The sequence below is a fragment of the Spermophilus citellus genome (assembly GCF_964194105.1).
Source record: "Spermophilus citellus genome assembly, chromosome: 5".
Taxonomy (NCBI): Eukaryota; Metazoa; Chordata; class Mammalia; order Rodentia; family Sciuridae; genus Spermophilus; species Spermophilus citellus.
This window is the reverse complement of record NC_138186.1, coordinates 102,915,034-103,059,212: the sequence shown is the minus strand read 5'-3', so window position 1 is coordinate 103,059,212 and position 144,179 is coordinate 102,915,034.

Sequence of the window (144,179 nt, the reverse complement as noted above, 5' to 3'; positions counted from 1 at the left end):
TAAAATCAAGGGCAGTATATTTTCTTTCAAATGTGGAAACTAGAGAGAAAAAAGAGATCTCCTGAAAATAGAAGGAAGACAGTTGAATAAACAAAGGAGATCAGGGGAAAGGAGAAAGAGGAAATGGAAGGTATTCAGAAAAGAAATTTGCCAAATTACGTTATGGGCATGTACAAATATATCACAATGAATTCCACTATTGTCTGTAATATAATGCACCAATGAGATAAATAATTTTAAAAAAGAATAACAACCATTTAAGCAAATTGCTATTATTTCTATATTTTAAATCATGGACAGACCTGAGATTCATTATATAATATTTTTTTCAGCAAGATTAAACCCAGATATATTCTTCTAGTTATATATTTTCAAGGAGTCAGTACATTCTGTTGCTATGAACATGCCTGAAAGCACAAAAGGCAAAGTTATAAGTTCAGGTTTATAGATAAAGCAATTCCAAAGTGACTGGTAAAACAATTCCTTCAAAATTAAAGTATCCTCAAATTGTGATTTTCCAGAAATTGTGTTGATATATTTTACTGCTCTGCAGCAATATCAGCTATTTTGATCTGAAATTGGCCAGCTGACCTCCATAAATTGCCATTTATCTTACTCCAGACCTTGCAACATTTTTTTTCTCTACAAATTCCGTTCAAATTATAGATATTGTTATCACAGTGGAAGGTCATTTTAAATCTGTTTGTTGGTTCAAATAATGCTTAAAATCAATAGTATTTCCTTTGTATCTCTACACTCTACTAGATTCGATGGTTAAAGTGGACACATTCTATAGACCACTCAGAAATTTTGCTGCTGAAAGTCACCGTTATCAAAATAAATAAATTATGGCCTTATTTGCTTTTGTTTGGAAGCTTTACTTTTATTGATTTATATCATACCAATATCCATTTCTAGTGATGTTCCTTGAATATGAAACACTAACATAATTATGGATTATAATCTGGTTTAAAGAATTTTTTACAAATCTTACTGAGTCTTTGAAGTAGCCTTAAAAAAAGAAAAAAAAATGTAAATAAAAGAAAGTAGCATGGACAAATATGAAATAGACATTATTGAGTGTCAATTACAGGTATATTTTATATACACACATGCATAATGTATAAATGGTTGTAAGAGGCTCTATTTTCAGAGATTCCTGTTCTTCTCAAGTTTCAAAGGCATTTTGACCCTGCCTATGTGAATTATGCTATTTAGAGCACCTGTAGTTTAAACCTCTGATTTGTCATTCTCCACCAGTAGTAGCAGGTATAGGATTGCAACTCTTATTCTCCATTGCTATACTGCACCAAATTATTTGCTTTAAATTATATATTTTTCTCTTTTATCAGAAAGAAACACAGATGTGAAGTGACATTTCATGATTAAAAATTGTTACTATGAATTTGTACTAAGGAACCAATGTGCGTATTTTATCTTTCAATTACTTACTAACAGCCACTTCTTATTTCAAAATGTCTGAAAAGATTTTACCAGTTTTTTTCAAATCTTGGGTTTAAAAAAATTCTTAATGACTATCTAAATTTAAAATTATTTTTTCAAAATGTAACATTTTAATTTTGTATGATAAACACAAATGTTTATGCACATATATTTTTACTTACACAACTATGTATCAACATTATATGTTGTTAGTACTATAATAATCTTTCTCTCTTTTATCACAAGTACATTGTATTCAGAGTAAAATCCTGCTACTCTAAACAATTCTGTATGCAGTCAGATTCTTCTATATCACAATTTGTCAATAGATTTGGTTATATTTATGTGAGATGATATGATTCCTTTCTTCCATTGACAACCAGATAACTGAGATGGTTCTAAAATTTATCTGTTCAGGTAAGTCTTTAGAGGGTATAATCAGATATCCCAAATCTCCTCCTCTCAGTAAGTGTAAGAAGAATCAGTGCAGACACTGTCAGCCCAATGTAGAATTGTGAAAGATCAAAAATCTTTATCATCTTCCATTGATATTGGTAACCAAAAATAGTAGCCATAAATAAATTAATTTCAGTATGAGACTAATTTTGAAGTATATAGTTAGGGTCAATCTTTTAATTTACTCATGACCATTAAACAAGAAAAAAATTCTTAAGGGAAGAATATTCTTTCATGTCACTGAAATTCCTTGGTGTTGTACAGTACTTTAACTTTATAGTCTAAGTGTGCTTTTGCACACACAGAATTATGTAGGCATTTGGAAATTAGGTCATCAGAAAAATTCAATGAAGTGCAGAAGCACTTCTACATTTGTATATAAATTCCATGAAACAAAGGTGTATTCTTACATAAATACTACTAACAGTTTCTCTTAAATGATATAAAAGGGTCTTGTTAGGTTTCCTTAAAAATTTTTATTAATATTTTGCTATCAAAAGTAAAGGTATTGCATCATTGTTCATATTCTATTACCAAGCATTCAATTCACATGGTAGTAAATTAACACAAAAGGAGATAAATGTGTTAATATTAAGTAAAATCTCTAAGGTATGTGATATTCATGTTTGCCTTACCCATAAAATTAATTTTGACTTTGATTCTAAAATAAATTATTATGAATGATGTATTAACTTAAAAATAATTTATTTTTAGATTATATATCATATTGATAATTGGCACATAAAGAAATATACAAGTACCAAGAAAAATATGTAAATACTTGCTGTAATGGTTCATTATTAACTTCTTCTTTCTTACTAGATTAATTTATATTTATAAGGAAGAAGGGGATGTCTTAATTAAAAAAAAAAAAACCTGCATTCTGGACTGGGGTTGTAGCTCAGGGGTAGAGTGCTTGCCTGGCACGCATGAGGCCCTGGGTTCAATCCCCAGCACCACATAAAAATAAACAAATAAAAATATTGTGTCCATATACAACTAAAAAAATTAAGAAAAAACATTCTTTTTAAGTATTTTTCTACATTATTATAGGTAAATTGAATATATTGTAAAATAAGAGAAATTAAAGACCTTAGTAGACCATAAACCCTGTTCAAATGACTGCCTTCATCCTTGCAATTTAAATTTTAAATCCGCTTTTTCTTTAATGTCATATGTAGATCTCTGAAACTTCTGTTTAACTGCTTTTCTGAATCTTTTTAAGTATCTGTGTTTCTTTACATTGCTATTGGGTACATTAACTGCAGTTAATTATATATATATATATATATATATATATATATATATATATATATATATATATGAAATTTATCTTGCCTAGTTTTAAAATTGGCCAAAAAATAAATAAATGAGGAGAAAAACATGCATCTACTGTTGATCATTTAAGCCTCTAAATCTATAATACATTTTTGGGATTAGCATATCAATATTAGCTAAGGGCAATGCAACATAGGAATTTTCATTTTTAAGTCATTTATTTGAATTTAAATCAGATCACCAGTGAGGTATCTCTCAGCATAACCAGTAAACTCTCTCTGAACACAGAACACACAAGGAAAACTGAATCCTTTTTTTCTTTGTTGGTGGTGCCACTAACACCATTGAAAAATGACTGTTACAAAATTAAAATAGCTATAAATAGTATAGATTCTACATATGGCTTATCTTCTATAGGGACCTAAGATTGTTTAATTGGTTAAAAACGTTTATTAAATCCCAACCATAAACGACACAGTTCTTGGATAATTACAGTGCTTGCCTGTAAAGAATTCTCATTCAGATAGTGAGGTAACATTCACCTGCTCACATGTAGTTTTCCACATTCTTTAAAAAGAGTCACATGTTGTTTTTTAGGATACATAAATAAAATTAGAATATGACAACATTTGGCTACATTCAATCTAGTAACTTACTTAAGAACTAGTGAGTTTAGAGTAAGTGACCTTGATAGAAGAAAAGCAGGAAAAGCAGGAACAATCTTCAAGTTTCCAAGGTGTGACTTACACTCTTTAGGCTTGATCCGTTATCTGAGACAAAGAGAAATTCATTCATTTAATCAACATTTGTTGATGATTAAGCCAAGATATTTATAGATTTACAAAGAAAAGAAATGAAAGGCAAGATCCCTGTTTTCAAATGCCTTAACAGTTCATGGGAAGTAACATTTTCCTCCTGATCACTTCTCATGAAATGAGCTCTGTATGTATTTGTAGATTACTTTATGAAAGACACAAGGAAACAGTAGTGTTTGACCAGATAGCAATATACCCACCCTCTCATATACTCCCCCTTCCAAAAAAACCCAAGCAATGTTTAATATTAGAACATTTTTTTCTAAATGAGCCTTCAAATCTCAGAATATAGATTGTTTAATTGTGATTTTTCAGAAATTTATTTAATCAGAGCTTATTGTAATTTAACAGTCATTTTAAATTTTAACATTGTCAAAAGCTCAGAATTATATTCACATAGACATTTCAATTGAAATAAATGAAATATTATTAGAATGCACATGCCATGGTCTTTTATCCATAATAACAAGAGGGTTCAGTTCACTTATAAAAGCAGGATGTGACCTGGTGTTCCAGACTATGTAGAGAAATCACAATGGTGAAGCTGTGATGCTTTGACAGTTTGTTAACTACTACTTGGTTGGAGTGCTAAAACCATTCATTGTTCTGGCAAATGTCTCTTCAAGAAAAAGTAGGGGGGACAGTGATATGGAGTGATAGTGGTCAGATTATATTGTTATATTGTGTGCATATACAAATATGTAACAACAAATAGCATCAGTTTGTAAAACTATAATGCATCAATAAAAATATGAAAAGAAGAAGTAATGGAGACTAAGAAACCCTAGCTTAATGTTTTTGTAAAACCATAGACATATTCCCTAACTTCACTCACTAAAAGAAACAAGTAAACCAAAAGTTATCAAGGACTTAACAATTTTGAAATTTAGAAGTGAGTATAAAAGTGTATTAAGAAAGTCTTCTCCAGTTGTGGGTAAAGAATGATGGATAAACATAAATTACAAAGTTTTTCTCTGTATCAGCTTCATACTCACACACATGAATATGAACACATTATAACTATGATACATATTACAATCAAATATATACATGTAATATATATGCATTTACTTACATTATTAATTATATACAATAATTACATGCAATTTAACTCCATCTATACATGCATAAAAAGAGATACAATCTCAAAAGTAGTATGTGTGACAAATCCTGTTTTGCACAGGCTAGGTTCTTTAAAACTCAAAATAATGCTATGTAATGAAATGATGGTATTCTTATTCTATAGATAATATTGTAATAAACACGAATGACAGATAAATTAAGTCACTTCTCCAAAAACAAATAGTTAAAAGGAGGAATGGGGTCAGGATTCTAAGTCATTAGAGCTTATACTCTTATCCTATGTTTATGCTAAAATAATTTCTCTATTATCTTCTTTTGTCTACTTACCTATATAAAATACATATGTAACATGTGATAGGCGTGAGGTTTTGATAGGAAGAATTTTATAATAAATAATTTAGATCTATATTATTTACAAATATGCCTGATATCCACATTATAAAAAAACAAGTAATGGGTATTATGATGGAGGATTGCAAATTAATTTATATATTTTTTTTAAATTTAAACCCTTTTGCTTTTCTTAAATACAGTTATATCAGGGTTTAATTTCTATCTTGCTCTAATTTTGTTTATTTAGTAGTATAGTCATCAATCACCCCTTTATTGTTGAAGCTTGTTCTTCTTGTTAACTTGTCTATTCTTTTTCTCTGGGCTTTTTCTCTGATCCTCCAGTTTCTGTGTTACTTTCTTAGTTCAAATCTCTCTCTCCTCTCTCTCTCTCTCTCTCTCTCTCTCTCTCTCTCTCTGTGTGTGTGTGTGTGTGTGTGTGTGTGTGTGTTGTTTTTAGTTATACATGACAGTTGAATATATTTTAATATCATTATACAAGCATGGAATATATCTTATTCTCATTAGGACCCCATTCTTGTGAATGTGCACAATAGTGGAATTCACTGTGGTATGTTCATATTTGTACATATGAAAATTAGGTCAGATTCATTCCACCATCTTTCCTTTGCCTATGTTGCCTTTTCTTTCTTCCTCTTTGTCTAATCTACTGAAAGTTTATTCTCCCTCCCCATGTTTACTATGGGTTAGCTTCCACATATCAGTGAAAGCTCAATCTTTGGTTTTGGGGTATTGACTTATTTCACTTAGCATGACAGTCTCCAGATCCATACATTTACTGGCAAATGTCATAAAGTCATTCTTCAGTATGGCTGAGTAATATTTCATTGTACATATAAACCACATTTTAAAAATATCTATTCATCTGTTAATGGCCCTCTAGGTTGGTTCCATATCTTAGCTATTATGAATGGAGCTGCTATAAACATTGATGTGGCTGCATCACTGTAGTACGATGATTTTTATATCCTTTAGATATTTACTAAGGAGTGAAATAGCTGGGTCAAATGGTGGTTCCATTCCTAATATTCTGAGAAATCTCTATACTGTTTTCCAGTTTGTGCCAATTTTTAGTCAGACCAAAAATATATGAGTGTACACTTACCCCCACATCCTCACCAAAATTTATTGTTTCTTTTATTCTTGATAATTGCCATTCTGGTTGGAGTGGGAAGAAATATCATTGTAGTTTTAATTTGCATTTCTTTAATTGATAGAGATGTTGAACTTTCTCATTTATTTGTTGATCATTTGAATTCCTTTTTTGAGAAAGGTCTGTTCAGTTCCATTTCCTTTTTATTGATTGGGTTACTTGCTCTTTTGATGTTAATTTTTTTTTTAATTTCTTTATATATCCTGGAAATTAATGCCCTATCTAAGGTGCAAGTGGCAAAGACTTACTCCCATGTGTAGGCTCTCTCTTCATGCTCTTGATTGTTTTCTTTGCTGTGAAGAAGCTTTTTAGTTTGATGCCATTCCATTTATTGATTTTTTTTTTTTTTTAATTTTACTTCTTGTGCTTTAGGAAGTCAGTTCCTGAAGCTGATGTATTATAGAGTTGGGCCTACATTTTCTACTAGTATGGGCAGGGTTTTTGGTCTAATTCCAAAGTCCTTGGTCCATTTTGAGTTGAGTTTTTTGCAGCATGAGAGATAAGGGTTTAGGTCCATTTTGCAATATATGGATTTCCAGTTTTCCCAGCAACATTTGTTGAATAGGCTTTCTTTTCTCCAGCATATGTTTTGGGCACTGTTGTCTAGTATGAGGTAAGTATATTTATGTGGCTTTGTTTCTGTGTCTCCTGTTGTATTCCATTGATCTTCTTGCTATTTTGATGCCAATACTATGCTGTTTTTGTTATTATATCTCTTTTGTATAATTTATGGACTGGTATTGTGATGCCTCCTCCTTCACTTTTCTCACTGAGGATTTCTTTGGCAATTCTGTGCCTCTTACATTTCCAAATGGATTTCATGACTGCTTTTTCTATTTCTCTAAAGAATATCATTGGAATTTTGAAGGGGATTGCCTTCAATCTGTATAGTATAGCCATTTTGACAATATCAATTCTGCCTATCCAAGAACATGGGATGCCTTTTCATCTTCCAAGGTCTTCTTCAAATTCTTTCTTTAGTGTCTATAGTTTTCATTTTAGAGGTCCTTCATCTCATTTATAAGACTAATTCCCAAGGTTTTTGTTTTTGTTTTGATGCTTTTGTGAATGGAGTGGTTTTCCTAATTTCTATTTTAGCTGATTCATTATTGAAGTATATGAACACAATTGATTTATATGTGTTAATTTTGTATCCTCCTATTTTGCTGAATTCATTTATGAGTTCTAGAAGTTTTATGATAGAGTATTTTGGATATTCTAAATATAGAATCATGTTGAAGGCAAACAATGATAGTTTGAACTCTTTGTTTTCCTATCCATATCCCTTATAAAGGTAATCTCATCTTTGTTTGAATCTTCAATTTTATCATTAATGCTTTAATTTCCTCGATTCCCAATTTCTAAAAATTGGCATATTATATACCTTCTTTTTTTTATCCTAATAATAATAATGACCCACTGTTTCTCTTTATTTTCTCAGCCATTCTTCCCATAACTTAAAATTCTTTAAGCCTTCCACCTTTTATACTTGTCTTCCAATTAGTTTGTTTTTTCTTTTTTAACTTTTTTTTGTATCTTTTTTTGCTGATCTTTCATATTCCAAATGGATTGATGTCTTCAAAAGATTTTAGCCTTATATCACTTCCATCTATTGGAAGTTAATATTGAGACTGTTTTATTTCTCAGGGGGGAAAAATTGATTTTTTTTTGTTGTTGTTGTTAAATAGCTAAGGTCCTCCATAGTGTCATGTTGATTGTATTGACTCTTTGCATATCAGTCTTCAGTTGAGTCAAACCATCCTAAATGATATGCAGATTTCCACTTATTTGCCAGCTCCTTCATTAGGTATGCTTTCCTATTTCAAGTGGTATTTCTTTAACAGATTAACATAATTAATTTCATTAACCGATGATCAAGGTTCACCCTTTTTTATGCTACATAACATGGTTATGTTTTACTCTTTTATATTTCTTCAGTATTGGATTAACTTACATATTTCCTTCAACATTTAGCTTTGGAATTAAACTGAAAATGTTTTCTTCTGGCATAGAGCCCTTGAATGTACACAGAGATTCTAAATTTCTTTAACTACTTTTCTGATTACTCTTGGGCAGTGTTCAGATTTACCAAATATTTACATTACAGTACAATCAGTATTTACAAATTTCATATAATACAATTGTTTCTGCTAAGAACCTTCCATTTACAATTTGATTCGGTGAAGAGCATTTTTCCTTCTGAATTTATCACTATTTGTATTTAGTTCCATTTTTCATTCATTTGATTTTGTTTTTAACTTATTGTTGGGTAATAATTAAAACATGGGCTGGGGTTGTGGCTCAGTGATAGAACACTCATCTAGCACTTGTGAGGCACTGGGTTTGATTCTTAGCACCACATAAAAACAAATAAATAAAATAAAGTTATTGTGTCTATCTACTAATAAAAAAAATTAAAAATAATTAAAACATAAGGAAATGTTGTAAAATTCAACATCAAATCTAATATTCACTTATTGGTATTTCTTTTTTTTTTTAAAGAGAGAGTGAGAGAGGGGGAGGGAGAGAGAGAGAGAGAGAGAGAGAGAGAGAGAGAGAGAGAGAGAATTTTTAATATTTATTTTTTAGTTCTCGGCGGACACAACATCTTTGTTGGTATGTGGTGCTGAGGATCGAACCCGGGCCACAAGCATGCCAGGCGAGCGTGCTACCGCTTGAGCCACATCCCCAGCCCTTTATTGGTATTTCTTATGAAAATATTCTAAGACCTATTGATGCCTTGGCTAGAATAAGTGGTCTATAATATGTATGGAATAATTTAAAATAAAATTACTTCTAACACTCCCTAGTAAATGCTCACTACCTATGAAATGTTTTACGTAGATTGTTAAATCAAACAAAATATTTGTAATTTTTATACTTCTTTTTTCTTATGCCATTCATTTGTTATTTATAATTGCAAGCACATTCTTACATAGTCTTTCCTCATTATAAATTCCTATATCTGTACCAAATAATAATCAATTTAGCCAGGAGTAATGCTTAGATATGATGACTAGCCATAGCTTCTGGTTAGTTGCCACTTAATAAAGTGGGAGGAAAAAAAGTTATTATTCTACCCATTTACCATGCCTTTTAATTTTCATTTACTATCCTCTCTTTCCCAAGAATTTCTGCTTCCTTCCTAGATATGCCTCCAACTCTAAGCTAGTATCAATATTAAAAAGGAGTTATAAAATTACAAATCATAATTATAATCTTTTTGACATACTTTCCAGAGGAATAAAAATGAAAAAAAAAATACATTATATATATATACACACACACACACACACACACACACACACATATAGAGAGAGAGAGACCTTGTGATATACACATATATATGCATTGTCTTAGTATGTGTGTATAGATAGATAGATAGATAGATAGACTTTGTAAATATTTTTAAGTAAATAAAGACTGTTCTGTCCTGGGTTTGCCTATTTTAATTGCTAAGTTTTATTTATGTGCCAGTGCACTCATCTCTAGATAGATATAACAATAGGTCTTATAATATGTTTTGGAAACATTAGATAGTATGATTCATGAAAAATTTCAGGACAATGATGAACATATATAGCTATAGTCATTGTTAGTGTTATCATTGTTTTAATTTTTATTACTGAGCTAGAAGGTTAATACATGGTGATCCAAAGATTGATATTATGTTCCCAACATTTTCTAATCCATTGGTGGGAAATTTTTTGTTAATGAGTTGAGAAAAATTTTAATGAATAATTATGTTTAACTCCATTCTTTCAAAAAAGGGAAACAAAGCTGTCACAGTAACTGGAAAAAACTCTTCTCTCAATTGCACTCCCTATTTCTTTGCTTACATCTCTGCACCTCCTTCAGACTCATATAAAGATGGGCTACTAATGTGACACACACACAGCATGCATTCATACACAGATGTTCCAGCAGTGTTGATAGTAGTTACCATATGTTGCCTATCTCACAAGGGATGTTCAGGCCCAGGTTCCTTTGCACAGTGGGACTAATTGGGTTCAGTGGGAATCATGGCTTACTGTGATGCTGCACCTTTTCAGGTGGGAATGCAATGGGCTGTAGTTAAAATGAAATCACTGTGTCAGATATAAGAAGTTAGAAGGAGCAGAATGCACAGAAATTGTAGTCATATTGTGTGATAAGAGAATTAGAAATAAACAAGCAAGCACACATGGAAGGAGAAAGGACAGGGCAGACTAAAGAAAATATTTAAATTGCTTCAGAGGAAAACAAGGCAAGTGTTATGAAATGATGCCCACTGACTTAACTGAAAAGTGTAGGATGACATTAGGGACCATTCAGACCACTGAGGGTGGTGAACCATACTCAATGAGTGGTACTTATATGAGAATTTTAAAAGTGAAAAATTAAATACATGCAGAAAAGAAGAATTTAACAGGGATCTTTTTTAGATAGAACTCTGAAAAGATAGATAACTACAGATATCCAGTAATTTCCTTGAAGGCAGCTAAATATTAAAAAGGGGAATCCTTACCAGGACCCAGCAGTGTCATAATTATCCAACATATTTCCAATTACTTAGTTTTTCAGAGGTATTTTTAAGAAATTGGATTTCTGAATGTAGATGTAGTACATTAATTCTGAGATTTATTCGGTATGTGCTTCTATAAGAAGTGACCAGATTTATAATGTAGATAAAAAATTATTTAAATTCTCAGAAGCTATGGCTAGTCACCACACTGGTGCACCACTCCTGGCTGAGCATTAGTTAAGGATATTTCTAAAGCAAAACATATCACCCATGTACCTGAAAGAAAATTGCTGGTTTCAGTTTTCTTTCCCAAAGAGGGCTTTTAAATTTTTCTTCTTGTTTTATTTGACTGATAGCAAGCAAATACAATAATATATGAAAGTCCATCCCTAATGGTAGGAAGTCCATGATATGCAAATGTGCGTATGTAAAAGAGTGTTACTTTGCTGTAGTTTAGATTCTTTAAAATAAATGATTCGCTTTAAGTTAAATATATTATCATTTCTCTCAACTGGCAGTGGATGTACCAATGATACTATGAGATAAGCGCACTACCTAATTTTGTTTGGCAGAAAGCCAAGGGAAAGTTCACATTTTTTAAATGGTTGAAAAAAAAAGAAGAGAAATTGTTATTTTGAGCCAGGTGAAAATTAAAAGAAATTTGCATTTTTTATCCATAAATAAAGTTTTATTTGAAAACAATGACTCTTACTCATTTAGGTGTTACCTGTGTCTACTTCTCCATTACACTTATAAGAGTTAATTGTTTGGGATCCCAGAAACCATATGTACCATTCAGAAAAAGTTTACTGACCCTAAATACAAAGCTCAATTGAACAGCAGATTGGTCCTTATTTATCAGGCCTAGTGGCCCAAAAGTTGACTCTGGAGGATATTGAGGATATGAAGAGTGTAGACTAGAGTAGATGGGAGATTGGATTGTCAGGAAAAGCCACAGACTTAAGTGTAATGGGTTCATGACACCGCCATTCAGTTCTCTTTTCCTGTCTTTATTTATATCAAAGCAGCCAGAAACTTCAACGGTTCATTTTGAGCCTTATAGCCACTCTTTTGTTTTTTTTTTTTTTTTTTTCCCCATTTGTAACTTCATGAAAATTAAGAGTCAAAAGGTAAATCTATGTATTTTCTAGCAGAATATTTGTGTTTGTATAAGGATAGGAAAATAAGAGTGTGTCAACCCATCTGATGGGCAGAGGTCATCGATCACACTCCTGTTACAGAAAAAGTCCATTAGTGCCAGGGTAAGGATGCAGGGCAAAACTGCATCGTCTTCTAGGTGCCTTCAGTCACTTACCCTTGACCTGTAGAAAAGTTGCTTTGAAGGAAAGGTGGAAGTTCATGGAGAAAGGTTACGTTTATGTGCCACAGTTGCCCAATTAGTGGGGCACAGTTCTGAGCTTAAGGAACAATTATAAAAAATAGACAGACTTCCCTATCCCTAAGACTCTCTAAAAAAGGAATGATGGAGTAATAGAGCACAAAAGTCATGAGAAAGTGAAGTGTCAAAAGATCACAATATGCTTACAGCAGCTATTTTAAGAGAACTGAGAAAATGGGAGATATAATTTTTAGGATATTGGGTTAAAACTTACGGAAAATTAGGTTCATGAGATTTATTTTTTTTTTGGTTCTTTCAGTTTGAATGTTTTTAATCTTTAAATTATGAGATACTTCCCAGTTTTCTATTGTTTGTTCAAAAATATTCAAAATAAAAGAGAAAAACAAATTTATTGTATAACATGCACTCTTGAGCGGTGATGTGTTCATAATGGGAGTTATTAGTAAGTACCTCTAGTGGCCATCACTGTGGGCTGATATGGAACCTCTCATAATGTACTCAATGGAAGGTGCTCACATGGATTATTCTCTGAAAATTTAAGAGGCTCTTATAAGGTGACAGTGAATACTGGCTGACCTATCAAGAATTTGCTAACTTTCAAGAATTTGCTAACTATCAAGAATTCGCTAACTATCAAGAATTCGCTAACTATCAAGAATTTGCTAACTGCTCAATCACTTGAGGTCTGTTGGTGCTATTGAATAAACTGCTTCACGTTTTTATCTTCTGCCCATTGGTCAGTTACAAGTATTTAAAGCCTTGTCAGAATTGATAGTCTTTCTTTAAAGCTTCTTGATATGCAGTAGAGGATAAGTGATTCTGCTCTCAACTAGCTCACATTTCACTTGATTTTGTCATATTGACAGCAGAGGGTTTATGCTGAGGCAAACATAAAATGAATGCTGTCTTGTTAAATATATCTGAAGTTTAAAAGGAGAGCTCACAAAAGATCCTTTCTGAATTGGCAACATCTACTGTTTTACTAACTGTATTTTTATATTTACTTTCATCAAAAACATAGTGAAACATCATATATAATTCCACAATAGAAGTAAAAAGGGGGAAATACTAAAAGGTGATTACTTAAGATTTAAAATACCTGAGATGAAACCTTCTAGATGCTCAAATTAGCCCACACTTATTCTTTATCTACTTAATGATTAATTCTTCATTAAATGATAAGGGTATTTTCTAAGACAGAAATAAACACTTTACTCATCATATGAAAACTGGCAGAGGGCATATTGTTTATATTTTAAGGACTAGAAGATTTTATTTTAAAACATAAACATATTTATTGTACTTTTAATTTGATATTTCATACATTTATTTGACATGTATGCAGTGTTAAGTATAATACTAATTAAGTATATTACTAAGAACTACTAACACTCCACTGCCAAACCCAAAACATTTACTGAGCAAGTCCATCTGTATGTTCTTTTCTAATTATTCCTTATGTCCAACAGTTGTATCCTATATTTGGTAGCATATTTGTGTTTTTTAGGACTTTATCATATTTTATGCATGGTTAATCATATAATATTATACATCTTCTGAACTTTAAAATACCTATGATACACAGTAATGTGACAACTATACTATTTAGTCAATGCTAATTTAAGATAAATTTGTACTGTCTGTAGTAGTGTAACTTATTCATATATTTTTAATTTTTCACAATAGCCTACAATCTGTTTATACCTCCATTTCCTTGTCTACTCTCTATCAATGTTTATTTTAGTTGTTTACAGATTTTTGTTATTGCAAAAAAAAAAAAAATCATGGCTCTAAGAATTGTTTTCTATACCTTGTGGACCAACTGTGAGAGATCTTCTGATAATTGTTATGTTCACATGAGGATATATTGGTATATTGATGATATATTGGCATGCAATAATTAATAAAATGTTTAATGTAAGAATATGTGAAAATTAATATAATGACAACTGTTTTAATGTTCTTACCAGATTCCTTAATCCACATTTTCTGCACTGTTTGATATTATTAATATGAATGACAGCTGACAATCTAGAGGAAACAAAATGGTATCCAGTGTGATTTAGGTTAACATTTCCCTGTTTATAATTGCGTTAAGGATCTCTCTGTATGTTTACTCAAAAAGCATGTCTCTTCTTCCATATAACATCTTCTCCTGTAATATTCTCCCTTCTTAGACTGCATTGTGCTCTTGCAAACTTTTCCTATCTTTATGTCTTAAAGAATGTGTCCTTCCTGGCTCTAGTTACTTAGGCAAGAAATTCCCTCAGAGTACCATGCCAGATGCCTATATCAATAGTTTCAATTATGTGAAAAGGACAAAAATAGCATGTAAATTCAGCATTAGAAGGACTTTTCTTGTTAAGCACTAAAGTTTTACACATAATGAATGTGAAACTCCAAGGAAGAACAAATGTTAGGCCTGGGGGCTGCAGTTGGTTCGGTGGTCTATGAGCTATTGTTGAACTTAGGAATTTATCATTACTGGTAGCAGAAGATACAAAAATTGGAAAGTTAAGCTGAAACAAAAGAGAAACAGGAAGTCTAAACTGCAGAAATCCAAAATGGCTTCCAAAGAATTACCGAGTAAGAAGCCAACAAACAGATACAAATGTCAAATCATAGAACCCGTTGACAAGGACCAGAGCAAGGACTCAAGTCCAGAGTTAAGTAATCCAGAGTAAGTGGGAAGGAACAGGAGGAATTTGCCTAAAACTCAGTGGATGATTAAATTGTATCGCCAAAGTTAAAGGGTGCAAGAGATGAAAAGCATATGGCATTTTGCTTAAACTTTCATGGCTTATGCAGACTGAAGACTGGAGTAAAACCAAGTCATTATCAGTCAAGCTCTTTTTTTACACCAGACAAAAATGCTGGGAAAGCAAAATGTAGATTTTGAGAAAACTGTGCCAGCTTTCAAAGGTTTCACATAATGCTTAAGTCTAGGGGCAAACTAGAAAGACACATGAGGATGTGAGAACTCTTCTGCATAGATGACTAGGATGCTCTGGGTGAAAATATGGGGAAAATGAGAACAAGGACCAGAAATCATGGTGAAAAGGGAAATAACAGTGACAATGATTGGAACTGCTTCCTCAATTAAGAAACTTAGCTTGCAACTCTAACCATGTCCCATGCAACAACTGAGAATATTAAAAAGCAAATCACCAGCTACTAATCATCTTAAATTATCTCTAACTTTAATTCCTACCAATCAAAATAAGAAGAAATACTGAAAACTTTATCCATGTTAACCTGCATTTACCCTGGGAAATATCCTAGCAAAGAAACTTTAGGTTCTCCTTTTGTATTTAGTAGGTCAGAAACAGAAAGTACCTATTGATATAAATCAGCAAGCATTATAAATCCAAATCTAACAATGTCATGCTGCATCCATTGTTCTCAACCTATGATCTGAAAAACAAATGTTACTAAAAGTGTGCATTATTCTTAGTTTTTGTGATCCACACAGACAGAAAAAATTGCAATACACCTCATTCTTAGTTGTGAATATTACTGAGGAAACATACATTATGCTTGATCTCTTCTGGTTTCTTTATTATCTGACCATTTTTTATTTTAAGTAAGCTACTAAATTAGGAGAGATGATGGACATAATTTATGTTTTTACTGTATAATTATTAAGATGATAAAAATAATTAATGTTCTTTAAATATTACTGATCTTTCTTCCCATTTCAATAACAGAAGAATGTAGCAGATGAGCTAAAGATATAATATTAATTTTAAAATTAATCTTAATAATAAAAATAAAAACAATAATAAATGAGGAATTTTAGAGAAAAAATGGTGTTTGTTTTTGACTATCTAAAGTATATATGCTTAAGTTCTAATATAATAAAAAAGGACTATTAAAAAGATTTTTCTCTAAGATTCTCCTAGTCTTACTCTAGGTAATTGTACGTAAGATATTTATCTTGAATCATAATTGATAGCATAAATTGGTTTTGAAACTACAAATATATGTATTACACAGTCTTTTGTTGAACCCAAATATCATTTTAATAGTTGAGAAGGTGCTGTTTCCTTGCATGTGTATAATTCTAAGCTTTCTTACTGTTTTGAATTAGAAGAGACCAAAATCCAGCACAGCCTCAGAAAACCTGTCAATGTAAGCAAAAGCATTTACTTCTTCATTCTTACTTTTTAGCTTCCCATGCAACTTTAATAAAGTTGTTCTATTTTCTCTATATTTTCTATCTCTGTTTTTGTTCTTATTATATGTTCAGAACTGCAATTTCTCTGTTTGTTTCCTTTCTTTTAGAACAAAAGAGATAAAGAAACCATAACAATAGCATTTATCTAAAATAACTATTATTGTCCTGGGAGCAAATAAGATTGCATTTACCACTCTAAGAGGTGAACATACACTTGGTTTTGAATGTCTGTGAACATTTTGTGCTTTCATTAGAATATTTTTTTCTAATTAATTGCAAAGCACTCATACAATGCACTTAAACACTTTCAATCATTTTTTTAAAATATGAAAATAAAATAAATAAATAAAATCAATCCCAACTATCAAAAATATAAGTAACTCAGTTACCTATATTTTAACTAAAGGCTAATACCTTAACCAAAGATTAATTTTGATTTCTAAGGTATCTTAAATGAGAACATCATTAAAGTAAAGGATGGACTTTCTTCCTTTCAAAAGCTGTGAATGTATAACTGCTTCCACATTTTAAAGTGTTTGTGTGCACTTCCATAAAATTGCATTTGGTAAGCACAATATTTAATTGTCCATTAAAAACAATTCACCTATATTTGCTGAAAATATGAGTTTTAAAAGATATCTTTACCAAACTTACCATCACAAAATGTGAGTAAGGGGACTTTTAAATTTCTCACATTACTGGTAATTTAAATATCAGGGATTATGCTACAAAATAAAATATAAATCAAAAAGCTATAATATAAGTTACTGCAAAATGAAAATACAAATCTTGAAAGCAAGGTCAATAGGTTATACTCTGGGTAAGACTGATAACATTAATTACAAAGTAATTTGACTAAGGCTGAATTTGTGGTAGTCTTACTTTGCATAAACTTTGTAGTTTGTTGGAGATTGTGCAAAGTTGATTTTCAAAGACTAGTCTATTCTTTAAGATCTCATTCTCAGAAACTTTTTCTTGACCTAAAAAAAATGAAGATTCAGCACTTATCTCCTGTAGGGTCCAGATTTTCATTAACCATTTCCTGCCTTAATAGGTCAGTAATACTGTAAATAGAAGAGCTATATATGAAATATTTTAAGTCAACCTTCTTAAAATATTTTCAGAGACTTAGTCCAATAACTTCTATAGAATTAAAAATTTAATAACTTTTAGTCTGAATATTTTAAATTTTTATATATATTTTCCATAAAGAAAATGTTGTATTTAATATTAGTGATGAATTTTATATTACTAGTCAACAAAAGAAAAAATTACTATAGCTGTTTTTCCTCCCCTGATGAGATCACCCAATAGACCTTCTTCAAAGAGGGGAGGTGGATTTGTATTGAGTTTCATGTTCTAGCAAATATACCTCAGTGGAATATATCCTGGATTTGAAAAGACAGAATAGACTTGGTGATAAACTGGTTCTCTTGCAAGAGAAAATTATATGCCTTATTTGGAAATGAATGGCAGGTTTCATTAGGAGGTTAGGAGGTTACTTTAACAATAAGTCTGCCATTTAGGAGATAAGTGCATTACTTTCCCATTGAAGCCTACCTGTTATGGCAAAAATCTGTCATGATCCAGTAACATCTGAAGATTTAATGGGCCCCTCTGTTACCTGGATAAAAAGTCTCTAAAACTAATCGATATTCAGGTGCCACCTTGTTACTTCTCTCATTTCAATAGACTGAAATATTTTCAAAGTACCATTTACATTTCTTTAAGAATATATTTTTTCCCCAAAGGAAAGTACAAAGTCAGTTATTCTTTATTACCTACAATATAAAGTAGCTAAATGTGTGTAAAATTCCATAATTACTGACTAGGAGTATCAACATAACATCAATTTATGATCAAATAATTCAGGACTGAAAAGCACATATTAAAGCTTTAATTATCTTTTTTAAATTGGTAGATATAAGTAATAGTGGGATTCATTTTGACATATTCCTACATACACATATCATTATTTGTAAACTTCATTCCCCAGTACTTCCCTTTCCTTCCCCCTCTTTCTTCCTTTCAATCCACTTCACCTGCACAACTGACCTCCCTATATTTTCATGAGAACATTTTTTAGTTATTTTTTTCCTCTCAGTTTTCCACACATGAAAGAAAGCATACAACCCTTAACTTTCTGAGTCTGTCTTATTTTCCTTAGCATGATGTTCCCCAGTTTCAACCATTTTCATGCAAATGACATAATTTTGTTCTTCTTTATTGAAGACTTAATTTTCTGATTTTATTTTCTGTATCAATTAGTTAATCAAATCAAAAGAAAAATTCTTAACATTTCTATATAGCTGTGGAATTAAAAATTAAGTTTTATTTTTGTTCTTATAAAAGTCTCCTTCCTTCCTTCCTTCCTTCCTTCCTTCCTTCCTTCCTTCCTTCCTTCCTTCCTTCCTTCCTTCCTTCCTTCCTTTCTTCTGGTACTAGGGGTTGAACCCAGAGGCACTCAACCACTGAGCCACATCCTCAGCCTTATTTTGTATTTTAGAGACAGGGTATCACTGAGTTCCTGGGTGCCTCACCTTTGCTGGCGCACAATCCTCCTGCCTCAGACTCCTGAGCCTCTAGGATTACAGGTGTAACCAGCACGCCTGGTTTTGAACTAGTCTTTTTCTTACTCTCCATTTTATATGTCTCCTTGAAAGAACCTTAGTCATTAAACTATGAGTTTCTCTCTCAAACGAGGCCACATTTATTTCTGAGAAAGAAAACAAAGACATAACTAACTGCTTTCTTCTTATTTTTTAAGTGTGTATTTGTACCTCTATAAAAATTTAAATCACCAGCTACATCCTACCAATTGCTCTTTAGCTACTCTAAAGTCGCCACAAATTATAGAAAATAAGAAGTAAACTCAGGGCTGGCATTGTGGCTCAGTGGTAGAGTGCTCACCTAGCATGTGCACAGCCTGCGTTGGATCCTCAGCACCACATAAAAATTAATAAATTATGGTATTATGTCCAACTACAACTAAAAAATAAACATTTTTTTTAAAGAGAGAGTGAGAGAGGAGAGAGGAGAGAGAGAGAATTTTTAATATTTATTTTTTAGTTCCCCGCGGACACAACATCTTTGTTGGTATGTGGTGCTGAGGATCCAACCCGGGCCGCACGCATGCCAGGCGAGCGCGCTACCCCTTGAGCCACCCCAGCCCCAAGTAAACATTTTTTAAAAAAGAAGTAAACCCAGTCTTCTGTCTGTACCCCTAACATCCAGTTTTCAGCAATTATGCCTATTTCCTTATAGTATACCTTTCTTATATTATATATCCTCAGTCTTTCTCTACTCTCCCACTAAGAAAGTCTTATTTCCCTGTTCATTCTCCCAATTTCATATTTCTTTAATCCATTCTGCACATTCATACGTTATTAATGTTCTAAAACAGATTTTTTTTTTACATCAAGCACATTATATAGCTACTTCCTGGACTAGAATAAATGCACTTTGTAGCAAGACTGTATCTACTTGCCCAAGACCCCCACCCCCACCCCGCCACTCTATGTTGCACATACCTCCATTATGTTCTTCCATGCTTTATTCTGTTTTGTGCTACCACAAATGTCCATCCAAATTTTTTTTTTACAGATGAGTTATAATTAATTCTATTAAAGATTCAGCTTCAGAGTCACCTTTCCTGAAAATGCTTCCCTGGTTTTCAGTGATACAAGGTGTGCTTCTACCATGTCACTACCTGCAGTATAATATAACAATTTTTGTTCTATTCCTAGAACCTCTCATTTTGCTGAATATCTTAAGTTGGAACTGTATCTTAAGCATCCATCTTAAGATAACATGGATCCCAGGAGCTACTTGAAATAAAGGCAAACAAAATAAACAAGAAAAAGTACAAAACAATAAGAAAGCTCTTAAAAGTACTTAAAGTGGTATATGGTAAAAGATTCATCAATAAGAGCTCTAAATTCATCAAACTTTTAAAGGGTGGGAAAAATACATTAAATAAAGCTATCAGGCTTCAATAATAGCATACACTTTGAAAATCTAAATTTGATTCCTATTTCTATTCAAACTACTACTTTAGGCTACATTTGTGGCCTGAGAATGAGGAAAATATCTAAGTCTAAGTCTGGCACATATTAGTTGTATGTACCTCTGTATATTTCATCTATCTTATTTGTAAAACAGAGAAAGCAATAGAGGAATATTATCAAACCATGGAGATAATTATAGCCTAGTATTTAATAAATATTAACTCTTTTATTGTTTAAATATGAATAAATCTTGGACAATATTTGCATGTACTACTCAGTATTTTTTAAAGTAAAAGAAATCACTCCTTTTTGGGGTTAATTGGTTTTAGTTTGAGCACATATTGATAGAAAATTGGTCTACTTTTCCAACAGTTTAAAGGAAACCATTTTGTTCTTTTCTTTCCACCATTTTTATTTAGCAGTATGTACCCCTGCACATATATCATTTATAAAATCTCAAAAGGCATACACTCAAAAGAGAATTCAAAGAAAAATGATTGTGTTTTCATTATTCTTGTTTTTATATTTACCCATATGCTTATTAGAATGAATATTGAAAGAAATAAATTACATGAATTTGAGCACAAAATGAACAATTAAAAATGTTGTTTGCTTTATTGACCATTTGTAATAGGAGTTATATAATCATATACATATACACACATATGTGTCTCACAGAAATCTATTTAACTATATTCTTGTACTGAAATCCTCATGATTGAAAAAGGAATAAAGTATTCCTCATAAATTAAATCAAGTCATAAAATATTTAAATTTAAATTTAGACATTTCCAAATGCAATACTGAGTATTGCTTCCTTAACGACTATCTCTAGGTGTTTGAATTAAACAGCTTCATATTAATTGTTAAATATACAACAATTATATGCATTCCATTTCAAGTCTTGACAATTATTTCCCTGTTGATTCTAAATCAGGAAATAGATGCCAGTATGCTGAACTATTGTTATATTTCCAGCTGCAGCTGCACAATTTCAGAAAGAGTGGTGGAAAAATGAAAACTGCACTGTGGAATGGCTTTAAAGAGGTATGGAAGTTGTCTTAGTTTTCTAAGAAATTTTAGTCAAACTACTTGCACCTGGATTCCCAAGAGGACCATTTTCTCCTAGATGACAATAGTATAGTTGGGAAATTTCTTTGTCGTGTGTACATAGAAGAATATTCTAGTCATTTGCTTTTGTTGTTATTATTTCTGTCTTTTCTTGTCTTTGAAGACAGCTAAGAAAATGTCTTATGCCTTTTGTTGCTTTTTGCTTCTAAATTTAGCATGGATATATGTGTGTTTGTGGGTGTGCATTTTATAAAATCCATCCATATTAAAGAAACTCTGCCTTAATGAACATAGACAAAACATCAATGTGCTTAAACATGTTGAAAAATGAAGACACAAAACCTTTACATATACACTTAGCATTATGGGGTTTGTCAACTAAATAATAAACTTCTATTAAAATTTTAACTAGGTATGAGGCATTCTTTAGGCACCGTGTGGCACTCACAACAGTACAGAACTTATCCTTCCTTTAAGGAACTCTCAATATGCTTACAATTTAAACACAGTAAGAAGAAGGAAGATGAGGCTAAAAGGAGAATATAACATATCTGTTCATAAATTGTTCAGTCTAAATAATTCCTGCTTCAAAAAAAAATCTCTTCTTCCCCACCCCAAAATTTTTCTTCGAGTAAACACAAAGGAAAGGACTGACAATCAGATGTTGCAGGGTTTTCAGTGTAAACATAAAAATCCATTTAAGACTTGAGATATGCTCACTGTCTTAACTACAGCAACAGACTCATTACTCTACATCTCAGAAACAAGAGATGGCAAGTACTTCAGGAAAGAAGGACTGCCAAGGGGATGTGCAAGTAAATTAAAATCAGTGCACATTTGTCATTAAGATTTTAGAGGGGGGAATCGTAAAGAGGTAGAAAACAGATCTGGGTTGAATATTGAAAGTTTTGAATTCTTTTTTCTACAGAAGTGTTTGAGAACCAAAATTGAAGTTCCAATCTTAGCACCTCAGTAATTTTTCATTTATGATCCTCTTCCCTTAAGTGTATAATGAGGGGATTCATTCCTTCTTTCTGAAATATTCTGATTCTTTCATGAATCTGCCGTGTAAAATAGCATATCCTTTTAGTGTCATAGATCAGGCAGCTCCATTTATTTTACACTAGATCTTAATGTGGTCAGTAGTTTTTCTGTAGGTGGCAGAAACATTTTTCTTTTGTGAGTGTCACAAAAATTAGCCATAGGAGAGACAATGGTAATAGAAACCATCACTTTGAATGTTCAGGTTTGTAAAACATCTCTTCCCTTTGATTTATCATTAGTGATTTTTGCATATGTGTCCTCCAAACAAACTTCTTGCTTATACCTTTCTCTGCAAATCATTAAGTAATAGAAGAAGCTGCTTCTTCATCTGAGTGAATTAGGACCTTAATTTCCATTGACTCAATTAAGTGATTAGGAATTCCAATTTTGACATAATTTTCTTAAGTTTAGAGAAGACTTCAGTTATATTTTAATGTAACCTATAAATAACAATGCTGAAATTGCTTTTGTAAGAGAGTTTTCATAATAATTATTATTAAAAGGGAATATAAAATTTATGCATTTTATATATAGCATTTGCTAAAATGTTTAGATTAAATTTTATGTCAAAAACAAAATATCCTTATACAAAAATAAGATCTGTGAACCAGGCACAGTAATGCATGTATGCCTGTAACCCCGAAAGCTCCTGAGGCTGAGGCAAGAGGATCACAAGCTCAAAGCCAGCCTCAGCAACTTAGTGATGTCCTAAGAAACTTTGTAAGACCCTGTCTCAAAAGAAAAAAATAAAAAGGGTTGGGGATGTGGCTTAGTGATTAAGCAACCCTGGGTTCAATCCCTGGTACCCCCCACCCAACCACCCCCCAAATATATATATATATATATAAACATTGTGCACATGCCTGTTTCATATCCTTACCATTATTCACAGGGTTGTTTGTTGGAAAAAAAATTGCCAGCTTTTGTTTAAATGGATATTTCTCAATTGTTTTCTCCAATGTTCTCTACAATATTAGATGCCTGCTTTACATTTGGAATGCACATACACATATATCACACCTGTGTGCTCATATGACCCTATAGCCTTCACTGTAAACTGAACACATTTTATTGAAACATCAGCTTCTCAATCAGTATTGCCATTTGTACCCTCAACAATGAGCAAGGTGTCTTAATTTTTTTTATCATGATGAACGACGTGACAACTTCATGTCAAAACAAATTGTCCCATTCCAGATCATTGCAATACCTTCCAGTGTAATCTTTTAAGTCTTCAGTTATCAGGCACATACTGCTAGTGATACCATTTTATAGCAAGTTGTAAACTGGAATTTCAGATTTAAGAAATAAGATAATCATTTTTTACTTTATATGAAATATATGTATAAACTGTTTTTGATTCTAGTCCTTTGCATTCTGGAGTTAATTTCGTCTATTAATCAAATTGAGTTAATCATCAAAACTAGTCTCAGGAACTTAGTAAGGCCCCAAGCAACTTTGCAAGTCCTGTTTCAAAAGAAAAAAATAAAAAGGATTGGAAATATGACTCAGTAGCTTTTTTTTTTCAACCTCCAGTCTATAATTTCCCCCCCCCCTTGAAAGTAGGGTTAGAACTAACATGTATAAAAATAATAACACATGACACTTATTTAGCATGAACTGTATACCCTTTCATACATTTATTTATCAGTTCTACACAAAGATAAAGTCAGAGAAATGGGGTGGAGGAATTTGAGATTTAGAGAATCACAAATTCAGGATTTAAACAGTTCCGCACATCTAAAATCCAAAAGTCCTTTGCATATGGCAATGCTTATTCTGTTTTCAACTGCATTCATAGTAGAGATATTTGTCCTTTGAGAGACACTGTGTATAAGAATCATTAATACGGGCTGGGGATGTGGCTCAAGCGGTAGCGCACTCGCCTGGCATGCATGTGGCCCGGGTTCCATCCTCAGCACCACATACAAACAAAGATTTTGTGTCTGCCGAAAACTGAAAAATAAATATTAAAATTCTCTCTCTCTCTCTCTCTCTCTCTCTCTCTCTTAAAAAAAGAGAATCATTAATAATTTTTTGATAGTAACATTTTTCCATCTTTACACTAAAGATTTCACCAAAGACAGTTTTGTATCTTGAGACGTCCTTCTGTAATGATAACCTGGTTAATTTCTGGGTTATAATGGAATGACATAAAGCAGTTTGTCCACACTGAGGCAGAATCAGTGACAAAAGTGCCCTGTTTGCTACAGCTATGTTTGAATGTGCTCCCTGAAGCTCATGGGTTCCAAGCTGAATTCTTAATGGAATAGTGTTGAGAGGTGGGATGCTTATGAGGTGATTATATCATAAGGGTTTTGCCCTCACATATAGATTAACACCACTGTCATAGGAGTAAATTAGCTATAGTTGTTTTAAACGTGGTTTTGCCCCACCCCACCCTTGCTCTCTTGACTTCTAGTGCACGCTCTTTAGATTTTCTGCTTTCTTCGATGGGTAATGTGGCCCAAAGACACTTATGAGATGCCAGATCCTTCAACATGGATTTTTCCAGCATTTAGAAATTGAAGAAATCTCTCTTTATTTTGTATAAGTTACAGAGTTTCTGATATCCTTTCATAACAATATGAAATACACAAGGACTACCACCCCCTCTTCTCCCACCTTTAAGGACCACCTTTCATTCCAAGGAGGGGTTTTATGTGATTCTAGTATTTTGCTTTCTGTATTCCTTAGATTAATTCTTTAATATAATGGAAAATTTGCAAATAAAAATGCAACAAGTTAAATTACATTTAGAAAAACACTATGTTCACTGAATATAAACGAATATTTTATGGCAGGATTGTTCAGCATCTACATGTACTATCAATGTGCCTTTTGACTCTCCAAAAGGAGGAAATAATCAATAGCTTTTTTCAACCTTATTTATCCATGAACTTGGCTGAATACCTAACAATATTGTTTGATCAATACAATTGAAAAACAGTTGGAACTAGTTATCAATTATTTATATATTAGAGTTAAGGAGAAGATGATATGAAAAGAAAAAGAATTACTTCATTATCAATGAACTGCTAACTATAATTTTTATTTTGGGAGACAGTTTCACTTCGGGTTCATTCTGGAACTGGCTATATTAAATGGAAGAGATACTCTGTTTTTGCATAATGTGTGTTGAATGTACAAGTGACATTAATCATTTTCACCAAAAGATTATGAGGAAAGCTACATAAATAATTTTGTCAACATTAACCACAATGCAGGAGTAGAGTAATAGATGTTTTTAGCACAACAAACAGCAAACCCTTAATCTGGTAATAGAATAATCTTATCTAAATGTGCTAATAGTTGACTGAAAAAAAAAAAGAAGGGAAACGAGAGAACAGATCCAGTTGAACAATTTCTTATTGAACCAGTTTGTTTTAATGTCAAAGTCACTTACAAAACCACTCTTCAGAAGTTAGGAAGTTGGTAAGCAGCTTGAGAAGGCCACTTAATTATCCCATTAGCACATATGTACTGAGTTTCTGTGTCAGTAAGGAGATGCAATAATGCTGGAGTGTATTTCCATGTGCATATGCTCTCTGTCCCCAATTAAACGGTGAACTTAAGGTGATGCCTACTTGTCTATTACTTTTGAACTTTTTCATTGCTATATTGCTTTTTTACAATTTGGGTATTTGACATATTTGGTTGACTTGACTCTCAGGCAAATAAGATAGATCATTCTCTCTCAGCTGTATTTAAAGAACAAGACCTTTCTAAATTAAAGGAGTTCTAGTGTCTTCTTAGATGCCTATTTTAATGCTTGCATTTATTTTAATATTGGCATGGATACAAGAGATTACTTTTATTTTGTCCAGAAAAATTATTCATTTTCTTTTTCAATGACATCCCATTTTCTAAAGAAGAACTCCAATACAAAGTGATAAAATATTTTTTACAAAGAGACCCAAAGATGTTACCACAGTCAGAATGAGCTATTGATGATTTGTATACTGTTTATTTTCTTCTAAGAATCTTTTAATAGTGTAATTTTTTGTGTGAATTTCAGAATTATTTTTAAACAAGGACTCAGCTACTGTAAATATTTCTGTGACATAGTCCTTCAGTCAAATAGTCTGTTGCAAGGTGTACCACTAGCTATATTAGGTCAATTAACACTCACAGAAGACAAGCTCTAACTTTGTTCTTTACTTAGCAATAGGCACATACTAATTTTATTTAATGAAATTTAAACTTTGGCCTACATGTTTGTGTCCCCCTAAAAATCACATGTCAGAAACCTAATTCCAAGTGTTATGGAATTAGGAGGTAAGAATTTAGGGAGAAACAATGTGCCATGAGGGTGTAACCCATATAAAAGCAATGCCAAACAACTCTCTCTCACTCTTTTCTATGTGAGTATAAAACAAAAATTCAACATTCTACAACACAGAAGAGGGCCTCACCAGAACACAGTTTGCTTTCAGAATTTTAACCTTAAGAATTCAATAGGGGCTGGGATGTGGCTCAAGCAGTAGCGCGCTTGCCTGGCATGCGTGCGGCCCGGGTTCGATCCTCAGCACCACATACAAAGATGTCGTGTCCGCCGATAACCAAAAAATAAATATTAAAAAATTCTTTCTCTCTCTCTCTCCCTCTCTCGCGCTCTCTCTTTTTTAAAAAAAAAAGAATTCAATAAATTAATTTCCATTGTTTCATAAGCAAATATATATGTTAGCTTCTCATAGTAATCCAAACCAACTAAAAGAGTATAAGACACTTTTCAGAGTCTGTAAATTCTAAGAATACCTAGTCAGGAAGTCCATGCTTTTCTTCTACTTCTATATTAACTGTATTAATGGACGTTGAAAGATTTGCATTTAGCTGCTTTATTCTGCCTCATTTTCTTAATGCTATCCTGTGGGTTTTGTCAACCTCCCCTTTTATCTATTCCTTCAGTCTAAATTAAATTCAAACAAGCATACATCATTCTCTATGAATATTATAAATCCTACAAAGCAAACTCGTCCGTGAACATAGTAAATAACACTTGTGAAGGTAATATTTAAGTGCAATTTTGAGCAAAGTCATCCCACTTTGTAATGGAACTAGATAATTAAACAAAATAAACTGCTTAGGACACCATTAAGAAGTAGGCTGCAGGAAAACTAGGGAAAGCAAGATAACTGAGCTGGGCTTTTTTTCTTCTCCTCATTAGTTCTCGTGAAGTGCCTAGCTAGGTATGCTGTGCTGAGATCTTTCCTCCCGTCCCTCATAAAAGCTGTTTTCTTCTAGCTATCTGTCTTTGCCTGTGATGTTGCTTAGTAAGCAGCCTCCTCAAGTTCAACCAGAGAGGATTATTGAATGCATGTGGTGACCTATTTCTGCCTTATAGTCTTCTCCCACCTGCCATTTTGAGAATTCTGTCAAAAAAAAAAAAAAGTAGGTTTCAAGTTTGCTGTTAGTTTTCTATACTACCATTTTTTTTTCCTTTCAGGAACCCTAACTGCCTATTTAAAGTCCAGTTGGTAGATAGTGGAACTATAGCTATTTTCCTTCAGGTGGCTCCCCTACGGCAAGGGCAAGCTTGAATTCATTTGCCCTTTGTCCCAAGTGGGACTGAGGACCTGTGTACCAAGGTGACTGACTTTGACCTGAAGCATGAAGAGCAACAAATGATTGTTTCCACTGGACCTGCCTTTTTAGATAGTGTATGTGGGGGAGGGGGTAACTTTGGCTTCTGGCATTTTCTTTACCTTCTGCTAGGCCATGATTTTGTCAAGCATGCATCTGTATTGCATTCCAATCAGATTGTCTTTGCTTCTTCCTTCTGCTCTTTCTTTGTAAACAAACATGGGATTGCATCCCATATTGGCCTTTGTTTACTCTGCATTTAAATAATTCATTTAAAATAAACAATAAGGGCTGGGGATGTGGCTCAAGCGGTAGCGCACTCGCCTGGCATGCGTGCGGCCCGGGTTCGATCCTCAGCACCACATACCAACAAAGATGTTGTGTCTGCCGAGAATTAAAAAATAAATATTAAAAATTCTCTCTCTCTCTCTCTCCTCTCTCACTCTCTCTTTAAAAAAATAAAATAAAATAAACAATAAAAATAAATATAAGTTTTTGCCACTTATTCTCCAGAGACACAGCATTTTAACTCCCTTTTCATGAGAAAAAGAGGACAAGTGTGTTCAGAAAAGGGATATCAGAAACTACTTTATGGTCACCAGAACCCAACAAAGGGAAAGGTGGAATCCAAAGTATTCTGCTATATTAATACATTGCCTTGCATCCAATGATTTCCCTTTTTGATTTTAAAATACAGTAGCTGATTTTTGTCCCTTCATTTTTGGTGTTTACAGAGAGATTTCACAGTTTCATGAAAAAGAGGTAAAAATTCTAATAGACTTTAATACTATGACTTGAATTATATATCAAACTGAGGCACTTTGCAGCCCTTAACAGATCTGCTAACTAGGACAGTAAAAAAAGTCAACTACAGGATAAAATTTGAAGGCAAGAAATTTAATTCCTTTACAACATCATTACTTTGGGTTATCCAGTGCTTTCTGTGCCCTGGCAACCCTCACAGCCACCTCAGCTCTCAAGCTTCTCTGCCATCGTGGTGGCTCAGGACAGAGAGAAGCAGCCGTCTTCACTGTTCCTGATGGGCAGATGGCACTGCTCTTCATTTTTGTTATATCTCAAAGCTTATCTCAGTTCTAACTTCTTTTCTTTTTTTGGAACCCTTCTTTTGAAGTTTTCCTTTACCTTACAGAGGCAGGTAAAATCCTTTTTAAAAATCCCTTTCTGGAGAGTTCAGTAGTGCATAGCTTCAATTTTCTCTCTTTTTTACCCAACTTCCTTATTTAAGGGAACTTCTTTATTTATCATGAGAATGGGAAATAAAATGAAAGAATACCCTTAAAATCTTCTTCTTACACCCATGTTAATGATTTTAAGCATTTCAATAAGGAAATAAATTGAGCTTCATAATTAAGCTTCCTCTTTCTACTGAGACAGCTTAAAGCAAAGGGCTCTGGGTTGGTAGAGAATTGGGATAGACAGTGGCAACCTGATAATGAACTATTTACCCCACCATTGCTTTCATTGGTTTAGGCTGCTGATTAATTGTATAATGAAAGTATCTAGGCAATTTAGTAAAGACAGTGGTAAAAGCACAGAGATGACTTTCCAAGGAAATTCCTCATTTTAATTCTCAGGATTGATGTGAAGATTGAGGACAGTCACTCATCACAGTGTGAGCCAGGAATGGCTATTAACTATTATTAATAGAGACAAGGAAAATCTCAATTTCAAATAAAGGATGATGATTGACACTGTTTATATTTCAGTAAAAGTGTATTTTTGTCTGTTAGAACAAAGTAAGCAAATAACACATGCTCTAATACTATCTCTCCCTAAAATCTCTTTGTCACAGGGGCTGACTCAATTATTGGATTCTGATGATCTCATCAAGGAAATCTGTATATGATACTTTTAGAGCTTGGGCATGAGAGTGTTTACAGATTACTGGGTCTAAATTATTACTTTGTAAGCAGGTGTAAGGGAGTTTTGATAGATATCTACTATCTTCTAAAATATGCACAAAACCTCAAAATAGCTATTTAAAGTTTTCATGTAATAGAATTACTGGAGCTTTCTTCATAAAATTCTGATAGTATTTTAACATATCAACAGCTTTTCAAATTGGTCCTCATTGTGTCATACAACTCACCTGACTAACAATAATTTTGCAAACATATCTTTTAGAAATACAATGAATATTGACTAAAGAGCAGGAAACTTGAGGAATCATAATACAATCATAATACAACTACAGAGTAATGGTCAATCACTTAATTGACTTTGATCTTTTACGGAGCTATGGATCTTTGTTTTACGTGAATTTCTAATGGCCTTTTCAGGGTCGTCAGTAGAATAGAAACAGGATAAAATATGTTTTTTAAAAAAGTAAAGTAAAATAGAACTAAATTGAATTAAATTATATTAAATTGAAATAGAGATTAACAGTTTAGATGCGAACAGTAAAACATGCCAGCCTACATCTTGACATCAGAACAAAGTAGGGAAAATATACACAAAATCAGAACAGAGGAACTATAAGCAAAATGCAGTGCCAGACCATTTGTTGTAATGGTAAACAATCTTAAGTAACTGAATAAACTTGGTGGCATTGATGTATTATATAACAAGATAATAATGTACATTCTGACAATCATCAATGGCAGTTTAAATGGTATTTAATGTGTTCTCTTTACATACGGGAAGATATATAACAAATTTCCCCTCAAAATGACAAAAAAATAGCCAACATTTTTATTTTCAGATGCATTTGTTTCCAGAGTTAGAAATAAATAAAATAAATTATTAAACAATTCATTTATATGTTTTCCATATTTTTCCAAGCAGTCATGGGTCCTCACAAATGCATTGACTTAAAAGTGTCAAAAAGACAACTGTTACAATGAACTGAGAGCCTCAGCATCTTGTTTCCTGTCCTAATCTAAAATTGTATAAGGAAATAACTTCACCTTTGAAAATTACACATAATTTCCATGTGCTAGATTTTATAGCATTTGAAAATTAAAAGTTCAGTCTCTTCATTTCTTTGTTATTTTTTAAATAAAAATTTTAATACTGTGTCTTCTGATTTTTTTTCTTATTGCTGATTCACTGTGGAATACCCTACATTTTCCTATGCAAGAGGATTCTCTATCATCTCACAGAAACCACAGTAGATTCATCAAGAAGAGATTGGAAACATTAGTTCTGTATTCTCTGCCATTGAACAAGGAATGATTGTAACATAAAGGCAACTCAACTGTATAATTTGTTCAATGAAAATAATATTAGGCTTATATTTATGCATTTTAACAATATAATTATGAGTTCCTTCTAAGGTTTATATTGCAAAATGGTCTTTCATAAAATACATGTTAATATACTTCTCATTCATGCCTCTCTGGATATGGTAGTAGATTGTTTAAAATCTTGAGTAAAGCAAAAACCTGACAGTTTCCTCAAGCTTGTAAATTTATTTTATATTTAATTGAAGGCAAATGGTAAAAAAAAAGCTCTCAGTAATGCAATGATCATATAAAACTTACTTTGTGAATATTTGTGTTTATTATTCATAAATATATTTACAACATGAGTTATGTTAAAAAACACACACACATTTTACCTACATATATTTATTTGATTGTTAGGATTTTGGGTAGAATTTTTGTTTCTTTTTTCTCTTTTAATGCTATTTCTTAAATTGACTGAAAATACTGCCTGACAAAAGTACTTTGGCTAATACTGTAATTTAGAAGACCATTGAAATGTGCCCTTAGCCAGGAAAGTCACAGGTTCTTAGTTCTTCTGTTACTCGTGCAATCGGGAGTTTATAATGGAAATGACAACACACCATTAACTATAGCACTCCTTGTGGGCATTTATATAAATATCATTACAGATTAAAGACCTCTGCATGAATTCAGTCAAGTAGAATTAGCAAACAAACTATTAGAACTGAAGACTGAATTGTGATATAACAAATAAAGTAGATTTCTTGCTGTACTCTGGATTTCATTTGGAAGTGATTCTTTTTAGATTGTAAAGTCCCTCATATGTGAGTCCTGCATCTACAGAGTGAAGCCAAAACCGTGGAAGAAAACCTAAATTTGTAGAGAATGATCAAGAACTGAAGAGGAGGCTTTGAGCCCAGTGTGTCTGCACTGTGACTCACAACCTTTAAGTGATTTTCAAAAGCTGAAGATTCACAGCCCTTAAGTGCTTTGAATATCCACTCTCATGGGAAATATAAGTGGACATTTTAGTCTTTTGAGCTTCATAGCATCTATAATGTTCATTACCCATCTCTCAGATGTTGAACTCTCCTGTAATAGTGATAAGAAGCTCAAAATTAGAACTTGATGAGATTTCTACCAGTAGAACACATGTGGCATAGGAGAATAGAGATATGTGCTATTGTCTGAATGTTTATATACCCCAAATTAATATGTTGAAACCTAATCACAAATGTGCTAATATCAGGAAAGGAGACCTTTGTGAGGTGACTAACTTATGAAGGCAGAACCTTTTGAATGGGACTGCTGTTTGGACCTTATGTGTCCCCCAAACGTTTATGTGGTAAAGACTTGATCCCCACAGTCTGTTGGGAAGTAGTGGAACCTAAAGAGGTGAGGCCTAGTGTGAAGTCTTCAGGTCACTGGAGGCATACATTTAAAAGAGATAATGGAAGGGAAGCCTGTATTTTTCTTCTTTCTCATTCTTATCCATAAAGTAAGTAATTTTGTTGTATCACATGGTCCTGCTGTGATATTTTGTCTTACAACAGGTTTGAAGCAATGAGATCAACAAATCATGAAATGAATGCTCTAAAACTGTGTGCCAAAATAAACAATTATTTTTACAAGGTTATTATTTTTAGCATTTTGTAACAGTAATAGAAAGCTGATTAACACATTGTCCTTATAAATGGGAACTAAGAAAGCTAGTTAGCCCCTTCAACCATGGGGAGACACAGTGAGAAGTGTCCACCTACAAGAAAATGGGTCCTCATGATATACTACATCTTTCATCATTGGTTTAAGACTTCTCAGTTCCCAGAGCTATGAGAGGAAAAAAAAAAACTTCTATCATTTATACAATACTTCATTTATGGTATTTTGTTATAACTACCTGAACTACACAAATCAGCAACCCATTTGTCATGGCTTGAATGTGAATTGTTCCTCCAGAAGCTTACATATTAGTCAATGCAGGAATGTTTAGAGGTTAGATGATTGGAATATAAGAATTGTAATTGCATCAGTAGATTAATCCATTAGATAGATTAATAATTCGAATGGACTACTTGGTGTTAGTAGGCAGATGGGGCATGGTTGGAGGAAGTAGTCACTGGGGGCATTCCTTGGTGGTAATACCTTGTCCCTGGTTTCTCATCTCTTTCTGCTTCTCAAATGCCATGAACTAAGTAGTTTTCCTCCACCACCCTCTGCCACTATGATGTTCTGCCTCCCCTCAGGCCCATAACAATGGAGTCAGCATCCATGGACTGGACCTCTGAAACAATGAACCTAAAATAAACTTTTCATTTTTTAAGTTATTCTTGTCAATTATTTTAGTCACAGTGACAAGAAGTTGACTAACACTCCAACTAATGCAGAATATAAATGTGAATATTGGCATGTGTATAAATATTTGTAATTGTGAATGCTTTAGTCAGTTTTTTTCATTGCTGAGACCAAAAGATTGACAAGAACAACTTCAGAGGAGGAAAAGTTTATTTTCATGTTCATGGTTTCAGAGGTCTCAGTTCATTGTCGTCTGGCTTCATTACTCTAGGTCTAGGATGAGGCAGAATATCAGATGGTAGGGTATGGCAGAGGAAACCAGCTCAGGACATAGCTCCAAGGAGGAGCAAGAGAAAACTCCTATCACCATGGAGGAAATATAAACCCCAAAGTCATGCCCCCAATGAACCACCTTCTCCAGCCACACCCTACCTGCCTAGTTACTATCTAGTTAATCTGCATGAGTGAATTAATGATTAAAGCTAAGGCTCTCATAACCCAATCATCTTACTTCCAAACGTTCTTACATTGTCTCACACCTGAGGTTTTGGGGAATAACAAATGTCTGAACCAGACATGAAATATGCGCTCTCTCAAGGAAATGCATTTCTTTTCTCAGTTTAGTTTTAAATAATTATTTACATAACTTAGATAATTACTATGGAGGTCATGGTTCATGTAAGCAATGACATTTTCATCATATTATAAGCAGGTGAAAATTAAAATTACTTATGTTTATATTGATTTTTACATGCCTTCACTGTAGAAGGGAATATATTGGCTTCTGCCTATTTTCCTATTTTGGTTTCATTTGCTAAATTTTTATCTACTCCTGTATTATGCTACAACATAGTTATGTCGGTGAAACATCAAATCACTCAACAGAGAAATAAAAACACATTTTTTAAAATTTATATTATATATTTATTTGCTTATTCATTCTGCCATTCGTATTATTTAGATATTCAAAATTTGCACACAATATTGCTATGAAAGAGAATACAAGATAGACTCTGTTTTCTTTGAAACATAAGACAAGTAATGAATTAGGGAAAAGGAGTGGTATGAGGGCTTCCTCAGGACAATGATCTGCTTCTCTGGGTTGGCTTCCCATCAGAATGGAAACTGAAAACTATACTGAGAACAAGGGAAGACTCTGGTACAGCAAAATCACAGGGAGACATAAACACAGGAATGAAATCAAATATACACACAAAGAGTTATACTTTTGTTTTACCTTTGTTTTTCTTCCTTTTCTTGAAAAGAGAAGAAAGGATGTAAAACTTTTGAGCAAATGACTCCCACCAAAAGCCTACATTAGCAACAAAGTGTAGCAATAAGAAAGACCAGAGGAAAGGTGAGTGGTATGATCCCAAAACATAAAATCTGGTCTATGGTAGTGAGTACATAAGTGATAGCAAGACTGACTGGAAGGCTGTGGTTGTGGCTCAGTGGTAGAGCGCTTGTCTAGCACTAATGAAGACTGGGTTCAATAAATATGAAACTAACTAAATAAAATAAAGACATTGTGTCCATCTACAACTAAAACTATTTTAAAAAAAGGGGGGGACTGATTGGAGACAAGGAAAAATCTGAACAACAAAATAATACAAGAAACTAGATGTCCAACATAGGCTAGAACTGATGGGGGCAAGAAAACAAGGATGGATGCGAGACTTTCATTAAGGCTCCATCTTGGAAGACGAATACCAGCACATGAAAAAATTAGCCGACCAGTGGGAACCTGAGGATTTCCTCCACAGTGGGGGCACTATGATTCCATGTGAAAATTGCTAGGAGTTGCAGGCAGTTTGATTTTAAGTGGGGACAGACGTTTTGATGAAATTAAATGCCTTTCCTTGTGGATTAAAAGAGTATATTTTGGTTAAAATGATTATTTTTGCTTTCCAGAGACTCATTTATATTGTATTAAAGAGACATAAAATGTCTATGATTAGTAGCTAATGAGCACTTTTTTATTAAGTAAAAAAAAAATTACTTAGTGTTTATTATGTGCCACACATTGTTCTATGTACTTTGGAAATTATTTTAATGCTTTTTTTCCTAGCAACAGTGATGTGATGTTGGCACTATTAACATTTTTATTTTACAGATGAAGAGCCTGAGGCCAAGGGCTCTATTAATAAACTGTGGAGTTAGAATAAAACCCAGGCAATCCAATTCTGTGCACCTACCAGGTCATCTATGAGGTTGTGAGAGGACATTCATGAGATGGCCTCTATATTCCTGGGAATGCTTAAAAATGGGGTTGGGAATTTTATTAAACAGTAGGGGACCAAGTGAGAATTTGAAACATGTGTAATTGTTCTTTAACTTCAGCACCTCATATATTTTTTTTATTTAAATATAAGAGATCAAAGTATATTTCATATCTAGTAACAGAGAGTCAATTATGTGGTAAAAAATTTAATAGAATTTAATTAAAACCAATAAAAAAGAACTTAATTAAAGACAAAGGCAATACAAAAGTATCTGAGAGTTCAAGAAGTCAGTCAGAAAGCAGTATCTGTCTTGTATTATACTGTACTGATTTATGAAACTTACCATATCTTTTCTATAATGGACACCAATACAAAAGTATGTATACTTATAGATTCATAAGGCTGTGTGCATTTTGTGTGAAGAGGGCTTCTTTTTGTCTAAGAGCTATGCTATACTTTTTACTTTGGGAACAAAATTATTCATGTCTTGTAATTACAAATCTATATCAAAACACTTATTTCCTGTTTACATATTATGTATTACATGTATTTCATCTTTAATTGAGTGCTATTAGGTTTTTTAAAAACACATAATTGATTCTCTGTTATTGTTTATGAAATATACTTTGAAATCTTTTTTTTTTTTTTCAGCAATGGTGTTGAAACTAGTGGTACTTTCTCTGTCACTGAGCTATATGCCCAGGCCTTTTAAATTGTTTTGTTTGTTTTGTTTTGTCTTCTTTTGAGGCAGGATCTCTCTTAAGTTGCCCAGTCTGGCCTTGAACTTCTTAGTTTCCTACCCATCCTCACCAGTAGGGGAATTACAGGTGCCTGCCATCAGCCACCATGCTTACCTTCTATTTTTATATTATTGTTTTGAACTTATGTTCTGGCACAGAATTGAACTTATTTAGGTATCTTGAGAAAAAAATAGCCAGAAAAACCTAGAATTAAATAAAATTACAAAAATTATAATGATCTATGAACAAAGGAATTTGCAGCCAAGGTCTGAGAGCAGGAGGCAGGAACTGTCAAGTGTTTCGAGGCATTCTTTGGTGTATTACACAGAATAGGGTAGGTCAGACAATGAAGATGGAGACAGAATAGTCCTGAGCATCATTGGTTTAATGCTATCAAGGTTTATTAGCCATTCAAATATGATTGAATTATGCTGGACCTCCTTCACTTTATAGTCAGGTTAATTGAAACACAAGGTTTCTCACACTACTGTGTCTTAGGAGTAGATAGGAAGAGAAAGCATACCATATTTTAGTGTCCTCAGAATGGAAGTGAAAAACATAATTTATACTCTAACTCACTAGGTTACAACTAGCACAAATATCAACATAATTTCAAGTTATTATGGGATATTTAGGGGAACACAGGGAAATATTTGAAAGATTAAAGAGAATAATTACTTTTTCTCACCTTGCTACAAAATAAATATTGAAAAATTAGGAATAAATATAAGACTAGTGGAAAGATTTTTTAAGTGAGCATATTTTTTATTTCTAAAAATATCTAACCTTATAATAATGTTACTTATATATTTTAAAACATGAAGGTTAATGAAAATTATTGGGTTAATGTATTCATTAGTTCTACTTTGATGAAAATAGGATAAGTTAAATTTAAGAACTCTGGGAATTAGAATAACAGCAGTATCAGATATAGAGGAAGGGGAATGAAAATATCGGAACATGGAAAAAGATTCACTCTCTCAAGCAGTGATTAAAATTATTGTTGAGTCAGCTCTGCAACTACCAATTTAGAATTCTTCTTTAATTTAGAAATTATTACTGACAGAGAAAGTGAAAAGGTAAAATTAGGCCAGTAATGATACAATAAAAGTTGCCAAGGAAGAGGGCTAGTAGATCCTAAATATATCCTACTACCATAATAAAAGCCCAATTGCTCTCTTTGGAAAACAACTTTTTACCTTCTCAAAGAAAAAAAAAGATATATATATATAAATTTTCAAATCTCAACTGGTCTCAACCAATAAGCTGATGGAATAAGGCTTAGATAATTGAGAAGTACCCTCTGAAAAATTATTAGAAATATTATTACTGGGGCTGGGGTTGTGGCTCAGTGGTAGAGTGCTTGCCTAGCACATGCAAGATCTTGGGTTCTATCCTCAGTACCATATAAAAATGAATAAATAAAATAAAGGTATTGTGTCCAACTACAACTATAAAATAAATTTTATAAAAGGAAATATTAGTACACTAAATACTGAAGTCAGGAAGGTTTTAGTATAATGACTTACATATGTGAACAAGAACATATCATCTAAACATATTGATCCTCATTTCCCATCTCTTTAAAATGGAAAATAATAGCTACCAAATAAATGTACTGTCTAAATTATAGGAGAAGTATACATAAATTCCCTGAGACAATGCTTGTGTATGGATGCATTAAAAATGATCTCTAGACCGTAAGCAATAAAACATAAATCAAAGGTAAAACTGTGTAGAAGTTGCAGAAGTGCACATTGGGTATACAAGCCAGTACAGGAGCACTTCACTGATGTTTCTCCCATAAACTCCAAAAAGCACATAGCATATGAAAAAAGCAAACACATGGTGTAAAACAGTAGAAAATGGTAGAATTGCCTGTGTAAAGCTGAAAGAGAAAAATGAAGTGGAAAGAGCATTAATTTTTGCTTTTCCTTATTCTAGAGAAAAATAACTCTCCGAAAGTTGAGACTGAAAATCAAGTTTACTCATTAGATGTTAAGGAACCAGTGAAGGAGGCAGCTAATCTTGGGACTGAATCATTTAGTTTCAACAATGAAAATATTGATTTCAGCAAAAGAACAGCAAAATGCATTCTTACATATGTATTTTATATAATTTATAAAATGCCAAGAAATGTTGGAAATAAGCTTAAAGGCATCAATTTTCCTGGTATTTGATATGAATTAATCATAGATAAAAAGTATTGGATGTAATTGATTTTCCTAGATTATTAATTATACACACATTTTGAGTATTACTATTAAATTATCAGTATTAATTTATAGAAAAAAGTGAGAGTCTGTCATTTTAATAAGTTTTTTACGGTTTGTTATCATAAGAAGACATTATTCCTAACATAATAATGGATACTCATATGTAAAAATTATTTATTTAATTAAAATAAATTGATTTACTGCTTAAAAGTTGCATGAAAACCTTGTAACTTAATTTCTGTGTCAACAGGACACCTATTTCCATTGAAGCACTTTTACCAAAATGAAAACAAAATACAATGCTTATGGCTGCAATCAGTGTTTTCCTCCAGTTTTACTTACATACCTTAAGGGTTCTTCAGTAATAAAACTCAGCAGCTTTGACTCCAAATATTTAAAAGTAGATAAATTGGTAATAGAAAAACCATGACACTTCCCCAGGGGTAATTCCACAAAGCAGTACATTATGTTGGAAAGTTCAAGGTACTTTCAGTTAAGCAGGGGGCACATTAGAGTGTTCTGAGAACTTAGTTTGTATTTAGGAAAATTTTTCTTTAATTATTTATAATCTAGAGTTAGCGAGTGATTTGTCTAATTGTATGTGAAGGGCTGGAAACTCCTGAGTTGATAAAAATTTTCTTGTGGCTCAAATCTACTTTATCACCTGGAGCTTTCCTAATCAGAATCATCACTGGTGGAAAGTAAATGAATGATTTGTTTTCTATTAAGTACACCCAAATCTATAGCCCACTCTCAGCAACAACTTTTCCTAAAGGTCAGATTTCATACGGTAGATATTGTATAAATATTTTTTTTCCTCCTTTTTAAACTAGCTTATACTGTTTAAAATGGGAAGTGGATTCCTCAGTACTTGATTCGATTAGACAGAAATACTGTCAGAGGATGGATGTTTTAGTCAACTTTTTCATACTGAGACCAAAAGACCTGACAAAAACAATATAGAGGAGGGAAAGTTTTTTGGGGGGCTCACAGTTTCAGAGGTCTCAATACATAGATGGTTGACTCCCTACTTCAGGGTCTGAGATGAGGCAGGGCATATTGGCAAAAGGGTGAGACAGAAGAAAACATCTAAGAATATCACAACAGGAAGGAGAGAGAGAGAGAGAGAGAGAGAGAGAGAGAGAGAGAGAGAGAGAGAGAGAGAGAGAGAGAGAGAATGCTCTCTTTGACAAGGACAAAATATATACCCAGAATGCACACCCTCAGTGAGCCACATCTTCCAGCCACACCCTACTTGCCTAAAGTTACCACCCACTTAATCCCTATTAGGAGATTAATGCACTCATTAGTTTAAGGCTCTCATTACCTAATCATTCACCTCTAACTTTTTTGCATTGTCTCAAATATGAGCTTTTGGGGACCACCTCATATCTAAACCATAACAATGTGTAATAGCTTTATATGTTGACTTGGCTAGACTATAGTGTTTACTTATTGTTCAAATACTAATCTAGGTCTTGCTGTGAAGGTACTTTATAGATATAGTTGGCATGTACAATCAGAAGACTTTTATTCAGGTAAATGAGGTTAAATCTCTATGATATGAGTATGCCTCATCCAATGAACTGAAGACCTTCAGAATGAAAACTAAGGTTTCTTGGGAAAGAAGATATTCTGTTTCAAGACTATAGCATCAATTACTGCCTGAATATCCAGCTTACTGGCCTACATTACACATTTCAAAATTGCCAGGTCCCACAGTCACATTTAAAAAAAATTATTAAATATCTGCTGATAGAGATATAGATGATAGATGGATTCTGTTTATCTAGAAACTTCTAACTACTGAAACAGGAAATGACACTAGTAATTCTTGAGTGTAAATTTTGCAAATGGGGTTTTCAAATATGTACTTTATTGGAGTCTGAAACAACAGTGCATTGAAGCATGTATTCATAATACAGCCAACAAATGTCTACATATCATGAACTGTGATCATCTCTATAAAAAGGAAGTTAAATATATGAAGTCATTTACTTTAAGAAGTGTGTTGAGTGTTGGGAAATGAGACATTATGAACAATATAGAACTATAAAAAAATAAAAGATGATGAAATCTTTAATCAAAATAAATGTGCAATACTATTGTAATACAAAGGAAGAGAATCACCAACCTGGTTTTGTGAATTGTAGGATGGATTTTGCAGAGAAGTCTGAGGTATGATATTTAAAAGAAAATCTAGCAAAGTTCTGGAACATGCAGAACCTAAAGAAGCAGAATTTTGGCAGGATAAGGTGTGGCAGAGAAGAGAGTCTGGAGATGCAAACGTCGAGAAATTTCTTCTGATCTTTATTAATCTCATTTTTATCTTAGAGGAAATTAAGATACTATTCTTAATTCCCCAGAGAAGTTAATTTTTTAACTTGCCGCATTTTCACAGTTTGCAATACATCAGATTTCTGATTCAAGATATTAGACTGAATACAATAGAATGAGAATGTGCGTAAAGAAAAGGATTATCTGTATAAACAGCAGTGCTCATTTTTAGAATGGCCAAAATCTATGACAAAGGATATTAAATTTCCAAGTTGGGGAAATATGTGGGGTTGTATGGGAAGATATTCAAGTGCAGAGGATGCTCTAGAGGAGGCTGCACAGAGCAGTATCTTGAGGTGGAAGTGGGAGGTTTTATGAGAGGTGTGAGCAAGGATTGGTTTGAGCAAATTGTCATTTTCCCACGGTTCCTCTGGTATCTTTTATCTTTGCAGTTTTACTTTACCATAGGAGGCAATTTTATAAACTTATTCATGTCTGCCATATTAATATCTAAGGTTTCATCTCTATTCATTGTGATTTTTCTATTCCTGTATTTGTTTCGTTAAGTTTTTGAAAACTATCTTTTAAAGTCCTGAATTTCTCTATCTTGGATGTTCCACTTAAGTTTTGTAAATACAATTTTTTTTATGGTGACAATACCTTTTTGAAACTCTTTGAAGTTATACGTCATTTTAAAATCACTTTCCATTTCCTTACTTAACTACCGTATGGCTATGATGACTGTCTTTCATTCACTTTGCTGCTATTGTTTTTATATTATTGTTTGTAAGTCCCTGATGAATGGATGTCTATCATAATTAGTGCACACAGCTGAGCTCTTCTGCTAATGTGTGGATTTCCCATAGCCCTTTCCCACTGTAATGTGTTGGATTTGAGGCTCTGGGAATAAATGGAGCATTTTTCTTTTAATATTTTTTAGATGTTGATGGACTATTATTTTATTCACTTATTTATATGTGGGCTGAGAATCGAATCCACTGTTTCACACATGCTAGGCAAGTGCTCTACCACTGAGCCACAAGTCTAGCCCCAAAATGGAGCATTTTTAATTGGTAGCCTTCACTTTGAAGATCACAAACTGGAAATAAGCAGGAAGGATTAGTTACTTCAGAAGCCTAAATCTTGTATTGTTCACTGTGGAGGTTGGGCCCTGAAGTGTAATTCCCAATATTCCTTTTCTCTAAAGGGTTCTCTTTTCATTATTAAAAAAAAAAAAAAAAAGTTTGAGCTTACTTCAGTATCTGCCCTGGTTCCTGCCTTCAGAAGTCAACACCAGCAATGTCTTCCTACAGAACTTTCACTGTCTTTAGCGCACAGGACTCTGGATAGACAAACACTCCTACAAGAAGTACTCCAGTAATAGGGATGAGGTGTCATAGCAGCCCAGACTTTTTTAAATAATTCAAAATTATTTACACTGAATATTGGCCCACAGCTCATTTTTAATTTACACAATTTCTGACCTTATATTTAGATTTTTTCAGGACTTTAAAGGAAGAACTCTAAGTTCTAGAGTAAGTAGTTAAATACATATTTCATTTTACCTTATTTTGGTTCAGAAAGAACTAGACAAATATGGATGCTGAGGGAACTGACAGAAAGAAAGCAAATTTGCTTAAAAATTTCTGTTGTGACTCAAAAGTCAGAGAGGAGTGGTGTAAAGAGAGATAGGAACAACTTCCTCATGATGACAAAATTAGGTGCCTGAGGTGGATTAAATTGTCTTAGTTCATTCAGGCTTCAATAGCAAAATGCCATACACTGAACACTAAGTGACTTATGAACAAAAATATTTATTGTCCTAGTCAGGAGGCTGAGACATCCAAAATCAATGTGCTCACAGGTTTGGAGTTTGATAAGGGGTGACTTTCTAGTTCCCAGATGGTGTCTACTTGTGTCCTCACAGAGAGGTTGATGAAATGACCATTAAACCCAATTAGGAAGTCTCTTCCCTATGACCTGATCACTTTCTGAAAGCCCCTTATCTAAATTTCATCATGTGGAAGGTTAGGTTTCACCATAAGAATTTTGAATTTTGAAGGAACAAAACCACTCAGATCCTCTTAGTAAGTTTACTGAACAAACAAAAGTCCTGGTCCATCAGCAATACAGAGGGTAAAATAAATATGTACCGAAGTGATCTTAAGAGAAAGAAAAATAAAACCCAACAAAACTCAGGAACCTGAAAATAAGAGAAAATATTCCCCACACAAGAAAAAACAAGGCATTTTTGGTGGAAAGTGAACAATAAAAAGCCAGAAAATACTCTTAAATAAAATATAATTACTTCATTTTAAAGTGTTTTTGAAGATAGATTTTAAAAATTATCCTAACAGTACAGGCAAAACAGAAGGAGAAAGAGATATTAAAAGATTATAGAGTATTGGTCCAGAAAGTTCAGTGTCCTATCTATAGGAGCTACAAAACATAACAAAAGGTGAGGCAGAGAGAGGTAATAAATACAGTAAAATAGGGGAGAAATTATTAAGGAATTAATATAAAAAAATTCACAAAATAAAAGGCATATGTCCTAAGTGAGTAGTAAAATTAAAAAACAAACAAACAAACAAACAAACAAACAAAAAACAAGCCAAGGTAGGCAGGTCACTCAGAATTTTTAACACCAGGGATATAATAAAGACACTAAAGGTTTTCAGGAAAGTCATTAATATGTCAAGGATTAAGAATCATAATTGAATTGGATTGGACTTCTTACAAGCAATGTGGGAAGTTAAAATATGGAGCAATAACTTTGATATTTTAAAGAAAAATGATTTTTCATGTAAGATCCTGTGTAAGCCAGGTAATCAATTAAGAACAGAGGAACAATTAAGACACTTATAAAGTATGGGGACTTGTAAAGATTTTCTCCCAGCTTCCCTATCATGGGTACTCTTGACGAGCTCTAAATGATATGCACATTCACCAAGAAGAAAGAAAGCCTAACAACCTTCCACTGTGGATTCCATGCACATATAGAATATTGGCAGCTGGTGTTAGATTAGGGGAACAAATCAGATTGCAGCAGGAGGATTGAGTGTCTTAGAATTGAGGGCTGTGGGGGGGGGGGGAAGGAAACCCAATAGTATGTCTTCTATCTGTACACTTTGGAAATAAATATCAATATGGGAATTTTAAGATAGGCAATGAGTGGACTAAAATGAAGAATAAAAATGAAGAATAAAACCAATATTTTAATAATATAAATATATTATGATATACTAATGCACTGTTCAATTAAGTAATGAAGTCAAAATAACATAAATGCCTATTACTGATTTTACTAAAAGTAATGATAGAACCATACAGAAAAGAGAAGAAAGAAACTTTAAGTGCATTAAAATTTTCTACATCAAAACATAAAGCAATGTGATTATATTGGGGGAATTAATTATGTATAGCTTTATAATAATACACAATAGAGGAAGTGCTTATATACATAGTGATATATATATGTATACATTAAGTACATAAGTTAAACACAAATATGCATATTTGTATATATCTTTAGCCCTAATTTCAATCCATACTCTGCCTTATTTTAGTTATATGATGCATGGTAACTTCTAATCATCATTCTGTTCCAGTAAACATATGGAATCAAATTCAGAATATTATAATAAGTTTGACATAATAAACACATCACATTTGTATACTGTCAAAAATATGTATTCTATGTGTTAGACAAAGGGGAATGAAGGAGGGAAGATAGGAACATAAAGGACAGTGGAATGAGTCTGATATAACTTGTGTATGTACATATATGAGTATACCACAATATATCTCAACATCATTGTACATCCCCCAAACTAGGATCTTAATTAGAATAAGTATATCCCATACTAGTATAGATATATCAAAACAAATACTACTGTCATGTATAACTAAAAAGAACAAATAAAAATATGAATTATCAATATACATTAAGTTAGCAGTAATTATTTGATTTTTTTATTGATTCATGTGTTGCGGGGCAGGTTGTTCAGACAACACACCAAATCCCAGTTTTGTCCAAATTCAAGAGTTTTTATTTAGCCAGCCAGCTGGCAGGTGACTGTTCCCTGCAAGACCCATAACTGCTTCTACAACGAACTGCCCCAATCCTCGACATTTTAGGATATTTAAAGGCAAAAGCCACATCTCGGTTGATGTACTGCAAGCAAGCAGGTACGGAAGCTGAATTGGGCAGGTAGGGAGACAATGCATGGGTACATTGGTATTTCCCATGGGACTTTCCAAGTTAGCACAGCATCAAGCAAGCAGAAGGGAAGGGGATCAAAATGACCCTAGTTCAGTACAGTTAGAGAATGGTTACTAACATCTAGACAATCAATCTCTGACAAGGTACATTGCCCAAGAAAAATGGAAACCAAAGGAAACAATTTTACATTGTATAAAAATTGGTATTTTGTGTTGCCAAATATGGTATGCTAGGTAACTATTAATGGGTACAGAGGTGGGGCTTTCCCATGGGAGAAGCATTTCTTACATGATATAGAGTCTCAGGGTAAAATGGAGTCTGTTTGGTCATTGCCCATATAGCTTGGCCCATAACACATGTATTATATCAATCCAAATGCATTTGGTTTTACCATACAGATTTATTCCAACTTTCAGGTCCACTATTAGATAATTTTATTTTTGCTTCCCAACATATGATGGCTTTATCCTTTTTTAAAATTTTCATTTCAATGAGATCTTTATTGTAGTAAAGTTTTCCATATTTAATCTTTCAACTAGCAACCACGTCCCTTTCTCTAAACAGAAGCACACACACACACACACACACACACACACACACACACACACACATGCACATACACAAACACAGAGTTATGCAGTTAATAGAACATTCACAAAATCAGTCAACCATTTAAATACTCATAAGTGAAACAGGCATCAAGGCATAATATAACTTGTACTATTTTTATCCTTCTGCTCTATTCTGGAGAATTTACTTCAAAGTACCTCACTTAGTCCTACAAAACTTAAAAGCAGTTGTTATTTTCATTCACTCATAGGAAAGACGTAAATTTAAGTAATTTACCCAGATTTATATAACTTATCACTATGTAAACTCAGATTTGGTCATGATTTGCCTGATTTCTAAGTACAATGCCTTTGATAGTATACTATCTTAAGATGTAATAAGGTTTAAGCATGCAAGAATAAAACTGCAGGTCTATTTTAAGCAAATGATTTAATTTTGGACTAAAATGATCATAAATGTCCATGAAACCATAATGGGTGGTGGAGAGAAATCAAGCCTTCTCACAATTACTCTATCAAGAGTAAATATTATATTCTGATGACATACTATTCTTGGATAGGCATAATAAGGCTGTAGATCTCTCATCAAGTTCTGAAAATATTCTAGTACTCAATAAAGCTATGTGATTCCAAGATTTTTACTGGATCTTTCAAGATATCACAATTTCCTGATTATGTATACAAAAAGATAAAAATAGGAAATCTATACAAGATTTTAGAATAAAATGTCTTTCTTTACCTTCTATTATTCGAAGCAGGGGGAGAAAATGATGGTTGGTAGCAGAAAAATTAAATATTAAGAAAGTAGGGTCAGTCTCCAATGCTGCCCAATGTGTTTACACATCACTGGACTTTCATGTAATAAGATGTCTTTTTCAATATGCTAGTGCAATGCTGCAGAAACAAGTTATCAGAACAAACAAGAAAAATGTTTTTGTTAAAGATATTCAGATCCTTAGATTATGTTGCCATCCAATTTTGTATAGAGTGAAAATTTGCTAAAAATGTTCCCTAAGATCAACTTACTATTTCCTGTTTGTTCAAATTTTCTCTTTGCTAAAATATTTGGAGAAGAGAAACGTTTTTAATAAAGCCAACGTTAGCCGGTATCTTCAAAACCTTCAATTCAAGCTATTGAAATTGTGACTTCATCATAAACACACTATACAAGAATCATTCAAGAAATAGTTATTTATTCAAAAATACAAATAGCTCTAAGAAATAATAACACACCAAGATTTCAGCTGGAAATGTGCAAAAATCCTCGTAGAAACCACGATGAACAATCCTAATAAGCAGGCTATTTGACAACACCTTAAATCTCTTCAGTACACCATTTATATCCTGAATTTCATTCCTTTCTCTTAATTAACTGCTACTGAGATCTCAGATCAGCTAAAACCATAACTTCCTTCCAGTTTCAGTTAAAATTTTCCAGCTTCTCTGTACAAAACAGTCTAGTCAATATTCTACCTTTCTTTAATATCTTTGGTATGTAGCTTTTTTACTACTCAGAACATTTTTCATTTTCTGCCTTAAGTAATTGTTGGGGGTATAAATCTTATGGCTATACTTATGCTTCATATTGCAGGAAGACAGGACACACATGCCCATCACCGTGGTGCTATCACTACTGCATACCCGCACAGAGACATGTCCACTCTAAACCAGAGAACCACACACATATAATCTTTTTATAATCTTCTTGAAAAATAATCTAATTATACTTTTGAATGAAGGATTTATGTTTACTAACAGACATGATAAGAATGTTTAGAGCCCAAAGGGGAGAAGTAGATATTTGATTTTTTTTTCAATTTTATTTGTTCTAGGGGAAATTGTAATATAAACAACTCTTGGATTCCTACTTAATTGTTGAATGTGTGTGCATGTGAGTGTGCTCTGTTCTGGAAAATAAAAAATACCTTCTGGAATTTTTTTTTCCTGTAAGATAAACCTTAGACATTGTCAGGTTTAGAAAATTTGGGACAGAACAGTAATGTTCCCTCTGTGAAAAGAAAGAGGTACTTTAGAGAATAAAGGAAGCAAGTGTCTCCAGTTTATCCTCACTAGAGGTATAAAGATAGAAGTATTGGTGGGTCATAGTAAATCAGAAGTAGCCTGGAGATTCACAGGTTACAACTCTAGCAAGAGAGGAAGGTACAAGGGACTGAACCCTATAGAGAATGTAAATTTGCAATTGCCCCAGGTTTACACTTTTCCTGTTGAAGCCAGGTAAGAAAAAGAAAGGCACTGCTAAACTTCTAAAACTGGTTTCTGAGATAACTATCATGGAAGTGACACCTACCAAAGCAAATAAGCTGTGACAAACCCATGGGTGTGGGGCCAAGCTAAGGCAGGAAAGGACACTTTCTTTATGGATCACACTGAGATTTAGCTAACTCAATTTTCTCTGCAAGCTGCTGGATATATTATGTGGATAAACTACAGAAAATCTAAGTTTTGTTTTTTTTTTTACTTTCATTTTTTTTACCATACGATTTATTTTTATTTTATTTAGTCATAAATGACAGCAGAATATATTTGACATATAATACATACATGGAATGTACATACATCAATCATAATGTCTATTCTATTCTGCTTCCCTTCCTATCCCTCCATTCCTCCCCTCCTCTCCCATCCTTTCTCTCTATCCAATCTAATGTGACACACTTTTTTTCTTTTTCTCATCACAACATCATATATGTATTCTGTATAACAATGAGGTTCTCCTTCCATCTTCCGTGCAACTCCCCTTCTTCCTCTTTTTCCCTCCCACCTCTCTTCCCTATTTAGTGGTAGTCTTTTTCTCATGCTCTTCCTCCCAATCAACAAATGGGCCAAGGACCTGAACAGAAACTTCTCAGAAGAGGACATACAATCAATCAACAAATACATGAAAAAATGCTCACCATCTCTAGCAATCAGAGAAATGCAAATTAAAACTACTCTAAGATACCATCTCACTTCAATAAGAATGGCAGCCAGTATGAAGTCAAACAACAATAAGTGCTGGCAAGGATGCGGTGGGGGGTGGGCGGGGGAAGGTACACTTATACATTGCTTGTGGGACTGCAAATTGGTGCAGCCAATTTGGAAAGCAGTATGGAGATTCCTTGGAAAGCTGGGAATGGAACCACCATTTGACAAAGCTATTTTCCTTCTCGGACTATACTCAAAAGACCTAAAAAGGGCATACTACAGGGACACAGCCACATCAATGTTTATAGCAGCACAATTCACAATAGCTAAATGTGAAATCAACCTAAATGCCCTTCAATAGATGAATGGGTTTTAAAAAATGTGGCATTTATACACAATGAAATATTAATATCAAGATCATGGCATTTGCAGAGAAATGGATGGCATTAGAGCAGATTATGCTAAGTGAAGTTAGCCAATCCCTAAAAATCAAATGCCGAATGTCTTCTCTGAATAAGGGGGGGTGACTCAAAATGGGATAGGGAGGAAGAGCATGAGAAGAAGATTTTTTGTTTCTTCTTTTGTCTAGGTTTGAAAGATATAAAAAGAATTCAACTCAAATGTGTATACTAAAAAATCAAAATGAAATAAGTATTAAAAAATGAGTACATGAAAATAATGTTTTAAAGGAAAGAAACCACCCTTAAGAACAATTTTAACCAGGATCAACATAAAAAGTAACTTTTAGAAAATGTATTTTTCAGGTTCTCAAACACAGTTCAATATAAAACTTATGACTTTCAGATTAGGAATCAGAAATTTTGGCTGTCTAAATAAAAACTACAAAAACAAGACCATCAAAGTAAACATTAAATGCAATGAAATTAATAAAGTAAACAATGTTAAACAATTTCTTAGAAGTTAGAGAGAAAAGATAGAAGGTTGATTAGTATGACCAAACCCAGGGGAAAAAAAGTTGAAAGAAGTTATATAATAGTAAATTAATAATAACTTTTAAAATATTCCTATGTTAAAAATTTGAATTCGAATGTATCAAGGTTTCAAAAGAAGAGCAGACAATACTAATTAAAAGATACTGGAATTGAGATATAACTTTGTGAAGTTGTATTTTTAGAGACTATAAGAGTAAACTCTATAAGCATCTAACAAATACCTACAAATTGTGAAAATATGGATTTCAAACTCCATCTATAAGAATGTCAAAAGACAATGAATACTGTGAAGCAAGATTTTTATATGTAGCCAATGCATTTTCTTTTATGTAGAGAGGCAAAAAATAAATAAAATTTTGAAAGTTGTCAGAACCAGGCAAGATGGCACACACATATAATTCCAGCAACTAAGGAAGAGAGACAGGAGGATCTCAAGTGCAAGACCAGCCTGGGCAACTTAGTGAGACACTGTTTCAAAATTAAAAAACAAAACAAAACAAAACAACAGCAACAACAACAACAACAACAACAACAACAACAAACTGTAGAGAGGCTGGGATATAGCTAAGAGGTAAAACAGTACTGCTTTCAATCCCCAGTACCACAAAAGAAAGTTGCCAGAAAAAAAATGTTTAGAAAAATACTCCATCCACCTTTTATTTTAAAAATACAAATAAGCAATGACACATTCCAAACAACTAAAAGATTAATTAAAATTTTAGAATGGACATTTAAATACTAAAAAAATCAGTAATATTTCAGGTGCCAAATAAAACAAAGAAACACTGGTGTAGTGGCCTATGACTGAGTCCTAGCCCTTGAGAGACTGAGGTATGAGGATCATTTGAACCCATCAGTTTGAGATTGACCTGGAAACATAGCAAGACCCTTTTAAAAAAAATAAAAGTGAAAAAATATATATATATACTTACTATAATAAAAATTTATGTGAGTATCCAAAATAATTACTGAAGCACTTTAAATTTTAAGATGGTATTAACATCAATAATAATATCAACCTATACTCTTTAATAAACTAAAATTCAAGAGAGAACAGGGAGCAAAAAAGCCATTGTAGCGTCACAAACATGCCTTGCAAATAGGCCTAAAATATAACGCTTAAACCAAGTCACAACATATGAAACCAAAGTCTTGAAACATACGTAAGATGTAAAAATGCTCCATATATTAAGTGAAAAATCAATTTCTGAAATGGTACAAACATATATAATAATTGCCAAATACATGAACACACACACATACATGGAGTTACAAAATGTTAGCATCTATTTTCTTCAGATAGAAGGATCACTAACTAATGTTCAGTATTTTCTTTTTGTGCTTTTACATATTTCACAATTTAGAAATGCATATGTCATTTGGATCAGCTAGTGTTTAATAAAAACAAATTTTAAATAAATCTAGATAAATATCAGATGACATTAATACATTTAATGATTTAATTTATTTGTTTTCAAACCTTTTAATGTATATAAAGTAGATTTTTACTCTCAGCATAATGAATAGAAATGTTCTACAAATGGATCTGTGAGAGGTTTTCTCAGCACTACCCATGTGACTATTGGCCTGCTGGAGCCAGGCACCAGACAGGAATGCATCTACTTTAGTGAATATGCCAATGGATCTTAGTTGTGTTTATTTATTTGTTTGTTTGCTCTAACTACAAGAGCAGGAAATTGAGCTTAAGAAGCAAATAAAGAAGATCAAAAGTATGGAAAATGTAGACATGATTTTGGCTACAGAGAAAGAGGGGTGCAAGCAGGATCCTATATTTGGTTTGAATGTTGTTAAATAAAAAAAAAAAATAGGCTATCTGTAGAATTGTAGGACAAATTATGCCAAAGAATTGAAAAGAGGAACTTCATCTTTGATAATTTTTCCAGTGGTCCTGAAGCACCTCTGGAACCAAGAACAGAGGACCAGAGGATAGAATATTTTATGCTCAGTACAAAATATTGAGAAACAAAATCTGTCTGCAGAGGGACATTCCTATGAATGATAATAGCAATGTGGATGGAGAAATACTGTTAGGCAGCTTCTTGTGCATAAATTAGGTAGAAGACAGAAAGCATTGGAAAATACTATAACATTTAACCACCAAACTGAGCCATGCTAATTCCTCTCAAACTCCCAATAGTTCCATAATACCTTTCCAATACAGTTGGAATAATCTATGCACTTGTACCTATTATGCCATCTGCCTTCCTCATTAAACTCATTTGCTGCACTTTTCATAATAAATTTTCCTGATCCATTGAAGATTGACTGCTCTTGGTGCACCCATGTCTTGGTTTATATTATTTATTATTGTCATTCAGCTTTATGAAATCTAATAAGAGAGTAATTTTTTCTCTAAACTTGCTCTTGAAAGTAACCACCACAACTTCTAGAATCACTCTTTATCTACTTCTATTTAGTTCAGAACATATTATTTTATTTTTTCAAAGTTATCGTTTATATATTTGTGTACTTTTTTAGAATCCAAATGTGCCACTATGATGAAAACATTGGTATCTTCCCTTGCCTTCAACTCAGCAAACTTAGTTAAGCAGGGAATTTGGGAAACACAACTTGAGCCTTCAGAAGTTCTTCATCTTGAATTATCTGTTAGTGTATGGAGTACACTCATATAAGATTCTGTTAAATGAAATATTTCCTAAGAAATATAAAACTTTCCTAAGAAATTTGAGAAAATCCATAGGAACAAGGAAATATCCTAAATATGTCAGAGTAACAAAGGGTGACACGTTTATGACCAAACAACCCAACGACTGCTTGGAAAAGTGAGTTTTCATTGACACAACTCTTATATGCTCTATTTAAAAGGAAAAAAAAATTACAGAAACTTTTAAAATGAGCCTAGACTCAAAAGAGACTATTCTTCTTATAAAAATAAAACTGTAGAAACCTAAAGAAGCTCTGGAGAAGAAACTATTTAGTACTAAATAATTGTAGCTCTCTTTACCAATAACCCCATACTCTGTTTACAACCTTTGAATAACTTTCCTGTTCCTGTGTAAGCCCAGAGACAATATTAAAATAAAAAAAAAATTTAGTCATCTTTTAATTTGATTGACTCATTTTATACTCCAACATCCCACTGGCTATTTTAGAAACCATTTCAAAACTATTGTGAAGTTTTCTACTTGGAATGAATAGATGCATTGTAATTTATAAAAGGAAACTTTCTTCCTCCATGAACAATCATATCCCATTGTTCATAACATTTATAATCATGTGTGGTTATGTACAAAAGTCTTGAAAAATACTGCTTTGCTTGTGTTATTTAAAGCTGCCAATTTGCCCAAGCTTATTAAAATCAAGGCTAAATCATTCCAGTGAGCAAAGTCTTAAAGATTTAGTTGCATTGTCACAGGCCTAAGAATAAATTAAAATGTAAAACTTGAACTTGGGAGACGTTTAAATGATCAAACTAAAGCATTAATGCAGGATAAACCTAATCTTAGCAGTACAGGAATGAGGCTTTACTAGCAAAGTCTCTTTCAACAATCAATAGATGTTAGTGAACGATATTAAATGATGTGTTTAACAGTCCAACTATTAATACACTTAACCTGTTTTTTTCAAAAGAGAGGATTTGGTCACCTTGGATAGAAGCAGCTTGATGCATTAAAATGTAAATTAAATGTCTTTTTCCAGGATTTTTTTTATTGCATAATTCATCAGTATCAAACTTGATTTTTCTAAATTAAAAATATATATATATTTTTTAAACATGGTAGAATTCAATACAAAACTACTAATACTATAAAATCTGAGTAAACCATCTGGTCTTAAGAAATCCTTTATAATAAAACCCCTTGGTATATAAAATATTATTAATAATTAGTTATTTTCATAATTTTAACAGTTTAAATAGTAAAGTGAGAGAAATAAATTCTCTGTGACTTCCATTTCAAAGCAAAGAGATAACACATTAGATGTGTTCTAAGTATATCATATAATTTAAGTATTTTAAAATAAACCAGTCATTTTTATATTTATTTAGAAATTGAACATTTTGCTCTATGTATACTTAGAGTTCATATTGCAATGTCATCAGTTCTGTAAAATTAACTTGAAATAATTCTGTTATGTTCTGTGAAAGTTTTGCTATTTTTTTATTTTCATCTTTAGATTGTAGTCTGCTTAAGGTAAGAATATTTTTTTGTCCCATCTCCTGGCACACACAAAATGTCAACCATAGACAAAAGAATATTCCAGTTTTACTTGTCCATAGTCTCCCCTGACCCACAAATCTTGCTTTGTTTGCTAACCTGTGTTTAATGGTCCTAGTTATCTATTTTGAACTTAATCCACTTTGACTTGCCTTCCTTCAGTGCCTTATTTTGATTACTGGACTTCAGTTGCATACTTGACTTTGGTTCTAATTATTGTCTTATTCTCTTTAAATTTTCTATGACCTGTGTAATGAGCTTTTCTTCTTCAGTCTTATAATCCAGCTTATTAGTCTATTGCTCAGCCTTCAGAAGAGGGAAAGTGAAAGTTATCTACACATGGTGCTCAGAACTGTTGTTCACTTATTAATCTTTGCTTCTAAGGAAACATTTGATTTATTATTGGTTTATTTTTTATTGTTCTAGCCAGCGTTTTGGTCACTGTGACCAAAAGACCAAATAAGAACAATTTAGAGGAGGAAAAATTTATTTGGGGCTCATTATTTCAGAGGTCTCAGTCCATAGATGGCCAATTCCATTTCTCAAGGCTCAAGGTGAAGTAGAACAGGATGGCAAAAGGTGTGATAGAGGAAATCAGTTTGGAACATGGCCATAGAAAAGAGAAAGTACCAAGGACAAAATATATACCCCAAAAGCATGCCCCAATGATCTACCTCCTCCGGCCAACTCTTGCCTTCAGTTACACCCAGTTAATTATTATCAGAGGCTCAATGTAGTGATTAGGTTAAGGCTCTCATAACCCAATCATTTTATTCCTGAACTTTTTTACATTGTCTTACACATGAGCTTCTGGGGCAACTAATATATAAAGCATAAGATTTATTTATGAATTTATAATGTTTTCGTTGTTGGGTATCAAACCCAGGACCTTGCACACGCTATTCTTGCTCTAACACTGAAGTACATCCTAACATTTTTAAATGGTGGAAAACTAAGGAAAAAGACATACACATAGAGGCTATTTTACTTACATAACTGCTCCAGCAGACACAAGAACCCATATATCTTGCCTTTGATCTGATAATTGATAGATAACTGTTCTCACTATCAAGTCTAGTACCAAGATTTTCTTTATTATTATCTTCATTGCATAAATAGAAAAGACAAATCAATTAGTTAAAGGTATACATTATAACAACTGACTATAAAATAAGCACTAAAGAACTCTAAGAAAAATAGTAACTTATCATTACTATACTATGTAAACTTATTAATTACTGTTCAATTAATATTTCAACAAGTAATTACTGAGTACTCTACATGCTAAAAATATCTCAGTCTCATTGGAAAAATAAACAGAAAAGTCCATGCTATCATGAAACTTACTGTCTAGTGATGAGGAAGAACCTACTAACTAAATTTTTAATAAGATAAACCTCTATGTAGATGTTGATTCAAGAAGTGCAGGGGAGATTCAAGTAAAGTGGACAGGACATACTGTTGAGGAAAATGGCTTCACTGAGAGAGAGAGAGTTGAATAACAACTAAAGTACATAAAAGAGTGAGTAATGAAAATACATAGAAAAATTACTTTCACGGCAAAGGAAACAGCAAATGAAAAAAAAAACAGTGATAAAAGAAAATCTTCTGTGTTGAAGGAGCAGAAATATGGCCACAGTGACTGATGTAGAACAAGGTGGTGGGAAAATAAGAGGATAGAGCTAGAGAATTGTAGGTGTCAGTTTATATTGATTTCTGTATGCAATTTAAAAGAATTTATCTTCTAATGAAGGAAGAAGCCATTGGATGGTTTGATTGACATGTCTGATTTATATTTTAATAAGGTCACTTTGGTTGCTGTGTTTAGAAGAACATGGACAGTGTGTGGCAAAGGCTGAAGAAGAAATATCAATTTGTGTGTTGTCTCACTAATCCTGGTTTGAAAATAATATTAGTTTGGAAAGTCTTGGTAACAGTAGCAATCCTATATGTTAAGATTTTGTGTACCTTTAGACTGTGAATCAGATATTCTCATGTGCTAGATGGGAGGTATGACTGAAGGAAAAATATCCAAAATGATTTAAAGGTTTTTGAATAAAGTAACTAAAAACTAAGAGAAAACTGTGGGAGGAAGAATTTCAGCAGAAATTTAGAGAATAGTATTGGATATTGGATTTGAGATGTTTATTAGATATCTGAGCAGATATATTAAGAGGTAATTGACATAGATGTTGGTAACTCAACATCTATGTCAGCTTGTGGAGCTTATCTAGAAGACATATTTTGGAATGGTTATTATAGAGATAATACATAAAATTATGGGACTTGATAAAACCACTCTAGCAGTGTGTATAGATTAGAATAAGGAAGGAGTCCTATCACTGGGCCCTTTTAAGAAGTGGGAGTGCTGAAATATTTGGTTTATATATGGAGACTGATGAACACACACACACACACACACAAACACACACACACACACACACACACACACACACACTCACCGAGATGTGTGGAAATGTTGGTCTGTGATGTGTATTTAAGGAATAAGTCTTTCTTGGGACAGCAATCTTCCTGATCTAGTCAGAAATGGCCTGAGGACTAAAGAAGGGGCTCCTTATTAGGACTTTTATTATGGTCTGAGAGTGGGAACAGGGTGAAGGGATTTGTGGTTTGGATCTCACATCACAACCAAAGAAGACAGTTCCCAGTGTTTCTTATCAGTATACTCAGACGTGAAGCTGACAAGGAAGAGGACTCCTCATTATAAGATATCAGAAGATGTGACCCTTGAGTTAGGTAGTAGCTCATAATACAAGTGGAATGAAGAGTATTTTTAGAAGAGAGTTACTGTCTGGCGAGAATACTGATGAGTCAAGTAATATGAATGCCTTCAATAACCACTGGTTTGGTGCTATGGTGGTAAAGAGCATAACTTCAGCAGAGTGGTGAAGAAAATCTTAGTGCCATTCAGGTAAGAATGAGAGGGGAGAAATGAGCAGGAATACAAATGTTTCTTTGTGAAGAAGAGGCTCAAGACAAATGGAAAGCTTGGAAAGGTGATGTGGGGATTACGTGAAGACAAGTGAAGTTCATAATTTCAAATGAATTTGATGTCCTAACATCACTGCTTTGGTCACTGACACATCAACCTCTGATTGTCTTTAGGCTAATAGGCAGACATCAGGAATTAGAAGTGTTCAGTTAGAGCCACAAATGCAATATTGTAAACTTGTCATTTTTATCTATGCTACATTCCCAATTCGAATTTAAATATATAAATCTATTATTAAAGTTCTGAGAATAAGATAGCCAATGCATCAATGGGTTGAAGACAGAGCATACCATATTCATTAGCGTTCAAAATGGTAGAATGCCTTCAAGCTTTAGAAGACAACTAGAATATTAATAGTCAGTGGAAAATAGGGTAAATGAATTAAAAATATTTATACAAATGTGGTTAAAAAAAAACAAGAAGCTGGGGATATAGCACAGTTGGTAGAGTGCTTGCCTTGCACACACACACACAAACACACACACACAAAAAAGAAACCTCTATTCACACATATCTGACTCTCCATATAACAGCATGGCAAGATATTATGTTGTTATCAGTTTCCCCAGATTGAAAGTGAGGATATATCTACATCTACTGGAAAATATAAAAAAAGTCTTGGAAGAGGAAGGGTATCCCATATGGCTGTTTGTTTCCAAAAGTGAAGTTTTTCTTATTTCTGCATTAGCACTACTATGGATTGAGCATGCCCCTCAAAGTTTGTGTGTTATTAAATTAACCCCTAAAGTAACAATGTTGAAAATTCAGACGTTTAAGATAAATGAGGTCCTGGGGACCCTGCCATTATGAATGGATGAAGTCATTATGGGAAATTGTTAATTATCTCCATAGTGGTTACCTGATGAAGAAGTAAAGTTGGCTCTCTCTTTTTTGCTCCCCACATGCACCACGCATGTCTTGTCCTTACCCTTCCATCATGAGATGAAGAAGCACCAAGGAAACGCACCATCTGCTGGCAGCCTGGCATTGGATTTCTCAGGCTCTAAAGCTACAAGAAATACATTTATTTTTATTTATGACTCACCAAGTTTGTGGTATTATATTAGAGCAAAACAAAAGATAATTAGGACCCCCAGAATATTTCTCTGTTTTTCCTCACTTACCTGAAATCCTGTTTGCCAGCAAGGAGACCTGCATATGCAAATATTTTACCCAGGAAAGCCTTCAACACTTGAGCAAAGTAGAAATACAAGACCACATGCTATCTTACTTCTAATTCTTAATTCACCGGAAACACAAGAATCCCCAGATATTTGAAGAAAATTAATATTATTAAGGATCAAGTTGAAGGAAGAACACTTACTCCAAAGCAAGTAAAACCTTTTATACATTAAATTGTAATTAAGATCTCTAAAGATTCAGAATAATAAGGGAGAATTCAAGAGTAGGAAACAGCTGTAGAAAAAGAAAAAAAAATTCAAAAATAATTGAATAAATAAATGGAACATTAAGTATATGGACAAAAATAATACAATATGAAATAGAAGAAAATACGATGAACACATTTTCTGAATTAAGGTCTCAACAAGATAAATGAAAACACTTCTATTCTGACATGTGGTTGTGAAACTTTAGAATACTATAAAAATGAAAAACTATGAACACTTTCAGAGGGAAGAAAATCAGGTTATCCTATAAAGCTATGAAAATAACACGAACCTCAGATTTTACATCAAGCACAACTGATTTTAGAAAAAAAAATGGAATGATGATTTTACGGTTCATAGAAAGATTCTATGTAGATACACAAAATGGAAAATTACCAAATGCAAACAAAGAGATACTCTCCATTATACAATAATCCAATATTTTAATTCCATTTATTTTTTTTCTTAGAAAAAATACAAAAGCAGGAAAATAGCAGACTATCATAAATGGTGAAACCAATACCCTATAACAGAACTGATTATTATCTAAATGTGTATGAGAGTTAATAGTTGAGAGTTTTCAAGTGATGAGAGCTTTGAATTCAGTGTCCTACTACCTGCTTCATTGTTCATTAATTCTGTGATCTCTAAAGTCATCTTGCCTCTCTGTACCTCACGTTCATTTGTCACACAAGAAGTAATCACACCAACTTCACAAGCTTGTTCTCATGATTAAAAGATTTGCTATGTATAAAATATTGAGAATTTTTTTTTGGTAGTAATTTTTACTATGTAAAATCTGTCCACAAACACTATTGTGGTAGTTATAAGCTTTGTGATAAGGTCAACACATAATATTAGGTTATATATATATTAGTCATCAGAAACTTAAATAAATGCAAGAACATTACTAAATATACAACAGAATGCATAAGAAATGAATAAAAAATAAATGATTAATAACATGAAGTATGATAAAGGCGCATAAGATTTAATCACTCATTGAAACAGAGAACTGTTGCTATCCATTTGATCTTCACATAAATTTGTAGTATTGCACAGAAAATTTGAAAGACAGTGGAATGAATCTGACATAACTTGCGTATGTACATATATGAATACAACACAGTGAATCTCCACATCATGTACATCCACAATACTGGGATCCTTATTAGAGTAAGTTATACTTTGTGTTTGTAAAAGTATGTCAAAATTGACTCTAATGTCATGTATAACTAAAAAGAACAAATTAAAAAAGAAGATAATTTGGGGGAGGAATTGGCATGATTTAATTTAGAAAGTACAGATTTAGTCAATAAGTTATGTTAAGAAATGAGCTGTGTGCTCAAAAGATCAGTCTGGGCAGCTTCTCTTGTGCAGTGGTAAGATTACTCCAAGCTACATAATGTTAGTAGAAGGATGTGCCTAGAAGCATGAGCATTCTTCCTGGTTATATTGCAGGCTCTGAATGCAACCTACTCTATCTGCTAACAGAATAATTATTTAGGAAAAGAGATTTCTGAGTATGGTAGGATTCACCCAGTACTGAGGAATTTAGGCACCAAGCTGAGAGCTCCACAGTTTAGGAGCTGCTACATACTAAACCAGAAAATCGTGGGCCTGGCTTTTCCTGGTCTTTAGCAAAACTGCAAGTAACTGAAAAGTTTTCTACAGTTATTAATTTAAGGCAGAGTATTAAGATATTTAATAATAATAATATATTGAACATTATTGGTTTTAATGTATTAAATAAAGTTCCAAACCACTAATATTAGATAAAGTCCCAAACCATTAATATTAGATAATGTCCCAAACCATTAATTGTTTATATTTCTTTTAGTTGTAAAGTTAACATAGAAGATTTAACAATAAAAAAACTAAGTAAAATAATTTAAAATTTAAATGAAGAGCAATAGTATGAAATATCACTTATCATCATGGAAAAGTCACCAGACACTGTCATGGTTTGACTGGCATATGCTTATATGAATTATTTAGAATTACATTATTTAGAATTACAGAGATAATTACTAGGGATATTCAAAATAACATCAGTCCTACTTCTTCAGACAGAAAAATGAAGAGGAAAGAGAGAGAGAGAGAGAGAGAGAGAGAGAGAGAGAGAGAGAGGGGAGAGAGAGAGAGAGAGAGAGAAGGGAGTGGGGGGGAGGAAAGCAGAAAGAGGGAGAAGCAGTCTTTACCTAACCATCTGTAATGAACACTTCCGTGAGTGGGAATCAGCATCCTGTAGGTGTTTAGTCAAGAAGAGCCAGCAGATTATGCAGCACGGATGAGAACCCAAATTGCTTGACCATCTTCACCTTATCAAATTCCAGGGGGAAAGAAAAGGAATTAACAACAAAGATAGAGCATTAAGCATCCAAACCGCTATCATTTAGAGATTTTTGTTACTTCCCCTGCAAATCATGCAGAAATAGACCCAAATCAACCCAAATTGATATTAAGTGATTTATCAAGATACCACCCAAACTCTAGAATTATATCTATGACTTTTCTTATTATTTTCCACTTAATAGAATGAACCAGGAGAAATCGAAAGCTTAGGATGGTCTTGAGGTAAAATTGCTAGTTAACGAGGTGTGCTGAATAGTTTCGCCAGCCACAGTTATAAACTGTTTCAGACATGCTGGTTGTTTCAAATGAGCCACACAATGGTGGAGTGAAGATAGAAAAAGACACTTTTGAGCAGGATTTGGGGGACTCTGTTAATGCACTAAACAACATTATGCAGTTTCTTGATGAGGCCATTTCAACATTTCCTAATTTCTACCACAATTTAACAGTTACAGCAGACCTAGTTTCATTGAAATTTGTTGAGGTTAGTAATGAATTAATTCTACCTGCACTAGATTGAGGATTAAAGAACTCATTTTGACTTAAAATAGCTGCAAATCCTATTATGTCTGACTATCAACATTTTTGTCTGTCCAAGCAATCACTGTGAACCATTTTACCCCAGGGGTGTAAGATTAATGTCAAAGAACAAAATTAACTAGCTTTCTCCATACCAATCTAATAACAACACAAAACCAAATAAGAAATGAAAATATGGTTGTCCTCAAAAGATTTGCTTTTAATCAGCATTCTCTCTGGTGAATATATGATATTTTATGTAACACCTCTGAGTAAAGTGTAGTGTTTATATTATTATTAATATTTTAATTTATTCCCACACTATTTGCACTATAGTTGTAACTTTAATATAGCACTAGAAAGGTCAGGTAATTTTAACAATTCTATACAAAGCTACATATTATTGTCTTAATAATACACTTTATTTGTTTAATAAATTGAAAAAATATATTTTATATAAACTTTTGAAATATATGAAATAATCCTTCAAATTCTCTTGTTTTATAACATTTTGAAAATTATTGCAATGTAGAATAAATTTTCTATATATGGAGATGTCACTTTAAACCCTTCTATAATTTCCTACTTTATGTATATGTCCTTCTATACAGTCATTCTACTTCCTCTTATTTAAAGGTAGATCTTAGTAATGATTCTATTTATTACATTACTGAACTTAACAAGTAATTTTCAGACACTAACAAATCCTTAATAACATGAGGAGATTAAATTTAGGAGTTATAGTTAAAACTCTATGTAAATAAAAACATTTTAAGTTAAGCACTGAAGACCATCTTGTAAATTGCATTTATTGTCATTGACAAGTGTAGATTCACTAAATACATTGTTTTCACATTTTAATTTAGACCTAATTAATTTTAGAGTTGAGTCTCATCAATAAAACTATACTTGACACAATACTACCCTTTTTACTTTGTATATTTTCATAAAATCTCATTTAAACTCTCCATTTTTAACTAATTCATGTGCCAGATAAAAACATAATTTTTAAAGTAATTACATTTTCACAGAATAAATAAAATAAGATCAAAACAGCATGTACAACACTTCTATCATGTATAACTATAATGCACCAATAAAAATGTGAAAATGGATGAATGAATGAATGAATAAAAACAACAAGATATGGACTAGCTTTGTAGGAGCCTGTGATTTTGATGAAATTTAAAGTTTACAAAAAAAAAATTCAAATAGCAAACAGTAGCTGTAAACTGTCTCATTTTTCAAAGTAACTGGCATTGTAGGGTCTGGAGGGAACCAGTAGAAAACTTTCGTCTGCTAGAGATGAGGCTGCTGGTATCAACGTATTTCATGGTAACAAGGAGATTCTGTTTATTTTGCAACCATCATTCTATCTACTGCAATGACAATAGAAAAAGAGCTCGTTAAAAATCAGTAAAAACTCTCAATAGCCCTCATTTCTGTTTTTGTCTTTATATTTTATTTTCAATTTTATTCTCATTTATCTTCCAAATTTATATACATTGTGCTTCTTCTAGCCTTCAGCTTTTCTAATAATCATGACAGAAATATTCACCTCTACTAGAACCACTGGAAAATCTATTATTCAACCTGGTATTATTTTTACTATATATATACACACATCTATCTTGCAAATACACATATATAATATGTATACATGAGTGTGTATATATATATATATATATATATATAGAGAGAGAGAGAGAGAGAGAGAGAGAGAAAGATACTTGAGGTGATATCTTTTATATGTTCTCTTGTCTCATCTACTGTATCTTTTAATATAGAGTTTAAGAAATATTTATATAAGAGAAAATAATGAATCATTAAGACATATCTCCAGGATGAATATAAATGTACTGTTACCCACTGGATATAAATCTCCTTTGCACAATCATTTTCTAAAAATTTAAGTGCATTTGGGATCTGAAAACAGTATAATGGATTTACTGAGGTATGAAAGAATGTTTATCATAATATAACAATAACATTCTGTCTACTAAAGATACATAAAATAATCCAAAACATCCTTGAATTCTTGGTAATCGTAGGACATGAGGGAAATACATATTTTTGCAAAAGGGCGTGTGCTTAAGGGTTTTTCTTAATCCTAAATCTCATCACTAGGAGCATAAAACTTCAGAGTTTGTGTGAGCTATAAAACTCATCTTTGCTAGAAGGCCATCCTCTCCAATCTCTTTATGATGCACTAATTTACTGGACAATATACTAGAGAGATGATTGCTCTAATTCACCTCAATAACTCTAATAATGAGAACTCATTACCAGTTAAGGAAACCTCTTCAATTTATAGACAGTTAATGTGTTCTTGGGCTAATTTGGAAATCTTCACGAGCTTATGCAATTGTGTGTGTGTGTGTGTGTGTGTGTGTGTGTGTGTGTGTGTGATTTTACCCTCTACCTTATTATTTCATACCATCTTCATGCTTTCTCTCAGTAAGGTAGTTTGATCTGTTGATAGGAATGGTAAAGAAGAATGAAAAATAATAAAAATGTCATAATAAGAAGTTCAAGAGTTTAGCTTTCAGGAGTGATGGCAAAGACCCCAGGTCATAACAATAGTAAATGAGTTGTGTAAGTGATACTTCTACTCTCTGAAGACCAGGTCATCATTGCCTGCTGTTAGGAAAGAGAAAGAAAGTGAAGAGAATTTAGATACTTTTATGAGTCCCTGAGAAGTGTAGGTACACTGAAGTCTACCTTTCAGTTTCCTCAGGCTTTTCACATATACAGACATATTAGAGTAGTCCGTATTTCATATACCCTATAAATATGTTTTACATAAGTAAGCCTTACCTAAAATTATTTTCAATAGTTGTGAAGTAATTACAGAATTTCTGTGTCACAATATCATTTTTCAATGTGTTCTATTGGCAGATATTTCGTTTACCTCCCTTGCAAATTGAAATATGATCTCATAAACATCCTGTACATCAATATTTTCATTGTTTAATTCATACACAGATGTTTTCATGAAATTAACATATACTCCTTTAATAAATGCCATTTTCATCTTTGTTTGAGCAATTGCAATGACCTAACTATTCTCTTTGCCTCTACTCTTGTCCCATATCGGCCCTGTGGCTGGCCACATGACTCATACACCACTCTGCAGCCAGACAGATCTTTTAGATACATAAATCAGATCACATCATTTTCAGGTTAAACTCTAAATTGCTCTCAGTGTAACTGGAGTGAAGGAGAAACATCTTTCCGTGACCTCATATGCCTTCCATGATCTAATTTCAGCTTTTACTCTCTAATCTTATTTCTTTCTATTCTACTCTATTTTTTCCCTCTGCAAAACATGGCCATTCTTTTTGTTCTTAGAACAAAAATTCCAATTCATTTCACCCTCATGACTTTGCATATGCTTTTCTCTTGGCTTATGGAGGAAGCTTTTCTTCACATCTTTTCATATTTTGTTTTTAATCTTTTAAGTCTCAAATTAGATATCCATCTCACTCCAGTTCCTCAGAACTGTGGCATCTTCAGCACATCAGTTGTTTTAATCTTTACCACAGCACTTACCAAACGTGAATTGCCCATGTGTTCAGGCTTTAACTTTCACCTTATCGCCCACTATCAGGTATGTTCCGGAAGTTTTAACACTTCCTGCCTGTCTACTATACCTCTGTGGTCCCAGCCATTACAGAAATACTTGAGAAATAGGTTCAAAGAGAATACTGACCAGCGTTCTACTAAGCATCAATACATGTGTGTCTTTTAACATTTGAGAATCACAATAAGAGAGGTAAATAGGGAGCCTACATCATGGAAACAAATTTTTACTCCTCACACTTCAGATAGAGCCCTAATATCCAGAGTATACAAAGAACTCAAAAAATTAAACAATAAGATAACAAATCACCCAATCAACAAATGGGCCAAGGACCTGAACAGACACTTTTCAGAGGAGGACATACAATCAATCAACAAGTACATGAAAAAATGCTCACTATCTCTAGCAGTCAGAGAAATGCAAATCAAAACCACCCTAAGATACCATCTCACTCCAGTAAGATTGGCAGCCATTATGAAGTCAAACAACAACAAGTGCTGGTGAGGATGTGGGGAAAAGGGTACACTTGTACATTGCTGGTGGGACTGAAAATTGGTGCAGCCAATTTGGAAAGCAGTTTGGAGATTCCTGGGAAAGCTGGGAATGGAACTACCATTTGACTCTGCTATTGCCCCTCTCGGACTATTCCCTGAAGACCTTAAAAAAGCATACTACAGGAATACTACCACATCGATGTTCATAGCAGCACGATTCACAATAGCTAGACTGTGGAACCAACCCAGATGCCCTTCAATAGATGAATGGATTAAAAAATGTGGCATTTATACACAATGGAGTACTATGCAGCACTAAAAATGACAAAATCATGGAATTTGCAGGGAAATGGATGGCACTAGAGCAGATTATACTAAGTGAAGCTAGCCAATCCATTAAAAACAAATGCCAAATGTCTTCTTTGATATAATGAGAGCAACTAAGAACAGAACAGGGAGGAAGAGCTGGAGGAAAAGATTAACATTAAACAGAGGCATGAGGTGGGAGGGAAAGGGAGAGAAAAGGGAAATTGCATGGAAATGGAAGGAGACCCTCATTGTTATACAAAATTACATATAAGAGGTTGTGAGGGGAATGGGAAAAAAACAAGGAGAGAAATGAATTACAGTAGATGGGATAGAGAGAGAAGATGGGAGGGGAGGGGAGGGGGGATAGTAGAGGATAAGAAAGGTAGCAGAATACAACAGTTACTAATATGGCATTATGTAAAAATGTGGATGTGTAACCGATGTGATTCTGCAATCTGTATTTCGGGTAAAAATGGGAGTTCATAACCCACTCGAATCTAATATATGAAATATGATATGTCAAGAACTTTGTAATGTTTTGAACAACCAATAAAAAAAAGAAAAAAAATAGTTCGGTATCATTCAGCCTTGTCAAGACAGAAAAAAAAAAAAAAAGATGATTTAACAGTTTTGACCTAAAAGAGTTTCAAACTGATCCCTAAAGATCTACAAAGACAAAAAAGAGATGCCAAGGTATCACAGAAGAAGCAACTCTTCCTCTGACAGGGAAACAGGGACCAAGTCACAGTTATGAAAATTTGGAAGCTTGGAGAAGTAATCCTGTGGATGGCACTCAGCTCTCTGAGGAGATGGTGATGCTCAGCTGAGTGATTCCACAATTAGACATTTATGATTGTGGATGGACTGCATACTGGAGCCAGCCGTGGATTCTTGAACCAACTCTGTTGTTGTAAAGTTAAAGAAGTAGCGTTAAATGATGTTATATTTTGTTGGTGAAAAGAAGGGGGAGCAACTGGATAGGAACCAGCTACCGAAAAGAAAATAAATTGTGCTTGCACAATTCCAGAGCCAGCCTCACAAGATGCAGGGCATAAGGGCCAGTTTAGAGACAAGATACATAGCAATTCTCATAACTCTAAATACATTTTAAATTGTAAAGCATTATTTTAGAATCTTGTTACATTTTAATCTATTTTCTTAAAAGTTTTGAGCTAATGTTCTATGTAAAATTCCCCCTCCCAGTTCATCATTTGTCCTATCACCACTTAGTGAATCATGTATTTGTCATATAGTGACTATTAGTCAAGGAAGGTAGATTAAAGATGGATAAGAGTAAGAGAGAGGCTGGCTTAGGTTTGGACTTCAATTTTCTGTGTTCTGATATCCCAAAATCTTTCTTTTTTTTTTAATGGAGGTGGGTACCGGGATTGAATTCAGGGGCACTCAACCACTGAACCACATCCCCAGCCTTATTTTGTATTTTATTAGAGACAGGGTCTCATTGAGTTGCTTAGAACCTTGCCATTGCTGAGGATGGCTTTGAACTCGCAATCCTCCTTCTTCAGCCTCCAGAGCCGCTGGGATTAGAGGAAGGTGTCACTGAGCCCAGGTTGTTCAGTGTCTCACTGTATGACACAACTCCAGCTAGAAATCTGTGCATCATCTTTAACTGTACTCTTTGTACTTTTCTTTCTTCTTCCCCCTTAATTTCCTGGAATTTCTAATTTGTTCTCTCCCTGCTGCCAGAGTAATTAAAACAAACAAACACTAGTAGGCTCCTGTTGTCTGCTCACTTGAAATGATATAATAGCCTTTTCTTTTTCTTAAAATGTAGTTATTATATACAGCCAGTACAAACATCATCTGATATGTGCCCACTCTCACAATTTCACTGTCAAACATGTTTCCTTTTTGATTGTGGCTTTTCCACTCCAGAGATTTTTTTCTCTTTTGTGTGTTACTGTTCCACCATCACAAGGGTCCTTATCAATAGAAGTCTCTACCAACTTCCACCTTCTGCACCTAGGAATCTTTCCAACTAGTTTAGTTTTCTGGTATATAGTCTCTTTTTTGGGCTACTTTCTGTGATCTTCTTGACTTGGTTATATTCTATTATTACAAAAAAACTTTTATGACCCATTGAGACTGATCTCCCTGAAACTGAATTGTAAATTCTGTGAAGGTGATGCTTTGACTCACAGATTTCCTGTGACTGTGTTTGTTTAGAATGAGTTAATAGGGACATTAACATATCATCAAGGATTTCCACCCTGATTATAATTATTTCATGTCTTCTACTTTGGTGATGGTTTGTTCTTTTTTTCTAGGTCTTTGAGATGCAATGTCAGGTCATTTATTTGTTGTCTTTTACTTCTTTTGAGCTTAATGCAATGAACTTTCTTCTTTAAACTGAATTCAATGAACTTTCTCTTAGCACCACCTTCATCAGGTCCCAAAGATTTTGATAAGTAGTATCAGAGTTCTCATTTACCTCTGAGATTTTTTAAATCTCTTCCCTGATGTCTTCTCTTATCCACTGTTCCTTCAATAGCATATTATTTAGTCCCCAGGTGTTGGAGTAGCTTGTATTTTTTATTTTATCATTGACTTCTAATTTCATTGCTAAGAAAAATTTAAGAATTTTAAATATAGGAATTACAGAACTACTTGGCAAATGTGAAAAGAACAAAGTCAATAGACAGAGACCATAAAATTCCTACACAATGAATTAAGAAAATAAATGGTGCACAAGAAAAATTTAGTTAATATTTCAAATATTCATTTAAATCAAATTACAATCATTACATGAGGTTTCTTTTGCATGCACAATTAAACCAAGTCCATACAATGACAAAATAAATTGTGATAATGATTTTAAGTACACTTTGAATGAACATTGTTACACATTTAGGGTAGAAATTTAAATTGAAACAAACATTATGGAATCAATTTAGAGAACAACATTAAGGGTTATAAGAAAATTTAATAACATTTGATTTAAACTAGTGATTTCTTTCCTAGTAATCTAGTTTAAAAAGCACCAACATTTCTTTTAATTATGTGTGTGTGTGTGTGTGTGTGTGTGTGTGTGTGTAAAAAGACATTGCTTAAAATTTAAAAATAAACTCTAGGTTTGGGGAGGTGAGATTGTTAAATAAATAATGGAATATGAACATTTGTGAGGGAACTACCCATTGTCCATCTTTTCTTTCTCCCTTTCAAACAGGATCTGATGTCTCTCAATGTCTAGTGTGTCTATGATAATTTTTAATGTGGGTTCTGATTAGCTTGATTTAAAAATATTTTTAAATGAAGAAATATGATCAATTTAATAAGTTGTGGACCAGATAGAGGCCAATCAGTTTTCATTATTTGCTGTGGATTTGGTGATTGGTTCATGGAAAATTTGACAGATATTGTGTTCAACTATAGGCATATAAGTGAAAACCCAAAGAGTAGTGTAAATTAATGTCAGTATTTTAATTATGTGAGAAGACCAGTGCCAAGTAGTCCTGGATTGGTTCAGAATCTCTATAATCCATTACAGCGAAAAGTTTCTTCTTTCTTTGCTCAGCCATCCAAAGCAGAATGACCCTTGTCTCCCCATAGTTCCAAATCAGCAACTCCACATCCATCACCAAGTCTGGCTTCCTTTCAGGAAGAGGGTAATGGAAGACAGGTAAAATAGGCATACCAGTGAGTCCTTTCTTTTCGTGAACTTGCATTGGAGCCACTCAACAATTACTGTTTTAACTCATTGATCACCCAATAAATCTGAAACGTGCTGTTTTTATTTGCAATACTATTAGTAAATGAGAGGATGAGGTTGATTAAGGAGGCACCCAATGTTGTTTAATCCAAAAGTAGTCATAAAAAATGAATTTGTCTCGACAGAATAATATCCTAGAGTTTTCCTCATGGTTCAGGGAGAAGAATAGGGTCTTTTCCGTTCGGACCCTGGGAAGGAAATTTGTCTTTAGTTTCCCCCGCCCCAAGACATAAACAAAGAAGCACATATTCCCTGTCAGCACACCATTGAAACAGTCAAGAAGCCATACTTTGACACAGGTGGAACTCAAGTATGGAAGAGCAAAGAGTCTGAAAATTCTTGGAAAATTGGGAATGAAACCACCATTTGATCCAGCTGTCCCTCTCCTCGGTTTATACCCAAAGGACTTAAAAAGAGCATACTACAGGGACACAGCCCCATCAATGTTTATAGCAGCACAATTCACAATAGCTAAACTGTGGAACCAACCTAGATGCCCTTCACTGATGAATGGATAAAAAACTATGGCATATACACAATGGAATATTACTCAGCAATAAAAGAGAATAAAATCTTGGCATTTGCAGGTAAATGGATGGAGTTAGAGAAGATAATGCTAAGTGAAGTTAGCCAACCCCCCAAAAAAACAAATGCAGAATGTTTTCTTTGATATAAGGAGGCTGATTCATAGTGCAATAGAGAGCAGGAACATGGGAGGAATAGACGAACTCTAGATAGGGCAGATGGGTTGGAGGGGAAGGAAGGGGGGATGGGTAATTAATGATGGTGGATTTTGATGATCAATATTATCCAAAGCACAGGTATGAAAACACAAATTGGTGTGAGTATACTATGTATACAACCAGCGATATGAAAAATTGTTCTCTATATATGTAGTAAGAATTGTAATGCATTCTGTTGTCATATATAAATTAAAAAAAAAAAAAAAAAAAAATATATATATATATATATATATATATATATATATATATATATATAAATTCAGGTACTCACTGACACTTTTTACCAATTGAAATAAAAACTAATCCTGAAGCATAAGGACTTACAGGATTTTGAGAAAATAGATTTCCTTCTTTTTCAAGCAGTTATACTTGATATTCTAGTTAGATGATACAAAATATTACTAAGGATACAAACACAGAGAATCAATTCAAATCAAATATTCAATGATTATCCATTACTGTTGAGAAAAGTTAGTTTATTATGTATATAATATTATTTACAAAAACAATCTTTTCTTAAAAGATACAACAGTAAAATAAGCATTACAAGCTTTACTATAATATAAAGTTTATTCCATTACAGTATTTTTTAGTTGTATATAAACACAATACCTTTATTTTATTTATTTTTACATGATGCGGAGAATTGAATCCAGTGCCTCACATGTGCTAGGCAAGTGTTCTACCACTGAGTTACAATCCCAGTCCCCATAATAATAATAGTACTTTGAAAATAAGTAAAATAATAGTATTTTGAAAATAAGTAATCTTGGTGTGGAATACTTATCATTGTTAGTAAGATAGGTTCAGTAAACCTTCGCTATGGACCAAGGCCAAAAATTAATTATCTGAAGAGAAATGTGATTTTTCAGTGTATACAAATCTTATTTACAGTTACAATTTGTGACAGGCATTGAAAAGTAAATATTTTTGCGTCTTTTTTTTGTCAATCAAATAACACTTGGTCAGTATCTATCTATAGGGACAAACATATTCTTAACCATTTTTATTATTAGAGCAAAAGACAATACAAATGAGTTTTCCATGATAATGATTTGTGTCCTTAAGGAAACAAGCTACATAAAATTATTGTTCAAATGATGACACATGCAAATTATTTTGTATTCTATAAAAACATTTTCCTTCAGTATATGTATACAATTTAGTTGAGAAAGTTAAATGTGCTTTGAGTATATGTCTTCCCCCAGGGCAAGTAGAGATGGTGAATAATGAAGAAAAAGGGTAAGGAATTTGTAACAAGAGATTCAAAGTTGATCCCAGACGGTATATTTACTAATTATGGGCTCCTAAACAACTATCTGATCAGCAGTTTCTTCATCTACAAAATGGAAGCAATTATGGTTATACTCCCAGGACTCTTAGAGGATGAAGAAGAAAATATTTGCGAAGCATTTAAAAGAAAATCCAGTTTTACACACATGTGTTTAAACTTTACCCTTTACTTCTATTTTATTTTCCCTTTTGTTCACTTATACAGCACAATGCTGACTTATTCAACCTAATTAATGTAATGCATAACCTCATTTTCATCTGGAACTCTACCATATATTTACTTTTACATTAGAAACACTCTGATGCTATTTCCTGGGTAGAAGCGAGGGGGAAAGCTAGCCCGAGGCTTGGGTTGAACAAGCTGGCTCTCACCAAGTATATGGGCAGGCAGTACTACAGTGCTGAAGTGGAGAGATCAAAAGCTCAGTGGATGGCCTTTCTCTGGATGACTCCCCCAGATGCTTAAGCTTTTTGAAACAGCTGTTTCCATGCAGGCACAGCAGACCTCCCACTCTATACTCTTCAGACTGTGGATGCTCTGTCATGTCCCCAATGGATATTTTTTTCCTTACAAATTGGCCTATAGATTAGGTATGACAATTAACACTGGTCTATAGACAGAGAAAGAAATAAATTATTCTGGAACTAAAAGAAAACATGCTGCATACTAGTAAAACATGTGATATAAATTAAGTCGATTTATAAATTATGGAACTTGAAGGGAACTTTGAGACTGTATACCCATACTTCTCATCTTACAGATGAAGAATCTGATGATGTATTTTGTTCAACTGTTCCTAGTCATCCTCTCTAAAATTAGTAAATATGAAAAAAATAATTAAAATTTGCAATTTTTTCTTGCTTATTATCATCACATAAATATATATGCATGTACATCAAACTGAAACTGATTTTTACATTTACTCCACAAAAAGCAATTATTTGATAAGAGAATACCCCATTTTTAAAAATAGTATTCTTTCCCTTTTATGAATTTTTTTCCAAATAGTGTTTATTCTTTCTTTAATGCATATCTTGTTTGGGTTCTAACCAATCTTATTTTTAATGCAAATGTACTATATCAAAGTGAAAGCCACCATATTAAATATTCATTCATTCATTCATTCATATTTCCTTCATGTATGTAATCATGCAGTGAATATTTAGAAAATGTCTATTAGGTGTTCTGATATTGTATTAAACTTGAAAATATAAAAACAGAGAAAAGGCTGTTGACCTCTAAAAAAAAGTTATTAAGAAAACTAGCTCTGGAACTACCTTATCTAATTTTGGATTTTCTCTTCATCTAAGACCTTCAGCAGATTATTTCCCCAATGTGACCCTTAGTTTTCTCATCTGTAAAATGCCCATATAACAATACCAATATTGTAGGGGTTTATAAAGATCAAATGAAGAAATCCATGCACAGTTTCAGCACACTTTCTGGCAATTCCTCATCACTGAATAAATATCCATGACATTAAAAACCCTTTTAAGTTAAAGACAGAAATTGTATCACTATAGGCAAAATGGTGAAATATAGTCCTGGAAAGATATGCACTTTTTCCTATAGGACTAAAGATATTCAGCACCAAACCTATGGTTGAAGGATTAGACCATTATTCTCTGAAAGTTTAATTCTTGGTTTACTTTTTACAGATTTGTTTTCATGGCTTTCTGTGACTTGGGAGGAATATATTTTAGAGAGTGAATATTCCAGGTAGAGTAATATGTTTAGATTTTAAATGATCATTTTTAGTAACAATAATCCTGAAAGCTGGTGTTATAAATGTAGAATAAACAAGAATCTCCATGTTCTTTACCCGGTCCAATTTTCAGGGTTGAAATTACAGTGAGCAACCACATGGGATGAAGGAGCATTTATTTTCATACAAAAGGCAAGCTTTTCATTTAGTAAAAAAAAAAATGGTAAATATTTCAAGCTGAGGGTCCATCTGCATCATGCAACCCTTTGTATGCACAAGCATCCATTGCAGGCCCTGTGTCAGCCTCACGGAACTTGGGAGACATGAGGAAACAGTAGGCACATGAGGCTGACATTCTAGCTACAGCATTTGCTGTTAATATTAAAAAATAATAAAATATTATTTGCCTCTAAGCCAAGAGTTGGGTATCTTTTTTCACTATCCAGGATATGGTAATATGCTGGATTTTTATTTGTCCATATATATCCAGCACCCAACAAGGCAAATAGAATACATAATACACACCTTAATAATGTTAAAACAGATTACAAGGTTAAAAAATATCTTATGTTCTCTTTGAATAACAGAGTCTAAAAAGAGAAGCACTGTTTTGAGGCAAACATAGTTACATAGTTAAAATATCCTTTATTTTGTTTAAAATAATTCCATCTCAGTATATATCAATTATTTTCCAAATTACAGAATTACTCTGTAAAATTCAAATATTCTTCAGTGAATATTGTCATTTTATTCTATTTTTATCTAAAAATGTATTATGCCTTAGAGCTGATGTAACATACAGTTAAATGCAATGAAATAATAATGAAAAATCTACCCAGGCAGGTTAGATTAGAATATTTTCCCATCTTATACAAAAGCAAATGAAAGCTATATTTATATGTGCATACTTTTCAGAAAATGTGCTTATTTTGGAAATAAAATAGGTTCACTCTGCTTACCTGTTGGAACACAATAAAACAAGACTATTTTAAAGACTCAAATACATACTATTTTAATACAAATTTATTCAAAAAATGATATTTCTATAATGAGTGGGCTATGAAAATAAACTGAGTTAAATAGAATAATAAAAAACAAAGTACCAATTGCATTTTATACAATTTAAAATGTAATTTTACCTTGATTTTTAAATTATTTAAGTATACAAAAAAAGTTAATGTATACATAGACTTTGGAAGTGAACATATTTAGTTAACTTACGGTCACATTGCTCTTTATAGAAACTGGTCAATTTCAAGGTTTTACTCACTGTAAATCCTTTGTTTCATAATAAACCTTATCAAACACATATTAAACAGTTATCTTCTGAAAAAAAAACTTATTTCCTTTGTAGAAACAAAAGAAATGAATCACTTCACATTACATCTGGATACACAGGTGTATATGCCTTTAAAATGAATGTGCCAATCTCATTTGCTCTGAATTTTTTATCCTTTGATTCTTTACCTGGTGCTTTACAAGGTCTAAAAGCCTCAAAGCTTTGGTTTGAGTAGTGCCCAAACGTAAAGCAGAAAGCACAGAGTTTGATCTGAAATCCATAAAATCAAAAGTTTTCCTGAACACAAATCCTGCATTTTACCATCTAACTGTGAATTACAGTGGGAACTAAAGTATCTCTTTTATTCCTTTCATCCCACATTTTGAAGGACATTTGAGGACTTGATTTATAGCTTTGAGGAAGTAAGTCTGGATGTTAACAAGAAGAATTTAAACGCCCAGTTGCATACGTTCTTTCAAAGATACACCTTCAGTACCTAGTGCCCTTGTTGAACTTTTTGATTAAATTGTTCTGACTAGATTGTATGTCCTATAGAAGAAAATTCTTCCCAGTCAAATTTTTTTCACCAATATGGTCTTAGCACAATCACTCTAAATTGTGACATTTATATATTTAATAAAATTTATGTTATCTGAAGGGTAGAATGTATTTATAATTGATTTAAATCTTAAATTATAAGTAGTGACCTAAAATGTTCAAATATGACATGAAGATAATGTACAAACAGATATATGTCATCTGCAACCTGCATGGGGAAGGAATAAGTAATCCTCGGAGATGTGACACACCTGGAAATACAAGTGTGAAAAGTAGTATTAAGAATAAAGCAAAAGACAAAGGAAAATATTTTTTCTGAAGCAGGGGCTTCACAGGTGGAAAAGATCTGGTGGGTCTGCCCTTAACAAAAAGAAAAGCCTTAAAGCCTTTATTTACAGTGAAACACAACAAAAAAATTTTGTTGTGAGGAAGGGTTCTTGAAGGTAAACAAGAAGCAAGAAGCTGTGGGAAAGTTGACCTGATTGGGGACTTATCACTTTGACAGTAATACTTTCTCTTCCAGGCAGCTGGCACCTCAAGGCTAGTTGGGCACTCTGGTTAACTCTTTCTACCTGTGAATAGTTGTTTGAAGCTAGGACTGTATGAGCCAATAAATTCCAGGTAGCATAGAATTCTCTTTGAGCAGGATATTAGCCAAAGCAACCAAGTAGTCTCAGATCTATGAGATGACACTCTTGAGTTCTCCAAGGGGCACACCTCCCATTAGGGATGGCTGAGACACGCCCACAGTTCATCTGCAGGGGGCTTTTCACACTCATACATAGCAACTCTTTCTTATAAGGGGTCAAATTACATGGGAAGTATGGGATAGAAGACAAGATTTAATTGTCTAAACAGGCAGCTCAGAAATAACTTCCCTTTGACATTGGAGCAATGAGCCTCTGTAACCTACTAAACTGGTTTGCCAATATGTGTTAATTTTTTGAAAAACAATTTGACAGATAGATGGAAATATTACCGAAAATCACTTGCTAGTTAACCAAAGTGTTTGACATATAATATTCATTGATACACATCATCTATTTTCTGTATACTTTTTTTCTGCCTTCCATTAATTTAGATTGATTCCTTCTCCTCAGAAATAAGTATATGGTGGGGATAGATCTTGAAAAAGCAAAGATATTGTGCTGGTGGAGAGAAGTTTGCAAGATACAGGTAGAATTAAGGACCAAGCCATAGCCTTAGAAGCTCCCATTAGAAATTGCCCTGAATCACGTACATACATTTGTTTTTTGCATGATATCTGTCAGTGTCCTAAGTTGATAGCACAGGTATAATTGGCTGAGAGATATATATTAGAATTGCTAGACATTGAATCTCAGTAAATAGCTAAGTGACTGTGTCTGATTTTTTAATAGCAATTTTTCAAACTTCTCCACACCTGCAATGAATATAAGAAAGTCCCTATTTTCCTCTATTTTGCAACAAAATATTTGCATCTAGTTGCTTTCAATGTGAATTAATGCTAAGTATTCAATATGAAAAGTGGTGTGACATTCATTTTTAAATTTCATGCTCTGTGTCACTTCACCTCTCTTCTTACTAAATTACATTTGGTCACACTTTAACCACACAAGATGATGCAGCAGAGTTATATCTGGAAGAGGGGCAAATAGGTGGAAAGGTGCAGAAGTATATTGCAAAAAGATTAAAATTGTGTTGACAATTCTCCAGTTAAAAATATAAAAAACCATGGTCAATAGGTCAAACTATTCTTAAGGGTAGGATCCTTAAGATAGTAGCATAAACTTTGCTTCCTGACTATATTTATATGCATGTTTAGGATTAGTTCATTCCTTTCCATTCTTTTACATGTAGTTGATAAGGTAGTTTATGTAATTTTTTTTTCTATAATATTATAATTTCTTAAGATCTACCCATTAAAATATTATACTTATTGCATTATCATTAATTTCTACAATGCAAAAGAGTCATAATGCTTTATTGTACAAGATGTTAAAAAGATAAGAAAAATAGTCTGCAATAATTTAAAGAGATAAGAGATAAGTGGAAGTTAAAATGGTTTAGTAATTCATATAGAATCCTTAGGTATCTTGGATTTAATGAATGCATTGTGCTTGCTATGGACAAGACATTCTGTTATGGTTTAGATACTAAGTGTCACCAAAAGCTCATGTGTGAGAAAACAAAGTTTGGAAGTGAAATGATTGGGTTATGAGAAACTTAACCAGTGCATTAAGTGCCTGGTAGGGATTAACTGGGTCCTAAGGTAGGCACCCAGGTTGTGGCTGGAAGAAGTAGGTCATCTTGGGAGTGTGACTCGGAGGATATATTTTGTTCTTGGTGAGTAGAGAAGTCTTTCTGATTTTTGGTGTGATGTCCTCCACACCCTTCCACCATGATGTTCTTTCTCACATAGGGTCCAAAGGAATGTAGCCAGCCATTTATGGAATGAGACCTTTGAAACTATGAACCCCAAATACATTTTTTATCTTCTAAAATTGTTCTTGTGAAATTTTGAAATCACAGTGGTGATGAAGCTAAGACACATTCCTTAACAATGTAAATATTATTATCCTCATTTTATATGAAAGAAAACTCAGAGACAGGGGCCTTCATTTACAACCTACACTGAAATTAAAGAAGAACGGGATCTTTTTCTATCTCTATCTACTTTGGCTGTTCAAAACTTTACTATATATCCCACACCTTCCCTTCAATAACTGATTCTTACTTTTAAGAACCTTAAAGTTTAATGTTAAAGGCAGAAATATAAAGAGAAAAGTACAACAAAAAGATAGGGAATGACTAAAAAAGGTGTGATACATTTATTTTGCTGGTGAAAAAATTTTCAAAATATTAATAAGATTACCTAAGACTCAATGAAGGACAAGGCATTTATTTAATTGAAGCCTTATAATAAAAACAGTATGTGTAAAACTAAATGCAGTCTATATACAGTTATATTTTTATATAAGTGGGCACATAAATAATAACCCACCAACAATGTAAAAAGTCTGTTTATTATCATTAGGGTGCCTTATCAAAAGGGGCAATCCATAGGCTACATCTGCTTTGAGTCAAAATCCAGTGTCTCCTACTTTCCTACTCTGCTGCTGCTACACAGTATCTCAAAGCCAGTTTCCTCATCTATATAAGTAGCTTCATAATTCTTACTCTTAATTCTTTCAATATTCTTAATATTTTTATTAGTCTTAAATGTGATGATTTTTTAAATTCTTGCTTAATGCCTACAATGGAGTAAAGAGTACCATGAATTGTTTCAAAGTTATCATTTGTGATGTGCATATGATGCAGAGGTTGTAGACAGAAATTGGAAGTTGATATGAAAAGAATATTCTGGCTGAAGCAAAGGGTGCTGCAAGTGCATGGTGTCATCAGTGAAAAAATCTTTTAGGGATTATGATTGATACAACCAGGATGCTAGACATAAGGGAAGAAGATGATATTGACATTCACTTTAGCTCTAGAGAAGATGAACGTCTTTCTTCTTCAAATAGCTTTCTTACATTTTTGCCCTTATGAAATGTTGTTATACATTTAAATATTAAACCTTGACCTGGGTGCAGATTTGGTATTTGATGCAAGAAATAGAAACCTATGGAACAAATGAAGAAGAAATTCTGGGCCATATTCAGAAGGAGACATCAAGTTAAATCTCTTTGGTGTAACAATGATGATTTACTTAAAAGACATGAAGCAAAAATAAATAAATTTCCCAAAAAGGAATGAGAAGGCAGAGCAGACACTACATCTGGATATAAAAGGTACTCATTAAGTGCTAGGAGCCACAACCAAATAATATGATGCATGGCACTTTTTGGTTGTAAGGTGACGCCAGCTAGCCATTGAGATGATATGATTATGTTAAGGTTTACATTCATATGGAAATTGGACTCCTGCTGTTCACCTTGGCCTGCTACAGGACTCATGTTATGGGACTCCTGGAGAGTTCCCATTGGTTGGGGAAGGATAGTAGGAGGGAATTCCGGGGGAGGTCCTGGGCTCCGGTTCCAGTAGACGGCGCGTGGGTGGACCGCTTTGCTTGCCTGGCGCATTGGGAGTATTGGCGGCATTTTCAAAAAATAAAGTATTGTTCCTGCTTGAGTGGCTCGTGATTCTGTGCCCAGCTAGACTGCGGCAATTAAGGTCATTTGTTTTCAAGCAATATCCACTAATTCTGAGTAATGGAAACAGAAGGGAATCAATGAAAAAGGATTTTAGCAGGATTCAAAAAAATCAGCACAGGTCTAAAAATCCAGCTTGGTGAAGATCAGTAATCATAGCTATTCCAGGTCTTTGTTAAATAATACAAAATGAAAAAAAGTCTGACTTCCAATTTCATAAAAGTGCAATTTTTTTGAGTTGGTGTGTTCCAAACATCATCTGGGCTGGTTTTATCTGCTCAAGATCTGTATTCCAGGCAGAAAGAGCCATTAGTCTGTCTAGACTGTGTTTCTTCCATCACATGCTCAAGCAGAGAACCCTGATTAAAATCCCAGGTTAACTGTGGTTAGAGGCTTCCTGGTAATGTTCCTAAAGGGAAATTGGGCTTTATTGTCATAAATGAATTAATAAATTAATAAGCAAATTAATGAATAAATAAGTAAAATGGATAGCAAGTAGCAAAATAAAAATAAAAATAAAGAAAGAAAACGATTTTGCTCCACAGTTTTTAATTTGGAATAAGTAGGGTAGAAAGCTGAATCAAGAGAAAATCTGGGAAATGATGAGAAATTTGCAGTGACTAAGGCAAGTCCTGTGAGCAATTTGCTTCTCAAATGGAAGGGTGTTTTATTTTATTTAAGGAAAGAGAAGTGGAGTGGAATGTCTTGATCTTACATTGGTATGTTCAAAATAGATAGAAGTTTCACATTTGGCTTTGCATCTAAGAACTTAGACCTGTGTCTGGAATGTAGCTAGTACCTAAACCTTTGATGGAGGAACAAATTACTTCTGCATTTTATTTTCTGTATCAAGCACTTTGAATAGATCCCTGAAAATAAGAGTTTATAAATAATTTAGAACTCTGATTAGGAAACTATATAGACAGTTTTTGTGACAATTTTTTATATAGTATCTATTATGAAGGAGAACTTTTGGTGAAAGTAAGTACAAAAAAGTTATAGAAATAAATTTTTATAGCATATTTTAATGCAAGATAACAAACTTATATACAAAGTCTAAAAAAAATCATTGTATTTGTATCCATCCTTATTTAAAACCTTTGGAACAGGCATTGGTAACTTTGTTATAAAATAAAAACAGCTGCAAAGGGAAGCTCAAGGAAGTTTACAAGTGCATGCAGTTGGTAGGAGTTGAACTGGGATTCTATATCTTCTGGCTTTTTGCCTATAGAAACACATAATGCAGCATTAATCTGTATACTTAAGACTTCTTATCACACAGATCTCATAATAGAATCACCTTAGTTCTAGTTCTGCCATCACACATAAGTGAAAATAAAAGTGACAGTAGGACCAGGAGAAAATCTAAAATTGATAGATTCTTGTTTATTGTTAAGGGTACCTGGAAAAAGTGAGAGAACATTTTCAGATATCACTTCATTCTCCTTAGATGATGAATGTGATGTGTCAAGAGCATGGAAAAACTGGCAAAGTTTATTAATTAACCCTATAACACTTTGATATAATTGATGCCATTGCTTCAATTTGACCAACTACCTAAGAGTTCTAAGGTGTGGACTATTCCATAAACACTCAAGAAAAGCAGAGTGATGACCTCAAATGCAATCCTGTATAAAAGAAAGTTCAAAGTAGTAAGTTCTAAAGGTATTAAATTCCTCAGGCATTCTTTCTACATAAATCTTTATATGCAGTTTTAATAAATAAATGAATATAAAACTGTGATTTGTTTAGTTAACTTTAAAAAGCACTGCAAAAATGTTGTCTACCAAAAAGAAAAAAAGTTTAATCATCTCATTTAGAGGCAAGCTAAAAAAAGGCAGCTATGGTGTGGGGAAAAGAACATTAGACCAAGATTTTAATTTGAATTCCACTCTTCCACTTAGCTGATTTCCATAGATAAATTATTTGATTTTTCTAAACCTTATTTTTCCCTATGAAATATGGGTATTAGTAATATATTTCTGAAACAAAGGTTCTTAAATGAAAGTTTGGGAAATGTTATTGATATTTACATTTACATTTAGGGGTATATATTTGGGAATGTATATTCTTTAAAATTTTGCACATCTTTCTTTAAGATGTCAAAATATCCTGTAGCAGTTTAAAAAAATACTGAATCAAAGTAATTCAGATTCAAAGTATTTATAAGAAACACAATTGAATGAAATTGCAACACTTATAGTTCAATCAATAATTTGATTCTTAAATATGAATCTGAATTCAGGGCAAACAAATAGAAGACTACCCTTTAAGGACTGTGCACATTCAAATAATCAAATGTATTGATGTCTACAGAGCATCCATCATTTCTCCACCTCATTTCTTTTTTTTTTGTTTTAAATGTGTGTGTGTGTGTGTGTGTGTGTGTGTGTTTGCTGTTGTTGTTATATAACTCTTTCAGGGTAAGGAGATTTTATTTATCTGTATGTTGGTTGTTGACACATGCATGTAAGAATGAATGGGAAAAATTGCTGCATACACCACAACATAATTAAGATAGTGTTATATGTCTTTCAAAACAATAGGGTCACTCTGTATGAAGGATTTTCTTTACAAACTAACATGAAAACTTGAATTATACATTGTAATAATGTGTCTTAGTGCAGGAACACTAAATGCATATTTGAACTAAAATATCATATAACTACCAGTGAATAGCCTTTTTTTCCTCACTATTTCTATTTTCAACAAGATTTTTATTGACATGCTGGTTTTGTATTGTTGTTTGGGGAAGAAGCTAATATTGTTTATCACAACTTTAATATGCAGAACACAATTTACATACTAAATAGTAAGTTAATAAGCTCATCCTGAGAAACCCAAGTAGGAAGAAATGCATGTAACTAGTGCACTTTCTAAAGGTAGGTTGTTAGAATAAATTATGCATACTTTTAAATCTTATTGATCCAATAAAATATTTTGGTGTCAAGCATGTTGCAGATATGGTTCTAGGCATCAGGTATATGCATATCAATAAATCACATGTGTGCTGTTAAAATCTGCCAACTAAAATGTACTAAAAAACCAGAAAAAAATAGTGATAAGAATAACAGATGACACAGGCACAAAACTCTGACCAAGAGTAATGAACTGTGTGCCTGAAGAGGGAGCTCCATTGAACCTCTCAGTCAGTATACACCTACTTAGCCAAAGAGTACCATGAAAAGTAAAAAGGCATAACTTGGACTTGAGGTTGGCATTGTTATTGATTATTAAGCATTTTGGTTTCTTGAATCTCTGTGATGATGATCAGAAAGCAATGCCTAAATTGCTTTGATTCACAGGTAATTAAATGACTCTCCACCTCACTTTGAGCTATGAAAGAAGATTACACAATTTTTCTTGTCTAATAAGGCAGAAAAACAGTAGTAATATGTTATTACAGAGATTCATTTTTATCACATGGATTAGTGCTAGAAACGGGGTAGAAAGATAAATATTTAAAGGCATAATATCCACTTTTAAACCAATTTAGCTAAATGTCATTTCATCTGGAATTCTCCCATATTCTCTATGGACACAAGTTATTGGACTGTCTACAGATACACACTGTATGTTGCTTATTGTAAATTGAGGTTTAGTTGGAGATACATTTTTTCCTTGAGAAATAAAGTAACTAAAATTTCAATCATTTCCATGATCACTAAACTCTCTACTATAGTAATATTAGTTACTTCAACACTGAGAAAGTAAAAGTTTGATACTGTTTCTCATCAAATTAATTGAAAGACCCATTTCTTTAATAAATCTAACTCTTCCACTGTTTTTCTTAAAAAAATGTGCTTTATAAACATGATCACATACTTCAGTAAAAAAAAAAAAAAAAAGATTACATTTTTAGATGAACACAGATTTTGATGCCTAAACTCTAATACTAACTAGGGTGCATTCTAAATTTGGAATTTTTAAAATATTTTTCACAGTTGCTAACATATAATTACTAATGGAAGAATCTTCTTACAATTGTATTATTGATTTCCAGTCTAAGTTCATGTCATGCTACATAGACAAAGGTGTTTACAAATGAGTTGCCAAATGCAGACACTGGGTCTGAATTTAGCCAGAAGGTTTAAGTGAACATGAGTATTTAAACTGGGGGGGTGGGGGGTTGAGTGAGAAAAATTCCACATGTCCACAGGGAAGGTTCATTAATAAACATATACTAGTCAGAAGTAGATAAACTAGTTAGAGACCCAGGAGCTTTTTGTACCTTGATATGACTTTTGGAATTGAAGCTTCCTGCAGAGAACAAGAAAGAAGGAGCCTGGTCCCTGGACCAGGAGGAATGAGATCTGGCTTAGAGAATAACTCCTTCCACTTAAAAACATTGTAACCTTGATAGGAGCAAGCCTAAATTCCAACAATTCAATGTACTATCAGGAGGTGTACATTAGGTTTGATATATAGGAAAATACAGAATATAAATGAGATTATGTTAGTTATGAAGGAATTGCATTATAATAATGAGAAGAAAGAAAATGAGGAAGAGAAAGAGAAAGTAAAAAGAGTGGGAATCAACATGCATGCATTCCTCTTAGTGTTTACATTGGATAGAAATTATAAGCAACATAGTTTTTATATTTTCTTCATTTTCCTATGAAAGACACTTTTAATTTTTTCACAGTCATAAACTTACTATTCCTAAAGATTGAAAAATTTTACTATGCCAAAAATAGAAAAAAGTGAGGAAAATTGGTTTGTACTCCACTGGCCAGTTCCTGTAAAAGGCCACCCAATGGCTTCTTTGTTTTCTGTGGATGATGAAACATATACGTATTATCTGTGATCATAGAAAGGGCAGTTCAAAAGGGGAACTAAGTATTACTAGAAACATTGAATGAACAGACAGGGAAATCTATACATTGAGCTATCATTATTTATATTAAAATTCCTTAAAGGAAGTGAGTAATAGATTTAGTCAGTCAAAGAGTAAAGTGTGCTTTTGTTGAAAACAAAATTAAGCTCATAAGAGCAATGTAAACTATCAAGAAAACACATATGCCTACATTAGAAGATAAATCTTTTTTTTATTGGTTGTTCCCAACATTACAAAGCTCTTGACATATCATATTTCATACATTAGAATCAAGTGGGTTATGAACTCCCATTTTTACCCCAAATACAGATTGCAGAATCACATCGGTTACACATCCGCATTTTTACATACAGCCATATTAGTGACTGTTGTATTCTGCTACCTTTCCTATCCTCTACTATCCCCCCTCCCCTCCCCTCCCATCTTCTCTCTCTACCCCATCTACTGTAATTCATTTCCCTCCATGTTTATAATCCCGTTCCCCTCACAACCTCTTATATGTAATTTTGTATAACAATGAGGGTCTCCTTCCATTTCCATGCAATTTCCCTTTTCTCTCCCTTTCCCTCCCACCTCATGTCTCTGTTTAATGTTAATCTTTTCTTCCTGCTCTTCCTCCCTGCTCTGTTCTTAGATGCTCTCATTATATCAAAGAAGACATTTGGTATTTGTGTTTTAGGGATTGGCTAGCTTCACTAAGCATAATCTGCTCTAGTGCCATCCATTTCCCTGCAAATTCCATGATTTTGTCATTTTTTTAGTGCTGCGTAATACTCCATGGTGTATAAATGCCACATTTTTTTATCCATTCATCTATTGAAGGGCATCTGGGTTGATTCCACAGTCTAGCAATTGTGAATTGTGCTGCTATGAACATCGATGTGGCAGTATCCCTGTAGTGCGGTCTTTTACGGTCTTCAGGGAATAGTCCGAGAAGGGCAATAGCTGGGTCAAATGGTGGTTCCATTCCCAGCTTTCCCAGGAATCTCCATACTGCTTTCCATATTGGCCGCACCAATTTGCAGTCCCACCAGCAATGTACAAGAGTACCCTTTTCCCCACATCCTCGCCAGCACTCGTTGTTGTTTGACTTCACAATGGCTGCCAATCTTACTGGGGTGAGATGGTATCTTAGGGTGGTTTTGATTTGCATTTCCTTGACTGCTAGAGATGGTGAGCATTTTTTCATGCACTTGTTGATTGATTGTATGTCCTCCTCTGTGAAGTGTTTGTTCATGTATTTGGCCCATTTGTTGATTGGGTTATTTGTTTTCTTATTGTCTAATTTTTTGAGTTCTTTGTATACTCTGGATATTAGGGCTCTATCTGAAGTGTGAGGAGTAAAAATTTGTTCCCAGGATGTAGGCTCCCTATTTACCTCTCTTATTGTTTCTCTTGCTGAGAAAAAACTTTTCAGTTTAAGAAAATCCCATTTGTTGATTCTTGTTATTAACTCTTGTGCTATGGGTGCCCTATTAAGGAATTTGGAGCCCGACTCCACAATATGTAGATCGGAGCCAACTTTTTCTTCTATCAGACGCAGAGTCTCTGATTTGATATCTAGTTCCTTGATCCACTTTGAGTTGACTTTTGTGCATGGCGAGAGAAAGGGATTCAGTTTCATTTTGTTGCATATGGATTTCCAGTTTTCCCAACACCATTTGTTGAAGATGCTATCCTTCCTCCATTGCATGCTTTTAGCTCCTTTATCAAATATAAGATAGTTGTAGCTTTGTGGATTAGTCTCTGTGTCCTCTATTCTGTACCATTGGTCCACCCGCTGGTTTTGGTACCAGTACCATGCTGTTTTTCTTACTATTGCTCTGTAATATAGTTTGAAATCTGGTATTGCTATACCACCTGATTCACACATCCTGCTTAGAATTTTTTTTGCTACTCTGGGTCTTTTATTTTTCCATATGAATTTCATGATTGCTTTATCTATTTCTACAAGCAATGCCATTGGGATTTTGATTGGCATTGCATTAAACCTATAGAGAACATTTGGTAATATCGCCATTTTGATAATGTTAGTTCTGCCTATCCATGAACAGGGTATATTTTTCCATCTTCTAAGATCCCCTTCTATTTCTCTCTTTAGGGTTCTGTAGTTTTCATTGTATAACTCTTTCACCTCTTTTGTTAGGTTGATTCCCAAGTATTTTATTTTTTTTTGAGGATATTGTGAATGGAGTGTTTTTCTTCATTTCCGTTTCAGAAGTTTTGTCGCTGATATACAGAAATGCCTTTGATTAATGCGTGTTGATTTTATATCCTGCCACTTTGCTGAATTCATTTATTAGTTCTAGTATTTTTTTTGTAGACCATTTTGGATCTTCTAGGTATAGAATCATGTCATCCGCAAATAGTGATAATTTAAGTTCTTCTTTTCCTATTTTTAGCCTTTAATTTCTTTTGGCTGTCTAATTGCTCTGGACAGTGTTTCGAGAACTATATTGAATAGAAGTGGTGATAGGGGGCATCCCTGTCTTGTTCCAGATTTTAGAGGGAATGCCTTCAATTTTTCTCCATTCAGAATGATGCTAGCCTGAGGCTTAGCATAGATAGCTTTTACAATGTCGAGGTAAGTTCCTGTTATCCCTAGTTTTTCTAACGTTTTGAACATAAAGGGATGCTATACTTTGTCAAATGCTTTTTCTGTGTCTATCGAGATGATCATATGGTTCTTATCTTTAAGTCTATTGATGTGGTGAATAACATTTATTGATTTCCATATATTGAACCATCCTTGCATCCCAGGGATGAATCCTACTTGATCATGGTGCACAATTTTTTTGATGTGCCTTTGTATCCGATTCGCCAGAATTTTATTGAGGATTTTTGCATCTAGTTTCATCAGAGATATTGGTCTGTAGTTTTCTTTCTTTGAGGTGTCTTTGTCTGGTTTCGGAATCAGGGTGATGTTGGCCTCATAGAATGAATTTGGTAGAGCTCCCTCTTTTTCTATTTCCTGAAATAACTTGAAAAGTATTGGTATTAATTCTTCTTTAAAGGTTTTGTAAAACTCCGCTGTGTACCCATCCAGTCCTGGGCTTTTCTTGGTTGGTAGTGTTTTGATTGCTTCTTCTATTTCATCCATTGACATTGGTCTGTTTAAATTGTGTGTATCCTCCTGACTCAGTCTGAGCAAATCATATGACCTAAGAAATTTATCAATGTCTTCACTATCTTCTATTTTATTGGAATATATGTTTTCAAAATAATTTCTAATTGTCTTCTGTATTTCTGTAGCTTCTGTTGTGATATTGCCTTTTTCATCAGGTATGTTAGTAATTTGATTTCTCTCTCTTCTTCTCTTCATTAGCATGGCTAAGTGTCTGTCGATCTTATTTATTTTTTCAAGAACCAACTTTTTGTTTTGTTAATTTTTTCAATAGTTTCTTTTGTTTCAATTTCGTTGATTTCTGCTCTGATTTTAATTATTTCTTGCCTTCTGCTACATTTGCTGTTGTTTTGCTCTTCCTTTTCTAGGGCTTTGAGATGAAGTGTGAGCTCATTTATTTGTTGGTTTTTCCTTTTTTTGAGGAATGACCTCCAGGCGATGAGTTTCCCTCTTAAAACAGTTTTCATTGTGTCCCATAGATTCCGATATGTTGTGTCTGTATTTTCATTTATCTCTAAGAATTTTTTGATTTCCTCCTTTATGTCTTCTGTAACCCATTGATCATTCAGTAACATATTGTTCATTTTCCATGTGATGTAGGATTTTTCCTTCCTTCTTTTATCATTGATTTCCAGTTTCATTCCATTATGATCTGATAAAATGCATGGTATTATCTCCACCCCTTTATATTTACTGAGGGTTGCCCTATGGCATAATATATGGTCTATTTTTGAGAAGGATCCATGTGCTGCTGAGAAAAAAGTATATCCACTTGATGATGGTTGATATATTCTATATATGTCAGTTAAGTCTAGGTTATTGATTGTGATATTGAGGTCAATAGTTTCTTTATTCAACTTTTGTTTGAAGGATCTGTCCAATGGTGAGAGAGGTGTGTTGAAGTCACCCATGATTATTGTGTTGTGGTCTATTTGATTCTTGAACTTGAGGAGAGTTTGTTTTATGAACGTTGCAGCGCCATTATTTGGTGCATAAATATTGATAATTGTTATGTCTTGTTGGTGAATGGTTTCTTTTAACAGTATATACTGTCCTTCCTTATCCCTTTTGATTAACTTAGTCTTGAAGTCCATTTTATTCGATATGAGAATGGCCAACCCTGCTTGCTTACGAGGACCGTGTGCGTGGTATATTTTTTCCCAACCTTTTACCTTGAGCCTGTGCATGTCTTTTCCAATCAGATGTGTCTCCTGGAGGCAGCATATTGTTGGATTTGTTTCTTAAATCCATGTTACCAGCCTATGTCGCTTTATTGGAGAGTTTAAGCCATTAACGTTTAGAGTTACTATTGATATATGGTTTTTACTTCCTGCCATGTTTGATTATTTATCTCTTTTTTTTCTAATTTAGTTTGTTTCTCTATAATTAGCTTCCCCCTCATCCTCCGTCTTTACCGAGGCACTTCCCACTGATGGTTTTGGTTATTGTTTTTCATTTCTTCCTTGTGTAGTGTTTTGCTCAAGACGCTTTGCAATGGTGGTTTTCTGGCTACAAATTCTTTTAGCTTTTGTTTATCATGAAAGATTTTTATTTCGTTGCCGTACCTGAAGCTTAATTTTGCTGGATACAGAATTCTTGGTTTGCATCCATTGTCTTTCAGTGTTTGAAATACGTTGTTCCAGGACCTTCTCGCTTTCAGCGTCTGTGATGAAAAATCCGTTGTTAACCTTATTGGTTTACCCCTAAATGTGATCTGCCTCATTTCTCTTTTAGCTTTTAATATTTTCTCTTTGTTCTATATATTGGATATCTTCATAACAATATGTCTTGGCATTGGTCTACTGTGATTTTGTGTGCTCGGTGTCCTGTATGCATCTACAATTTGTATATCTGTTTCCTTTTTTATTTCTGGAAAGTTTTCTGTAATTATTTCATTCAGCAGGTTACTCATTCCCTTGGTATGAATCTCTGTACCTTCCTCTATCCCGATGACTCATAAGTTTGTTTTTTTTATGTTATCCCAAATCTGTTGGATGTTTTTCTCGTGATTTTTTACCAGTCTATCTGAGTTGGCTAGACTCTTTTCAAGATGATATATTTTGTCTTCATTATCTGACATTCTGGCTTCTACTTGTTCCCCTCTTTTAGTGATACTCTTGATTGAGTTTTTAATTTGGTTAATCGTTTCCTTCACTTCTAGAATTATTGTTTCATTTTTTTTATAATCTCTATCTCCTGATAAAGATGCTTAACTTCTTTTTTTTCTGTTTATGTAATTCATTTTCAATGTGATCTTTAAGTTTCCTTTCCATCTGTCTAAGGTATTCCTTGAATTCTTTACATGACCATTTTTCTGATGACTCTAGGTCCTCCTGAGTATTTAGGCTGTCCTTCATTGTTTGTACTCCTTTTCTTCCTTGCTTTTTAATGTTCATGTTACTTCTTGTTCTGTTTGACTGCTGAGTTACTGTTTACTCTTATAAATCTATTTGATGCTTGGGAGGAGAGATATTAGAAGGGAAGGGAAGAAGTCACTGAAGAGAATGAGTGTAGGCAGGTAGAATTCAAGGAAGGGGGAATAAGAAAATTGAAAAGAAATGAAAAGACAAAAGAAAAAGTGAAGAGAAAGAAAGAAAAAACAAAAAAAAAAAAAATTTAAAACCAAAAAAAATTATAATGATAATAAAAAAATGGAAATTAAAGTTTAAAAATAGTAGTAATAATAATAAAATAAAAAGAATTAAAAAATTGAAACCATTAATAAAAAAGTTAAAGAACAACAACAACATCAACAACAAAAAATGAAAATAAAATATAAAAATACTAATAATAATCATAAAAAAATAATAATAATAAATGCAGTCATAGAGCTCAATTAACTTCTCTTCCAGTAGGTGGAGCTATGCCCACTGGGCCAAGCTTCTCTTATTGATAGGTGGGATCCAATCACTGTGCATCAGCTCTTCCTCCCAGACTGTGCGGGTCTCCAATCCTGAGTGACTAGGGCCTTCTCTTGTGTTTCCTCAAGCCAGGCCCCACTCACCTGTGACACTCACCACAATACTGGCTACACGCCAGGTCTGCTGCTCCTGGGAGCCTTGTTTTCATGGATGCCTGAGCACACCCTTTCTGTTTGCCTCCCTCAGACCCTAAGTTTGTAGAGCTTGGGACTGAGGACCCCCAGCGAATTTGTTTGCCCTCAGGTAGCAACGCCCCTAGTAGCTGGTGCAAGGGACCTCTGTTGTCAGCACTGGTGGGAGCGGTAGCCGGGAGTTCTGCGCCGCTTGTCCCGCGTCACTCCAGATTCCCTCGGTCTGGCTACCGTGCTCAGTTGGCCTATACCTCTGTGAGTTCAGGTGGGCCGACTAGTTATTTCAGCGGGATCATTAGTGCTGAGTCACGAGAAGCAGGCGAACTGGAGCTAGAATGTAGCCGATCTGGGCTCTGTGTGTTCTGAGAAGGCCAGACTATTCGCCCCAGATCTACTTCAGCTCAACATTGCCTAGTGGTCCTGAGCAAACAGCATTTTGATAGTTTACTTCTCCCTATGCCCGTGCAGCTGAAGGGGTTAGAGACTTGATCTCTCCGCGTCCGCCACCATTTTGGATTCCTTAGATTTTAAATTGTCACTCATCAGGTGCTCCATTTTACTCAGCAGGTCGGCGGCTTACTCGCACGGTGAAGAGTCTGCTCTATGGTGCTCCTCAGGAAGTGGCAGCGGCGGCTGCGGCCCAGGTGCAGCCGTCGGAATGCCCGGGGAAGGGGTGCAGGCTGGGGGAGGGGAGGCAGCCCCGCAGGGCCCACGCGGGGTGTCTGAGCACGCGAGAGAGCGGGCGGGGCGGGGGAAAGAAATTGAGATCTAGATTTAGGGAGTGAGTGTGGAAGGAGAGATGGCGGGGGAGAAGCAAAGCGGGAAGGCGGAGTGGAGAAGGAGAAGGGGGCGAGAGAGCCGGGCAGCTCGGGGGCTGCAGCCTTACTGCTCGCGCTGGAATCGTGATGGACTCACTCCACCTTGGCTGGAGTCATGACGGATTCACTCCACCTAGGCCCCTTTCTTGACACAGTGCTTAGTCTTTGTCGACAGATCTCCTTTAATGATCTTTACTTTTTCTTTTAAGACGCGGCAACACACACTGCGGGCGCGGTGGCGCGGAGCACGGAGCGGCTCACTCAATTCCCGCCGCCATCTTCTGTTCATTCTAGAAGATAAATCTTTAGTGTTATACTATGAGTGTTGCAGATTACACTGTTTACAAAAGGCTCTCAAAGATGCAAAACCTAGGCAATAAAACAAATATTTCGCTAAGAAAGTATAGGATGCCTTTGTTTCTCTCTTACCGATTGGGTCATATGCTGAAATTCTGGTTCACAGTACCTCAGAATATGAACTTACTACAGTTGTAACCACATAACATGAGGTCATACCAGAGCAGGACAGGTCCGTAATCCCTACAGATGTCTATAATGTTGTTATTATAAAAGGGCATATTTCAAAACAGACAGACAAGAAGAAGATATGAAGAAAATATGATGGTATGTCAAGATAAAGACAGAGATCAGGATGATGCTTCATTGTGCTAAGGAATATCAAAAATTGCAAACAAAATACCAGCAATTGAGAGTCATGGAGTAGATTCTTCATTACATTCCCCAGAAGGAACCAAACCCACCAGCACTTGTATCTCAAGTTTCTACACCCCAGAGTATGAGACACATTTCTATCAGTTTCTGGTACAGTCATCTTGGGAAAGCAATAATTCCTTTAACTTAAATTCATATGACCCTCACCATAAACATTCTCATTCCCTTTTCTCTCTTTGTTTTTGTCTCATACACATGTGTTCTGGCCCCTGCCCTACTCCCATTCACTATGCAACAACCCAATCAATAATTGAGCCCTGTTAATTATAATCACTACTATCTATTATTTTATGTTGGCAACTACAAATTTTCCCTCACAAACTCATCTCCAATTTCTTGTAGTGTATTAATGAATTTTTATTGGCCTTAGAGTAATTTTCAGGAAGAAATTTTATGTAAATCTATATTAGTATGGTGAGACTGCCAGAACAGAATGTCATAGAGTGGACAGCTTAAACAGAAGCCTATTATCTCACATTCTGGAAACTGGGTATCCAGGATCAAGATATGAGCAAGGTTGGCTTATGGTAAGGCCTTTTTTATTGACTTGCAGAGAACCAGCTTCTTTCTGTGTCTTCATATGAGCTTTCTTCTAGGTATGCAGAGAGAGTGGGAGTACTCTCCTATCTCTGCCTTTTCTTATAAAACCAGTCCAATTAGATTAGGGTCCCACACTTAAGATTCCATCTATCTTCTTATCAACCCTATCTCTAAATACAGTCACATTGATAGTAATGAGCTCAAAATATACATTTTGGAGGACATGATTCATTCCATAACAGCATCCTTCAAAGACCCTTCATTGTTTTTAGAATGAAGTCCAAGTTGATTGCATACATGTATCTTAAAATCTTGTCCTATCCTCCCTCTGTACTTCACTTTCTAGCACTCTTGCTTTCAAAGTCTTCTAGTCTTATGTCAACAATTTGAAGGTCCCCAACCTCAGTGATGACTTCTTTCTTTCCTCTACATTTTCACATCTGCTATTTGTTAGATAGAAAGTCTTCTGCTTTACCTTACATCTTCTTCAGATATTGTCTTAAATATCCCCCTTTGGAGGAGATTCTGTGTCCCTGGGATACTGCCATTTTTTTTGTGCTCACTAAGTGCCCTTCAGTTGCCTATTGAAATGTCCATCCCTGCCTATCACATAACTTCTTTGGGATATGAACTGCATAGTTTTCATGTGTGTATCTCAGGCACTTAGATTTGTAGCAAATCCATCATGGGTATTTAAATGTTTCATAAGTGCATGAATACTCAAGAGAGTGAGTTAGGACTCCTCAATGGAATCATGCTTGTTTGTTGGAACAAATCTAAAAAAGAAACAATTATTCTTGAAAAAGAATTAAAAGGACATTGATAGTATATAGAAGTACTACATTTTTTAATTTTTTTTTGAGTATTGTTTTTCTACTTGAAATTCTGTCATATATTTTAAAATTCAAATCTCCACATGACAACTAACATCTATAGTATATGGAGAATCTCTTAAATTATTTGGTTTTAGACTTGAGCATAATTTGCAACCTGGTAAAGACAAACTAAACACATGGAATAGTGTATTAACAACCAAAAATAAGCTTTTTAAAACATAATTACTTATTGACATATGTTGTATGCTGTATTAATTAATAAATTTGTTAGGGTACCTGCTGAAGATTCAGAGAATCTTATTCCTAAAACCAAAGAATATAAATCCAGGGCCATTTTTAGTGCCATCATAATAGCAACAACAATGACAACAATAACAAAAAACTTTTACTTTTGCTTCAAATATAGTTTGAGGTGGGGGAAGCATTTGATTAGAGGCAGAAAACATCTTCTTTAATCTTTATTATTGGTAAATATGGCCTCACCCAACATTTCTGAATTTCAGTTTGCCTGTGTGAAAATAGAAAAATTATGACTGCACCCATTTTACAGATAACCATGGAAAAGCAATACAATGATATGATGCAAATAAAATTCATGATTAAAGAAATCAAACACAACTATAGAAATCCTTATTAATCTTTACATGATATTGGAAAAACATTATAGGTAGGTCTCCTGGGATAGATAAAATATTATGGAAGCAAAGAGTGGACATTTAATTAAACCATTTAGAAGACTATGAATTTATGCTTTCCTTTTAATGAACAAGAAATATCATATAAATATTAATAATGTTTAATATAAAAACAAATTTGAAATAAACTGTTAATATAGTAAAATTTATAAAATACTTTTCTCATAATTATATGTGTACATAGAAAATATGCCCCTTGCACACATTATTATTTTAATTCACCATAATTACACCAATAGGTGGGTCATATGTTTTAAAACATTTCATAAATGACAAAAGTAAAGATCAAAAGCTTTCAGACAGTTTTGAGCTTCATAAAGAAGAGATACACAAATGGAACTCACATCTTGATCTTTTGTTTTTGTGTACAATGCTTTTGTTTGTAAAACCCTTTGACTCTCCTCTGAAAAAATAATTAATATTTATTGAAATCTGATTATTCAAAGGACAGGGTGCTAAAAGGCACTAAGAGCAATATGGCTAAGGATTATTTGGCAGTACTCCTTTTGACTTTGGAATAAAAGAGATCCTGGATATTGATGAAATATAGGCAAATATAGAAATTTATGCATTTGATGAAGCAAATTGTCTCTATTTTGCTATCTTATAATTTCTTGAATTAAATTCAAGCCAAAAAATCTAGAAAAATATGTTAGCTATTTAATGCTACCATCTACATAAAAAAGTAGGATGTGAGGAAAAGGGGAAAGTATATAATTCAAGGCCACAAAGCATGATAAGAGTAAATTTTTATTTCAAAAAATAACAAGTCAAGATTTTCTGGGCACTTATTTTATACTAAAAATGACAATAAAAACCTCTCTATGATTTTCTATAACACTCTATAACACTTTTTTGTACCTTTCTTTTATTTATTTTTATGTCGTGCTGAGGATTGAACCTTGTACATGCTAGGAGAGCACTCTACTGCGTTGCCACAATCCCAATCCCTCTATAACACTTTAAAAATATTATTTTTTTGTTCTAACTTGTTACACATGAGAGTAGAATGTATTCTGACACATCATAAATATGGAGTATAAATTCTCATTCTTCTGGTTTTACTTGATGTAAGATCATACCTTTATGTAATTGTGTATGTACATAGGATATTAATGTCCAATTCATTCTACTATCCTTCCTTCTCCCATATCCCCACTGCCCTCTGCCTAATCCAAAGTACCTCTATTCTTCCCTAGCCCCCCAACATAACTTATTGTGAATTAGCATCTGCATATCAGAGCAAACTTTACTGCAAATTGGTGCAACAACACTATGGAAAGCAGTTTGGAGATTCCTTAGAAAACTTGGAATTGAACCACATTTGACCCAGATATCCCACTCCTTGCACACATTCTTATACCCAAAGGACTCGAAATCAGCATACTAGAGTGATGAAGCCACATCAATATTCGTAGCAGCTCAATTCACAAGAGCTAAATTATGGAACCAACCTAGGTGCCCTTCAACAGATGAGTGAATAAATAAAATATGGAATTTATACACTGGGATATTACTCAGCCTTAAAGAAGAAGGAAATAATCCCATTTGCCAGTAAATGGATGGAGCTGGAGAATATCATGCTAAGCAAAATAAGCCAATTTCAAAAAACAAAGACTGAATGTTTTCTCTCTATTTTTAACTATTATCATATTTTAGTTTTGATTGAAGTTATCAGTCAGCTAGCACTTTCTCTTTTTTTTTTTTTTTAAAGATAGAGTGAGAGGGGAGAGAGAGAGAGAGAGAGAGAGAGAGAGAGAGAGAGAGAGAGAATTTTTTAATATTTATTTTTTAGTTATCGGCGGACACAACATCTTTGTTGGTATGTGGTGCTGAGGATCGAACCCGGGCCGCATGCATGCCAGGCGAGCGCGCTACCGCTTGAGCCACATCCCCAGCCCCAGCACTTTCTCTTTAAGGACTATTGATTGAGACTCAGAGGTGAAATCAAATTCCTAATTTTGAGGAGAAATAGTGCAGTTGCCATTAACCTAGAAGACAAGGGTAACATTTCCTCTTCCTCTTGCATCTTGCTAACCACCTGCCTGCTTCCCAAAGGCATTTGGATCAGCTTCTTTGTGGTAGAAGTTGATCAACATCTTTCAAAGCACCCCAAGGTTATTTCTAGTGCAACTGCTGTTGGAGAAACACTGGCCACCTGAAAACACTGTTTTATGTAAAGAATGATGCATTTGACTCTTTTCTAATTATATCAACAATTCTGATTATTTCAACCACATTTCAGGACTTCTTCCAGCTTACCCCCATCTTAATGGATCAATGGTTTTGGATCTAAGATCTTCCTTATATCTGACTCTAATATCATTCCACACTTTTGGGGCAGAAAAATCTTTCTAGTTAATATAATCTATTTTTTAAAATTTCTGTTACAATACGACTTGACCACATGTCAGAAAAAACAACCTGGAATAAATATCTTAACTTATAAACAATCCAGTATGGACCACATCTATTAAAAAAATAAATCTTTCTCCTTTGTGGATGAAATATTTGTCTCCTAAAATGAGATTATAACAGGAAAGTTGCATGGTAAGGGCTTCTGCAAAATTATTCAATCTTATATATAAATAAAATTGATATATATGTACACATGTGTTTTTAAAAAATAATATTAGGTACAACTCATTTGCATTAATAGTTATTGCAATACAGGCTATTATATATATACCTTAAATTAAATCACATATATCTTCACTACTCTGCATTTTATAAGTATCCTTTTGGCATAAAAATACTGAATTACCATAGGACACATAGTTAAAGAGAGGAAGCCATTATCATCATTTGGAACCTCTAATACTGTTAAATATTTACTATCACTTCACTCACCCCCAAAAGAATAAAATGAGAAAAAGAATCATGATATTATGAATGATAGTCTAGAATGCTATATCTGAATAGAAACCACTGTCTCCGATCTCAAGAAAGAACTACAAGAGGAGAATGTGAAAACCCTCCACTCCATTATGTCTGCTGTCATTTCTAGCCTGGATATTCCTGGAGGAAGCCTTATTTTACTCTTTCCAAATTAAAACGTTAAATTATAGCATTCTTGTCTTTTCAAAAAAAATTTGTAAACAATACACTGAAGACTTCAGAGGAAGTCATGTGAGTAGAGAATATGGAAAAGTGACTATTGCAATGCAGTTAAATCTTACCTTAGGCATACCTTCCAGAATTATAATTTTGTTTGAAAATCATCTGCTTTCAAAACACCCATGTTGGGATAAAGGCTGAAGCCCTCTTGCTTTACATTCCCACATTTTCCCTTCCTCCCAGGCTCTCATTTTCGCATCCATTTGTTATGGAGAGCACCACTTCTCTATCTAACCTTTTACCTTCTCACTTAGAAGAAAATTTGTGATGAATGGACACTTCAAGTTAGTTTTATTTTTCACAATATTTTCATACTGAAGATCTGGAGCAGTTATTTTCAACCTGTGGGCATCAATTAGTGCAAGAAATTCGAAATTTCTTAGGCATGCCCAAGGTTTTGTAACATATATGGGAAGCTTTTTCACATACATATATACATGTCAAATTTTAATTAATATATTTATAATATAAAATGTATTATCAAAAATATCAATGGCTTTTACAGATTTAATTACTAAAAAAGATAAAATACTTTTATTGGGTTGAGGATGTAGTTCAGGGATAGAAGCCTTTGTCAGCAAGCACAAAGCCTCATGTTCCAACATCAGCATTACAAAACAAACAAACAATATAAGAAAATGTGAAAAATAAATACAATGATCACATGGGGTATCAATGTTCCCTGTAATTTTTAAAAGAAATATTTATATAAAGAAGGCAACCCTGAAATTTCAAATAGTTACTTTATTCTCAGAGTCTTAATCCCCATTACCCCTACCCAGTTCTACATAATTCATTTTGTTGAAAAGAGAATCAAATCTTCAAAAACATCAAAGTTTAATAATAATTTCAAAGAACTTCAGTGATCCCACTGCTTTATATTTTTCCCCTTATAGACAACATCATCAAAAACATCATATATACAACATCATCAAAAACGTCAAGATTGAATCTGTTCATCTCTCTGTCAGCTACTACAGTTGAAATGCAAGTTTTTTTTTTATTGCTTCCAAATTTGACTCAAAAACCATAAAATCTGTTTTGACTCAAAAATCATATAACCATTTCCTAAAGACATAGAGAATCTATTTTATGGAGAAGATCTCAGTTATTGTTGGTATGAAGAGACAGACACTGTTTTTGTCTGTCTGGGCTCCTAAATACCACGAATGTCTTTGAAAACTGAGGATTATCAGTTAAATGGTCCAGGCAAAAGTCACTTAATATGGTTTTTCTTTCAAATCCTGCAATTTACTAAAGAGCAGTTATGTCAAATAGTGACCCAAATATCCTCTGTTTCCATGCTTACTTGATCATGGTTTTTTGAAGCTTAAAATATTCTCTTTTGAGAAATGAAAAAAAAAAATATATATGAGCAGTTTGTACCTTGGCACTAGTGATAATATTGATTTCATTAGTTACTACTAATAATTTCGGAGCCACATGATGAAAGGCACAAATTTTTTCAAATTTTTATATAAAAACCCATCAAATGCTGAAACAATTAACCATGTTTAAACAAAATTAACCACCATAAAAACACACATTTTATTTAGAGAAATAAGGATTTATGGAAATAAATTTTCTGTGCTGCTTTTGTAAATTATTCATATATTTTAACTTTGAGAATAAAAAGGAATGTTAAAATTATAGTTGAATATTCTATTGTTTTTTAAAATAATAGAATATTTATTCTAAATAGTCTATTATTTTAGCAAAAAAAGGTTTTAGGTGAAATATATAATTCAGAAATACAGTAGTTTTTTTATGCTCAGACATGAATTAACTGGATCATTTTTTGCCAAATTTAATTGCTATCATGAATAAAACCACATTATATGTTGCAAATGACATATCTGTTATCACAATATGCAGTAATTAAAACATTATCTAAGGTCTTGTTATTCCTGTCTTTGAAACTGCACTACCTTTTTCAGCCAAGTGTAAAATGCCAAATTTTTATCAGAGAAAAACTGTGATAAATATTAAGTGTTCATTACTATTTTTTTCAATCCTTTATAGCTCAGCAGTTAACTACTTGCCACAGAAAATATCAATTGAGTGAAAATTTTCATTTCCTTTCTACTTTGTATATCTTCACATGATTTCCGTGGTTGATATTCAACTTTCCATTTGGAAATCAAAGGAAGAAATTTACAACAAATTAGGACTATGTTAGCAAACACATAAATGGATTTAGCTATTTTTCCTAATAATTAATTGATTCAGTGAAAACAGTCAACTAACTAATTGCTTTACTGAATTAATAAATCACTGGAAGAAATCAATTCTATAATCTTAAATCTAGATCAGAAATGAAGGACTAAGTCAGGAAAGATACTATTTTGAGCTGGAAATCCAATGTTATGATTTCTGAGTAGAAATCATTTTTTTAAGAAACATCTTATGCATTATTATACACCATTAAAGAGAATTTCAAATCATTTTAAATTGTCAAATATTAATAGTGGAAAGAGCACAGACTTTATAACTTATGATTTAAAGTTGTGATTTTTTTGGATATATTACATTGATATGCCAGTTTTCTTGAGAATATTTTTCTAAAAATATATTCTACTTTTCTAATAGATATTCTACATTCCATCAATTTATTTCATTACTTCAGTAAATATCTTCCTTTTATTGTTATGTTGTCTAATAAATGCTACACTATGTGTACTCCCATAATGGTTCATTAATTTCAATATTATGCATTGTTGTGACAAACTTTCTATATTTTAGAATATTTGTTGCATTAGAATATACTAAAAATATAGATTGAGAGTATCCTATACCTATCTTTTAATAAGTAATTTAAAAAATGTGCTTTGTGTTGGATGTTTGGTCTTCTACAAACTACTAAAAAATCTTAGCATGTATATACTTCTATATAGATGGTCAAAGCAGGGTTATAATTAGTGATTATTATATTAACATATATAAAGTCAATCATTAAAATAATTTTATTTTGTATTAAAATATATAGATTTAATTATTAATGAATAAGTTTCTTCTCAAAGTAGTTATATATGCTTAATTATTGACATGATTTTGTGTCTTGCAATAATTTCTCAAAATAGTTTCTCCTTAGTAATATCTATACTTATGTCAACTTTTACTAATTTAAAAAATAACCTACAATATGTTCCTTAAGTGCTATATTTGTATGATTACATTTAATTATTGCAAATGGATTTATGAATGTGTATATCTGTTAAACATGACTTAATTGATTTTCTATTTTTACCTAGGATTGAACCTAATGGTAGTCTTTTACCAAGGTATATCCCCAACCGTATTTATTTTATTTTGAAACAGGTTTTCACTAAATTAGAGACTGGCCTTGAATTTGAGATCTTCTTGCCTCTGCCTTCCAAGTAGCTGGGATTATAGGAGTGCACTAATTATGTTTCTGAGCTTATAGTTCTGTTGTATCTGATGTTTTAGTTCAAACACATAATTACACATTTAACTTAAAATTTCAAATAAAAAATATTATATACTGACTTGTTCCATGTAACACCATCTTTTGAAGGGTAAAATGTCTTTTTTCTTTGGAATCCCCATGCCAAGTATTGGCAAATATACTTTCAGATTCCTTTGATGTTTTTTAAATTTTTATTGTATTTTCATAAATGTTATAGCCAACAACTTGTGTCATAATTATTTATAAGTAATTTCATTTGTTCATTAACTCCACTCAAGAACATGAAATTTTCTTCAAAAGTTGGGGCTTGGGCTCTGCAGTAGAGCACTTGTCTCACACATGTGAGGCACTGGGTTCCGTCCTCTCCCCCACATAAAAATAAATAAACAAAATAAAAGTATTGTGTCCATTTACAACTAAACAAAACATTTTTAAAAAAGCCAAGTTCTATTTCTGTCTCTCAACAAGAATCGCTGAGTCAAAGTCTCTGAGCAATGGACCAGGAGAATCTATCTATCTATCTATCTATCTATATATCTATTTATCTATCTATCTTTTTAATCTTGTGCTTTCCTAGACTAATTTTTAGGTGATTTTTTCCTGCACACTAAAGTATGCAGACAGCTATTCTACAATACAAACATCATCACTTCTATTCTAAATATGGAGAAGTAAATGCTAACAACTTTACTACCAAAAACGTGGCATCAAGATTACAAGATGTGGTATCCTATGGTCAAGGCCAATATTTCTCCCTACCTATAATGCCACTTTATAACCTCTTAGGAGATTATTCAAAGATTCACTAGTTTGATTCAAATGTATATTAGAAAATCAAAACTTGTATCTGAATGTTTGAATGATATTGAAGCTAAAAATAATTCTAATGGCAATATACAATGCTTAATTATTTATGAAATATATATCTTCAAAATTAAAAATGTCTCATCATATAATCTGTGAAATAAGTTAAATAGTCTATGAAATAATTGGTATAGTTGTTATTGCCTGCTCTGGTATATATCCAGTAAAAAATTACACACACACACACACACACACACACACACACACCAATGTATTCACACACATTCACCTAGATACAAACCCTTACACATATCACTTGAAAACCACCACATTCATCTAATTATTTTTAGAAAATAATCTTTCACATATTAATGTATACCTCTATGGCAACTCCAAATTACATTGTTTAGAAAAAGAATGCAGAATATTATAGAAAGAATTCTGAGGTCTATCAAAACAATGACCTTGAAGTAAAGAATTTTCGCTACTATTCACAAGTATAAGACAAAGAATTCAACAATTCTTGACCTATGTACAACTTAAATTAAGAAATACTGTTTTTAGTAAACATATTCATAAACAATTGAGAGAGTACTTTATTATTTTGAATTTTAGAAGAACATTAAAAACAAAAGTTGTTTATTTTTTAAAAAAATATCAGCAGGACAGGGCTAGGGATATAGCTCAGTTGGTAGAGTGCTTGCCTTGCATGCACAAGGCCCTGGGTTCAATTCCCAGCACCACACAAAAAATAAATAAATAACAGCAGGACAAAATAGATTTGAACAAAAATTTAGCTTCATGTAATTTGTAAACAAAGAATAGGGAGGGAATACAAAGCAATAGTGAACAAAAATTAAATATTTACCAATATGTTAGACTCAAGAAAATGAAGTAGAAGAAAATAAAATGGTAAAGATGAAGCTGTGATGAAACGTAAAAATTAAAGAAAGGCAGGGGAACTATGTCAGATGTCATTAAAATATTGGTTTATTTGAAAAAATGAATTGATAACAAGAGTGAATTCAGGGGTTTTATCTGTGAAGTGGAGGATGGATAGAAAGTAAAGCCTACTTGAGCCTTCTTAAATTACAGAGGTGGCCAGCAGCACAAGGAGAGCATTGTAGACAGGAGCCCACTGGGGTCCTGGTCGTTGTAAATTAGGTAGTGAGTGGGAAGGTGAGGGACAAATCAAGGAGGTTCAGTTTGATTTCCCTGTCCAGTGCTATTTTAAAACACTTGTACCTCATATCAGATGCATAGCATACAGGAGAAAGAGGTGGGGGAGAAGAGGGGAGAGCACACATCATAAAAGCTAGAAACATGAAAGCAGGATATTTGAGTGAAGCTTGCAGATAGTAGACATGAAGAATTCTGCCCTTGTTATACAGAGGCAATGGGTCTCTGAGGGTTGTCAGTTGTAGTTATCATTAGAAAAAATATATATTTTTAAAAGCCATAAGAAAGGATTTTGAAAGATTTTACCAAAAAGAAATGATAAATAGATAGTATTTAACTTCATTTAAACAGTACATGATATGCACATTTCCTGAAACATGTACCCCTGTACTATGTGTTACATATGTATTTTATGTACACATTAAAATATATTTAGACAAAAATGATAATTGATTCTGTTCATAGGTCATATTTTCTTTATCCTAAAATTATAAAACTTTTCTCATGAAACTGAGAGGATAAGGAAACAAGAGATAAATTATTCTATAGATTGTAGTGATCTTGACTAGAGCTTTATTACCCATAAAATCACATGAGATCGAATACTATAAAACTAAGAAATAACAGCTTGCTTATACAGAAATAAGTGTTTGAATGAAATCAATCATACCTAAAGGATGTTCACATGCAATATCTACAAATTTAAACTTATATAGAATTTATCTTTTTAACCTTGATTTCTGAGACTTACATTCCAGGATTAAGAAGGAGACACAAAATATGGCACTTAGACACACCTGAGTTAGAAATTTTGCTCCTTAGGTACTCCCTTGAGCAAGCAGCTTAACCTTTTAAACTTCTGTGTCCTTATCTATAAAGTGAGGATATTTATAGTGCAAACCTAAAGAGGTTGTAGGGATTTAATAAGAATATATTGTGCATATTAAGTGTTCACTAAATGTTAGCCATTATTATTAACAGGGTCAAAATAGCCCTCAAAACTTAAGCTTGTGTGTGTATTAGTCTCTCTCTCTGGAAGGAAATCATCGGGGCCATCCCTCCCTGACCGTGATGACCTCCACATATAATGATCCCATAGGAATCAGCCCATCAATAAACCGTGCATATTGCTGATAAAAATGTCACAATATTTTATGGAGAACTAATTTTGGAAGAATATCGATTAAAACAATGAATTGAATGTATTTTTAGATGCAGAAATCTCTGAAGCACCCAATCCTTATTACAGAGCTTTTACCTTTTGATGAGGGGGAATTCTTGAATATATTTTGTGTAGAAGTGGCAAAATCTATCCTTTATCCATTTCTGCATTATGTTACCTGAAATTACATTATATGATTATTTTCTTAAATATTAGATTTGCTGAACTGATTGTCAGAAAAATTTATTCTGGGGCTGAAAATGTAACTATGCTTAATACTGGAGGCCTTAAGATTCATTCCCAGAATTGCAAAGGAAAAACAAAAAAGATGTTCTAAGTGCCTTTAGTAGGCCAATGCTGTGCACTGAAGACAATAGAGACTGATTTCCTAATTAGATCAACTAAATGTCTTTTAACAGCTTTATTAAAGATGATTGATCTAGGTGCTGTGGCCCACACCTGTCCTAGTGATTCAGCAGGTTGAGACAGGAAGATCCCATGTTTGAGTCCAGCCTGGGCAACTTAGTGAGACTTTGTCTCAAAATAAAATAAAATAAAAAAGACTGGAGATATAGCTCAGTAGTACAGCACCCATGGATTCAAGCCCTAGTTTTACATGAGAAAAAAAAAAAAAAAGATTGACAGATAATAAATTGCACTTGTTTATAGTATAAAATCCTGAAAATTTTTTCATACATTAATATAGCATAAAATTATTGATACTACCAACATAATTAACATTTTAACAACCAAAAATTGTGTCTCTGTAATAGCTCTCTTTTCCCTACATTGTACCCATTGATAATGCTCTGTCTTTGTATAACAATTGCATTTTCTAGAACTTAAATAAATGGAATTACACAGTATATGTTTTTTTCCAGCTTTACTCATTCAGTGTAAATTGTTTTGTTTTTGTGCTAATATTTTATTCTTCTCCACTGATGAAGAGTATTGCCTTGTATAAGATAAAGCACAAGTTATTTATACATGTATCCAGTGATGCTGGGCATTTGGACTGTTTTCAGTTTGGGACAGAAAATTAAACAGCTTGGCATGAACAAGACTTCCTTTTCTCTTATGTAGATATACAAGAGAAAATGAGTAAGTCAAGGGGTAGGAGTCTATTTATGGTTTTAACAAACAAACTATTATCCAATGCACTTGTAAAATTGAACACCCTCATCAACATTGTATGAGATTCCCAATTCCTCCATGTTTACTTAGCTTTGCATTGTTATGACCGATTACTCAACAAGAAAAACTTAAAGAAGGAAAATTTGGGGATTTATGGTTTCTGCATTAGAGTTGGCAAAATGGAAGCAGAAAGAGAGCAGGAAGAAAGGGCTTTAGGGAAAAGCAAGCACCCCCCACCCCAGTGACCGATGGGCCATGTCCCACCTCCCTACAGTTACCACACAGTCCATTCAAAACAGGATGCACTGATTAGTCTACAGGTCTCACAATTCACTTTTTTAAAATCTCTGAATATTCCTCAGAAACACAGGAACTTTTGAGGAACATCTCATATTCAAACTGTAATACTCCATATCTATACCAACACTTAATATATGAAACTGATTTTAGACATTTTAATATGTATGCAATAGATTTCACTTTTTTAAAGAGAGAGAGAGAGAGAGAGAGAGAATTTTTTTAATATTTATTTTCAGTTTTCGGTGGACACAACATCTTTGTTTTATTTTATGTGGTGCTGAGAATGGAACCCAGTGCCCCGTGCATGCCAGGTGAGCAAGTTTGAGCCACATCCCCAGCCCTAGATTTCACTTTTAATAGGCTTTAATTTTAGATAATTTTGAGTTTCATAACAAAATTGAGCAGAAAAAACACAGTTCTCACACATCCCACACCCAATCTTCTCCAAAGTGGTTCATTTATCACAATCAATAAATATTCATTGATATATCATTGTTACCCAAAGTCTACAGTTTACATTAGTATTAAATCCTTGTGTTGTATGTTCTAGAAGTTTTGAGGACTTTAAAATGACATATATTAGCTGAAAGATTTGCTCTACTCTCTTCAAAATCCTCTGTACTCCACCTATTCTTTCCCTATTTCCCCAAATACATGGATAACAACTAATATTTTCACATACTCTAAAGTTTTGTTTTCCAGAATGCTATATATTATGTAGTTTTTTCACACTGATGTCTTTCACTTGGTAATATTCATTTAAGTTTCTTCCATGTTTTTGTATGATTGAGATGTCATTTCTCTTCATCATTAAATAAATGATATTCCACAATATTATTTTGTCTTGAGGAACTCTGCTGTATTTAACCATTCACCCTCTGAAGAAAATTTTGGTTGCTTATATACTTGGCAAAATATAAAATAAGATAAAGTTGCTTATAGGGTTTTTAATTTTCTTTAATGATTATGTTGAATTGTAATTATGTAGTTTCCACATGTATCTTCTTTGTTGAATTGTTTGTTTAAATCTTTTACACCTTTGTGTTCATAGATTTATTGAGGCATAATATACTGCCATAAAATATAATTACCTTAACTAGAGTGTTTATTGAAAAAAGTTATGCAGTGTTTATCAGAATTTAGTACATTTCTATTAGTCCCAAAGTTACCTCAAACCAGGCTACAATCAATATATGCACTCATCTCTAGTCCCAGGATGTTCCCATCTCCAGATCTATATGGTTTTGTCTGTTTCATGTCTATATGTTTTTGTCTTTTCTATAAATTTCACATAAACTGACCTCTTTATTACCATCCTTTGTGTCTGACATCTTCATTTGGTATAATATTTTTTAAGACTTATGAATGTTTTATGGCACATTGTGGCTTTTTGTTTCAGAAAAGCATTTCATTATATATTATTGTATATTCATTTATTAATTCATCAGTATAATGTCTCTTTGAAGTAGTTTCAGTTTCATCTATTTTCAAATAATGCAGTCTTTGTGTAAATATAGGATTTAAATTATCTTTAGTAAATATCTTTAGTAAATAGGTAAAGTGGATTCTTGATTTTTTACAGTAATCCTTTTATTTTACCTTAGCAACAAAATTACCAAAGTGCTTTTCAAAATGGCTGCTCCATTATACATTCCCACCAGTGATGCATAAGTATTTCATGATCTCTAATGACTTTACTTGGTATTAATTGCCTATTGTGACTCTATCCATTCTAAAAGAGTGTGTAGTGATATCCCATTGTAACTCTAATGACCAAAGATGTTGAACATTCTTTCTTGTTCTTTTTAGCCATCCATACATATTATTTTGTATACTCTCCGTTTAAATCCTTTGCCTATATTATTAAAGCAGTTACTTGGTCATGATATATATTTATATATATCATGACCAAGTAACTGTGTGTGTGTGTGTGTGTGTGTGTGTGTGTGTGTGTCTGTGTATGTGTGTGTTTCTGGATTCAGTTTGCTAATATTTTATTAAGGATTTTTGTGTCTGTGTCTAGAAAGGATATCAATTGAATATTTTTGTCTTGCTTTGTCCCCTCATTTATTCTTCTAAAACAGTTTCTATAAGACTATTGTTTCTTCTTCTTTATATATTTGATAGAAATCATTTGCAAAGTATTTAAGGCTGAACTTTTTTTTAGGAAATTTTATGTATCAGTTCCTATTTTCATTTGTTTTAGATCTAATAGTATTTTCAATTTCTTCTTCAGGCAATTATATTAATTTCTACCATTCTAAAAACTTTTTCCATTTTATCTAAGTTTTTAATTATTGCCATAAAGTTATTTAAAGTTATCCATAATAATCATAAATTCTGTAGGATTCATAGTGATGTGCTATATTGTTTCATTATTGATTATGGAATTTTGTATTTTTTCTTTTATTTCTTAAATTTAGTGAAATGTGATTTTTCTTTATTTCTACAAAGAATCAATTATAGCTTTATTGATATTATCTTCTGATTTTCTGATGACTTTTTCAGTTATGTGAATGTATTTACAATTTTCAGATGTCTAACTATATTCTTATTTCCATTCTGCTGTTGAATTCATCTGGTAATTTTTTAAAAATTTTATAAGTATAATTTTATCTCTAAAATCCCTACTTATTTGTTCTTTGTGTTATGTATTATTTTCTTAAAAAAAATGTCCTTCTCATTTCTTTGAAGAAGTTTCATCTTTACTTGTCAGAAAATGCTTATGATAGTAACTTTCACATTCTTTAGAATAGCTGTAACATTTGTGCCATATTTGGTTGTCTTTTCTGCAGGATTTAAGTTCTTGTATGCTACAAGGTTTGAATGAGTACAAGACATTAAGTGTATTATGTTATGAGATTCTGGGTATTTATTTAAATCCCCAAACTAATGATATTCAGTCACTTTTTCTTATGACAAGTAATCTGTCCAAATTAATTCAACTCGTTAAGTTCTAACCTCCTTCCTGTAGTGTGTAATCCCAACATCAGTTCTTATTTCAAAATATTACACTACTCTGTCCACTCAGAGTGGCAACTAATGGTCTGGGACATTCTTATCCAGTGTTCTACCTTATCAATCTATTCTCAAAGGCTCTCTTACACTGTTTACAATCATATCCATACCTGAAAGACTCTAAGGTCTGTATACAAGAGCTTATATACAACTTTGAGATTTTACTCTTGAGTTTTCAGCACTCTGCAATATTCCTGACATTTTGGGAGTTTCCCAGAGGGTTTGCTTCCCAATTTTCTACCCAGAAAGCTGGAGCTTTAGACTCTCCTTTCCACTATGTTTTTGTTTTTTGTTTTCCAAATGTGTCTAAATAGGAACTTAGCAGCAGGAGATTAAAGTTGGAAAAACATATAAGAGTGTATTCAATAATACTTTTATGTCCACAGCTCCTCTATCAAGAGAGAATCCCCCCTTTCCCAAGCGTTTTTTGTTTTTTTTTTTTTTTTTTGTCCTTCCAGTGATGGAACTCAGGGGCACTCAATCACTGAGCCACATCCCCAGCCTTATTTTGTATTTTATTTAGAAACAATGCCTCACTGAATTGCTGAGCACTTTGCAGTTGCTGAGGCTGGCCTTGAACTTGCAATCTTCTTGCCTCAGCCTCCCAAGTCACTGGGATTACAGTTGTGTGTCATGGTGCCCTGCTCTGTTGTTTAGGGTTTTGATTCCTATCAGGAGGTGCTGATTTCACTTACCAATCACAACAAAAATTGCCTTGGGACTAGATTATGACAAAAATGTAAGAAAGAAGAGAAGGGAAAACCTACAAAATTTCCTCCATGCTGTTTGACTCTTAAGCACTCTTTCTCAATCCTTAGAGGAAAAGAGAAGGAATCTACAAGAACTCTTTCTGTTCTCATGCAGTGTACATCTGTGGGGTTTAAGCTGCCTTTTACTCTAGACTGTAAGATAACAGAGAATAAAAACTAATGTCAATGACCACTAAAACCTCATAGTGTTCTCTGATTGCTGCTTCATGCAATATATTCAGTAAGGGGGCATGAAAGAGTGAGTTTGCTCCCTGTGGAATTGAACAGAACTTCAATTCCAGTACTGAGCACCTTGGGCATTTTTCTAAGATCCTTCCCAATCTTATCTCTGGTGCAAGAATGTTTAGAATGCATAGGGAAGTGGTTGGATTTAGTACTTAAACTTCTCCCCTACTGTAATGTAAATTATTAGGATAAATAGGATTCTGGGTTTTTTGTTTTGTTTTGTTTTTTTGAGACAAGTGCTTGCTGTGTTGTCTCAAACTTCTGGGCTCAGATGATCCTCCTGCTTCAGCCTCCCAGATAGCTGGGATTACAGGCATGCACCACTGGGTCTAACATGAATACCAACTTTTTAAAATATTTTTATTATCAAACATTAGGGGTAGCATGTGGAGGTAGAAAAATAGATCATATATTCTCAGGTGAGTAAAGGAAGCAGAATGTAGTTACAAAACTGAAGGAAAAGAAAAAGAGTTGAAGGTAAATCCGTATAAAATACAAATATTTCTTTCTTTTAGGAGTTTGGTTGTACCACTCCACATTGAGATAATAATTATTGTTCTAAAGGTAAAGTTATATAAAAAAATTGATTAAAAAGCTGTGTTGAGACTGACAATAATAAATCCAAAAGCTTGGGGAATAAGATACTGGATCGTTTCATTGTGGCAGGTTTTTCTAATGATATTTATATTTGGCAATTAGAAATATTTTCTTTTTCAATGTACAACAAAATTTTTAAGATATTCATGATTTAATCCTATAGTTCATCATAGTATTTCCAAACATTTTTTTTTTTCCTACAAGATTAAGGTAATGAAAAGTTATGAGAACGTTAAAGTAAAAAAAAAAAAAAAGCTCAGAAATAGTTTTCATTTTTTATTTACAGATTCACAAAGAACATTCTTATTATAAGTGTTTAGAGAAATTATTTAGTAAATAAAGCAATTAAGCTTTCTTTCTTTTTTTTTTTTTTTTTTTTTTTTTTTAAAGAGAGAGTGAGAGAGGAGAGAGAGAGAGAGAGAGAGAGAGAGAGAAAGAATTTTTAATATTTATTTTTTAGTTCTCGGCAGACACAACATCTTTGTTGGTATGTGGTGCTGAGGATCGAACCCGGGCCGCACGCATGCCAGGCGAGCGTGCTACCGCTTGAGCCACATCCCCAGCCCCAATTAAGCTTTCTTGTACCTAGAATTTTATAATCTTAACAAAATAAAAAAATCTTTTTTATTCCTCACTTTACATTTAATGGATTAAAAGATCCTAGTGTTTTCTGGAACACACTTGAGAATTACTGATCCAAATTGAGGGGATTTCATCTTTAATTTGATCATTGTATTAATATATGAACAATATGAAAATAATATCTCATTAGACAGTTTAAACATATGTTACCATATCCATACTTTCACAAATTTTGTTATATATGATTTTGGAAATTAATAGAAGCACTATCAATGCATACATCTCACAGATATGATTGTCCTTCCTTTGTCAAAAAAAATGATCATTTTCTTTTGTTCTTATTTTAACCATTTATTTGTAGATATCCACAAGACTTATTGTAGTAGGAAGTGATCTCCAGAGAAACTGAGCCAATGACATAAGTCATAGACTCACACACACAAAACACACCACACAATTTATTGTATTGGTACACAAGATTATGGAGCCTAACTAGTTCCACAACCTGCAGGAGATCCAGAAAAAGATTTTTATATATTCCAAAGTCCTGGAGACAAAGAAGCAATGGCATAGATTCAAGTCTGGTTCTAAAGATAAAAGAAGCAAGAATGGCAAAGGCAAGAGAAGATGGATATCAGATATCTGGGCATCCCATGGTTCAATCAAGCTTATACATAAAATTAACCAGCTCTCTACAAACATAATGAAGAGAAACACCACTGACTTTTCATTTAACTTTTCCTGACATAAACCTATAAATAACCACTTTTCATTCATCAAAAGTTGATATTAATATTGGTATACAAATATTAACTAAACTACACACTCTATTTGGATTTCACAAGTTTTCTGACTTTCCCTGGGTTTTTGTTTTAAAGGCTATCACAATTTTAGAGTGTTTATTAGATTCTAGAATAATATATTTTTTTTTTCTTCGGGTCATATAATCTCATTATTTATTTTGTTGTCTATGTTTTTCCCTTCTCCTATTGGGAACTCTTTCAGCTAAAATAGCAAATATATGCTCTTCACGTCCACTCATCCTTTTTTGTTATTATTGTTATTATCTTCTGTATATGTTTTTTAAATCACTTCTTTATAGGATGGACCTAAAAACTTTTGGCCTGTTTTTCACTTGTGAAGAATTTATCTGAATACAGTTTGAAGGTGTTAGCTAGCAAGTAAATACCACGTTGTTCAGATAGTAAATAAACTAAAGCAATTGTGTTGTCTAGCAACATTGCAGTCAGCAACTTAAGCCTCTTTTGCTGAGCTTGTATTACAGTAATACTTTCATTTGCAATGATTGTTATGGTAATAACAATATTTCGTATGCTACATTAGAGTTGAAAAACATTGTCTCTGCTTTCCCTTTGAATATCTGCACTTTGATGGGGTACATCAAAGTGTTAAGTGATTATAAGGCCATTTTAGATATTACTAGCAAATATGGAAGTCTTAAATCCACAAAATAGGGTAGAAAACCATTTTTGATGGAAAATTTTCTTTTTATAATGTTCCCATTTATGTTTCAATATTACCACCATATAAATATACAAAATCACTAAGGCTTAACAAGAAAAATGTTGGTACATATCCTAGAAATGTTTCTCAGGTGTTGGAGAGCTATTGTAGTAAAAACACATCTTGAGATACAAGAGGGGAAGAGCAGTTAGTCTAATCAGTGCAATAATATGTTTCTTGACAAATTACTTTAGGTTAAATAGTATCATCAGTTACTTCCTTTGATGATATACCATCAGCAAGATTATGCATTACAGAAAATATGCCATTCTCTGTAGTTAGGTCATTATTTTATATGTACAAGGATTATTTGACAACATTTTTACTCCTTGAAAATTTTAACCATGATAAACAGCTTTCCTTTTCTCCAAAACTGGTTGTTGAATTTGTTAGTGTTTATAGAGGTAATGTTATTGCTCATGGGTCAAACATAAGGAAAAATTCATTTTCATAGCTGAATCTTAATATGAATTCTGCTGATATCATTTCAGTAGAACATCTTATTTTTTTTAAAAAAGATACATCAAAAGTTAAATTTTCTATTCAATAGTATAGTCTTAATTATTCTAAAACAATGAGATATCTATAGAGTTTATCCCATAGTTATTATAACTTGAAGATAATAATGTAGTTTAAATGAACTAAAGTAAATGTAAGTAGTGTTATTTATATGCATTGATCCTGACCTGATGTTCCAAGGCAAAGCCATTTCATATTACTTAGTGGTACAGAAAATTTTATTTCAACTACACTGATATCAGTACTTCCCATACACACAATACAAACATACCCAGATATTTATTATTTATATTAAGATTTTGTGTTTAGAGATTTATTGCAAATAATTGATTACAGAAGCTAACTAAGCAAATACCAAATCAGTGATATTGAGGGTAAAAAGTGTGACTAGAACTGACTCAAGGTATCATCCACAGGAAGAACTTCCTCTTTCTTTGGGAAAATCACAGCCCTGCTTTCCCAATTAAATGTCATGACCATTCAAATTATCTAATAATGTCTCTTACTTAAATTCAAATAATTAGGGACTTTAATTAAATCCCTTTCATCAGTACCTAAACGATGTGTGATCCAGTAGCTAGGCTTGCCACTTTGAAGCACAAGAAGAGCCATCACAGTGTGTTGTTTTATCACAGTTGTCATTCTGTGCAATAAAGGACTGAGTTTATTTTTCCTTTGTTACTGAAACTTTGCACCCCTAGACCAACACCATCCATTTCCCTCTGCCTAAATACCTTATAACACTGTTCTACTCTCAGCTTCTATGAGTTTAATTTTTTTAGACTAATGTTAATTTTTTTTAACTAATGTTAGATTATGCACTTTGTTTTCTTTACCTTGTTTATTTCTCTTAGCCTAGTGCCCTGCAGGTTCATTCATGTTGTTGAAAAACACAAGATTCTCCCCTTATATCAAAGAAGACATTTGACATTTGTTTTTTAAGGATTGGCTAGCTTCACTTAGCATAATCTGCTCTAATGCCATCCATTTCCCTCCAAATTCTATGATTTTGTCATTTCTTATTGCAGAGTAATACTCCATTGTGTATAAATGCCACATTTTTTAATCCATTCATCTATTGAAGGGCTTCTAGGTTGGTTCCACAATCTTGCTATCCTGAATTGTGCTGCTATGAACATCGATATAGCAGTGTCCCTGTAGCATGCTCTTGTTAGGTCTTTAGGAAATAGACCGAGAAGGGGAATAGCTGGGTCAAATGGTGGTTCCATTCCCAGCTTTCCAAGAAATCTCCATACTGCTTTCCAAATTGGCTGCACCATTTTGCAGTCCCACCAACAATGAACAAGTGTACCCATTTCCCCGCATCCTCGCCAGCACTTGTTGTTGTTGGACTTCTTAATGGCTGCCAATCTTACTGGAGTGAGATGGTATCTTGAAGAGCTGGAGAAGAAGAATAACATTAAACAGGGATGATAGGCGGGAGGGAAAGTGAAAGTTAAGGGAAATTGCATGGAATTGGAAGGTGAGCCTCAGGGTTATACACAATTACATATAAGAGGAAAGGAGGAGTAGGAGAAAAATTATATAAGTGGAAGAAACGATTTATAGTAGAGGGGATGGAGAGAGAGAAGGGGAGGGGAGGGGAGGGGAGGGGAGGGGTGAGGGGACAGTGGAGAATGGGATAGACAGCAGAATACATCAGTCACTAGAAAGGCAATTTGTAAATCAATGGAAATGTAACTGATGTGACATAGCAATCTGTATACGGGGTAAAAATGGGAGTTCATAACCCACTTGAATCAATCTGTGAAATATGGTATATTAAGAACTATGTAATGTTTTGAACAACCAACAATAAAATTAAAATAAAAAAAAAAGAGGCTAAGGCAGGAGGATTGCAAGTTTGAGGCCAACCTCAGCAATCTAGCAACTTAGTGAGACACAGTCTCAAAAACATAAAAAGGACTGGGGATGTGGCACAGTGGCAAAATACCCCTTGGTTAACTGCCCAGTACCAAAAAAAATTAGAAATAAAAAAGTATATATCTACCAAAAAAAAAAAAAAGAAAAACACAGGATTCCCCTTTTGTAAGCCTTTTGTTATTCCATTTTGCACGTGTGTTTTTCTTTTTACCCATTCATCTCAGCTGTTGTGAATAGTGCTATAATAAACATGACATTGAATATTTAAAAACTGCTAAAAGAGATTTTAAATATTTTCACCACAAATGTTCAAATGTAAGATGATGGATTTGTTAACTTGATTTAATCATTTATCATTTTCAATTATAAACATATGAGACATCATATATATATATAAATTAGACATATATAAAATTTATATATATATATATATATATATATATATATATATATTAAAATTTTAAAAAGAAACATCACAACCAGTAAGGTGAATGACAGTTAACCTCACCTTTTCTTACTTTTTTAAAATTTAGTTATATTTTTTATCAATAATAAAACAATTTTTTGATGTGTTAAAAGTTTAAAACAGTAAATATTTCCCCAAAATATCTGAATTTTTCAATTTTTGAAATATATAATCATATATTATTCTCTTCAGATCATTCAACATCAGAACTGCAGCTACAATTGGTAGATATTTGAGGAATTATATTTTCTCAAAGGTACTTTGGTAGTATTGAGCATAAAATCCCCAGGTTCAATGTATAGTATAGAGAGTATTAAAATATGATAAATGATACTTATAAGATTTGACAGACGATTATAAAAAATCAATTATTATTAAAATATTTAATTATTGAATTTTGAAAGTTTAAATAATAAAAAGAACATGGAAATCTATATGGTATATACAGTAGGATTTGGAAGATGTTCCCTTATCAAGTAAACTTTAGTATATTACACTTCATTCTAATATAATTTTTGTGAGAATATGACACATTTCTTACAAACTAAATAGGACTGGAAATGCAAAATTTAAGAAAGGCAAATTATGGTGTACATATACAATTTTACACTAGGTTTAAATCTAAGCATCATTTATGATTTTATAGAGTCAGCTTTTTAAATTAAAATAACTGTACATGACTTCTAAAGTGTGATGGAGACCATATTTTATCAGATGATTTCTGAAAGAGAGTAGAAAATACTTTCATAATTGCTTGAAGGTGGAACATTTAAATTGGATCAACCACTTTGCCCTTTAGCAAGCTGAAGTTTACTTTCTAGGACAACTTATAACTAGAGAACTCCAGTTCTTTCTTTTCCACTGAGAATATTAGCTAGCATACTTCTGCATCTCTATCCAAATGAACATATGCTCAATCACTTGACCAAAGGTTAATCAATAAAGGTAAGTAGGAGGAAAGGTTCAATTTAAGACCATGTTTTTGTTTTGTTTTGTTTTGTTTTTAATCATTTTAAGGTGTCTACTCAAGTCTGCTTTACCCTGAATTATTTGTCTCGCAAGTGCTGGAAGTGCTTATCAAAAAACACAAACTTGTAGACTTCAACGTAAAAACTACAGAATCAGAATCTCTGTGATAGGACTTTAGTTATTATATGCATCTTATTTTGAGACCTGTCTAGGTAAAATTTTTCAATAACACAGGACTTCCAGTGTCTGCCATTTTGTAAAATACTGCTTTTTCCAGAATGTGTTTTTGACTATTCTTAAGGAAAATAATAAGAGACAAGAATCATTTAAAAGTACACATCCACTAGTTTAGGTCACTAGAATTAATCACCCAGGGAAGGCTTCCTACCTCTCCAGTCAATTGAACAACTTACTTAAGGAGCTCTGTCAGATACAATCCGCTTTACTTCACTTTGTCCCCTGCTGATACAGTCTTACAAGGGATTGCCAACATGCTGAGTGCCTGAAGGATCTAAACTCAGATTACAAAAGCAAACCCTGAATGCATGCTCTCTAGAAGGTAGACTCCTATCTGTTACAATACCAAGTGTTTAGGAGTGAGTCAAACAGAAGTGACACCACCTTACAACTATTTTCCTTTATGAGATCTTCTTAATGCTGAGCCTCAGGAAAAGATTCTCATGGACAGATTAAAAGTGTTCAAAAGCTTGCCAGAGATCATAGCATAAAGCCATGCTGTGTACACTTTCTGCAGCCAAAATTTCAAGACTGTATATGACATAGAGATGAGAGGATAATTCAAATAATGTATTTTCTCACCCTGACCCCCATCAAATAATTGTTTCACTTTACTCTTGGTAAGGATCTTTTGAGCAGCATTTAGATGCTATTTCTATAACTGCAGGGCAAGGTAAATCCTTCACATGGAGATAAATGTCCCGGATATTCTGCTATATATGTCTGGGGTATAAGACTTGAATTAGAAACTTTCATTTATTTTCTTACTGTTTGGAGACTGAAGCCAACTAATAGGCTGTCAAAAAGACTATAATGCAGAAGTCTTTGGAATCTAGTCAGAAATCTATCAAAGAAAGATATGTAACTGAATTTTAAAACTCACTGTCTCACTGTAAATACACAAGGTGAGCTCTATTGGAAATGTTGTCAGTAGTGAGACTTTTCTTCCCATTCTTCTTTGGAAGTGCTTATCAAAAAACACAAACTTGTAGACTTCAACGTAGAAACTACAGAATCAGAATCTCTGTGATAGGACTTTAGTTATTATATGCATCTTATTTTGAGACCTGTCTAGGTAAAATTTTTCAATAACACAGGACTTCCAGTGTCTGCCATTTTGTAAAATACTGAGTTAGAATTTCATTCCTGAAAAACTCACATAGTTCCATTAAAGCTGCTCAGGTCAGTCTCCCTGAAGAGTCCAGGCAATATGATTTCTAGTTAGAAAAGATGTACTTCAACCACATCAAAGCAAAGAGGGCTTGCTTCTTCTCAGTTTATAAATCAGGGTCTTCCAAAGACCAGCTCATAAACAGGGTTTTTTGGTTTTCTTTCTAAGTAGTAGTCTTCAGAGTACTCACATTCCCTCTACATTAAATTTCACTGTTAAGCAGATGCAATACTTCATTAAATACAACACGTTTAAAGATGCTATGAAAGACTCAGCAGAGCTAAAAATAATATAAATGAGTCCTCTAGGAACTTCATTTTAATATTGTGCAAGAGAGATCAAAATAGTTATGAAAGTAATGTATTGCTATATATTAAATATTTCAAAAGAGGGAAAAAAAGTCGAATTGAGGTGCAAAGGCTTCAGAACTTATTTCAGCTTTTTAAGGTGACCAGAAACTTATTATCTCAGAAAGACATGAAAAAATAAATGCTTAAATATAAAGAAGAGAAGGTATTATTTTAACAAATTGATATCAAACCATAGTAAATCAAGTTTGAGACTATCTGTAGATAGAAAAAAGCTGTTTGACATTGATAAAATAACATTTCCTCTCAAGATATGGATACAGCACATTGCAGAATTTGATAATATGTGTAGAGATGCATAAAACACAGATGTACTTCAAGTTTTATTAATTGATAACTATATGACCTTGAGTCAATTTTCTTCTGTTTCTTTTTTCACTCTCTTCTTTCCTTCCTTCCTTCCTTTTTCTTTTATTTTTTTCATTCTCTCTCTCTCTCTCTCTCTCTCTCTCTCTCTCTCTCTCTCTCTGCTTCAGTTCCTATACCATTTAAATGATCATTAAAAATTCAGATTGAATGAGATGATGAAAAAATACTGGTAGCAATCTCTAACACTGATTTCAAATGTTTAACAAACAAGTATCTAGCCTCACAGAGTTTTAAAAAGCTTTTCTTTTGCCATTCTAAATATTTGGAGAGTATAGCCACTTTCAGTTTGTCATCAGGAAAAATCTATAATCTTAAAGCAAAGAAATATTGGGAAATGTCTTAGTAAGTGATAAGGAAGAAGAAAATATTTTTGCCCAATACTGGGTCATAAATTCAAATACATATCACACACTTACGTAATCTAAAAGAGTGAGGTCGCAAAGAAATATGATTGTTTCCCTTTTTTTCTTAAAAAACACAGGTTTGTGGGATTATCTTCTGTCTTTTCTTTTAGAAAAGAGTTCAGACAGTATTTCCTACAGTATTAACCAGCGCATTAATAAATGACAATTGGCACTGCACTGTGATGTCAGGAAGATGAAAGGCAATGGTGGGAACCATACTAATTTGGAAAGTTTATATCCCTTCTGAAAGAACAGCCTGTACCCAGACTTGAAAACTTTCTGTGTTGTGGAAATGCGGATCTGTTGTTGACTTTTTTTTTCAAGAACTCTGCAAAAGTGAACAAATAAAAACAAGTCACATATGAGCTGTTGAACATGCATGTCTGTGGGTTTGTTCACATGATCTCTATCCTATTGTATTTGGTGTAGCCATGAACGTGTTTGCTCTTATTTATGTTACCACCAAAGGTGAATGGCACAAAGGAACTCCCAAGATGTTTTTGTTGCCTAAGCTTTCCACTGTTTGCCCTCAGCATCCCTACAAAAATCAGAGGAACAAAACCAATGCGTGTTAATGCATGTTAATGCATGTTTGGCATGATCACATTAAAATTTGGACACTACATATAATTTATCCTCAACACTAACTCACATTAAAACTACCCAAGATTTTTTTTCCCCATTAGTTAAAAAATAGGATAAGGACATCATAGTTATTTTGAAGTTTCTATAAAATTCTGTTTAACAGAATTACCCAAACTTCTCCAATTTGGACATATATTTCCACATATAAGGACATGAAGACATGAAGACTAGCCAATACACATTAATTCCAAACCATGTGTCGATAGCTGTATGATAAGTGCTAGGGTGAGTGTATGTTTGCTTAATGTGTCCCTATTGTTCTAGAGCTTAGCTTCCAGACATTGAGGGTTTGCTTTCTACTGTGCACCTTCTAGTTTGGAACAAATTATGTAAAAACAAAACAAAACAAAACAAAACAAAAACCCTGAGAGAAGCAACTATTAGAGTCAAGGGCTTCATCATCTTACATTATATCAACAGAAGAGTGTCATCCCATAAGTTCTCTTCCATGTTATAGTTATGGGGCTTTGTTAGGGTCTGTAAACAAGTCAAGATGGCGCCTGGCATTATGCCAGAGGGAGTGGTTTGTGAAGTAACGCCAGGGAGCCATTAAGTGTGGAGATTCTTTATTGGTTGACTGCTGTATCTAGTTTATGTTAATTAAGATAAGCTGTGTGGAATGTATATATACCCCTCTTGTCCTATAATAAATGGCTTCCACTCCTGCTGTATCAATGTACACAAGTTGTTCGTCACCCCCCGGTTATTTTGCTGTAGCCGGACTGTGGCAGGGCTTGTGCTAGGTGAGATACTGATATGCTGCTAAAATCACAGTAAAATACATTATCTTTTGGGTGACATGTATAGTGTTCCCTCAAATCATGTTCTTTCATATTTAAGGTTCTGTATCTCTTGTTTAAAGCTCCAAGTGGCTGGAACTGTTAGTGGTCTTTTTCAGCAAATTAGAAGATGAAAAGTAAAAACATGGTCTGATACATAAGAGGTTATAATCTACATTCCTCAAGGACTGCAAATTGGCACAGACACTTAGAATAACACCTCACACAATATAATGTGTCACACAAAAATGGTTGCAATTATACTTGTTATATCTAGTGTTAAATTTTCTCAGGCATAATGAACATTTCAGAATAGTATACAAAGAGGGTAAATTTTATTTTGGTAAATGTTTTCTATGAGTAAAGAGCAGATGCCACAAACATTTTCTGTAAAGGGCCAAATAGAATGTATTTTAGGCTCTGTAGACCAGATGGTCTCAGTTGCAACTATTCAACTCTGACACTGTAGGGGGAAAGCAATTATAGACAATATGTAAACAAATGGGTGTGGGTGAGTTCCAATAAAGCTTTATTTATAAAAGTAGGCTGTGAGCTGGATTTGGTCCATGGACCATCATTTTCTAACCTTAGTTAAAGAAGACAGTTAATAAATGCTTCCCACTTTCTGAATATTTAATTATAAATATTCAAGTACTCCTAACAGCAGGGATCACATTATTCAAAATGAAAATAAAATAAGCAATACACATAATCAGTAAAGTAAAACAGTTAAGTCAAATCTGAAGTATTTTGATAGGATCATACATTAGCAATAGAGAAACTAAAATTTCACCAAAAAATTACATAAAAAATGTGTTTTCCATGTGAATTTGTGTTTCTCAAAAGAAGGCCTAATCTATTGTTTTTATGCTGATGATTAAAATTAAACAAAAATAAAATCCACAGATGTATTATATTATCCTACAATAGACACTCATTAAATTTAGCTCCTTCCTCTTGATTTCTACCCTAGATATGAATTTGATCAATTTCTATGGAGATTTTATTGAGACTTGAATTTACACTTTATCAGTTCTCAATTTTATTAAAAGACATTAAACCTTATGCAAATTTAGCCATTTCTACCTTTACTGGATAACATATTCACTTGCTGAGCAGATGTACCAGCTTTTGATAATATTGCATAGGACCTTGCCCTTCAAACTGTGTAGAATGGACTTGGAAGACTGCTTTTTTTTTTTTTTTCCATCTTGGATTTTGTTAGAAAAGCAAATCAAAACTGAACCAGAACTGTATGTATATTAAAGTAGAAGTATCACTGCCTATAATACACACATAAAATGTTATCTGAGCAATTCAATAGGGATCTGAGGTATTGTAATATTCTCACATGTTCAATTAGGAGTTTGCTCTATGCTGTCCTAACAATTAGGGACACAAACCTCTAGTTGGACTACACAAGAGACCAACCAAATTGGAAAAAAATGTTTCTTTGACAAGGAAAGCTAAATATATATAGAAAATTTGTTCTTTCCACCTAACAGCTCTTATATAATATTGAAGAAGCAATTATGCTTATGTAGTTATTATAGGGTACATTGGCCCAAGTTTAATTTTTATTGCTTTCTATGCTAACAACTAAAATAGGGTTGTATCACAGTTCTAAACTGAACAAGAGAGTTGGAATGGAGGATGTAATCTACTGTTATACCACGAGTAATCATTCAATAACCATTCATTCTCAGAGGACGAGAGAACCAACACCCTCTTTTAGAGTTATGACACCATTTTAGGATATTATTCCCTGGAGTGGATTCCAGTTGTTAACCCAGATTCCCATTGGATGTTAGGAGACACACATGCCTGCACCATAGACCATTGGTACCCAAAGCAAGTGATTAAGCATCTCCAATTAGACGCACTGGTTGATCCATCGAGAGCAAAATGAAAATATTAATTTTTTATTTCTAAATAAAAATTATCTCACATTTAGTCTTCTCTTTTCATACAGCCGATTAATATAACAGTATGTATCCATACCTAAATTAAAATTTTATAAATTTCTATGTGTTAGATAAGAGATGCTGACTTTTTTTCTTTTTTCACTCAAGGTGCTATATGTTAAAAATGTGGTAACCTTCTCAGTAGAAAACCAAGAAAACTCCAAAACAATTAACTATCAGAATGTTTATTTTTAATAAAAATTATCCTTTTTTAATGTTTTGTTTTTTCTTATGGAAATCTGGATTTTAGAGAAACATTTTATTACATTTTATGATACATAGAGAGCCATAGATATTATATGGTACAAAAATTTGGATTCATAATTTTTATAATAAAATATAAAAGATCATCATTTCTATAAGCAATTAATATTGGCTGCAGTGAAGACAACATATATATTTACTGAGTGAGTAAAGTATAGTCCTTTTCACATACATGGATGGCATATTTCAACTTACTGTGGCTTCTATTATCCTCACTAAATGTCTCTGTATTTTTTATTATATTACAATTCAATACATTGCTCCTGTGTTTCTATCTTAGCTGTCAGTTTCAAATATAAATTGAGTAGTTATTTTTTTAAAAAAGTTTCATATTTACCTCTCCTAACTGCCATGACTGCCTAACTACTTGGTAAACTAAAGTCAGTCATTGCCTTAAATCTGAACCTCTGAATATTTACCCAGATTTAATTTCTTTAATAGTCAAGTTTAATAAAAGTAAATAGAGATATTCATGAAAATAAAATAAAAAGTGCCATTTTGTTCTTTGAATAATTGACAGTAATGAAACAGTCATGATAACATTGGTAAATTTCTAGCAGACTGTTTCCTTGCTTTTCTGTATTTATAATCATTATTTATAATCATAAGACTATTGTAAAAAGTAAAGTCAACCAACAGTTCTATTTGGTACATACACATCAGTCCCAGAGGCATATGACAACAATTAACTCCAGTTTCCAAAACAGCAAGAATATAATGTTGGTTCATAAACCTACTTGTAAAAATGTGTAGTTTCAAAGTACATTTATAGATTTTTACAAATTAAAAAAAAAACGATACAAGATAGACTAGAATTAAACAAAATATAAATGTACTTTGATATATTCTAATTAAAGATTACCCATGGATCTGATTGAAATCCTAAAGATGAGACTTATACTGATTACTAGCATAGTAGTGTAATTTTCATTTTAACAAAGTAAAGATATATCTGTTAGTCTGAAAGTGGCATTCTGCTTAATATTTTTCATTATGTCCATTTCAGGCTTTGAGTTTTATATCTATATATCTACTAAAATAAAATATACTAACACTAGATTTTAATTGCTTTTATAAGATAATTCCTTATTAAAGTCAAAATGAAAATGAAAATTTTAAAATCTGAAATTAAATTTACCACTAATTAATGACATAAATATTTTTTACAAATGTCAATAAACTTTCATCATACATAATAACAAGATAAAATCAACTTCGTGGAATTTCAGGATTACTTTCAACCACAAAATACATCATCTGAAATCTATAAAATTTTTAAAATGTAGCTTGCTGGTAGAAATTTCACAAAAAAAAGTAGTGTTCAAAAAATAAACTTACCAATCTGACCATTGAGCTCAACCTCAACTTAATTTTCTTTGTTTCGTTTAAACGGATTCTTTTTAGTTATATATAAGATTAGGATGCATTTTGACATAATAAAAAAATCTAGGAATGTAATTTTTCTCTGAGTCAGCCCCAACATTCCTGTTCCCCCTGCTCTCCTTCCTCTATTCTACTGAACTTTCTGCAATTTATTTATAGATTTTTTTTTAAATTAATGTCTCTTTTCCTGTGTCTCTTTCCCCTCAGTCTCCTTCGTTTAGTGTATGACCAATCTTGCTTTGATTAAATTATTTATCCTGTTACTTTCTTTCTCTTCCTTTCTCTCCCTCTTTCTCATTCTTTCCCTCTCCCTCTCCCTCTCTCTCTCTATACCCTCTCTCCATATTTTGAATTAGCTTCCACATATCAGAGAAAAAATTCAACCTTTGACTTTTTCAGACTGGCTTATTTCACTTAGCATGATGTTATCTAGTTACATCTGTTTACTGGCAAATACCATAATTTCATTCTTCTTTGTGGGTGAGTAAAACTCCATTGGGTGTATATATCATATTTTCTGTATCCAATCATCTGTTGAAGGGTGTCTAGGTTTATTTCCCAGCTTGGTTATTGTGACTTGAGCTTTTCACATTGATTTGGTCACATCACTGTAATTTGCTGATTTTAGGTCTTTTGGATATATTCCAAGGAGTAGAATAGCTGGGTCATATGGTGGTTTCATTCCTACTCTTTCTTTTTCTTGTATTATTATTATTATTATTATTATTATTATTATTATTTAATTTTAAGATTTGTTCTAATTAGTTATACAGAACAGTAGAATGCATTTTGACACATTGTACATAAATGGAATACAACTTCTCATTCCTCTGGATATGCAAGTTGCAGAGTCAAACCAGTAGTGCAATCATTCATGTATATAGGGTAATAATGTTTGTCTTATTCTACCATATTTCCTATCCCCACAACCAACCCCTGCTCTCCTTCCCCTCTGCACAATCCAAAGTTTTTTCATTCTTCCCTACCCCATGGATCAGCATCTGTTTATTAGAGAAAACAATTAACCTTTGGTTTTTAGGGATGAACTTTTTTACTTAGTATGCTATTCTCTAGTTCCATCCATTTAACTGCAAATGCCAACCTTTCAAACTTTTTTAAGGCTGAGTAATATTCCTTTGTATATGAACCACATTTCCTTTATTCATTAATCTGTTGAAGGCCATCTAGGCTGGTTCCATAGTTTAGCTATTGTGAATTGAGGTGCTATAAACATTGATGTGGCTATGTCACTGTAATATACTGATTTTAAATCCTTTGGGTATAAAACAGAGTGGGATAGCTCTGTCAAATAGTGGTTCCATTCCAAGTTGTCTGAGGAATCTCCATACTGCTTTCCATAGTACTTGCACCAATTTACAGTTCTATCAACAGCATCTGAGTGTATCTTTCCCCCCACATCCTAGAAACATTTGTTATTATTTGTATTCTTGATAATAGCAATTCTGACTGGAGTGAAATGAAATCTTGATGTAGCTTTGATTTGCATTTTCCCCAATACTAGAGATTAACATCAACTCAATGTGCATGTCATGTGTGGTAAATTTCTATATACCAGAAAATTTTACTTTTACTTTTAAATTTCAGATTTAATTTTATTAATAATTTCTAGATTTTTTCCTCCCTATCCAATATATTCTACCTAGGTTTATTAGTGTCTGTCTCTACCAAACTACTGTTATTTCATCATATGTCTCTTATGAAGTAATAAAATTTGTCCAACACAGAATCAAAGATTTCAAAAAATTTTGTAATTTTTTTTATTCTCTAATGTTCCACTAATGAATGCTTAACATAAATAATTGGTTGACTGAAAAATATTAAGATTCAAAAAATGATGCTTTTATAATCATTAATGGATGAATTGCTTCCTCATAAAAAGGTTATTTCAAAAGTATATTTTAACAAGAAAAAAATACAAAATCAATTGAGGAACCAAAAACGGGTAAAAGAAATACAGTTTACAATTTCCTTTACACAAAAAGAATCGTCACAGACACACAAAAAAATCTGTTCCTGAAAACCTTCCAAGTTTGCCGCAATGTTCCTTTATAAATGACTTTAAATTTTACAATAAATAATGACTAAAAAAACAAAAAGTAGTAATATTCAGACTACATATCTATTTCCTTCCAAAGATAATGAGGAAACATGGAATATCCCAGTTAAACTAAATTTAGAAGTCTGTACTTTATCACTATTTACCGTGTATTAAAATAGTAATAGTGTCTATTTTTTCCAAACACTTTAGTGTGTGTGTGTGTGTGTGTGTGTGTGTGTGTGTGTGTGTGTGTAATACATCAGGAATATCAATTCTAGAAAAAGAGGAAAAGTTCAGTTTAAAAGGAGTAGACAATACAGTCTCGAAAAGACTGTTTTTCTGGTACTATCTGTAGCTGCTCTGGATGTGATGAAGAAATAAAAAGTTTTTGTCTCTAATTTTGTCTTATACAGCTATACATATGAGATTATTAATTATTGCTGAAAATAACCATGTGGATATATAAAAATTAGAAAAATTATGACTGTTCTTGAAAGATAATATACAATATTTAAATAAATATTAATTTACAATGCCAAAAAAGGTAAAAATAAATTTGTCAATATAACAATTACAAAGTTATTTGTAGATAATTATAAATTTGTCTACATAACAATTCCTGAATAGTTTCATACATTAGTATTATCAAAATAACTAAATAAATACATTCTTTCAAATAACTTATTGTTACTAATAAAAATCATCAGGTTTGTAGACTTTATACTGATTACATCTAGAAGCATCAGTTAAAATGGTGGATGCTAAACATTTTGTCACCGCCTTCCATGCAAAGAGATGGAAATGTTACTTACACGAAAATAAAGCAAGGCCACAATATGTGAAAATACGTTGTCAGCATAGATTTCCTTGTGTTGTTTATAATGATATTATATTTGAAGTATTGTTAGAGCATGAGAACATACTTCTGTCCTTATGCATTCAGGTGTGAATAAGTGTGTGTGCATGCTTGTATGTGTGTGCGTGTGTGTGCACGTGCACATGTGCTTACAAAAGTTTTGAAAGCTAAGAAATTTGATGAAATATTCCAAACTATCATGACTCAGTTAACTTAACAATTCCCAACAACTCATTTTTGGCTTCTCAGAAAAATTGATATGATATCAAATGGAACTTACTGTGAAAAGTCTCTAGGATTCTTCAGTCAGGTTCTTCTTTTCCTAATACCAGTACAATACTTGGAAATCCACTTAAAGCTAAAGATTTAGAGGACTAAAAGCAAGATGGTATCTGAGTAACATGCTGCAGCTATTGTCTCCCCATAGATAAACCAATTTGAATAGCAATTTATGGACCAAAGGAACGTCACTAAAGCTTGGGGAATCAGAAGAGAGATTACAGGGCCTGGTTTTAGTGTAATAAGAAGAAAAGATTCATGAAGGAAGTGAAAGAAGGATAAAAGATGATGAAGAATGCAGAGAGAAAAATGTTTTCAACAATACACTTTCCTCAACTCTAAGTGGTACAGCATGGAGAGGGATACCTCCTGATCAAGGGAGGAAGAAGTAATTAAGTTCCAGTCTTGGACTGGAAACCCAGAATGGCAAGAAAGGGACCATATGACTTCATTGGAGCTCAGTGCTAAGGCTGTCATAGAAAGCCAGAAGAATGCAAAGGCCTGTATCCCAGAGCAGTACTCACAGAGAGAATCTCTATACCTTCCACAGGACCAAGAAGGAAACTGTACCCCAGTGGGGGTACCAGACTCACAATAGATCTAGCATATACCCCTGAAAGTGCAGAGGACCCTATGGCCATGAGACTAATGCAAAACAGCTTTGCATCAGTTTGAGCCACCAAGGACCCACCTTAACCAATCTCCTCCCAACCTCAGGAAGTGCAGCAAGGAGCAAAATTTCTCTCACATTTAGGTAGGGCAGGAAAGTGAGCACCATGGAACTCATGTTTGGAACTCAGAGACAGGCTGGTGAGACCCAACACTGGGAAGACCCTCTTTTCAGGCAGACCTCACCTCTGTGCCCACCTGAGAGCAAGATGAATAAACCAGGTGGATTGGATTTCTATTCTGGCCATCATTACCTGAGATGGTGATACAGTTTCAAGTCATGAGTCTTCTTTTTCAGTTGGGAGCCCATAGTAATGGGGACCTTATTCCAGTACCCATGCTGAGTTGGTTTAAAAGTCTGTGAACTCTGGGTGTCAGTCAATTTTGCTGTGTTTCTGGCCAAGGCACTCTCTAACCCATCCCATCCTCAAAGTCAAGTAGCACAAAACATACAGAGTAATTGTCAATTGGAGTTCATTGTCAAAAGCATAAAAAATAGTAGGTTTGGGAAAAACCTGGGTTTTGGGTGCCTTTCTGTATTGAAAAAGCACATAACAGTGGACACAAAGCAAACATGGACTTTGATTACTACCTAGTGCTAAAATACTAGAAGTGTTCACTCAGAAGAAGTGAGCAAACTTCTTAGAATTTTTAGAAAGACAGACACAAACAAAGCCAGATTGTGAAGAACTGAATAAATACACAGTCCTTCAGGGCATAGATGACATCATATGCTAAAAAGAATTAAGAATTTTCAGGGAATAATGACCTCACCTAAAGAACAAAATAAGTGCCCAAAATTGACCTTATAGAAACCAATATCTGCAAACTCTTAGAAGATTTAAAATAGCTATTTTAAGGAAACTCAATGAGCCTCAAGAAAACAGAGATATGATTCACTATTATAACACAAAACCTTAACAGATCTAAATCATTTTTAAAAAATCAAATAAATCCTTGAGTTTAAAAATTATACTGTTGAAAACATGATAGAAAGTAGCATAATGATGGATTAAACAGAAGAAGAATTTAGTGAGCTCAAAGACAAGACATTTGGAAATACACAGGGTAGAAAAAAGAAACAAAAATGAAGCGGAATGAATAAAGACTCTCAGAAATATAAGATAACATTAAAATAATAAATATTTGAGTTCAAGAGAGAATTGAAGGCAACAAGTAGGTAGAAATCTTACTCAAGGAGAGTATTAGTAAACTTCCCAAATCTAAAATTGGATCAAATAAATATTCAGGGACAGGAAGCTCAAATTCACCAGTCAGATAAAAATTCAAACACATCTCTGTCAAGGCATACTATATTCAAGCTCTCAAATGCTAAAGAGAATACAGTATCAAGCTCACAAACTTCTCATGAAAGAGACATTAAAAATACTTCCAGACACATAAAGCTGAATTTCAACCTCTCATCATGACAAAAATGCTGAACCAATTAGTTTCAGAAGGAGCTTATCATGACATGATAAAGATCATATATAATATTTCAACAGTTAACATTACATTGATTATGGGAAAACAAAATGTTCCCTTTCTATGATCTGGACAAGATGAGCATGTCCACATTCATCACTTTTATTAAACACAGTACTAGAATTTGTAACTAGAAAAATCAGTCAAGATAAAGACATAGTATTCAAATTGAAACAGAAGTAATCAAATGGTCATGGTTTGCAGATGACATAATCTAACATATACAAAATCCCCAAATATCTATTAGAACTAATAAGCAAATTCTGCAAAGTTTCAGGATAGAAAATCAACATAAAAAATAGTGTTGCTGTACATTAATAGCAAATTATCTAAAGTAGAAATAGAGAAAGAAGTTTAATTTTCAATTGTTTTTTTTTAAAAAAAAAATACCTAGGAATGAGTTTAAGGTAAGAGATTGAAGATCTCTATGATGAACTGATAAGACATTGATGAGAGAAATTGAAAAGGATACAAATGCCCATTGATAATAGAACTAATATCATTGTATGGTCCATACAACCTAGAACAATCTATAGGTTCAATGCAATCCCTATCAAAATATTAATGATTTTTTTCACTATAAAACTATAAAAATTATAGTAAAATTTTTATATAGCCATAAAAATCCCTGAAAAAAAAAGAAATTTTAAGGAAAGTGAACAAAGCAGAAGGAAGTATAGTACGGAATTCAAAATATATTTCAAAGCTGTGCTTTGTATTAGCATAAAACAAGCCTAGTAGCCAATGAAACAAAATGGAGAATCAAGAGTAAACCCCACATACTTACAGTGAGTTTATCTTCAAGAAAGTTTCTAAAAATGAACGATGGAAAAAGGGCAGTATTTTCAATAAGTGGTTTGGGGAAAATGATATACATATAAAGAAGAAACAAACTAGGCCCTTATCTCTCACCATATAAAACATGCAGACAAAAATATATTAAAGACCTAAATGTTAGACTTAAAACTATAAAACTACCTGAAGAAAATGTAGAACATTGGAATGACTAAGGAATTTTTTTAAAGATAAGATCCCCAAAGCATAGAAAACAAAAGCAAAATTAGTCAATCTCAATTCAATCAAACTGATATTCTCCCACAAAGAAAAGAAAAAAAAATCTTCAGAATGAAAAGAAAACTTACAGAGTAGAAGAAAATATTTGTAAACTAAATATATGACAACAGGCTAATATCTGGAATACATGAAGTCCTCAAATCAATAACAGGAACAAATAAATTATCCAATTAAAAATACTCAATAGACCTAAGTAGATTTTTCTCAGAGGAAGACATGAATGATCAACATGTATATAAAACAAAAATTGTTTATCATCACTAATCATCAGAAATACAGTCTCACTCCAGTTAGAATGGTTATTATTAAAAAGATGAAAGTTAACTAGTGCTGGTAGGATTGTGGAGAAATAGCAACCCATGTACATGATGAGTGGGACTGTATATTAGTATAGTCATTATGGAAAACACAATGGTGGTCCCTTAGAAGTTTAAAAATAGAACCATGAAATGATTCAGCAACATTACTACTGAGTATACATGCAAAGGGAAGGAAATCAGGATGTCAGAGACATCTGTATTCTGGTGTTCATTATACCAGTGTTCAAATAGCCAAGAAATGAAAACAACCTAAATGTTCATCGCCTTGATCAATGGATAAAGAATCTATGGTATGACATAATACTCAACCATAAAAAGAATGAAGTCCTGTCCTTTGCACAACATGAATGGAATTGGAAATCATTATGTTACATATGACATTGCATTATCTCACTAATGTGGAATTTTAGGTCATACTCATAATCTCAAAATTTGAGAGTTGGTCATTACTAGAGGCTGGAGGGAGGGGGAAGATGTGGAAAGGTTAAAGTACAGATGAAAAGTTATAGTTAGAGACAAGCACAGAGCCCACACCTATAATCCTAGAAGTTCAGGAAGTTGAAGCAGGAGGATAAGAACTTGTAAGCTAGTCTCAGCAATTTACAGAGACCCTGTCTCTAAATAAGATAGAAAAAAAGAGCTGGGAATGTGGCACAATGCTTAAGCATCCCCAGTACAAAAAAAAAAAAAAAAATGTTATAGTTAGGAGAAAGTTCTGTGCTATAGTGTAGAGGGTGACTAAAGATAATCATAATGCATGATAATGTATTGTACATTAAAAAAACTAAATAATAGGATATTAACTATTTTCACTATAAAGAAATGATAAATGCTTGAGATAGCTAGGTCAAATATTGTATGACACATATGAATATATACATTTTTATCTATCAGTCAAAAACATTTGAAGAGTAAAAAATTAATCTTTGCATTGGTTAGAGACAAAAAAAAAATTTCCAAGAAAATACATTCTAATAAACTAAATACTTAAAGGGTGTTAGAGATAACTCCTAAAGTTTGTTTGTCCAATATGTCTAACTTACTGCAGTGGATTAGGTTGTATTTATATGAACAAAATTACTGAACCATGGCATGGCTTGTTGGTGAGCTCAGCCATCTTATCTGATTTGAATTACTCCACAGTTACTCTAATCAATTCATCTCTGATCAGTGGTTAAATATGGTTGAAAAAAATCAACCATGAAAGAGTCAATTTAGAGACTACCTAAAAATACAGATATACTATGGGGAAAATAGATTCTGATGATAATGATAAATTGAATATAAAAGCTGAAAACAAGGTGAAATGCAATATTATTTCTAAAACTTTTTTTTTCTCTTTTTCCACATATATGTGTATAGTGTACAAATGTATAATATGCATACATATACAAAGTATGTGTGAATTAACATGCAATAAGCAATTTCTTAAATTAATAAGGGTCTTTCTCTAAGCCAGCTCTTTTCTTTATAATATTTTAGAAAAGACAAGAGAGATAAATAATAATTTATATAGAAATTTTCTCTGGAACTTTTTGCTATTTACAGCACCTATTCACTCCATTCTTCACTCAGAGAGAAAAGAAAAGCATAATCCTTTGCTGAGTTTGCTGTGGAAAATCCCATTGCATCTCAAAGCAGTAATCTTTCTAGTCAAAAGATAACAGTTTTAAAGGTTGAATTGGACCCCTGTGTTTTCCTTAACTAGACACCTGAGAATGAAAAACCAACTGTCAAGCTATCTCCTGGCTGGCATTATGGGAAACTTAATCCATTTACTTACTAGTGTGATGTTCTGCTAACTGGAAGCCAGAACATATTAATTAAATGCTTCAATTCTTTATTTAAATGCTTACATTCCTTCACCTCAAAAAAAAAAAAAAAAGATGTTCAGTGCGAAGTATTTTAGAGTTTTTGAAAACAAAGTGAAAGAGAAGAAATTTATTGATTTTCTTCGGACCTAAGTAAAAAGCATAATGCAAGTAAGATTCTTGTAGTTATAAACAAAACAAAACAAAACCCAATGCAAGCAACTTGAAAGCATAATTAGCATATATAAGTGATTTTAACATAAAATATGTTAAGTTGAACTCATGGAATTAACTGAGTTTGTTTAGAATCTAAGAACACACCAAGAAACCATACAAATTTATGACCTAATTTCAAAGAACTGGTTTTGCAAGTAAAATAGTTGATGGGATATCAGACCAAGATTGGTATTGTCATTACAGAAACAACCTATCTCTACTTTAAAGTATATCATCCGTAAGAAGGCCAGTTAAAAGACTATCATTCTTTTATAGGTTATGCAACCTATGCCTACAAAGTAGAAGAGATTGAAGTCTATGCCAATTTTTCAAGATAAGTTAATGTTTCTTTTTTCTTTTCATGAAAGTTAACATCAATAACTTTAGAAAGAAAATCTATCCCATATGTATCATTTATGTGCTTACTTCAACACAGATATATTAGTAAGTTACATACAGTTTATCCGTGTGTAAAGAATTGTTTGTACTTTTGTGGTGACCTACTATCATCAGTTTTCTCAAGTAGTATTCAGAAATTTGCTTTGGTTTCTCAAAAAAAAAAAATCAATGAAGAAATGAGAAATGTTCTTTAAAGAGCAGAGGCTGACATTATAGTGTTCTTTATTGAGCACCACCTGACATAACTAGATAAAAAAGAACAATGAACTGATCTTGCAGTAAGAGCTATATCAAGTGAAAAATATTTACTGTTCCTATTAAAAATGAATTAACCCAAACAGACAGCCTTTTTAATTGAAATCTTTATCACATTTCCTTCCTATTTAAATGCAAATGTAAAATCCTTTTACAAACTAATAGAAATCAGAGCTGAAAAGTGAACTACAACTTACTAACAATTCAGTAACCTAAAATAAGTGCCAGTCCAATATAACATGAAATACCAAAAGTATTAAAATGACGTTATAGAATTCTATATATTTTCACTATTACTTTAAGAATTTCTAAAATAATTGCATATTTCCAACATTAGGTTTTAGTTTTCATGCTAATTGATATTTCTAACATTTGTATTACTATATTAGAAGAACAGAATATAACTTTTCTCTTTATAAGTTATATCTACATATTCACTGCATTTAACACTTTTACCTACATAAAATATTAATAAATATAAAAGTTGTAAACACAGCAATGTTTATTTAATGTTAGGCACAATAATGCATGCTTTATGGACTCTGAATAGTAGTTGTTACTTAAACCACAGCCTGATAATTCAAGCCACAGCCTAGAAAAGAAAGAAAATTTGAAAACCACTTCATGGTTCCTAGTCCAAGGATAAAATTCAGTTACACTGAATAAAATAATAAATTTGTTGGTTATATACTGAAATACCTCTGACAAATGGTTATAGAATATATTTTCATCAATTTAACCTTTATGGACTTGAATTTCTTAATTAGTAATTCTAATGTCTTTTAAAAAATCTAATATTTTAGAATTTATGAGAACTGAAACTCAAAGTATGTTTTTTACCTGAAGTACCCTAGTTCTGTAGAAGGCCAAACTGGAATCACACCTTAGATTTCTGAACTATAGGTCAATCTGTAGAATTTGTAACAATATGCAGTTCTCAGTTGATTTAGTGTCTAACTGTGCACACACACAGTATTACACATCTTTTTTTGACCTTTTGTTCATTATTAAGCCTCCAGAAGTTCTGAAACAAGTGATCTTACCAATGAGGAAGAGCATGCTCACTGAGTTTGCTGAGCATGAGTGTTTTACTATAAAATAAGATCTTAATTATTCCACTCCCTCTATTCCTGACACACACTTAACAGTACCTAATATACCATACATAAAGAACCCCCCAGAATATGCCTTTTTATAAATAATCCTCCTTTTATTGAGAAAGACGTCACTGATTGTCCTGTCATTACTAATTCACAGAAATAAAACTAGATATGTGCTATATACATTAGTTGCTATTAGTACAATTTTAAAATTCCTAGATGTCCAACGTTTGACACCTTTTCCTGAATTCATGGTATGTCTTTCTCATTAATGTTTTGTAGAAGTCTTTACCAAACTTCTTTGCAGCCAGGATATAGGCATGTGATCCATGCTTGATCCATCTTTCACTCTCATTTTTAATTGGGAGCTCATGACTTATACTGGTAGCATAAAGGATTCTTTGGCTTCAGAAACTACATTTTATACTCATGATCTCGAGCAGCAATGTTAGTGGAGACACCTGGTATTCATGCCAGTTAAACTAGAGGTGCACCTGCAAACACTAGTGTCTGATGGCCTTGGAAGCATGTCCTCCATGACCAGCATCTGTGGTGTGATTTTTACAACAGTTATGCTCAGATAAGTTTATATGCATGATATTAAATCCACTTTCCTAAATCTAATACTCTTTGCTTTGGACAACTCAGTGATCTCCCAGCTATTTTTTTTCAATATATTTACTTTGTGTTTATATCAGTAGTGATCTATTTATGTATATATCTATCATCTTTCTTTCTTGCCAGTTAAAACTTTGGCAAATATAATGAACAACAACAACAACAACAACAACAACAACAACAACAAAGAATTTGAAGTGTTGTTATAAGTTCACAAGCAAAAACTACCTTAAAATATGGAAAAGAATATAGTTTAAATTTAACACAGCACATTTTAGTTACTAATTAGAAAGATAATGATGTAAATCACTAAAAGTGAGCAGGAGACTTTTTATGTTCAAAACATGGCTTAATCTAACATCAGTTGTTAGCAGGGATGTGTAAATCATTTTCAGAACTATCTACTGCAGCAATTTTCAGAAAAAGAATATATGAGATGAATATTTTTAAGATATTGCTCTAGTTTGGATATGAATTGAGTGTGTCCCACAAAGATTCATATATTAGAAATGTGGCCCCTTGGTGGTGATGTTGAGGTGGTAGCATTTTTAGGAGGTGTGGCTTTGGTGGTTAGGTCATTGGGAGCAATATGCTTGAAGAAATTAATATAGTTCTCTTAGAGCCTGTTTACTTTCCATATGAATTGGTTGTTATTAAAAGAGCAAGCCTGGCCACTGAATCTCTTTAGCTTCTTGTCGCTCCATGTAATGTCTCCCTCTCACACATGCTTCCACCATGATGCCATCTGCTGTGTGGTGATGTAGCCACAAGGCTCTCATCAGAGTTGAGCAGATGCTGGCATTGTGCTCTTCAATCTTCAAAAACTAACAGCCAAATGAACCTCTTTTCTTTGTAATGTATTTGGTTACAACAATTGAAACTCATTACTACAGAAATTATATTTCTAAACATATTCACATTTTCTTTCTTGGTTGATTTTTAGCTGGGTATCTCTCCAGAACTTAAAAAAAAATCCGATTTTGCAACATATGTGAATTATTTTCCAACACTTTGGCTCTTTAATATTTTCAGAATATTGTCCTTAATTCTATTTTTTTTAAATTTCTAGAAACCCTCTTTTTTATAGCACCTATGTACATAAATACCTTCTCTTATCTTTCTGAGGATATTAGTGATTTTATTTTCCCTTCATAGTCTTTAGGCCCTCCAAGTTATTTTTTGCTTGCTTGTTTATCTAATTTGGTTTCCATCTTTAATGCTGAAGTGCTCTTATGTATACTGGTTGAGCTGTGACTTTCTTCCAAATCTTCAAAAGTGCAAGTCTTTACTTATAGCATCTTTTTACCTTTGGGTTTCACTGTAAGATTCTTTGGGTGGGTCAATTACATATTGTTGTACTTATTTCTTTCTTCTTTGCTATTCACACACTCCAAAGAAAGTTTTTCCTAAAGTCAATGGGCAATCTAGGGCTGGGGCTGGGGCTCAGTGGTAGAACTGTTATCTGGCATGTATGAAGCACTGGATTTGATTCTCAGCACTACATATAAATAAGTAAAATAAAGGCCTATTAACAACTGAAATATTACCTAAAAATAGGCAATCATAGGAAGAAGAAAACTTATATCTTTGCCATGGTGTATACATGTTCATTTTTTTTTTTTACTTTTATTAAGCATGGGATTCATGCTCTCTACCTAGTGTTCCCCTTTCTGGAGAAGTTGTATTTTATGGAATACTAGAAATAAGTCATCAGTCTTTTTTGAAAGTAAGAAAACAAACAAACATTTTTATAAGCCTAGGAAGGAAGCCCTGAGATGAAATTAGTGGGCAGGGTGTTTATTCTGACATTCCTTTTTAATACATTGTGAGAAAGAAAATTGTATTGACTTCCTCCATCTCTCCTGTCTTTATATATAAAATCATAATTTTATTTAAAAGTTTCAGTGTAAAATTAATGACATTTGCTTTTTTCTCAAAATTTTACCTTCTTGAATATATTACCTTCTTGCATACTTGAGGCTGTAGACAAATATCCTTAGGTTTCCCTTGATTTGGAATTTTATTTTCAAAACACATTGAAAGCCATTTTTTGAGGATCTATAATATGCATTCATTTCACAAGTGAATTCATGCCCTACACTTTTTTGCCCTTTAAATCCTTTCTCTATTGGGTTTGCCTTTTCCTTCTTACATCTCGATTTTGAAGAAAAAATAATATGCAAAAGAACAAACATTTGGAAAAGGGATAGGGATTAGTAATTCAGTTATCATAACACTAATGCTGCTGCTCACTGCTATGAAAGAGAACATTTGTCATTTGTCACAAAATAACAATATTAGGATCTGTCTGAGTAATCCACAGACCATAGAAACAACCTAGTAAGGTTCTTGGGTTCACTAGATCAGATCAATCTTGTGAATGTATGCAAGCTTTGCAAGTGCCCACATGCAAGGAGAATACAGCGTCTGGTTATGGAAAGAAATCTTCCATCATTATATTACTAAATAACACAGGGTGATTCATACATCACACTGGGTGATAGAAGCTGACATATAGAAGGATATACTTACAAAGAAGTAAGCTAAAGCTGACAATTTTTTTTTTCCTTCCTGGAAATCTGGTAAATGCTGAATAAGCCTTTTATTTAATCTTCCTTTAATGCAAGTATCAGCTGTTTAGTATAGAGGGAGCTGACAGAGGAGAAAAAATCCAACTCCATCCCTCCAATACTTGTCTCTAAAAGGTTCCTTTCTAGTAAATGGCAGTCTATTAAGGTTCTTCCTAGACTTAATCAAAGTGCTGTACAAAAAGATCTGCCCCTGTGTGAACAGCTCTCTATTCTCTCCGTGAGAGCCCAGGTCTCTAATTTTGTAGCTGGCCTAGTCCTGCTAAGCCCACACTCTGCACAGTGTGTGGCTTCTCACTCCCTGTGGTTCTCAGTGGCAACAGGAAGTTGAGGGAGAGGCTATAGTGCCAGACCTGCAGGCAGGGATGCTGTCAAGATTGCCTTACTCTCTTCTCTGCAAATAAGAGGCTAAATCCAATTGACACATACTGAAGTAAACAGGCAGTGACATATTTGTAGACAAATTGTCATACTGTAGATTATTCACAAAACAAATTGTTTTTGATTTGCACTCATAAATTGGGGGAAAAAAGTCTGCCAGCACTAACAGCTGCTCCCTTTTCAAGGGAAACAAGCACTTAATGAAAAAGTTAATTTAAAAATAATGTTCTACTGTTGCTAAAATTCCTTAGGGGAAATGTCTAACAATGCTCAAAAATAAAAGATATTTGTTTCAACTCCTTTTAGAAATATCCTAGTTTCCCTAAGGTATGAATTGGGTCTATAGTTAAGATTTTTGGAATCATGTGATCTTTTTTTAATTATTGAAAGATATTGTTTGAAATGTAATAATGAAATAACATTAATAAATGTAAAAATATTTTTTCTCTCTTGCCTGTTTCATTTGCTAAACTGTTAAGTTTTTTTTAAAAAAGAAGATTGTGCTTAATATTTTTCTGTCATCTTCTTGGGGAGTCTATTTTGTTAAGGTATAAACATGCCTGGTGGGTCTTTAGAATCACCTAGAAAATACTACTTAACTGAGAGAGTCTACATGGATTCCATCACCATCTTTAAGAATAGTCAGCTTTTATCAAGACAGTGATGCATTATGCTTTCTGCATGTATAACATCACCTCTCTTTAGGAAAACGATCTTTACTGATGTCTTAGTGCAGGCTACTATGACAAAATACCACAGACTGGGAGGCTTAAATAGGAGTCACGTATTTCTCACTATTCTGAAGGCTGGGAATTCTGAGATCAGGTGCCAGCATGATTAGGTTCTGTTCAGAACCCACTTCTTTTCTTGCTGTATCCTCATATGGCAGAGAGAGAGAGAGAGAGAGAGAGAGAGAGAGAGAGAGAGATAGTTTTGTTGTCCCTTCCTCTTTTTATAAGGGCACTAATTCTAGTGTGGGGACTCCATCCTCCTAAACTCATCTAAACCTAAAAAAGAGAACATCTGAAAATTCCATGCTCAACATCATTGCACTGAGGGGTAGGGCTTCAAAATAAAAATTGGCAGGGTGGTGGTGGGGGTGACAGTAACATTCAACCATCAGGATACCAATGATTGAAATCTGCTGATCCTTGTTGCTTAATCCCAGGCTTGGGTTCTTAAATCTACTTCTGTTTGCAATTTACTAATTTTACAATTCTGTCTCTATAAGCTTTCAAGGGAAATCCGATTCTCTTTATTTTAATTCTTTGGCTATGTGGGGTCAACTAGCTAATATGACTAATCAATTTGCTGTTGTTATGTATCCATGGATGAGAGTTAAAAGGAAACTTACAGGCAGTATGTGTAGAGGTTGATCATCTTATACTATAAAATACATTTGTCAAAGAAAAACAAACAGATGCTATGTAGTCTATATTGTTAGCGCTAATCTGGTTGTACTCTGTAGACTGTCATCTATGCTAACCTAATCTACCATTTGAATTTTGAGTGAGCTAATTTTGCCTCATTGAGCTCCCTCCTTTCCCCACTCATTGTATTAAGTTTTAAAACATACTTTATTTGGGTCTGATAAAATAAATATAATAGGGAAAACATAGTTAATATTTTGTAAATTATGTCTCATCTTCTAACATTGCTATTTACAATCTACCTTTTCTTAATTTCTCTTGATTCCATTTTACTCTTAAATGACATCTTGACTGAAAACTTTGACTTACTTGTAATAATTTCTTTCTATAATTTATATTACATAGTACTTGTGGTCTTGATTATATATGTCCCCTGCTTTAGAGAAATGCTTATTGATTTAGGGGGTGAACATTAGTGAATATGAAACTTAAATCAACTGTCACTACCTATATAACTGTAAAAATAATATTCCTCAGGCTGGGCTTGTAGCTCAGAGACAGAGAGCCTGCCTAGCACATGCAAGGACCTGGGTTTCACCCCCTAGTATTGTCCCCACAGATTTTTTTTCTCTCTGAATTTCTATTATATCATACATAAAATGGTGATAATATCAAACATTGAAATAGATTTTTAATTATAAATATTGTTAAAAACTTATAAAAATACCTTGTATGCTACAGAATTTTAAAATACTTGTGGAACTACTGAATAAATAAAATAATGAGCACACCTAAAATTAATAACTCATCATGTCAGTAGCTTTGGATTTGTCCTTGTGTAGGATGACCCCTATCAGCTTGGGCAAGTGCTACACATTCATCTTATAGGATTGACCTTACTCAGAATCATTCCCTTATTTTCCAAGGTAGAATAATAACCACAGTCCCATGTTTTCTACTCTGCCTCATGGGGCTATTCCTAGATGAGTGAGGAGCTCAAGCATTTAAACTGTTCCTAGATTTGCTTTAATGATCTTACTTTAACAGATCAACAGCTTTCCTATCACTCTTACTTGGGAAATTTTTAAAATGGTAAATTTTGAATATGAATTTGCATGAAGTCCAAAGGAGAGGAATGAAATGTGTATTCTCATCAGCTGTCTCAAGACAACTCAAGCATAGGTCCATGGGCAACACCTCATGTGCTGTGCTCAACAAAGAAGTATTGTTTCTAGGCTTTCAAGCTCAGCCTTACCACATTCTTCCATTTATTTGTTTTTCCAACGGTTCATACCGCTAGTAATTTTATGGAGCACAAGGATTTCATTTATTTAGATATCTACAGCACAGTTTCTGAACTAAATTGAAGGGGACTGATTTCACTTGCCCCTGCTGTGTGAGGAGGAATACACACTGTCTGTGTCCACAAAGGCCAGGGAGTTCTAGATAGGGCGTAGGGCAGGTGTCTTAGTGGGACTTGGGCAGAGAGGAAAGAGAAAAATTAGGATTTAGAAAAATGTTTCATGGTGATATAGGAGCCCGGGGGTTAAGCACAGTACTCTCCTATATAGACTTAAGACCAGGGATAGATAAATCAAATCTCTTCTCTCTTTAGTGCTTACTTCTCTGATCATGGAAAAGCTATTTTACTACAGTTTCTATTTCTTAAAATATCCCAGTGTCAGAAGTTGGTGGTAATGATCATATAAGCTTATGTGTATAAATTACAGCAGTATTCTGTAATTGTTACTTAGTGTTAGTAGAAAGGAATCTTTAGAGATCTGATGTTAAAAGTCTTACAGGAATTGGAATAATGTTATCAAAACTGTGGCTTGGCAAAAGCAACAAAACAAATACTGATTCATAAGAACTAAGTTTCCAAAGTTGGAGTTTTGAACAAGGGAAAAGCCCAGACGTGCAGCTGGAGTCAGTATGGGGGAACACCAGGATGACATATAGGGGGCAGCAAAGGAAAATTGTCAAACATTACTTGAAATGAGGAGTGGAGAAATGAAATGACAAGGCCCTGAAATGGCCTTCAGAGATAACTTGGAAATACAGTCAGACTTCGTAAACTTATTTATATGGGAAAAAAATGTCACTCTAAATTCTAAGCCAACAATTTATAAGTGAATGTTAAAAAAACTTATCTTAAAAATGTCAGATTTTTTTTTATTTACCATGATAAAAATTATTGACTTTTCTCTTTTAGAAACAAAATAAGTTCCTGCAGACTTGAAATATTCAGCTGATAATTTAAATTGCTAAAGAGCACTAAAAGTTTAAATTATTCATTTATGACAGTGTTTCACACCACTCAGGCTATCTCCATGAGGTCAAACTGGCCATGGAAGCCTTCAGTTTTCCCTTCCTCCATGACACCACTGTGGATCAACTTTTGCCCTCTTTCCTCTCTCTCAGTTAGAGGCTATCACAACATAACAGAACATTTCCTATTTCTTTCTAATTATGACCATCGAAATAAAATATTATAATATAAAGTTAAGTGCAAGGAGCCAGATGAGTGTTAAACCTGTGTGTGTTGCCCACAACCCTGTCACAGAGTCCTCAAAGGAACGTGACCTCCCTGCAAAGGGCAGGGAGGATAAAGCAATCACCTCTTTATGCGTTGTGCTCTTGCCACCCAAATTTACCATAGCTTAAAGGAGCAAAACGTCAGATGGAAAAGAAGCATTGCCGCACGTAGTTACTGTCTTTATCTTATGGCTCAGAGCAGTACAGAGGTCATGTGAATCTAAATGAGAATATTCCTGAAGGGGTTAGCTCTGGAGGTCAGAACTAAGAGCCCACATCCAGTTCAATTGAGGAGGGAGAAGTAGGAGAATGAAAAGGAAAGAAGGTTTAACATCTTATTTCATAAGCCCTTCACACTCCTCTCAGATTTTCCCTCATTTAATAAAATGGTGGCCTTAATTCCTCTATAGTACAAAATAACCATGTCCTCCTGATTGAGTAAAATAGGTTGAACAATGCCAAACATGTTTTCCTTATTTTCCAAAATTATAACTTATCTAAAATAAATTTTGTTGCATTTTTCCTTTGTACTGTAGGAATTTTTAAAAATTCTGTAAGAGAGGCCCTCAATAATCTGAAGTGTCGATTCTAAAGTTAACCAAATCTTCACTTGAGGGCTGAAAGAGAAGAAGCAAGTCAATGGAGTAGTTTATGAGTTAATAATAGAACCCACACTTCATAATTAATGAAAGAAAATAAACTAGTTACTGGTCCATATAAAGCATGACTGCTCTAAGAAAATCAATAAAGCAATGATAAACTATAAAATAAAATAATAAATAAAATTAATGCACACTGTTCTCTCTTGAGTAATTTTTTCATTGCTTCTGTATACTTATTATTGAACTAAATTTTGTTGAAATTAATAGGCATTGCTTAAATTTAAATTCTAAATGTGTCATTTTATTGCTAAAGTACTTTGAGAGGACTTGTAATGAAAGTCACATAAGTTAGCTAAACTAATTAATGTATATCAAATTTTCTTGATATCCTTCATTTCCCATTCCATCTTTTTGATGACTGGTTATAATATTAAAATGTTGATGTTTCTCCATGGTTCATATCCAAAGGCATTTATGAACTAATTTGCCTTTCACATTCTCATTTTTAAGGATTTATGGTAGGATGAAGTGGTAACACATGGTGACTTCAACCAGCCTGGAGTACCAGCTGGTGGTGCTTGCTTGTTAAATAATCACCCAGATTTTCTTTTGTCATCTGGGGAAAAGAAGGATTAATAATACATTTAAAATTAGGATTTAAAAATAATAATAATGAACATAAAGCCTTAATAGAACATACTGAGGAATGAAATCAATCATAGCTGAAAATATCTCATCTTTTCTATGTATTAGTTAAACTGATGAGCAACTGAGAACAAATTTCTCAACAGTTTATCAGGTAGCTTAAAAAATATATGAGTGGGAAGAGATGAGGTCATTAGAATGCAAGTAAAGAGTAACAACAGCCAGTGTACTGGAACACACCCACTTGAATTAAATGCTGTGGGTATTTTTGTAAATTTTGCTATATTATTAACTAAAAGAATATAAAGTCACTTCCTTTAATATTAAATATTAGATTTTGTTTCTTGTCAGTACTTTTCCAGAAGTTAAATTAATTCAAGTAATAGTACCACAAGTTGTTTGAATAAAACTATGCAAATCCCTTCCAAAATGACCCACAAAAACTTACAATAACAGTGTCATTAATATTCAGTTTAACAAATAAGGCAGCCAAGGCACACAAAAGTATTTCAGTCACAAATACAAAGTTAATAAAAGGCAGAATTTGGACTATAATTCGGTCTCTAATAAAAACTCTTTATTCTGATGACACTGGCCTATAGAAAAAAGAAGTACATACAGAAATCACTCACAATAATTAGAAATAAGCTGTGGCTTTTGTTATTTCTTTTTAATCCCATGATTCTTATTTAGATGCCTTAGTTATTGTTCATATAAATGTTGAGTTAGGTAATATATGTGTTTGCAAGTTCACAATGAAAATAGGACTTCTTGATTATTTTTTTTCCTTAGTCATAACAGTGGCCATTAGATATGGCCACATCATGGGCAGAGCTATACTTACAAGACACTGGTTCAATTGCAGTCAAACTAACAACCTCACTACAAGCATTTATTAAAAGAGACAATGCAATTCTCACTTAAAATTAGTCTAGAAAGGCATTTCTATCCCAATTCTTTGAAAAATGAAAACAGGACAAAGTTACAATTGTTCTTGAACATATATAACAAATTTGAGAAATCCAAGACATGTGCTGATCACTGCTAGAAATAAAATCTATATCATTTTGTAAAATTAATATGCCAAATCAATACTTTTGTTACAAAAACACAAGAGCAAATTTCAGTCTATAATTGAAAAGATTTTTTCAAATAAAGCACTGACATAAATTTTCATAAAAATTAATAAAATGATAAAAGAGAAAATTCATGCCAAACAATGGTCATCTTCAATGAAGCACAGAATAATCACAAACCAAAATATAAAGAATGACAGAAAAATGTAGTTTTGTTAATTGAACTAACATGGACACTTATTAATGTAAATATGATATAATGTTAGAAAATATCTCTGTTATACATTTATTTATTTATCTATGTGCAAAATCTTGGCAATATTTCCACTGATGCTAAAAAGCTTGTTTTAATAAATTATATTCACTATAGAATTTTCTCAATTTATAAAATGTCGTTGTACACCTACTGAAAAATAAGTTAGCATTTTAGATCATATATTATCATATGCATACCAGATCTATACCAGAAAAGATCCTATTAAAGTAATATTAAATATTTCAAGTCAAGTATATTAGGAAAAATTAAAACATTTAAGACAAAGTTAAAAGTGTTCTAGTCTATATATAAAATAACATATTTGCTATATCTAAGATATGACCTGATAACTATTCCAAACAAAAGCAATTAGATATCTTTTTGTAACAGTAATATGCAAAAATATTATTTATGTTGTATACAAAGAATAATAAATTTCAATGTAATAGGAATTTTTTTAAA